The following is a 140,722-nucleotide window of genomic DNA, read 5'->3' on the forward strand; positions in this document are numbered from 1 at the left end:
AGATAGCTGCATGATGGTGGATTAATTGAAACGTGGGAAATGATCCACTTAGGTTTGTGATTTCATCCTAATTTGAAATCTATTGTTTCATTTGCCGGGGTATGAACATATTGACTTACAAAATAGTATCGATTATGTGAAGGCGTATTTTATAATAGTCGTTTTTCGGGGAAAACTATCTAGACCGGGAAGCCAAAAAACACCTTTTTTGTTAGGGCCAATATACATCATGGATTACAACAAACATACATCTTCTTGATTGCTATAAAGACGTTTTCCCCCAAAGGTTCCACAATTGCTTATTAAAAAATCTTAAATGAAGCTTACTCCACAAATGGATTTCTATGTAAACTGGCTCTGAATCCTTTCAATGGAACATCGAATTCTTCCTGAAGATGCATTTAAGGATTTTAATTGGTAAAGCACTTGTGGTGGTTGACGGATGAATGGACCTCCCTTTTAGGAGATTCATTGCAAGGCCGGTCACAAAGCGATTCGCTACCATCCGTGTCTCCCATTTTGAAGGCATATAAATTCCCTTCATTTTGCACTATCTTTTCATATTATCATAATCCTATATATAGGACATTGTTCCTAGCTTTTATATTTCGTAGTTTGTATGTTTGGCTAACCAACAAAACGGGCACCTCATTTTACGGTAAACTTATAATTTAATTACAAGAACAAGCAATAAAATAATAGAGAAGATTGTCGGATATGAAAGAGAGAAAAAAGAAGAGATTATGAGTAGAAATGTAGGTCGGACGAAGCTCGGTATCCGAGGGTGCATGCAGTTCTTTAAGGATCGTTGCATGTGTGCATGATTCTCATCTTTTTAACTTGGTGCTACTAAAATTAAACTTGATTCCCTCAGTTTTTAAAATAAGGTGAGAAGGAACAAAGAGGAGAGCAGTCCCATGCAAAGAGTCAACCAATAAAGATCATCACGGATGGGTAGGCAGAGAGAGAGAGAGAGAGAGAGAGAGAGAGAGAGAGAAGGATAGGGAGGTAGAGGGCGAGCTGTCAAAAGAGGAATAAGAACGAGAAAGGGTTCAAAAGTCACATGAGTTTCGACTGTCTCGCACAGACACACCAGCAGATAGATGGAGGAGAGGGTTTGTGGTTGTAAATGTAATTGTCAAACTTGAAGGGTGGATGGAGAGAGAGAGAGAGGGGGCGGGGGGTGTGCGGTGCTTTCCGACAATAGTCTTCGTCCATTAATAATTTATCTGGCGAATGTGATTTGCACATATTTAAAGTGTCTAGCTAGCTCAGGGAATATTTGAAATGCTGAGGACTTGCGAGAAACCCTCGAATTTCCATACGGAGACACTCTCTCTCATCTCTCCACTCACCAACGCAAGGGTAATTCTCTCTCTCTCTCTCTCTCTCTCTCTCTCTCTCTCTCTCTCTCTCTGAGCTCGTGCGTGCGTTCTTGCAGAATTCGGGTGTTTCTTGTTTGGTTTTCATGTGTTAGGATCGTCTCTGCAAGCAAAGCTTGAATTCAGGGTTTTTTCACTTTTTATTAGTTGTGTTGTTGTGTCAGCTGTTCTAATACCCATGTTCTCTCTCTCTCTCTCTCTCTCTCTCTCTCTCTCTCTCTCTCTCTCTCTCTCTCTCTCTCTCTCTCTCTCTCTCTCTCTCTCTCTCTCTCTCTCTCTCTCTCTCTCTCGTGCAGGGTCCTGGCCAGCTTAATTTGGATCCGCATGTTGCTTGGATGGAACTCAAGTGATTTTGTGGGTAAGTCCCCAGAAAGCTTCATGATCTCTGATCCTGATGGCTCTCTCTCTCTCTCTCTCTCTCTCTCTCTCTCTCTCTCTCTCTCTCTCTCTCTCTCTCTCTCTCTCTCTCTGTGGAGATTTTTTTCCTCATATTCTCTACTCTCTCATACTTCAACAGCTATTTCCAATTCTTACCGAACTGATTTACACTTATAAATGAAGGGAAACTACTTCACATTAAAGTTATACATACACGGTAGCTTTTGCTAATGAGATAATTGATATTGGATGGGCTTTTAGGTATTGGATCATTGTGATATTTCACTTTCTATCATGAACGCAAGAGTGTCTGGGAAGTCGATTGGGCGTTGTAATAACACTAACTTTAAAAACTTTGTCAGTTTTTCTCTAATACAATTGGTTCTTAAGAGTTTTTTTAACTACTCAGAAATTAATTATTTAACCAAATTATGTTCTTGGTTTGTCCCAAAAACAATCATATAAGAATTTGTATCCCGAAGTTGCCAACATTGAGAAATCCTAAATTTTGATTAGCGCATTTTCTCCCATTTGGCTATTTCTTAATACCACTTATATCAATGTTTGTCAACCATCTGACTAATTGAAATGTTAATTACGAGATCCTTCTTATATTAGAAAGAAAAGTAGTGTTTTAGTTACAATTCAAATGCAAAAATGAGTGTGCACAGAATGGTTAATCTGTGAGCAAATAGTTCATTTAGTTGGTAGAAGTCATCCTTACTTAGTAACCGTATATTGCTTCTAACCTCACTAATCCCTCCCTTAACTCATGTTAGCAAAGAAAAGGTGTTGATCAAATTTTCATCTTTCCCCCCGCTTTCAAAAATGTCCCAATAAAGTCAAGGTACTTCAAAGTATGATCTTGATGCTCATTTTGTAAGTTGTTTCCATCCATTACCTTTTAATATCTACTAATCAGATTATTCCAAGGGGTTAGCTCACTCAGCAAGTTCAGCCTATGTACCTTGGAACCAAGGCCTTAACTCTGTATATGTGTGTGTATGGAGAGAGAGAGAGAGAGAGAGAGAGAGAGAGAAGACCATTGAGATATGTGCTAAACTGAGCTAGTCATTAAAGTAGTATTATTAGCTGATCATGGACACATAAACCCATGATAAGGATGTGACAAAATGAGCTATAGGTAACTGAAATAATATTAAGAGGGAAGATAGTAGCAAAAATTAATCTTATAAATGCTGCCCGTCTAACATTTTGATTGCACGAGTAGTTCTTGAGATCGTGAAATAAATGTCCACTTTTATGCTAAGTAAACACTTCCTTGTAGATGACTAGACGTGTCTCGATCTCAAGACCGCTTGTGCAAAAGAGAAGTTCATCGGGGCACACGGTATAAAAGTCTTGGCCCCTTTAAGTTATTGAACATTGAGGTTTTAAGGGTAATGGCTTATCTTCTTTAACTCAATGACTCCAAGAGAGAAGTTGGCAGAAGAATACAAGTACCGGAACAAGAAGTCAGTGGAGAACAATGTAGAGCAATGCCATAGTATATTATGGGATTACCAATTGGTAGTTTGAGCTCCTCCTTATTAGCAAGTGAATGCGCTTGAGTGACTTTGGTCATCTAGCTACTTAAATCTCTGTTCTGTTTTTGAATTTTAAGTACATTTATCTTGATCTTTCATGCACCATCTCTTGCTATTTATATTTTGTTCTAAACATATAATCACCTAATATACTTGTTTCTTTCAACAGGTCAATAGCTGGCCCCGGAAGCTAGGGTTCAAGCTAGACCTTGATCCTCTACCACAAATACACTTATACATACATAATCGTACTTATCAAACGTGTATCTAACAATGACTCGCGATAGGATTGAAATATCAAATGAAGATAAGAGTGATGGAGGATTCAGTGATGTTCAATACAAAACCAACTCTTCAATAGACAGTTGTGATCAGAAATGCTTGTCATTTGACTTGAATGAAGCTGCAGATATGGAAAATGATGAGAATGGTCTCAGTGCTGATGAGGATGCTAACTCTTTGTCCGACAATGAAAATAATCTTGACGAGGCGGCATCACCAAAGGTTGATTCTTCGTGCGGTAATAACAACTGCTCGAGCGACGAGGGAAAAGAGAGAACGGCGACGGTTCGGCAATACATGCGGTCCAAAATGCCGAGGCTTCGTTGGACTCCAGAGCTCCACCTTGCTTTTGTGCATGCAGTTGAAAGGCTAGGAGGCCAAGAAAGTAAGTCTCGTTTGTTTAGCTTCCATTTTCATGTATGAGCGGTCTTGAACTTTTGCGTGGAAGATAGCACATACGGGTGCATCTTCTTGTGTGGAACACAATTCCCCAAAATAAAACCCTAGAATTTGGAAATACCAGTCCTAAATGGGGAAAAAAAAAGGAACGCATATAGGAAAAAGGAAGAGCAAATGGAGGCTAGGGTTCACCTAGCTGGGGCAAAGGGAAACAACTCCACTAATAAGAGAACAATTTTTCAGATGCACTGACCAACTTTGATTACTAATAAGTTCTTCAGTTTTCAATTGTGCGGTTCTTCAGTGTAAAAACATATAGAACTGCTAGGACTTTCACCCTACTCTAAATGAAATCACTAATTTATCAGATGAAATCATTCTATTAATTTTGATGGGATAGAAAGAGCTAATCATGATCATGAAAAAAATGCAAGCCCAATTTTTTCTTTTTTTCCTATAGTTAATGTTTATAAGTTTGCCCTATTAATTAGGAGCTTTACACCATCGGTTTAGGTTAAATAAAGGTCAAATAAACTTCTTTAAGGATCTTCTAAGTATCGTACATTTCCAAAAAGAAGAAAAGGAACCAAAGTAGTAAGAAAATCGCCCGCAGTTAAGACTTATTTTTCCTTTTCATTTTTGAAGCATTATTTAAGTGTCTCATTATAAAGTGACTATTAAATACGGTCAAATCAATCGTGAATAAAACAAAAAAGAGGCACACAAACCCTAGCGACTTCATGGGAAACTGTCTCATTGCTATGTCCTAGGAGCCTGATTTGTATTTTTCTCCCTCTTGGTGCTGATGGGAACAGAAGCAACTCCAAAATTGGTGCTTCAGTTGATGAACGTGAGAGGACTCAGCATTGCCCATGTAAAGAGTCACTTGCAGGTACGCCAAGGCTAAGACATGGAAAAAAGAAGCTATTTTATCTTCTTGATTCGTGCCCTAAACCAAGTCATTTTGCATTATATTAATTTTCGACTTTCGGTGTTTTAACTTTCGAGTCCCGCAACTTTTTTCCCCTTTTATTTCAGATGTACCGAAGTAAGAAGCTCGACGAATCTGGGCAAGGTAAACTTGGAACTTCACTTGATTAGCAGTTTAATTTCTGCAACATAAATTGCATTCTCATGGGTATCATTCTCTTTCAAATTTGCTCAATCTTAGTTTCCTCTCTCTCTCTCTCTCTCTCTCTCTCTCTCTGAAAATGCCTATGGTTGTGTCGTACTTTATGTTGCGAACTGTTTTGTCCTCATTTATTTGATTTACATTTGCATGTTCTAGTCGCTTCTTGAATGTTGGTTGTATTTTAATACCATTATCATATCAGTTTCTATGGTACTTAGAAAGTACAATCTAGTCGCTATTAAATTAATAGTATAGGGTTTACTTTGGAACTTGTAGAAGAGACATACATGTTAAGCACGAAATTTACTTTAGAAGTTTTGAAATAATGTTCAAATAAGTTCATAAAATTTATAAGAATATCGACGTCGTGGGTCGACATGAGTATGGTTATCTAGGTAGGAATTAGGATTCAACCTGAAAAAGGCTCATCTCTAGCTTATGGTGCAGAAGTGGCCGCAGATAGAAGAAGATTTCCCTTGGATGTGTTTTCAACTAGGAGGACAGTGAGAAGTGAGAATAAAATGAAAGAAGTGTTGTAAAGTAGGTCTACCCGATAACAGTTTGCTTTGTCGTTATAATCGTATGAGCAAAATATAGAGGTCAAACTTCTTCAACCGACAAAATCATCGAGGTGATCTTGTTTATGGGTCTGAGCATATAACATCATCAAATCCCTTAAGGCAATCTCCACCTTCAGCATCATTCTAATTATCCAAACATAGCAACGTTGACTTAATTAAGTTAAATTCAGTAAATATGTTCATAGAATGTACGAACTACTAAAGACTCTATGTTCATGACTTCATTAACTTTATTCTTAACATCGTGAATGATTTTGTCTATCAGCTTTTAGTTCAGTTTAAGTACTAGGCGATTCTCGAGATCGCGTCTACCCTAGTCTGCTCCTACCTGTCATTCACCATTGCATTCCCACCAATCTTTTAAGTAGAGTACATGATCGAATGCTCTCTTACATCTTATAAGCAGTTCTATCTCTAACAAGCGTGCTACAAGGAAGAGATCATCACCAGATTCAAGAAATCTATGGAAGATTCAGTTCTCACGAGAGCTACCGAAAGGACAGTCGAAGCCCTTTTCTCTCGCCATTTTTTAAGCACGCACTCGACTTCAAAGCAAATTCCACTAGGTATATACTCATCAAAACCATTCGCATTACATAGTTCTAAGCATCGACTAGTCTTTTCAAGACCAAGAATAAGACTTCGTTACTTACTTTGCATTACTTAAAATTGTTAAACGTAGCTAACGAATCGAAATAACATCTTTATTCTTTTTGCCTTTCCTTCCTCTAGATATGCCCAACCCTGGGCTAATTTGGCCGACCAAACGACGAGCCCTACACTATTTGCAAGTTCAGCCGCTGCGTTTCAGAACAGGCACAAGTTGGATGGTTCAATGACATCGTTGTTCAGCATGAAAGCCGATGGGTTGATGAGAAATAATATGAGGGGAATCATGAGACCGAGCAGGTTTCTCGAGGAGAAGAAATGGCCTCCGCGTGAATTCATTGGGAGCCATGTTACTAGAACAAGGAGTTGCTCAAACATATATCTGGACGATGCTTTTAACAGTAGTATTGCACAGCCTTCATCAATATGGAGCACCATGAACAAGTTCAACCAAACCAATTCATGCACTCACATGCACATCTCATCATCGGCTGGTGATATTGTTGGTAAATCTCAGCTTGAACCCTCGTCTCGGCTGGAGGTAATAATTCGTTGTCCTTGCTAATTTTCAAATACTCTCCATATGTGAAATGCATATATGTTTATCATCTTAGTCACAAGCTGTGAAAAAGATGCACATATCGTGGTAGATGTTAGCTAGATTCATCAACTATTGTTGTCATTCTCACAACATAATGCTAGTCTTACTACCAGGGAAAATAAATATTTTCGGAAAATATAAACTTCTAGTTGGCATGGTTATCTACGTGCATACTTTTACAAGCTTTTCCATTACACTAATGTACCTAAGAATATCTTGTCGTTTGAATTAATGAGAGTAATTTCCTCCTTCATTTTGTTCTTTCGAAATTTTCGATGAGGTGCTTCTAAGTCTCATCCTGTGAAGATTACTTTTAAAGTTAAGCCGTGAAGAGTTCTTTTTTATCTCAAGAATATTAAATTGTGCCTTGTTTCGGCAATTTACATATGTAGATTGATTGATAAAATACTGATCAATGTGGTTTCCGAGTGATTGAACAGTTCCGGAGATTGCAAGAGAGAAGAATGCAGCTCAACAATGAAGATGCGAGTCCGTGTTTGGAAAGAGCGAAAGAGAAGAAATGGCTGCCCGATCTACAGTTGAGTCTTAGCCGCAACGAGTTTGTCAGAAATTTAGACGAACTAAGAAGGAAAGAAGCAGATACGACTCTCTCGCTCTCCTTGGCTTCCCCATGTTCGTCGAGTCAAGAAAAAGTACCGTGAAGAATCGAAGAGTATTTATCTGTAATCTGTGAAGAAAAGCAAATCGATCGTGTTCGTGCTTTAGGCTGCTTTTGGGTTGAGTACTCAAGATCTGACCATGTCAATGAGCAGAGGAGTGAGATCTTGTGTAGTACTCGAACTCAATGGCCAAAATATTGGAGAGTTTCATTACATGCAATGTTTCCGTTTGATGTCATGTTAAATCGCAGCATGTTCTGCATCGCTTCTTGCCCCTCCAATTGATTTGTTAGGCTAATCTAATGTCTACAGCTTAATTTTTATAATCCTTAGAGCTTAAGCGAATTTGGCGGGTTTCCGAGGTACTCGACGACCTACCTGGGATTAACATGTTTATTGCTTGTGTAATAAACGGATTTATCTGTTCAAGGCAAGAACACTCTTCAAGTCAGTATCCCTCATACTGTCGCAGTTCTGATATCTTAGACAGTCCAAGCTCTCTAAGGAAAAAGTAATATGCACTGCATCAATATCAGTTAATGAGCCAATATAGAACGTAAACTAACCAGGTGCTGGTAGTAGTGTCATAACCAATCTAGAAGGTTTGCCGAAAGCTAGGATCACCAAACTGTACCCCAAGCCTACTTTGAAACCCTAACCATAAACATAATAAGATACTAAAACTGAATGATGCAAGGACTAAGACCGTTCAAGAAAATAAAGAACGGCGACAACCATGAAAACTTATATATTTGTTCTGACATCCAAAAAAAGTGCAAGCCGATATATTAATTTATGATTTTGCTATGAAAAGATCCCCAAACTAACAAAAGGAATAAGTGATTCCGTGTAAGTACTGCATCGCGAGGTAAATGAATAGGTATACTAGGGGAATTAAGCTTCTAACCCTAGTAACAAAAGTTTGAATAAAGGAGCAGTGCCTACCACTGCCTTGCAACCAAAGAAATATTTCTTGATACATAATTTATTTGGCTTTGCCTTAAAAGAATGACTGTAGACAATAATTTCTCGCGATTGTGATACTTTAGTACTAACAAACGATCGCACAAGAATATAACAGGCAGGTATACTTTTATTTTGGAACAATCGGTTCCCTTCCAACAGGCCAAAGCCCTACTTGCATAAGTTACCATATAAATTGTAAGAATGTGACTCTCTCCAGGCAACCAGCGCTTAATTGCACAAGGTTGACATCAGGCTTTATATATACCAAGGTGGACGGCAAGCTATGTGGATAATTTTGCAGGGAGGAGTCTGCAGGATGAACACAACACAGTAAGAGATACTTTGTGGATTGGCCTGAAACTCTTCTCACTTCACCTAAGCAAGTACAAACAAATATTGCAGACAAACCAGGCAGTACATTCTGCTCTATTTCTAGCAATGAATGAAAAATGGCAACTTCAGAGATGAAAATGACCATTAAGTTACCCCTTGAAACATGCATTGCAGGGAAAAACAGACATATCATGTCAATTTTATTATTCGATGATAGTAAGCAAACAGTTTTATAGAACAGAGCAACTAACTTGAGCGATAGGTCAGAGCAGGACATAAAAGCAGGAATAGGTCTTCAATGAGTGAGACCGCACTGAACAATACATGCATGAAATTTAGATGAGGTCAATGTTAGCCTTGGGGCACAAGCTCCAGTAATCCCTGATGAAATAAGGAATAGAACATGAACAAGAAAATGCAAACGGTAAAGCATGACTATCAACAGTGCTCACCGAATGCCCTGTGAGGAGTTAAATGCCCCTCGTTTGATCAGACTTTTTGACAGTTGTTTCCCTCTTGGAACTAATATTGCAAAAGTTGGAAGCTTTTGACCCGTCAGAATCAAGCAAACCTAGGGAAAATCGTGTAGACAAGTTCCTAGAGGATGTAAATGGCAAGGTACGGTTTAGCCAAGACTCTGATGGGCACTGTGGCAATTGTGGGGGAACGGGGAGATCTGAACCGTTGTCATAAGAATTTTTACGGTCGCCAGATCTCAAAGAAAACTGGCTTCCTAGATCACTCTTCCCATCACCGCAGACTTCATGGGTTATTTTCACATCATTGCTCTGTCTGCGCCTGTTGACATCAATTTGTGTATCCTCATTAAATCTATGGTGAGGAAAGTGTGATATGGAATCGGTGGACTCCGATCTTTCATGCTCCGTCTCCGTTTCATCTAAAGCACTCGAATACTTGTCTTCCTCGGCTGAAAAGTCAACAGAATGAGCTTCTTGGACCTTATAGTTCAGTTCATCAGCTGCAAATTCATCTCGTCTGAAGTCAGGTATTCCTGTTTTATCAGGGGAACTTGTATCTGAATTACGAGATCTTATAACATGTACACGGTCAACATACAAAGTCTTCTCAACTGAGGGAGCTGTGAAGCCAGTATCCCCTTCATTATCCTCACTAATAAGAAATTGTCGAAAGCTGGGGAGTGCTTTTCCTGGAGGAACGAAGTCGTCCACCCTTGAGTTCTCAGTTGACCTAGTATTCCCACAAAATTTTCTCTCTTCTTGAAGAATTGGATGAGATGATTCAATCTTGAAGTGTACACTGCTGACTCCTTGAAAATTCCTGCTCTCGAATGGCCGATCTGCTCTCGGAGATTCTCTTATGCAAGTCATTTTGTTGATTGGGCTTGATTTGCTATTCGGCATGAGCTTATCATCTTGAATCCCAGGCACTGGATGTCGATTGACATATCTTTGCTGGCTTACTAAATCACAAGCGTGCTGCAATGGAGAAGACAGCCAACATCAAACACACATTTTGAGGAGTAGAGTCGATATGAAAATTTTCGACATGAAAAAACCAAGAATCATACCTCACTGCTTCTTTCCTTGCTAGAAACATTACGTGAAGACTTAGCTTGCACCCTATGGGCTAATGAAACATGTCCAGCAGCCTGTGTCTTGACACTTGGCACTGGGTTTAAGAGACAAAATGACTTCAGGCAAAAGCGAGGAAGCAACCCACAGCCTTTGAAAGATGACTTTTCGGGCTCATCATATTCACCACCATCATCATCATCATCATCAGCACCTCGGTTATCCACACCTATTAATTCAGGGGCATAATGGGATATAGCAGGCGGCCTGTAATGCTGTTCTCGCTGCTGCTTAACCACATTTATAGCCCGGTTAACAAACTTTGGTTGCTCTCTTTTCAGAGGTTGCTTCCTAGTAGGACGTGGAGGCGTTTCCGATGCCATTGCTTGTGCTGCAGGCAAGAAACGATCCATCATGAAATCCTGCATTTCTGGATTTGTTGAGAATTTCCCAGATGCTCCATTGTCTGGACCATCCAACCCGCTTATACCACTGAGACTGCAGTTAAAAAAGAATGACTCAGTCCTAGAAAGAGTATCCTGTGCATCGACATAGACCTCATCCCCTTCCTCCGAAACACCCTTCTTAGAGCCCTCGCATGCTGCTGCTTCTCCTCCTTTTGATGCATCATTTGGGACGACATTTACTCTTTGGGATAGAAAATTGCGGTTACTGTCACAGACTTTGTCCAAGGACTGCTTTTTAACATTCATTGTTCTGTCCGATGAAAGCTTGGGGCTGCCAGGAGGTGGTCTAAGAGTTTGGATCTGCATAGTGCGCTCATGTTTGGGCCTCCCGGGGCTCCGTTCCCACGTAAATGGCACTGTTCCTGGACTACTTATCGGCCCTGACTTTAGCTCTGATCTGTATGCAGGAGGAAGAGGAGGGAGTTTGGCAAGAGGATCGCCCCTCATGCCCTGATCTTTAGCTCCTCCTGAAAAAGTTGGGGTCGATGGGAACCGCCTCGTAGAAAGGAGCGGCTGGTTGTAATTCAGTTGCCTATCTTCCATGACAATTTTCTATTCAGATATATTTTCTGCAAAGAGTTGATATGGAAATGAATGTCAAAGAGCTCGCTGAAGACGCGAATCAGACAAGTGATGAATTAAAAAAAAAAAAAAAGAAACGAAGAAAGAACTGGAGACGAATGCTGAGGAATTGAAATATTCAGAAGTTAACCTTTTTATGTTTCTCCGGCAATTGGTAATTTCAAACAATTCACTGCACACTACGACCACCAAATCTCCAAATACATGTTCATATTCCAGAAGCTCAACCACAGCTGCGTTCGGCTTTGCGGGAAAAAGAACAAACTCATTACAACAGTAAGCAGGCTATCGCGGGAGAAGAATCCATCATTTTCGTTATCTTCACTTAGCATAACAAGGTTATTAGGAAATACCGAATGGACTCGAATCCTTTCTTACTCGACCCGAATGTCCTTCTCGTGAGCACATACAAACGGTGTATGGTTTCAGGCTTTCAGCACAACAATGTCCCGACCGATTCCATTTCAGGATTTTGTTTCGGAGCGAATTCTATCACAAGATGGATAAAGAAAAAATCTTCGCTCTTTTCCCAAGAACACCTAGTCCAGTGTGAGCCGAGGAAACAATCAAATGGAAATGAAAAATTACTTTTTGAGTCCCGCCCATTTGGATACAAGGAACAAGTTCAGCCCGCGAACGAGACAAACCCAACATCAGCCACAACGCACAATCTACATCCAATGCGACCAACACCTTCTCCTACAACCCCACTAACGGAAAAGGGAAAAAGAACAACGCCAGGCATTGTTGCCGCGACAAACTCGACTCCATAAACAGAGTGAAGAAGCAAAGGAACAGAGTTGCAATCACCCCACCTGCGACTGCACACGAGAACCGAAAAACTTGCTGCGAAGCCACACCCAGAGAAGGAAAAGTAACGCTGCGAGACGACGACCCAGCAGAGATGAAGCCCAGCTATTGCTCCCAGAGAACATGCATCAAATGAATGAGAGAGAGAGAGATGAACAGTGACCGTATAATACGGAGGTGGCAGCTTGCGTTTTGCTGGGTTGCCTTCGGTGGAGTGGGGAATTTAAGCGAACCCGCGCTCCAATGCAAAGTCAACGTGCGCTGAACGAATAAACAATACAGAGATCTGACCGAACGGGAGAGAAATAGAAAAATAAGAATAAAGATGAACAAAAAGGAGAGAGATCACGTTCGTTTTTCTGCGTCGGGTCTCGAGTTTTACGATCACGTGACGGCGAATGTCAAAGCGATGGGCGATTGGGAGGACTAGAATTGGACAGCTAATCAGGCCCCTTCGAGTCAACTCGGAATTGATTAGCGTTCGGACGGACGATGGGTTTGAGTCCCCCTTAAGCATAAGGCCCCGTCCTTGGACCATTAAAGAAGCATTGGAGCGCCATATCGCACGATCAATCGTTGCGCATAATTTGATTGGTTCAACCGGTAAAAGCAAATCGATTTAGTACAAGGTGAATATATTCGGTACATTTATAACAAAACCGAAAAGGTCAATCCTTTGCCTAACCCATTTGGTGTGGGCGCGCTCGTGGGTTTTTCGGAGAAGGTGAATTCGAATATGATGGAGATCAACTTCTTAAAGTAATTATCGGAAAAAAGCAAAGCATCTGTGAATAAGGTTTGCCGGCGTTAATAATTGGGAAGGTGTCGGACCAATTGGTAAGTTGCTCGTTCACGTCCGTGGAGATCTAAAAAAAAATTAAAATAAAAAAACAAATAAAAAAAAAAAAAAAAAAAAAAAAAAAAAAAAAAAAAAAAAAAAAAATAAAAAAAAAAAAAAAAAAATAAAAAAAAAAAAAAAAAAAAAAAAAAAAAAAAAAAAAAAAAAAAAAAAAAAAAAAAAAAAAATTAAAAAAAAAAAAAAAAAAAAAAAAAAAAAAAAAAAAAAAAAAAAAAAAAACTTTTTATTAAAAATATTTTAACACCAACACCCCCCCCCAGTAATCGCCAAACATCGTTTGGGCTTTATAGGCGTGGGCCGAATTGCAATGGCAAGCGAAAGAAAACGAAGAAGCCCATCATAGCCAACGAGTGATAAATGCTCGTGTTGCTTTAACCTAGACTTGATTTTCAATAAAATCTCAAGAGCGAAAGTGTTCTATTGATTTCACCAACAAGCTTATGTTAAAATAGTATGATCGCGACCAGCATTTGATTAGTCAAAAGTGTAAACTAATTCACGCAATAATTATTGACATCGGACGCAGCCTGCATGAGAATGGACGGAAATGCGTAATGGGTGGCCCGACATTTTTGTCCCACGAGTGAACGGTTGAGCTTTTTTTGTTGTTTTATGTTGCGGCTGTATTATATCACCCATCTTAAGGAGGATTGTTCTACTGGGTTTGATTTTGAATTTGCGATTGTTGTTTTGAAGAGCTTGCGCGATCAACAAGTGTGTCGGATTAGAGATCATTATTTTGAAAATTTGTTGATTTGATTTATAGTCGTGAAATGCGAGATTGGTATTTGGATTAGATGTTACTTTCGATGAAGGACAAAAAAAAAAAAAGGACCGGCAAAGGGTTTTCTCTTTGGTGATTCTCTAACGTAAGCTGTTTCCGGTCAGGCCCGAAGTGAATCGACCCGGACCGGGAAAAAAGAAGCCGGGCCAATCTCCTTTTTTTTTTTTTGAAAAAAAGAAATCGATTGCACCCAATAAAAAAAAGTTTACAATGAAAATTAAAATTATTTTATTTTCTAATTCGATATTTTAATCATCGATCTCGTGAGTCACGAGGGCCTGTGATTTGATTAAGAACGTGGAGGTCTACTTTCCAAGGTTTGCTCGTGTTGAACCAAAGTGGACTTACCAAACGTAGGTTGCCTTGCCACCAATCTTTTGCCACTTGGCAGCGTTAGCTCGAGTCAAACTTCAGTTGCTTAGCCGAACTTCGAGACTCATCGAGTATTCTCGCCTAACAACTCCGATTGTTTTGAAAAAGAAATATCGTTTGAATTAATTAGTCAATAAAAATATTTTTATTATATTTTTTTATAAATAATTAATATCACGAAAATCCCTAATCGAAACAACCCGTGACAAATTTACCAAAAACTGATTTTTTGACAAAAAAAAATCTCAAACCGGTACACACGTGATAAATTTACCCTAAACTAATTTTTTGGCTATAAAAAACCCAAAACTAGACTCCCATAGTTCCGTTAAATTGGATTAATACCACGGAAAATCACAAATCGATACACCTATAAAAAACGGAGGGTAAAACCCCAAACTCGTGTCATCCAACTCAACAATTTGACGGTAAAATTTAACGGAAACTAACGGAGGGTAAATCTGTCACAAGTGTATTAGTTTGGAGTTTTTTGTTATCAAAAAATTAGTTTATTGCAAATTTATCACGGATATACCAGCTAGAGTTTTTCATGGATTAGCCCTTTTGTAAATGATAAAAATATTTTTCGTTCATTCATTTACATATTTAAAAAAATATTTTCCAAACAATGTATTTTTGCAAAATAAAGGCATCAAAAAGCTGTGATTCAAACTCTTTTTTTCTGTCCCAAAAAAAAAAAAAAAAAGGCACCGGCAATAGAGCCGAGTCAATGGCCGGATTCAGGCTGCTCTTTGTCTTAATGTCGCAACAATATATGCGCACGGGAGTTCACACCAACGTTGCCGTAAGATTCGGTCTTCGTTTCCTCGCGTTGTCTCCGTGAAAACAAGGCCTTAAAGTCCTTCGGTCGTGCTTGTCTTTTTCTCGTTGGAATGGGGGAAACGATTGGTAAGATATGAGACGAAAAAGCCTTTTGCCTTCCGAGTTGGACCAATGAACTGGACCGCACTCATCCAATTATTTCTGAATATTTATAAGGTGCTGAGCAATGGGTGTGTCGCGTTTGACTCAGATCCATCGGGGGTCGATCAGATTCAGATCCAATCTTTTGTATTGAAATGACGACCTATACAGATTCGTGTAATTATCGATTCGCGGAGCTCGAAAACCGATTCAGAGATTATGCGCATAGATATGCTCAAATAAAGAGCGAGCGCGCGAACATGCTTTGTCATTTTACCTTAAGTTTCAATATGGGAATGGTACCGAATCGTTTTTACTAGATTGCCATCGATATGGACACGATGAGAAACTTCTCATAAGTTAGGAGGCACAGAACAGTTTTAGGAAGTTTTACGGGGATGTCCTCCAATTGACTCAATACCCGTCTTTGCAGTTGGTGGCGTGATTATCAAACAGGCTCTAGGCCTATCGGGCCGTAGTAGGCCGCTAACCAATCCGCGAGCTGGGGCATGAATGGATGAATTACTGGTCACCTATCTGATTCTGAATCTGAGGTTTGGTCAAATTTAGCTAAGAGATTGCATGCTCATTTTAGGGAAGCCTTAACGTGTACCAGGAATGCAAGCATGTCTATTATTGGTATAGTGATTGATGCACGGTCCAGTTCCGGACAGCACATGAACCATATTGCCTACAACAATCAATCATTCGAAAGAAGGTTGAAGAGGCCATAGGGGCTACTATAAGCTATGTCCATTTCTCCTTTCTTTCACTCTCATGTAACTTCTGTACTCGCCACTGTGCTCTGTCGTTTGAGAGGCATTCATATCCCCACAAATCAGGCTAAGGTTGTGTGTGGTAATTAGGATAACGATTACTAGTTATGGAATTTCGGACACAATATTGTTCGTTACTTTTGATAATGCAATTATCGAAATACCGATTGCTATTAGGAGTGAGCATGATTTCAGGATAGAACTCGAAACCTGTAAATCTGACTAATGGGAACCTATAGATTCCAGGTTCCAAGGCACGCGGGGTAAGTTTCAGATTCTAAAAATTGGAAAATCTATTTCAACAGGTAGGTTCGAGATTCCAAAAACAAGTTTTTTTTATTTTTTCTTGGTTTATATCTTCGTATGATCTTGAGGTGTTCCACGATATTAGATGATAAGTGTATAATCTGGAACCGCTAGTTTGAACTTTCATTTTATGATTTGTTAATGTTTCATATTCTTCGTGTGTCTAAATATAAGTTGTGATTAATAGATCGTAGCAGCAAGTGGTGGTTACTAAATGTGATGATTCACTGTAATTATTCAATTAATAATACAGGTGAAATTTAAGTAGACCTTGGAACACATGGTAGGTTCCAGGTTCCGACGGGTAGGTTTTAATTTCCAAAAAATGAAGAACCTTTACCTGATGGTAGGTTCCAGGTTCCTTAGATTCCAGGTGGAACCTCTAAGGAACCTAGAACCGCTCATCCCCAATTGCTACGAACATTGCCACACATGAGAGGTCTGTTCATAACAGTATACTATGTATGCCAAGAGATCAATCTTCGCGTGCAAACTGGCTTTTCAAGAATTATTTTCAATTTTTAAGGCACGTCGTGCTGGGATGAGCCCAATGTCATAAAAGTGTCGGGCCATGCCAGCCAGTGTGCTAGGCCTGGCCAGGGATGCTCTGTGCCATGTTGTTCTCTTAAACTCGATTGTTTCTATGTATTTTTTAAAAGGGAAAAGACCACAAAAAACCTCAAATTATGCCACTTGTGACAAATTTATCCTGAACTTTTTTTTGTGACACGAAAAATTCAAAACTATGCCACTCGTGACACATTTATCCCACAATACTTTGGCCCACAAAAAAAAATTCAGGGTAAATTTATCACAAGTGGTATAGTTTGGGATTTTTTGGTGGTCTTTGTCCTTTTTAAAACAATTTTAAACACCGAATAGTTGTTTGTGGTAATTGAATTTTTTTAAATCGATATCTAACCGATGAATCAAATATTTAATTAATTTAACGAACTAGAAAAAGGGAAATAGTGCTCGAGCCCGGGGCACATGGGCTAGCACGACCCGTCGTCGTCGTCGCCAGCCACGCACGGCGCAGCGCATAAATCTGCCGCGCGAAAGCGAGAATATTCCAATAAAAAAAACCACGTTCCTCGGTATCACAATCACGACTCTCAAAGTCACGCCCGGTCGCCCGGACACGGCCCACGGCCGCTGCGAATAACAGTCTCGAAAGGAAAAGATTTGGAATTCCCCCACGTGCGAGGGGATCGGGAAGAATTTCTCATCGCGTGAAGCCAAAACGCGCACAGCAAGTCGAAGTTGGTCCACCATTTTCCTGGCGGGTACGAAAAAACAGAGCACTGCACATCAACAGTGGAAAAACACCTAACTCTCCGCTTTTGTTTGGTTGTGCGGTTGGTGTTGGTGTCCTCGTTCGTCGGAACGAAGGTCAAGAAACGCAGCAACGGAGAGAGATACGTACTTCGAACATTGATATAAGATGTGCATTCGTAATTATGGATACAACTTTCCAGGAAAAATTGTCCAAAAAAGTTCTAAACCTATTATACGACGGCCCATTTAGCCATAAACTTTTCGATTGTGCCAAGTCATTCATGGACATATCGCACGAGGGCCGATACAGTTCTAGACCTTTCAATTGTCCCAATTTAGTTCTAAACCTTTTAATGATTTGCCAATGTAGTCCTTCGGCCATTCTCGGCCAAAATTACCTAGAAGGATTGCAATAACAAATCGCGTTAAAAGGTTTAGAATTAAATTAACACAGTTGAAAGATTTATGACTAAATTGATTGCCGTACAATAGATTTATGACTAAATTGACGTAATTGAAAGGTTTATGACTGAATTGGCCGCCGTACAATAGGTTTGTGACTTTTTGGACAATTGTCTCCAACTTCTTCGACCTCCTTTTTCCACAATTGTATCGCCCGTACTTTGATATAAGATAAAAGAAGTACAGCCTCGCCGTAAATGAAAATTTTCTCATCAAAACGAGCTCAAATACCATGCCTCATTAGATCTCAAATCGCCGTTCAGATTATGAAACGAACTAAACCCGATGCACGCTACCTATAAGAGAAGATATATATTTGAAATGTTTTATTTTTATCGATCGATTTCTATCCTATACGTTACATTTGTTCCACGTCCCCATACAAGTCTTTATCCTCCTTCCCCGAACGCTTGCACTTCTATTCACAAGAATCACAGTCAATCATTCAAATGATAGATAAAATCGCATCTTAAAAAGTTAGTGAAGACAACACACGGTACTCTCAAGGGGTCACAGATCCATTGACTTCTATAAATCCAAATTTCTCTCATGAAATCTCATAATAAACTCTTCAAATCATTTCCGCGATACTTTAGTTATGTACCCGCACCAAAAAAAAAACCTTTTATTCTAATTATTTTTACCACACAAAAACTTGGCCTCGGCCGAAAGAAAAAAACTATAAAAAAAAAACCTAATATTTCCTTTTACCTCAATTAAGCGCTGCTTTTAACACATTTTGCCCCCTCTGGAAAAAGCAAAACGGTGGCGGGGAGCGAGTGTTTTTCTTCTCTTTTTCTTTTTCTTGTTTTTTTTTTACGGTAGGTTTCACGCGGAATGAAAAGTGCCAGTCAGTTGGGCGAGCCAACCCTTCGCCAGCTGGCTGTCGGAGAGTGGCCCCAGATCTCCCACGCTTTGCACGTGACTCCCCCCCCCCCCCTCTCTCTACACCCGCGAACAGAAACGAAGAAGAAGAAGCAGCAAAAAACAAAAGAAAAGAAGAAAAAGCCCATCGCTTTCCCCTTCCGCCGAGCATTTCCGTCCCTCATCGAACCCAAAAACGATCGAGTCCCATCTCCCTCCACAATCTCGCCTCGTTTCCATCTCTCTCCCTCTCTCTCTCTTTTCAATTCGCGCACACACGCGCACTCCCTCTCCCTATCTCTACAGAGCGCGAGAGACCGAGCCTGACCTCCTTCGCATCTCCAATATATATATATATATATATATATAACAACATCGATACGTACGTTGCCGTGGCCCCTCCCCTGTTCCATCTCCACCCCCCATCTCCCCCCTCGCTCTTCTCTCTTCTCTTCTCTTCTCTCCTCTCCTTGCTCCGGGCCGGAATCCGGCGAGATTGCTCGATGTAGACCGCGATGTGCCGGTGAAGTATTCCGAATGGTCTCGGTCGGTGCGGGCGAGCGCCTGCGCCTGCGAATGCGCGGATCTGCTGGCGGTAATATATTCTCTCTCTCTCTCTCTCTCTCCCTCGCTCCCTCTCCTGACCGCTCCGCGTCGGTGATCTCCCCGCCGTCGTCGCTGCGCGCGGCGATCGATTTCGCCGCTGCCGCTGCCGCGGTTGCTAGATTGTGAACGGTTTTCCGACTCGTCGAGCTGGTCTCTCCCCGCGCTTGGAGTCGCGTTCAATGCGATTCGCTTGGTGCGTGAATTTGAGATGGAGAATTTGATGGATTGGGCGGCGTTGCGCCCGGGGGGAAAAAAAGTTGAGTGTAGGATGTTCTGCTGCTGGAGATTTAGTCGGATTGAGTTTTCGTAGGGCTGATGTCGCGAATGTGATTCGAAGAGAGACGGAGACCTTTAGCTTGTTGGTTGAGCATTTCGATGGATGTGCTGAGCTCAATCTTTTTTCGATGCGGCGTGAAATCCCCTGTGATGCTGGTTACTCGATGTCCCCCCTGAGAGATAGTGGTGGTCTCATAGGTCGGCAATCTAGTCGCCGTGATCCTGGAAGCGAAACTCTGATTGATGCTACCTTTATTGTAGATGCACTAGCTATGGGGAAATCGTGAATGTGCTTTTGGTCGTTGAAACGTATTATAGTTTGTGGCAGATGCATTGCCAGTTCCATATGTCCTCAAATATGGAATGTCTATTGTCCGTGGATGCTCAAACTTAGTAATCTGAAGATGCTATAGTGGATGTGTCGGTTTGTCAGTGTCAGACTGATAAACCAATCGTTTTTTTGATGTTTCTACCTATCTTGGACGGTCAAAGTTTTTTCATTGCTTCTTGCAACATGATGGATTCAAAATGGTTTGGAGTGTTTGCACTTTATCACCATCCACCATGCTTGTTGCGTATTTTCAGCTTAAAGTTCTAATGGATGCACTTTACTGATGGTTATTTAAAACCGACCTATAACAGTAAATTTCTTCATCATATTTAGTTAAATGTGCATTGGTGCTACAGCTAGATCAATAACTATGCTGCGCATTTATGTTCTTTAATGTTAGCATTGGTTTTGCTTGCTGTTTGGTGATTGAACTAGACCATTTGTTTTTCACTGACACCGCTAACCATCAAGGACTGTTGGTATCAGTGAGAGAAAGCTAACTTAACTGGTGAATTAAGTATTAAGTCTATATATCACCTGCAAAGTCTGCTGCCTAGCATATCTTGTTTTGCATTTATTGTAGGAATAGTCCCTTCACTACACCCTTTGGAGGATGTTTAGAGTTGATTGATATTCTAAGAATCTCTGTTGTAGGGGCTCTGAGGCCTCTGATTAATCGCCCTTTTTTTAGACAGAATGTTTTACTTCATTTGGCATCTTAAAGATCTGGATGGAAGAAAGTGATTTACTGTATTGGTTTACTCCGCCGCTAAGTCTTAATGAGTTAAGGAAACATTTACTCAACCATCAGTTTTTTTGCTTCACGTATTTGTCCATCTCTTGATTTATAACGACAGAAAATAAGATGTATTTCTTGAAAAATGTAACACGATTACTTGCTGGTGTTGCTATCATAAAACTTCCGTTCTACTGCTTTTTGTCATGCCTATATTTGATGTTTAAAGTGCGAACTGACATTTTCGAAGGAATTTGAGTTTAATCTACAGATATTCATTTTTGTGGGTATACCTTTATAAACATACAGGAATTTTTTACTTTTTAACTTATGGATGAAAGAGGCTTGAGGATTGACACAACTTACTGCTGTGTAAATTGAGAGAATGTCAAAGAAACTGATTGGGGCATAAAACTCTTCACTAGATGCATGAAAAGGATGATGGTGAAGGTAGTGCTAAAACTTGATTTTACTTTACTCGATTTACTCTAAACTGTATGAATAATGTCAGATGTGATATTGGTCTTGGTGATTCAATATTTGCAATCTTCTATGAGACACACATGGCGGAGCCCTTAGATCTAGCCAAGCAAACCGGACTACTTTAGCCTATTGTGGCACGAAGCTGATGATATTACTTAGGCTTGGGATTTTGCTATCTTTTGTTACTGCTTTCTGCTTGTAGTAATTATTCTCACTTTAGTGTGGAACTCCATTGCTTATCTAGATTCCAGGTGTTCAATATGATCTTTTCTTCGTCTTTCTGTCAGGTCATATGGCCCCCAGCTCACTGAAGTTAGACCGAAAGATATGTATGAATCACTTTTCTGTTGTCTGAGAAGTACATTTAGCTAATAAGCTTTTTCTATGGGGTAAGAAGTGGGCAAAATGCTTTTGCATGTCAGAATTTTGAGGACATGGCAGAGACACGAGACGAGGCAGGGCCATCTGAGCAAGGGACTCCGACTGTTCCATGGTGGCCTTCAGATTTTATGGAGAAGTTTGCATCTGTTTCCTTGGGTTCTCAAGAAGAAAGTTTAAGTAACAAAGAATCGCCTAGGAATGCTGAGCAAGATGCAATGTCACCTCAGACAGCCTCCCAAATCCTTTGGAATACTGGAATGCTTTCCGACCCGATTCCAAATGGATTTTATTCTGTCATTCCTGTAAGAACTGGGGCTCATCATATGTTTTTTGTTTTATTCCCTGCTACCTGTGATTATGCTTAGGCGCCATTTTTGAAGCTTGATCTTATATTGGCTGGTGTAGGTAATAGCCTACGTTTGCACAATTAATAGAATTGTCTTGATATTTGTTGGTGTTATTAGATAGTGACCATCCGATTGCCTCACATTTTGGCTTATTGTAAATGTTTTTCCCTTCTTTCAGAAGTATTGTGATTTAGTTGTCATTTGTTTGCATCATGAATGGTTGAACTTGAAAACTAGAAACTGCTTAATTTGCAGTGCGCTTGACTTTAAATACATCGTTTTTTATTTTTAAATGTTTTTGTTAGATATAAATTTGGAAAGACACATGGAACTATAAGATTTACAAAGAGGTCTCGTACATCATACTAGCACTGTGAAGTTTAGTCCATGAGATCCTACAAATCAGTCAGATCTGAAGCTGCGAATTTTCTATATATAGCAAAGCTCCTCTAAGATACTCTCCAAGTCGTTGCTTTTGCTAGGTTAAAGTTAGTGGAAAGTGTATTGCTACATTTCTCTGTATTTTCTGGTAGCATCTTTGCTCCAGCTTTTTCCTCTTTTAAGTAGAAGAGTGTTATTTTACGGATTAATGGGATTGAAGCATAGGTAATGACTCTTCATACTGCCTCCTGTTTTTCATTGTTTATCTGGAACCCCTCTGCTGCTTTAATTTTACTTCGTTAGTTTCAGCCTTTGCAATGGTTAGCACCAACTGAAGTTTAAGTTTCATTTCTATCCTCAATATAATGTTTTGGATGATTTTTGGTAAACACAAGCTTAAGCATATTAAAAAGATTTCAACCAAATAAAGTACAGAAAATGCAAAAATTAGTTGACAAGTTTAGCTTGATCTTTCAGATTTGGTGCAAAAATGATCCCCTAACTGCATGTAGTGCAAATAATCAAATTTTTCGTACCTCCACCAAAGAGTTCACTTAATATGAGCTTTATTGTTTATGCAAGAGGAGTAATATAAACTGCTTCATTTCTGATTGAGTAAAATGTAAGATTCTTCATTTATTGGTTTTACCTCAAGAAGATTATTGTGTTCCCCACAATTTTGGATATTTTGCAGTGCTGTTTGATGTACTATTATATTGGTTCCTTTCCATGAAGTTTGCCAGATTCATATGACTTCTTATGGAACCTTAAGTTTTTGTTTTGGATATGGTCTGAAATTTGATCTTGGAACTTTGAGCAGGAGAAACGGCTCAAAGAGCATTTTGATAACATTCCCACACTGGAAGAGCTTCATGCACTGGGTGTGGAAGGCGTCAGAGCTGATGTCATTCTGGTAGACTTTAAAAAGGATAGAAAGCTGACTATGCTGAAGCAGCTGATGCTAACTCTGGTTAAGGGAGCAAATTCAAATCCTGCTGCAACAATTAAGAAGATTGCTGGACTGGTGTGAACTTTTGACAGTTGGTGATTATTATGCAAAATGCATTAGACATTCCTCCTCCCCAGCTCATACTATGCGCTGTTCCTCACCCTGTTCTTCTCCGTCCCCCCTCCTCCTTTCCAACATGATGAAATCCCTGGGGTTGCTTTGTACAGGGTTTGTGGCAAAATAACTGCATCATATTTGGATCTGCCAATACTGTCTTACATGGATAAACAATTGAAACAAGAAAACACAACACACGTGCACATAACCGTTTAAGAATTTCTAATTGTCCACACCCTGAACGGAGTTTATCATTCTGATGTTATCTTGGCCACAATAGCTTGAGTATCGTATTGTCATGTAGCTCTGTGGTCTTATTTATCTTGTTACGATTAAGTTGTTGCGGTTACACTTTGAAACGTGCACATACACCCATGTATTTCTCTTGTTGAGGTCATGCGTATGCTTTCTTATTGCAGAGAAAACTTATAGTTAGTTGGCCACTGATGCTATTGCCTGAACAGGTTTCTGATGTTTATAAAAGGCCAAATGTGGAGAGTCCTGCAAAAGCTGCACTAGAGGAGAGCTCCCACATGTTTGAGAACCGTGTTGTCCAGATGTTGGGGCAAATAAAGCATGGTTCATGTCGTCCTCGAGCTATTTTGTTTAAGGTTCTTGCAGATACAGTAGGCCTTGAAAGTAGGCTCATGGTGGTAAGTTTCCTCTTGGAAATATGCTTTGTTTTTAATTTTTATAATTCACACAGAATAATTAGTTTTCAACTTACTAACTAGTTTCTTGAAAATGATTCTCTTCTCAGGGATTACCAAATGAGGGGGGTGTTGAGTGTGTTGACTCGTATAAGCACATGTCTGTGATGGTTACATTGAATTCAGTGGAACTGCTTGTGGATCTTATGCGATTTCCAGGCCAACTGATTCCCCGTTCAACTAAGGCCATCTTTATGACCCATATCTCTGCAGCAGGGGAAAGTGATTCCGCAGAAAATGATTCCTGTGATTCACCGCTTGAACCAAATAGCCCCCTCTATGGATATTCAGAGAAGGTGGATCCTGAAAGGTTAGTGTCTTGTATTTAGTTCACTCAACAAGAAATTGGTACTGAAAACTTCTATTGCTTGTGTAAAGTCATCATGGATATGCTTCATGGAAATCATTTTTCTCTTCTAACTTCCCGATTCATATCATAGTGCTGACAAAGATGAAAGATTGCAATTCCATCGAAGATTAGAGGCCTCGAATATTTCTGGTCGGTCCTTGAGAGATCTGATGATCGACAGGAAGTTGAGGTGAACATATCTCTCTCTCTCTCTCTCTCTCTCTCTCTCTCTCTCTCTCTCTTTCTCTCTCTCTCTCTCTCTCTCTCTCTCTCTCTCTCTCTCTCTCTCCCACACACACATGGGCGTGCGCACATGAAAGAAAAGCGTTGTACTAGTCGAGTCAATATAGTTTCCGGTTTGACCCCATGCTCGCCACTTAAAACTTGACTATAACTCAAGTTAGTGACTTTTTGTACTCTTGCTCGACTAAAGAAATAGAGATAGTCTGGTTGGACTTGTCAGACTCGAGTCAAATTGTCTGAATTTGCTTGATAAGTATATTAAGGAGCACCAAAAGGGGCCTCTTGTTTTTGAACTAGAAGCTAGAAAAGTATCTAAAAAAATTGACTCACTGTCAAAAGAGCTGCCACAACAATGCCAAAAACAATGTGGTTGAAGGCCAACTGTCGTGTACTACACCTATGGAGCTTTCCTCATTTTGAAAAACGCTGCCTACTACTTTCCTTTGATTAATATCAAAAACTAAGCAAGGGATCAGAAACAAACAAACAAACAAGCTTTTCCTATCTTTACACCACCTCAGCCCGGAAAGTTAAGAGTTCCTCTCCAAGAGACCCTGCAACAACCCATCTAATCTGGAAAAGTGACAACTGTATTCTCAAGTCTTCAAACTTTCAGGTGTCAAAGGAGTAGATGATAAACACATTCTGATTGTGCTTACAAAGAAAATGCTAATATTCAAATTTTACAAACAGCAATCAAATCATTGGGAGAGGGATCAAGTAATTATTCCCTGCTGTGCCACTTTCATGTTCAAACAAATAATGAAGAACCATAAAATTCAAGATGACCCGGTGGTATAGATTTTAGTCAACAATGAGTTGGAACCTGTCATCCTGAACAAAAGATTTTCCAGTCCAATGATCACTTATTGAAATGGATTATGAAAAAAGAACAACAAAATAACATTGTATTGTGAGTACCGCCAACCAAAATATCTCGAGAACAGTGATACAAAATTTGATTTCTGGATTCAAACTATGAAATCACGAGTAGCTCATGAGTAGTTGGATCCACCTACATCCCTGGACTGTGCAACTTTTCAACTTCGAGAGTAATAGTTTAGATTTATCAAATCCTTTTTTGTTGTTCCTCTCAGCTTATCACAGAGTGAACCAAACATTGCGAACACATTCTGGAGACGTAGTCGGAGAAAGGTTGTTGCTGAACAAAGGACTGCTAGTTCAAGGTTTTACGTTGCTTATTTATACATATATGTGATTGATAAATTCATTCTGGTTGCATTGAGGATATGTCAGGGGCTACTTAATTCCCATAGAAATAGCTCGCGAAAAATTACAGTGTCATTCTGAGAGTTGTGGAGTTGTCATTCTTGGCATTCTTGTTGTCTGAAGTAATGCTATTCTGAGAGTTTCAGATAAATCAGAATGTTTCACGTAGTACATAGATAATAGGAAAGATGTGGCTTAAGATGGCCTTGTGCAAGGCCTGTCCGGGGGTCATGTGTGCCATTGATCTCTGTGTATGGTTCCCCTATTTTAGTTTGCTTATTTATACATACTTGAGCCAGCTGTTGATAAATCTCATTTTGGTTGCATTGAGGATATAGCATATGGTACTTCCCATAGAAATTGCTTGCAAGAAATTACAATGTCTTCACTCGTGGAACTGTCTTTCTGAATCCTGGACATTCTTCTTGTTTGAAATTATGCTTTTCTGAGAGGTTCAGATAAATGGGAATATTTCACAAAGTACATAAATATTAGGAAGGATGTTGGTGAAGATGGCCTTCTGCACGGCCTGGCAGGGTGTCAAGTGTACCATTGATTTTTTTGTGTATGGTTCCCCTACTGTTCCATTTCTCTTCTGCGCAAGATTGTGTCAAGTGTACCATTGAGGACAGAGATTTAGACTCTGCTTTTGCATGTGCATGGCCGAGCTGGGTGAGGTGGGATAGATAGGGGAAGAAAAAGAAGTATGATATAGTGATCTGAGTGCTGACCAAGCTAAACTGAAAATATAGGCTTGCAGGCTTTTGAATGGGCTCTAGTCTGAACCAAGCCAGCTTCTGTGAAGTTAGTTGCAAATTAGTTCTTTCTATGTGCTCTAGTTTGCATATATGTACATGTCAGTATATGTGAAACAAATTGCTGCTACTTGAATTGTTCTCTTTTTCATGTTGTACCTGGTATCGTGTCATCTCTAATCTTTTAAGTGCAAAGAATCATAAATGGCATGCACTAATTTCCGTACATTTTTATCCTTTTTCTCCATGGTTCTAGTTACCTCTGCTTGTCTATCTTAGGCAAGTTTGCATTTAAGCAATTTGACTTTACGGACTCCACAGCTGTCAGATGCTTCTGTGTATTTCCATTTCAACAGCCGATATCAAAGGAATTTTTGGTCTATTTATAAACTATCATTTTTTTACTCTGTAATTTGGAAGCTTACAATGGATATTTACTCTGGTGGCATTGGGATTATTTAATTACAATCAAGTACAGATTTTAGACTCGACCGAAAGCCAAGAAATTTGAAATCTCAATTCTCTCTCTATTAGTTTCAATTAGGACAGAAGATTAGTGCGTTCAATCTTGCTCTATGACAAACGAAAGCCCTAGAATTTGGGATAGGTTTCATCAATTGGAGATACAAAATGCAAAACTATGAAATAGCGGTAAAGTTATAACAACACAAAATCGGGGGATAAATGCACCTACTTTTTTGTTGGATGATGCTTGTCGAGGTTGATCGTCTCAGGTCATTGATAGTTTGGTCGAGCAATTTTTTTTTTCATCAGTAGATGTACCTTAATATTATGCATGAGGAAAACTACTAAAATTATGTGCACACAGTGTTATATGTATTTTATATTATTTTTGTTTTTTCAGCCCAGAGCATCCGTCTCTTCGAATTCGTGGACGGTCAATGCTAAGTGGTGATAGGAAGCTGCATAGAGATTTTGTCAATGAAGCAACTCTATCAAGGTTATTATGTTCAGTAATGTCATCTTTTTCTTTCGCATTTTATTTGAGCAAGGAAGTATTACCCTGGTATGCATGTTCACTTGAAGCTCCTAAAGGATCTTTGGCATTGGAGAGCACAATAGAATCTTTTTGCTTGAGTTTCTACCTTTGGTTGGTTCTAATCTTTTATTGTTACTGATGGTGTCTTTAGTTTCTGGAACTTGGTCTTTGATGTGATTGTTAGTTTATGTATTTGCACAACCATAGGTGCTAACTGTGATTGTTTCTTGTGCTCTCTTCTTTGCCCAACATCATGGTTTAAGAATTTGTGGGCTGGATTGCATACAAATCATTAAATTTACTCTAATATGTAGTTTAGAAGATAAACAGTTGTTGGAACTTTCTTCTTTGTTAGATGTCATTTGGGTTTATCAAGTAAATAGCTCTTTTATATTTAAAAAGAAAGGGGAAAGAAAGAAAAAAGAGAACGGATAACTCCACGGTAAGCACTCCTGTATGATTGGCTATACTTCCTGATTTTTCTATATATATGGGAGATGCATTAAATTCTTTGAAGCTGTATCTTTTCGTGGAAAAACGGATCCTCATTCAGATTATCCATTCTCTTTGGGACAACCAGTAAAGTTGTTCAAATCTTGGCTCGCCAAGGATGAGGTTTGAATTTGTAACAACTAAGAGCTTACAATTAATCACAGCAGCTTATTGCATTTTTTTATTGCCAGTTATACTTTAGCTAATAATTAATTATGCTTTCATGGTACATTTAGTGTATTCTCCTGTAATATTAAGTATTGGTTTTGTTAACTATCAGCCTACTTCCTCATAATTTCACATTTCTTATTTCTGCCTTCACTACTTATACATGATGTCGAAGTTATGCTCCTATCTTGGATTTTGTGTCCGATCTTTGTGTATTGGATACATTTTGGCTCTGACTCCTGTGGTAAGTGAATATTTGCTGAGCTGCTTAATTCAGAAAGAAAGTTGACTGACTTTGTTACTAGGACAGATTTCAGTCTTTGATTCTGTATGTGTGCTCCGGTTAATGAGTCTACGTCTGAATCTGAATCCAACTGCCGTCCATGAATTGCTTAGGTCTTTACTTTAATATCAGCTTATCTAAAATCGAAACATACTGCAGGTCAGAAGGTGCATCCACTTCAGAAGCTCGGAGGATAAGAAGAAGAAGCATAAGCATCACCCCAGAGATTGGCGATGATATTGTAAGGTTGGTGTTTTACTTTCATTCTTTTTTTGTTCCAGGACTACTATGTTCATGTGAATCAACATCATGGGAAGAAAAAATCTATCTTTTGCTCATTTGTTAAACTACTTCAATGTGGTTATGCTATCAACGAAAAAAGAAAAAGGGTAGGTTTTTCCCTTTTATTTTGGGAAGAAACGATGGTCCTTTCTTGTGTATCTCTTATCATCTTCTTTCCCAAAGTATTAGCTAATCTAAGTTCAATGCATGACAAATGTACTAGAAACAGTATCATCTGACACTCTTAGATGTACAATTTAACAAGTAAGCTGCAACAGCTCATGCAAAGACAGAGAGACTTTGCATGATTTGAGGATTCAGTAATATGTGCTTGGAGAAGCATGAAGTTCATGCCACAGCCAAGGAATGTGCTTAGAGAAGCAAAAGAAGTTGGAATATGAAGTTCATGCACAGCCTAGGAATGTCCTTCTGTCAATACATATGTTTTATTCTGGATTCTGGAATATTTTCTCCTTATCTTGTGTAGTGAAGATTTTCCAACTATGAAGTTAATATCCAGTAACCTCTTTGGTTGTAGAGAGATAAAGGGTTGAGTGACCCTCTTTCCTCTTAGGCTCTGAGCCAATTGAACTTTGGCTTTTTGTGAAGATTTGTCTCTCTATGAAGTTCAGCAACAGCATCCAGAGATTTAATATTTTGAAATTGCAGACAGGGCATGTATCTAACAAAAAGAACTGACGTAATACAATCTAGATTAGTGCCTTCACTATTAGATGGTCACAAAGAGTAAGAAGCATAGCCACCTCCCATCTACAAAAGTATCACGTGTATTGCTTTGTTAGGTTGTTGATTAGTTGCCAATTCTATAGCTTAATCAACATTCTAAGGACTAGTTGTACTTGTTTTTGTTAATTCTTCAGTTGGCATCTTCCTATTTCTCAGCACATACAGATAATAATGCAGGGCTGTGCGGGCAATGAATGAGACACTGAAGCAAAATCGACTACTGAGAGAACAAGGGAATGATAGGTCATTCTCTTATACTTCAGATGAAAGAAATAGCAAAGATCTACAGAAAGATGTACGGTTTCCATATAACCGTCTGCTATCATATCCTTGTCTGTCTTGTGTGATTTTGATTTCTTGGGGAGGCTGCATCAATATTCGCACTGTCCATTTAATATTTTCTAGCACCAATGAATGGAAGAACAAAATCATAATCATGATTTTATCAAGAAGGAACTGCAAATGTTTGCTTTGTGTCATGTCTTATTTTTTCCATGGTTACTCATGCTGTGTGACTTTTATTTCACGTGCTTGCTTGAAGGTGAATCTTTTCTGCGTACAATCTGCATATATTTCGTGCTTCTCTTGTTGTTGTTGTTTCTAGTGCTTAGGTCAGGCATGTGTCTCTGGCTATGAAGGTTTGTTTTCTTTAAGACAACAAAGAGTGTTTTGTTGCTTCAGCTCTTTAGTCTGACTCTCTATGTCAATCATGTAAGTCTCTTCTCTTCTAAAATACACTTGTCTCGGCTTGATTAGCTTGAAATATATTTGCACATAATCTTTTCTTTTGTACAATATTACATGGCACAACTGGTATAATTTTGGGTTTCCATATGAAATTATTGCTGATGTGGTTTTACATTTTCTTGGTTTTCATCATTCTTGTCATTTCTAATGCATTTATCATTTTGCTGGCTATCAAGCATGACATATTGACTACTAAGAAAATTGTGTTTACAATGTATGAGCACCGTTATTGACCACTCTCATGGACTACTGTTACAATTGCCATATTTTTATGGAATTGATGACTGCCATCCCATTGCAACGACATACTGATCGCAGACCACATTTACAGTGACATGCTTATTCTAGTTAAATCTATATTCCTGGTAGAGATTTTTGGAACTGTTTCCACATTGCTATGTGGAATGTATATGACAGGAACAATTAACTTTTTTGTTCGTTTTATGCTGATTGCGAGCAAAATGTGATTTTTATTTCTTTGTTCTAGCCTCAGGCATCAAGTTTTCATTTTGATGCTCATAATGAAGTCTCTGGTGGAGTATCTCCGATGTATGATCGGGAGACTGTAAGTTCCCAGAAGGCTATATCATTGCCCTCATCTCCTCATGAGTTCAGAAGTCAATCTTCTGAGAGAAGCCTTGTAGCAAACTATCCTCGAAACAACGAAATGTTTTCGACTTGGAATAAAGTTCTGGAATCTCAAATGTTCAATAACCAGCCTTTACTTGCTTATCAAGAGTGGAATATTGATTTTTCAGAATTGACCGTTGGGACTCGTGTTGGGATAGGTAAGTATGTATCATATCTTTCTCTGCTTTTTTGGGATCTTTTCGTTCTTTTGCTCTTTATCTTTGCATTTACCGAATGTTCTACAATCAATGATTCTGAGGAAATTTATGATAGTTCCTCATGATTATGGTGCCATTCCACATTCACAACTTTGGTTCCAAATGTGTACATTAAGTACTCTGGTCAGAAATTATTAGCTCATTGAATTCTAAAGTCTCCGGATAATCTAAATGTGAAATTGATTTGTCTAAGCATAGGGTTCTTCGGGGAAGTTTTCCGTGGCATGTGGAATGGGACAGACGTTGCTATTAAGGTTTTCCTAGAGCAAGATCTTACTGCTGAAAACATGGAAGATTTCTGCAACGAGATTTCCATTCTAAGGTTTGTGACACTGGCCTGTTGATTATCTTATCCTCAAGGTGTATCTATCTGACTTCATGTGCTTGTTCTATGCCTACATGGATCACCATTCAGCCGTCTTCGACATCCTAATGGTAATATTCTTTTCTTGCTTGTCCTTGCACTCCATATAAAGAGAGTAGTTGGTATTTGGAGCATATGCAGAGAGGGGATTATGTATATGGAGCATCAATCGAATATTTCACTAAGAATTCTTACTGTTTTACACTGTTCACTATTCCCATTGCCAATGGAAGCTCAAATTATTTAACCTATCTTGGGCTAATATCTAGCAAATAAAGCAACCTATTCCGTCCTTGCAGTGATATTATTTTTGGGGGCGTGCACGAGGCCTCCACATCTTTCTATGGTAACCGAATACATGGAGATGGGCTCCTTGTACTATTTGATCCATTTGAGTGGTCAGAAAAAGAAGCTTAATTGGAGGCGGAGACTTAAAATGATACGTGATATATGCAGGTTTGTGTGATTCCTCAAACATCAAAGATTTTTATTATGGCTTGCATTCAAGTATTAATTTGAATTATTGTCATGGCATAAAAATAATTGGGCTCGATAAAACTCAAGGGGAATATCCTCGTTAGTAAGATAACTATGTCCAACTTACGGGGACAAGATGCTACATCTTGCATTGAAAAGATATGTCTTGCCTTTCAGTTCTTGGCATTCGAACTCCTTGAGTTTAGAGACAAATATGTACAAGCAGAACAGTATTGAGAGTCTTGTCAATTTTTTTTCAATCAACTCAATGGGGATGCACATGATGCCACTCGTTAAAGTAAGGAATGCTTACCAAGGGTATTATTGAGTTAACTCCATGGACTCAGCGAAATTTTTTTACTTGAACTTCATACAAATCTTCTACCAGTGTCAAGTGATTTTAATGGAACAGGCAATCATGTTCTTCTCAAGATAGCACTACAGTTCAATAACTTGATATTTATTCATTTAAGTTTGTATTTAGGTTTTTATGGAAGATTAATTGTTTGGAAATCAAACGGACGAAACTCTTAAAGCCAGACTTTATGTTGTGTTATTCTACTTTATCTTAGTTGCTGCTTAATTCTTTCATTTTTGTTGGTGTTGACGTGTGTACACCGGAAGCAGGGGGTTAATGTGCATACACCGGATGAAGATAGTACATCGTGACTTAAAAAGTGCCAATTGTCTTGTTAATAAGCATTGGACCGTGAAGATATGCGATTTTGGCCTATCAAGGATAATGATAAGCTCACCCATGAGAGACTCTTCATCTGCTGGAACACCAGAATGGATGGCTCCTGAACTTATACGCAATGAACCCTTCACCGAGAAATGTGATATCTTCAGCCTTGGGGTGATAATGTGGGAGCTTTGCACATTAAATAGACCATGGGAGGGTGTGCCACCAGAGAGGGTGAGTAGGCTGTTCTGACTTTACTACCGCATGATCCGTTTAGAGTTTCAGATTGTTTTGATTTGAGAGCAAGCAAGTCTTAGCTGTTGCTTAATTTCATCCGAAAGATTAACCTTTGCACATGACTCGGTTTGCTATGGCCATATAATATAATGTTGGGAGTTTTATCAAGTGCAACTGGCATGGGGGCACACAAATACTTGTGCATTTGAAAAGGAGATGATGAGGAGAAAGTGGGATTAGTTGTGATTGAAAAAGAAAGGGAAAAAGGACTCACTGCACGAGCGAAGGAGTGTTACCTAAGATAATCGTTTATTTGAATTACTGTAACTGCCTCCATTTCAACTTTCGAGTGCTATTGCTCAATGGTTTCAGATTTGCCGCAAAGAATAGCGCACGCCATAGTTGATGTATTGAAACAGACTCAAATGCCTACTTGTGTCGGTTTCTGAAATGCACACATTAACCATACTGTATTTAGGTTTTGTCTTTTTCTTCTGTGATCGGGGATGCGCGATATAATGTGGGTCCTCTGTGCTGTCAGGTGGTATATGCAGTAGCTAATGAAGGATCCAGGTTGGATATTCCCGAAGGTCCCCTCGGAAGGCTAATCACAGGTCCTCCTCGGTCCATACTCCAATTTTGACCTAACTTAAGAGAGTTTCATGTTGGTTCGCACTGAGTTATTTTTTGCAAAAGTCTGATCTTCTGTTGATGTGCCCTTGCAGATTGCTGGGCGGAACCGCAAGAAAGGCCGAGCTGTGAGGAGATTCTCTCCCGGTTGCTTGACTGCGAGTGATTCTCACCGCGACTGGGATTCTGCGGTTTGTGTACAGAAAGTCTGGAAGAGTTTTGACGCTGTCTTTTTCGGCTTTAACCTTGTAATCTGTAAAATGATTTTGCAAAATGAGCATAGAACGTCAAAGAGTTGGTCGTCCGGATCTTTTTTTCTTTCTTTTTGTGGTCCATGTTTTCGTCTTATGTGAGTGGAAAATTTCGGCTCATAATTGATTTTGGGCCAGGTTTGGCCGGGGTCGTCAAATTTGTATGGGAAAATGACGAGAATCAGCCGGAGAAACAGTGGAACAGGCGTGATTATGTTCAACTGTATAGTTGACAGGAGATCAGAGACTTGGCTAATCTAGTTTATTAATTGCCAGACGACATTATCCTTATCATATTGATTCATTATAACTAGCGAAATTGCTTTTCTACGGTTTAAAATGGCCTTTTGAAAAAGATAAAAATCAAAGGAGGAAAAAGGACGGCATCGATATTTTGTACGGCGATTGTTTTTGTATGAAAATTTTTCAAACAATCTTTTAAATGCCGCAAGTTTTGGAAACCAATTACTTGAGCCACTTCGGCAAATCTGATGTGGTTCGCCGCGGGAATCACTTACATGGAGGCTGGAGGCATGTAGAAAGTATTGGCATAGAAATTATCGTTCATAATGTTTTGGCACTAATTTGTTTATCTATAAAACTTTTGCTCTAACATTTTCTAAATTAGAAAATTTATAAAACGGTGATGTGAGCCAAAAGCAATATTTGCCTTGTGAATGTTACGGGTGCGTTCGTTTCTTGGAAAATGAGCGATCTAGAAAACATTTTTCGAAAAATGATCGCTTATATTTTTTAAAAAAATAAATGAATGGAAGCTTTTTTCATTGTCCAGGAAAATAGTTAGGTATAGATTGTTATTGATGATGAAAATATTTTTCGTTGACTAATTTTTCTAAATAATACAAGCAATCATTTTTCGAAAAATATTTTTCAAATCACTCATTTTCCGTGAAACGAGTACACTCTCCAACTCTATCGTTGTCTTTCTTTGTTCTTTGTTTTTTTAGACTCCAAAGAAAAATCACGGAGCAAATATTTTCTCCGAATAATTTTATTTTACTGTCACAAAGATTTGTTTGCTTTCCTAGAAAAAAAAGAAGTAAGTAAAATTTTCATCACCTCTCGTAACGTTGCGCTTGTTTCTTCTCTAATGTTGCTCTGTTTTGAGATTGAACAACTACATGTCTGTGATTAACAATGCGGATCAATGCTAGGGGGAAAGTTTGGAACCAATTTAACCCCAATCAACATTATTGTTATAAAAGCCAAAACTTTAAACAGACGTCACTTTAGTGCCGAAATTTTACGAACGACTAATTTAATGCCAAAACTTTGTAAAAGCTATCCATCTAAGCAACTCCGATAAGCTACGCCAATCTTTTATGATCAGATTTTCCGTCGCTAGAGTCATTTAAGTAATCGCTATGTAAAAGTCGTGACGGTTAAAAGAATCGTTTGAAAAAGTTTTGACATCAAAGTGGACCCATCGGACTCGCGGTTTTATATTTGGAATGGAGAACTAGAGGGAGAGTGAGAGGGAGAGGGAGAGAGTGATTGAGTTGAGGCGAGGCAACGGTGAGAGCAGAGGTCAGGCGAAGAAAAAGGAGGGACGAAAAGCCTATATCTCGAGTTTACAACAATACAGCCCCCATGAATAATAACAAAAGAAAGAAGCTCTCTAGCACTTCACCCACCGCCGTCGACGACTCAGACCGCGCGCCCCCCTCCCTCCGGCTCCACCACTCCGTACCTCTCCGAACCCAGCCGTCCGTACTCTCTGTTTCCAACGCTTCTTCTCGGTTTGGGTCGTTTCAAAAAATATAAATCTTTATCGCCCCCCCCCCCCCCTTCCTCCTCCCCCCGCCCCGCCACTGAGTCGCAACCCCCCCCAACTCACCGCTCATAACCTCACCAGAGACAGAGACAGAGACAGAGAGAGTAACCTCGCCGTCTTCCTCTCCCCTCCATGGAGCCCCCCAGCGGGACTCCCCCGCCGCCGCCGGCCCACCGCCCCTCCTCCGCCTCCGCCGCCGCCGCCGCCGCGGTCCCCCCGCTCCGCGAGGACTGCTGGAGCGAGGACTCCACCTTCGCCCTCATCCACGCCTGGGGCGACCGCTTCCTCGCCCTCGACCGCGGCAACTTCTCCCAGCAGGACTGGCAGGACGTCGCCCACTCCGTCAACTCCCGCCCCTCCCCCTCCTCCGGCGAGGCCCGCCGCACGGGCGCCCAGTGCAAGAACCGCATCGACACGCTCAAGAAGAAGTTCAAGCTCGAGAAGGCTAGGGTTTCGGATCCCCGCGGCGGCGGCTACCTCAGCCCCTGGCCCTTCTTCGCCGACCTCGACGCCCTGATCGGATCCAACTTCCCGCCGCCGAGGAAGCCCCCCTCCCGGTCCCCGACGCCCCCGCTGGCGCCCCGATCGAGGCCGAGGCCGAGGTCGAAGCGAGGGGCGGCCCCTCGGCCGGCCCGGAGCGTGCTGCCGCCGGCGGTGACCGTGCCGGTGCGCCCCCGGAGCCACAACCGGACGAAGCGCGCGCCGGCGAGGTCCCCCGCCGGCGGATCGTGTCTCCGGCCCGCCTTCTCGGCGGCGGAGGAGGAATCGGGGCGCTTCGGCTCGAGGACGAAACCGAGGTCCGGCGAGGGGAGCGCGGCGAGGAGAGAGAGAGGGTACGCGGAGTTAGCCGAGGCGATAGAGAGGCTGGGGCAGATATACGAGAGAGTGGAGAGGAAGAAGGCGAGGGAGATGATAGAGCTGGAGAAGCAGCGGATGCAGTTCGCCAAGGACTTGGAGCAGCAGAGGATGCGGTGGTTCTTGGAGACGCAGATTCACCTCCAAAAGATCAAGAAACTGAAGCAGAGTCCAATCGACGGTAATGGGCTTCGTTTTTCCGACTACATTCCCGTGAATTATTCTTTGGTTTTCCGGGTGGAACACGATTTCGCTCTGTTTTGGTCGTAATCATTCATCAAGTTCGCAGTTACTAGGAAGATGATTACGTTCTCTGAGACGGCATTGCTATTGCGCTTACGGTATGTGCTGATACAAGTCGGAGGGACGGAAAAATTTTGTTCGTATCGCTATGTTGTTGTCTTGTGTTAGAAGTGGCGATGTCAATTACATGGGTGAACTGCGAAGTTGGTTCGCCATGTTTGGGCTGGGGGATGGGCCGTGGAGTTAGAGAGTACTGTCGCTGTGTGACCCTTGTTGGCTTTGGGATGGGGCAAAAGCCTTCAGAGCCTTTGTAGTGGCCACTTGGGCGGGTCTCTTTGGCAGAGTTTCTTTCACATGAAAGAAGCTTTGTTGTGTGAGCCTCCCGTAGAAAGATAGAGAGGTGTCTAAGGACTTCTCTCTGATATTGGAGAGGAAAAGTGCCGATCTTGCGCGGTCTCGTATTGGTACGCAAGTGCGTGGGGTGTGGAGAGATTCAGATCACGGGACGGCTGAAAGAATTATTCGGTCGATGGTTACATGATGCTCCTAAGTTAGTCATGCCATACTTTCCACGGTCGGTCGGGTTTTCTGATTGAGAATTATGTTGATGCCTCCTTTTTTCCTATCCGTAATCAGTTATCTAGAGGGGAATGAGTGGATATATTCTTCCTGAGTTAGATGTGAGTATAAAAGCTAATTCGCATTGCATCTAGCCGTTTGTTTCTGGGTTCCTAGGATTCACCTTGTGTTTAAGCACTTCTCTTGCATTGTTATGACGTTCTCTGGTTCTCGAAGATGTTATATGGATCAACTCCATACCAAACAGTCCCCGGCTGTTCAGCACTTCTTGTTTGATGCTTATATCAGCACTTAATGCTTTATGGTAATTTCATTAGAATCTGAAGTCTTTGGATAGATAGCTCAATTGAGACTCGCATCTATTCTATAAACCTGTAGAAGCATATGACTTTTCAAATGTTGCTGTAGGCACAGATACGCAAAAATAGTGAATGAAGTATTTTTCTATTCTGTGCACGAATTTGACTTTTATGTCCAAATTTTTTGCTGTTACTGATCAAAAAGATTTTCGCTTTAGAAGCAGTTGATCATAATTTCAGAGACTTTTGAAATTGAGGGGAAATTGTCAAATTTCTTTTGAACTCCCAGAATATGAACATTCCTCGAGTCTGTAAGTTTAGAAACTATTAGACTTTACAAATTGATACTTCCAGGTAGTTAGAAAACAAGTTTCTTTTACCGTGCTCTTCAAAATCGCATCGCCTTTCAAGTTTCGACCTTCTTGGGTCTCGTACTTGCAAAGTTTCTGCAATGATTTGCTAAGAATGCTGAGTGAGTGTGATCTTCCCTGTTTCAGAGAGTTACTTGTAGATGGTCATGTCTGGGAAGAGCCTGCAAGTCCCGGCTTCAAACTTGGTATCGCATTTCCTACCTGCGAAAATGTTCCGGTTGTCTCTTAAGTGACAGTTATCAGAAGGTACACTCTTCGACGAAGCTCGGGAAGAAGTTTGGTTGCTTTTGTATTTTAATGGTTAGGTGAGAGTTAGTTTAATGTTTCTCTGTGGGCAAGAAGCACTAGAATTTACAGATATAGGTTGGATTGACCGTGTTAATATTATATCTCAGATGTAAAATTTCTCCTTTTCCTTGAGAAGCTTTCACAGGACTTCCATACTGGAGGTGATCTAGGCCCGATTGTTTAATGCTTGAAACTTCTTAAACCATCGGTGTATTCCAAGTAACTGAGAATGAGCCCTTGGTATATTGCTTCATCAAATGACTTGCCCCTTCCGTTCAAATGCGTAAAAGTAAAAGAGTCATCTTTCGGAACGTTATGCTAGTGCCCGATGGAATGGATATGTGCTAAATCACTTTCTTAATCAAGTATGCAAATCAATCTTATTTAGCGGCTTTACTGGATAAAATATGTAAGTTTGTTGGTAAGACGAGACATGATGCAATGTGAACAGGGCCTAATGCCCTAAAAAATTATAAACTTTAGGTCTAATTTTAATTCTACTATGACTTTTTTTTTGTCTCGTAAAAAGCTATTAACTTTTATTTGAGTCCCAAATCTATCCCGTTAATCCTCCGTCCAAAATTACTTGTTAACAATCGAGAGATGAAGAACTCCCGCGCGTGGGCTATTTGACTGTCCCAAGTGCGAGTTTTCTCATCATGAGAGATGGGAGAGTCTTGAGCACGAGAGATTGAAGACTGAGCACAAAATAGAAGATCCCTGAGTGAAATAAGAGGAAGGGCCTGTTTGGTTCAACTTTTAAAATGCTACTTGGGGGAATGCAAATACCTTTAGGTTAAAGTTCCTTGGGAAAATGCAAGTGGCGTTTGATAAAAAATCATTTGTAAAGTTACTTTGGCCTAAGTAGTGTTTGGTAAATTTTTTTTTGCCAAAGGGCTTTGGGAATTATCTTTTTTATTAGAAAAAAAAAAAAAACCTATCCCACCCTTCGCAGGAGCCGGTGAAGGCCTACGGCCACCGGCGAGCTAGATCTTGCATCGGCGACCGTCGCCCGAGGTCGGGCGACCCCCAGCGAGCTAGATTTGCCGCCGGCGGTCGTCGCCCGAGGCCGGGCGACCCTCGTCGGCCCAATCCGGTGTCAACCGCCCTCGCCGGCCTTCCTCGCTGGCCACCTCACGAAGAAGATAAACAGTACCAAGAGGGGCAAAACCGGAATAAGCTAAAATAAGTGAGGGTAGTTTGGGGACAAAAAATTTTGGTTCAGCATTCCAAATACTAGCATTTGGCCAATACTAGGCCGAATGTTGAACCAAACGGTTCAGTATTTTGGGAAGGGGCTTTCGAGGCTGAAAGCCCATTCCCAAAGCTGAACCAAACGGGGCCGAAGACTCTCTTAAGAGTAAGAGCAATTGAAGAAAGCCAATCTTAATTGCTTTAGTTTTTACCTAAATTTCGAATCTAAGTAGACATCGTTTGGGCTGACGTGAGAATTCATTTGCAAAAGACATCTTCGTGGATCTGAATGTTGGGATAAAATTAGAGCAATGAGTGCAAATGCCAAGTAGGATCACTAAGAGCGATTTTGGTCTGAGAGTTAACGGAGAGATGGTATTTAAGTAAAAGTTAGTGATTTTTTATTAAAAAAAAAATTGAGGTTAAAATTGAGACTGAATCTAAAGTGGGGCTATTTCCGGTCATAGAAATAAAAATTTCCTTAATCATCCTATGGGTATTGAAAGTAGTGAACCCAAAATATATCCACTTTCCTTTTTTTAATTATTTTATATCTATATTGGATCTAATTGCTATAATTATGAACATGTTTTATTTAAAGAAAAATTTTAAGGAGGCATTGCCATGTAAGAAATTTCCAAAAAACCTACTTCTTTTTCATGTTGTTGAGTAAATTTAACGATTAATTGCATGAGCATGAACAACTTTAACAAGGTCATATGTATTTTTTTTTTTACCATAGCAAGGTCACATGTATAAACTTATGTTTTTGTTGTATCAGAGGCAAAAAAAAATAAAATTATTAGTTGGTTTTCATATACTCGTATTGGGCCATGGGATGACAAGATGAAACCTAAAAAGCCCTTTTAAAGATTTGCCGATATAAAGTAACTATTACATTCCTCCATGCAAAATTTCAAAAGATAAAATTAAATTAAATCAAAGCTTTGTAAAAAATGATTTTGAAAGGACAGTCAAATTTAATTAATTTTGAATTGAAAATAATTTATATCACACATCCAAGGTTTATGAAAAATATCAAGGTGCCTCAATATGCATAATTCTTCTTACATCATTGTATGTAGTTTTTTTTTTTATACTCCTATAGTTTCTTATAAGCCCTGTGTAAAAGTGTTTCACTACTGTACAGAAAAAAAAATCACCAATTCTTTAACACAGAAAATAAAGAGACTTGATTTTTTAAAGACTAATCAAATAATAAATAACGGATACACCAAAAAAAGAGCCTCTGAAGTAGAAGGACAAAGAATGGATAAGTTGCGGTAAGAGTAATGGTGAAGAAAAGGCTATTTTTTAAAAAAATTTTATAAACAGCACTAAGTTTAAATTTGAGGATTAATACCACGAAAAACCCCAAACTGGTATACCTGTGACAATTTTACTCCGAACTAATTTTTTGATCGCCAAAAACCCCAGATTGGTACACTTGTGATAAATTTACCCCGAACTATTTTTTTGACCGTCAAAAATCCCATACTGTTACACTTATGACAATTTTACCCCGAACTAATTTTTTTACTACTAAAAACCCCAAACTGGTACATTTGTGACAAATTTACCCTTTGTTAGTATCCGTTAAATTTGATTAATATCACAAAAAACTACAAATTGATAAACTTGTGACAAATAGAGGGGTAAAACCCTAAACTGGTACACCCGTCAACTACCACTTATCATCAAACTTAGTAATTTGATAGTAAAATTTAACGAAAACTAACGGAGGGTAAATTTGTCACAGGTATACAAGTTTGGGGTTTTCGGTGGTAAAAAAATTAGTTTAGGATAAAATTGTCACATGTGTACCAGTTTGAGGTTTTTGGTAATCAAAAAATTAGTTCGGGGTAAAATTGTCACAGGTGTACCAGTTTGGGGTTTTTTGTTGTTAAAAAAATAGTTTGGGGTAAATTTATTACGGATGTATCGGTTTGGGGTTTTTCGTGGTATTAACCCTAAAATTTTGAGGGCAATAACTAAACTAAAGTAAACTGTGCTAAATTGAAAATTATCAATGGCGGTTTTATCTGCCTAATGAAATACGGTGGATTAAGTCAAGCGGGAAGTGGAATTAGCCCCACCCACGTGAAAATTTTGTGATATCGGCGGCAAAAAGGCTCAAATCACCCCGTACAATGATTAGTACAAAAGGTCTAACCTCAAATCTTGAAATATAAGGTGAGTGAATGAAGCTCATCTGTCAAAAAACAGTCATCGCACAGTTGAGGATATGATGTTCATTCGTCTACATGTGTGCTGTCTCTATTTTGTTTAATAATTTAACCTCATAAACTGGATATTCTAATGAGGTAGTCCACATGTGTTCTCTATACAACTTTGGTTCAATTTACGCGTGAAACAAAAGTGTTAGAATGTTATGAGGATATGATGTTCATTCGTCTACATGGGTTCTGTCTCTATTCTATTTAATAATTTAACCTCATAAACTGGATACTCTAATGAGGTGGTAGAGTCTAATCTCGCATCCTTCATGTCCCATTTGAGCTTATTTCGCGCGTGGTTGCCCGCTTATCAGTTCCACATGTGTTCTTCATACAACTTTGATTCAATTTACGCGTGAAAAAAAGTGGTAAAATGTTATTCACGTTACTTGGGTTGGAGATTCCAATGTGTTTATGTACCCAAAGTCTCTCTCCATCCAATAACTTAATATTTTCAATTGACCTTTCTAATATGGTAAATATCCAATAACTTAATATTTTCGGTTGATCTTTCTAAAATTGTATAAACGCACACTTCTGCATACTTCATTCCGCATGTAAATTTGCTTCTGCTATATTTTCCCTCTCTTGATATTATTCATATTGCTTATATATGAGATTTCAAAGGCCCGTAGCCTTTTCTCAACTTAATAATTTAAATATTTTAAGTCGAATTCTCTAATAAAGAAAATGCATATTTCAATATATTAAGTTGAACTTTCTAGAATGGTATAGAAGCGCGCTTTTGCATTCTTCATGTCACATATAATTTTGACTCCAATGTAATTTCCTTTTCATTTATGAGATTTCAAACTTCTGAGTTCTCAATTTCACATATAATTTGTTTCTAATGTAATTTTCCCTTTTTAGAAATAAATGCACATCGCTTATATATGAGATCTCTCTCTGTTAAGGGTTGATGTGAGCCACGAGGTTGCGGGCTACAATCCCCATGATCCATTTTTTTTTGGAAATACCTTGTTAATTTCAATAAATAATTGCTAATTCTAAAATACATAACATATCTTTAATCTCGGCTGCCCCAAAAATTTCATCCTAGATTTGTCACTGTGTTCTTCTCTAAATCGTTCTCTCTCTCTCTCTCTCTCTCTCTCTCTCTCAATGTTGGGAATCAACACCAGAATATTGAAATTTCACGACTTGAATACTTTTTCACAAAATTTTGTGATTAAATTGCATTCTTTAACCAAATTACAAGAAAAAAAAAATCAAATTACAAGACTCGAACTGTATTTATCCGTGTTGTTTCTTCAAGAAGATCATTTATCAGTCAGTGTGTTTTCCCACTGTCTTTCCTCTTCTTTCATTCTATCTTCCTCGACGAGCAGGTTATCTTTTCTCATAAGAGATCAATATATGTGGGAGGACTGGTGCTACTATAAGGCCTAAACAAGATTTTTTGAAAATTGTCATTTTTTTGTGGATGGGCTACTTTCAGTACAAACTTCTAAAGATAATCTCTTCCTTCTTTTTCTATTTTCTGCCATAGGATTGAGCATATATATGAACATGTACGTGCACTGCGGAGAAGAGAGAGAGAGAGAGAGAGAGAGAGAGTCTGCAACTATATTGAGGGGTTCAACTTGTAAGCTACGATAAACATCTGAACAATTTGGACATGCCCGATGGATGCAAAACAAGAATAGGAAGAGGCCTCAAGTTGATGTTTGGAGGGAGAACTTCAAGTCTTGGATCGATATCAACCCCACACAAATCTTTGCTATAGTCATTCTGAATGCATGACATCGATTAAGTTAGAACCGCAACGTTTAGGACGATTGACGTGATCTCCCAAGACAGAAACGTTTGTCCGGGCTATATTACCAGGTCAAAGATAGACACGGGCATCACTTGTTTGTTGCTATTAACTATCTTCACTAATTCCGACAGTTCGGGCTTTTATGAGTCTACAAAGTAATGCGGTGAAAAAAACACAAGAAGATATGTGAATCGTGTAGTTCTGTAGAAGTAAGTCACATAAGCACTCATATTGCAAAATGAGGAGAAGAGAAGTAAGGCAGATATGATATATATTGATATCAGCGAAGAGTCGAAGTACACAGAGAAAAGACTGCATGAAGCACAATCATATACTAACAAGTGTTGCTCGCTGTGACATAGTAATAGTACTCGAACGTGAAGCAAAAAATAAGGAGGATTTAAACGCACCAGCAGCCCCAAGGTGATTATTTACATCATCAAATTGCATTGGCCCTCTACCGGGAGGCAAAAGCAGTGTGGGAAACCGCAAAAACCTGCCATTTTCTATCACATCTTCTGATTATTATTGGCATGAGCCTGCATTAAAAGTTCAACACCCCACATCAGAAAGTAAATACATCAAGAATGACTCTCCTAGGTATAGAATAACATTGGGATGATTTGTTTTCCTTTTGGCACCAATAGGGATTCATCTGGGTTAGCAAAAAAACATAGCAAGAATAGAAAGCATACAATGGTGGCCACATGAATTCGGAAATTAGCTGTGTGAAATTGGTACATTACCTGGTAGTTAAATATTATTTGACAACTAAATAAGAACTTAAATTAGGCTTGTTTTGGCCTAGCATTTGAGTCTTTTTCTTGAAAGAAGATTGTTAACTACAATTAAGGATGAGGCATTTCAATTCCTCAACCAAAAACTAAAGGTTGAATAGCAATCATGAATTCATATATCTATGTTTGTGAGTTAAATATTTAAATTAACTGATTGAATAAGGAAAATATATCAAAATCCTATCCAGATTCTAATTCAAGAGTCATCAATCAACCGGGTATTAGATCCTCATCAAATCATGATGTTACCGAGCCTCTCCCGTGTCAGAGATGAACTATTGATTGAAGAAAAAGAACAAGTATCTTAGATCGACAAGCTTCATAAAAGAAAAAAAATTGTATAGATACATTCTTGAAATAACCTGGTGTAGCCAGAATCAACTGGGTACTAGATCCTCATCAAATCTTGATGTTACCAACTCTCATGGGTCAGTGATTTATATTATTGACAAGGTTAATAAAAGAAGAAAAATCTGTACAGATACATTCTTGAAATAGCCCTGTATAAGCAGAATCACCTACCCTTGCAACATTAGAGTACTGTTAGACATGTACATTGTATTATTGTAAGACAACATAGGTCAGTAAAAAAATGTTTAAGTTCAGCAGTATTAAGTATTGCGTAGCATTGGTATTCTACACTGGCATTTCAAAACTGCATGTTAGGATTTTCTTCCTCAGTTCGACCGTATATTCTGAAATTTAGAGAAAAAGTAACTAATAACGGACGAAAATCAAATGACCACAGGTGAAATACTTCGGCAATAGTATGTTAGGACAGGTTTCTGGAACACACGTCTCATAAGCAGGTAATTAGATAGTTTACAGAAAATGATGTCGTCACAAGAAGATTATTTCCATGACAGAAGGGCGGTGGCTAAAGAAGAAAGATCACGAAGTCCCCCTTTTCCTTTGTGTGTGTGTTTTTTCGTTCTCTTAGCTCACATGTCACTTCAAAAGCAGACAATGTAAGCTCTTTCACAAGCTTAAAGCCACAAAAACTTGTGGGTTTAAGCATAACATGTTTCCCAAGCAGATATCGTTTTGATTCCTTGTCCAAAACTGTTACATTGTAAAGTTCAGGAACTTGACTCTTGCCTCCAAAAGCATCAACCCTTTTTTAGATTCGTTTCTGTAATTCTTAGTTGTTGGAGTTTTGTCTCAGGAGGCACGGCTCGGTTGCTTTCAAGGCCTAAGTTCAAAGATTCTTGTACACCAAAATACCTTAATCTACATACAATAAATAATCTCGTGATTAAGCTGATCTTATATGGACTGTCTAAAAGATATCTTCTGTTGTGTACCTTTATTTTGTTGTATTCAGATCTATTGATCGTTTCTCATATGTAAATGATTTTTTTTTTCAAGAAGGGGAAAGCATTAGCTCTCTATTAGGTTTGTTTGAATCTTCATTAAGATGAGAATCAAAGCATTATCAATCACTTGCTAAGGATTGGGCCTTGATGTTTTGTCATAGGATGTCAAGATCCCAATTAAAATAGACCTTACGACTTCTTGAAAATGCTGTAAGTCTCAATGTTGTTAGAGATTCAAACCTTTTCTTTTCAAATATACTTTCTAAAATAAACAATTTACCGAGTGATTTTTTAAATTTTTTAGGTAAGACTTGAAACAAGTGGGAAATGGAAACTAACTGCGTATTTATGCATGAACTGTTGTCTGAAACTTTCTTTTGCACTTGGAAGAACACGTGGAGTGTATTGAGGGATGAGAAAATGATCGTTATAGAACAGTGTATACGAACACAAAGATCATTTGATAATCAACCCAATAGGGTTGAACTTCAACAAATAAATTATATCTATGTGAATCCCACAGATTCAAGGCACTTTGTGATAAAAACAGTTCAACTCCCTCGACAAAAATAGCTATAAGTTGTGTTATGGCAAGAGAAGTAGACAAGGTGAAGGTATAATATCTAATATTATGTGGATAAAAGATATTGATAAGATAACCGTATAAATGAAATAATTTCTTCTCTATGCTTCTTTCTAGATATGAGCAAAAGAGACAATACACAACAAATAAATGTCGGTTGGACATTTGTTAATGTAGGGGTTATTCGCAGTTACAAAATCTTAATTCTAAGTCCTAGATTTATGAAATTTGAGACTGGCAATGATGGCGTCTGCCACAAAGAATTTTATATGAGAAAAAGCCATTTTCGTGGGCAGTAAAATATTGATGAAGGATTTCTATATGAAACCTTAAACTTAGTTAATCATTTCTTTCCATGGATTTGATCATTGTAAATCATGTCCACTTGGAAAAGTGTTCTACGAAGATTCACTGCCCATGGGGGCACCCAAATCTACAAAATCTTAATAGACCCAAATTTGGGGAAAAGTTATTCAAGCAGCCAATAAAAAATACATTAATGTACCATAAACACTGTTTTTTGTATGACAGGTGACTATACAACCATTATATTTGACAGATAATTACAGAAGGAGATTGGAAAAGAAGCTTCCTTGGATTTTTCAATTAGCTCTGTACTGTTCTCGAATCTCAGTGTATTCAAGGTATAATTATGATGATGGGTCTCAGCAAGTTCCCAGCTTTACACAAATTCAAGAAAATATTCCCGAAGTACTACAAAGAAACTAGGGTTAAGGGAGTATGTACAGAAAGAGCAGCATTGACCCAGACTTTAGATGTTGATCATATTCAAGAATGAACTCTCCTGTAAAGTTCTTCAATTCACAACTTCTTTGATTGATCTATAAACTCTTTTCCTCGGAGACATATCAATGTTAACACGGTAAAAACACATCAAGTCCCAAGTAATGCTTGATGCTTCACAACAGACTTAACCGCCAATCTATGAAGCTAGAATCGATGTCAACAGTTATAAACTATGGAAAAAGGAAGATGTGTGTGTGCTCATTAAAGTGTACGAGAAGCCAAGTAATGCTTGATGCTTCACAACAGAGTTCACCGCCAATCTATCAAGCTAGAATCGACGTCGACAGTTACAAACTATGAAAAAGGAAGATGTGCGTGTGCTCATCAAAGTGTGCGAGAAACCAAATAAAGAGATTATTACCGCTTAACCTTGGAAATGCATGGTTGAACTTGATCCATCACCGCCCTTCCCTTGTGCTGAAGTGACCTTCTTCTTCTTCTTGTATGGAATTCCTCTTGCCTTGGCTTGGCACTCCCTCACCTCCCTAAGGTACACCCTAATTGCACCGCTAGCAAAAGGGTTCGTCTCCGGCGACCCACCATTCTCCTCGTAGGCAGCCCGGAGCCTCCCGATCAGCGCATCCAAGCTGCCCCAAGCTTGGCGGAGTGGGCATGTGCACGGCGCAGGTGGCTCGGGCTGCCCGTAGAACACACACCCTTGCAAGTGGACCTTGGTCTTCCCAAATTGATCGAGGTACCGGAGGAACTCAAGGACATGGTTGCAATTGCACTGCGAGAGCGGGACCGGTGGCCTCTGGTTCCGCAGATAATGGCCGAACGTGTTCCAATCCCGCCGCTTCTGGGACTCATATCGGCTCGGTGTTGCTGGCTGCTGGTCGCTAGGAGATCTGGATGACCCCAACTCGGCTATCTCCTTTCCTCTTTCACTGGACATCTCTCTGGACGAAGATGGGGCGAAATCTTTTTTGGACTTGTTTTGATAAATATGGCACCATTTTGAGGGTAAAATAACAGGAGGATTTTGGAGTGGAGGAAGAAGACGATCACATCATGGGACCTAATTGCTTAGACATTAGCATATGGGCCACATGAAGTTGCTTTCTCTACTTCTTGATATTTCGAATTTTACCGCTTTGTTTATTAATATAGCGGTACTGATGTTTCCTGTACGTTTCTCCAGTAAAATGGAATTCAATTCACGCTATTTGTCAGCATAAGCTCTGTCGTTTAATTAACCTAGAGTAACCATAACCTAAAGATTTTGACTTCATATTCACACAAAAGTCACTCATCACGATGAATAAGTAAATAAGAAATTATTGATCTCGACCCAAAAACTTTTATGCGTTCGAAGCCTTCTTATCGAGAAGAGTTGTCCAAAGATGTAATAGCGGACAAGTTCCCGAGTTTGTAATTATAAATGAGTATCAGCACACGAAATTCTAATAACCTAAAACCTGCGTGCGCCAATTCTTGTACAAAAGAATGTAAACTGTCCTCTTTCACAACATCATTCCAGTAGAAAGAGCAGGCTTAGGAGTCAAGGATTGGACTCCTTTAAGTCATTGGCGGAATCCCTGAAAGCATATAGTACATATTTGACTTTTCTAAAATGGAGAGAAGATGTGAATGAATGAGATCTCCGCTTGAAGATTTCATGTCGCTATTGTGCTTGTCCTTTTCAGATATATGAACCTGAATGTACATTTGTAGAAGCTCTAGAAAACAAAAGAGTAGCTAGAAATGCTCAGAAACTTTGATCTGGAGAGATTCCAAATCAAAGTTGCTTGTCAGGATTTTGGAAGCAGAGCTCATGCATAAACAAATATGGCACTGAAGAGGTCACATTACTAACCACTATAAAGGACTTTTCCTTTTGTTTTTGGAAGTTAAGGAAAAGGAAAATTTCAAAAAACCTTCCGGACCTCGTTACTCTAGACATTCTTTATCTTCAAAACCACAGCTACTACCTTTACTTTTGTAATGCGTGATGTTACATCCCACGACGAATAAACGTTTGAGTTTATTTATTAAAGTGCCATTTCCCTTCCAAAATATTCATCTCGCTGTTTTTTCTTTGATGAATAATTAGCCACCTTAAAAAATCGACTCAATTTCCAAACCCAAATTCAGTCATCGCCGCCTTGCTCGCAATTCGTTATCGGCTACGCCCCTCTGCTCATTGGCCCGCTGATCTATCGCAAATCCTAAGTCGTCACAACATTGGCGATCTCAATCCATGATGAAATTGAGAGATTAAGAAATTCATTTTCTAGGATAAGTGTATGATTAGGGTTTTGTGAAAATGGTTGATGGAATGGCTTTAAAGGGACGTGCATGAGTGAAAAACGAAGTTGGGCTAGAAGAAGCTCGGAGAAATTGTCTAATGTCCCAAACCTATTGTATGAATGCCAATTAAGAATTTTCCAATTTTGTGTGAATTTTGATATAGTTCCTCCGGTCAATTTTCGCCGGAAATTACTGACGCGGTTGTGTGCCACATAAGACAACTGATGATGACTAGACCACCACGCTAGTAATTTCCGAGCGAAAACTGACCAAATGGAATACCTTGACATTTCGCATTAATAAAAAAACTTTTGGTTCACCACCAAAGGATTTAGATAAAGAACCGAAATTAGGAATTCAATCAATTGAGGAAAATCTCATGTATATTCAAAATGCAAGTGTGGTCTGCTTGTACAATTGAGATTGCACCTTTATATATAGAGGGCTCTGCTAAGCAGACGAAAATGACTCTTTGAACTCTGGAAAAACATAATGACTCTTGGACCAATCACATAATTATGACTCTAGAAATTGACATAGACTTAAGACAAAAAAAACTAGGATTTTAAATTGACAATATAATTAACATGCATAATAACTAGGACTTGACCCTCCAAATTCATCCACTAGTCTTGGAAGTCGATAGACAAACATAGGAATTGGCCAATAGTTACTTGGTAGTTTATCAGCAACCATGAAATCGACAACTAGCCTTATGAGTTGACAACTAACCTTGCGGGATTGACAACTTCAACCTTGGACCCATCGAATCACGTTGTGACTGGCTTGCATGAGTAATGACTGGGTTGGATCAATCGACGAAATTTGAGTTGGGCTCGAGAGTTATTCCATGGGACCTGATGCTCCCACATCATTCTCCCTAGATTGATTGAGATTTGGCCTCAAATCTGATAGACCTTCATCTTTAAAATGAGGAGAAAGGTTTCCTATATTGAAATTGCCGAGACGCCACGTTCTCTAGGGAGATCAACATTGTATGCATTGTCGCTCATTCTCTCGAGTACTTTAAATGGGCCATTAGCTCTAGGCATGAACCTGTTCTTTCGTCAAGATGGAAACCTCTCCTTCATCAAGCTGGAAACCTCTCCTTCTTCAAGTGTATCAATACAAGATCACTTGGTTAAAATCGAGCCGTCTTCATATGCTTGTTAGCTTTCTTTTTGTAAGACTCGTTTGCCTATTTCAATCTTGGATCGAATCTCCTCATGAAGCTTCTTCAAAACATCAGCTCTCTTTCATCTTCATAGTTCACTTGCAAGTTGGATTGAATAGGAATCAAGTTGATAGGTGTGAGAGGATGGATCTATACATAACTTCAAGAGGTGATCGACCTGTATTGTAACTTGGCAATCGATTATAAGCTTTAAATCCCAATCCTTCAAAGTCTTACTCACCAAACTTCGAAGGAGGGTGAGGGTGTGTTGGTTACTTCATTTTAGCCATCTATTTTTGGATGACAAGTAGTGTTGAATAGGAGTTTAGTGCAAAGCATCGTTCATAGGGTCTTTCAAAAGTAACTCAGTACTTGGAATCACAATTTGACACAATGGCCTTAGGAATCTCATGTAAACGAAAATTCTCCTTGAAATATAGATCAGCCACGTGAGAAGTATCATTCGTCTCATGATGCAAAATTAAATGTGCCATATTCGAAAATCAATTAACCACCACCATGATGGCATATTTCTTCTTCTGAGTTCTTAGGAGTGTCACAGTAAAATCCATACTTACATCCTCCTAAGGCTGCATCGGAATTGAATGTGGAGTATAAAACCCTTGATGGAAATGACTATTCACATTTTGTCGCGTTGAACATTTGGAAATGATTGCATGTATATCCACATTCATCTTCAGCCAATAAAAATGTTCTTGAAGGGCTTTGAGAGTTTTGTTTATTTCGAAGTTGCCTTTCAATCATTCACCATGCGCTTCTCAAATCAGTAGCTCTCTAACGGAACTCTTTGGCACAGAGAGTCTATTTCCCTTAAAGAGAAATCCATCATAAATCGATAAGTATTATGAACTCCATGTTTGCAGTTGTTGACGATGGGCAAGAACATTGAATTTTCAGCATAAAGTTCTTTTTTCAAGTTGAAGCCAAGGACCCAAGAGTCCAGAACAATGAACATTGAATACCTTCTCGAGAGGGCATTTACTACAACATTGGTCTTGCCAGGTTTATAGTTCAAGACAAAGGAAGAGGATTGAAGGAACTCCACCCATTTAGGTGGTCAATTAAGAAATTTGTTTCTGGGATAAATGAATGATTAGGGTTTTTAGGAAATGGTTCATGGAAGAATTTTAATGGACGTGTATGGTGAAAAATGAAATTAAGATAGAAGAAGCTCACAACCAAGGCTTTAAGGAACACACCACTAGCCAAGGATAAGGAAACTCGACTTCACCACCTAACCATAAAAGAACACACCACTAGTCGAGGATAAAGAAATTCTGGTCCACCATCAAAAAATTTGGATAAAGAACCGAAATAAGAAATTCACTTACTTGAGGAAAGTCTCATGTATATTGTTAATGCAAGTATGGTCTGTTCGTACAAATGAGATTGCCTTCTTATCTATAAAGGGACTCTAAAAAAACCAAATAGACTCTTTGAATTCTAAAAACCATAATTGCCCTTGGACCAATCACATAATTATGACTCCAGAAACGACAGTACACTTAATACTCGTTAAAACTAGGATTTGAAAATGATAATACAACTAAGATGCATAATAAGTAGGTTTTGACCATCCAAATTCGTCCACCAGTCTTGGAAGTCACCTTGGAAGATCGATAGACAATCATGGGAATTGACCAACAGTTACTTGGTAGTTGATCATTGGCCTTGAAATCGACCATTAGCCTTGTGAATCAACATTTAACCTAACAGGATCGACAACTTCAACCTTAGACCCATTGAATCTTGTTGTGGCCGAAATTCGCATTGCTTGCATGAATAAATTTGATTGGATCGATCGATGAAACTTGAGTTGGGCTCGAGAGTTATTTCATCGTGCATGATGCTCCCGCATCCCTTTGAGGTTGCCTACGGTAGCTCACAACCTCATATTGAGGTCACTATTATCGTAATGTCTATATGATTAAATATGGTTTGAAAATATAAAATTGTATATTTAAAGCAATTAGCCTTCTTAAAATGGGTACTTTTTCAGTTTCTAAGATGTCTCAAAAAGTGGTCTTTTTTTACCTTTTCCAGTTACTTATTTTAGTACCCCGGACATTTTTTAACAGAACCCCAAAGAAAAATATCAAAGACATATATTTATCTACTTGGTTGGGAATTCAAAACTCGGAAAAAGCATTGCTGCCTTTAAATCTTTAGAAAGTTAAAAAAAAAATCAGTTTTGCATTTTGATTGAATGTTATTCTAATACTACTTGGTATGGGATTCCAATTCCTTAGAACAAATTGTACAGCGGTGAGAGACTTTTTTTACAAAGAAATATATCTACATGACAAAACAGTGGTGGGACTCTGACACACCCACGTAGGGTCACTACACAACAACGAAGTAATGAGATGGGATTTGGGAAGAGAGAGAAAGAGAGAGGCGCACAAAAACATGTGAAGTCCCAGAATGGATTCACACTCCTTGTTTGCTGAAACTTGTTTTGGCACTTGTTCGTATCATCTACTTTACAGAATTAAGGCTTTTGTCTTGATGTGATCATATAATTGAACTTATGCTAAGCAAAGGGGGTGTCATTTTCTCAGATGAAAATAAATTCTTGGAGGCCATGATTTGAGAGCGAAGACGGAAACCCGAGGTGCACGTCACTTTGATGGAGATGACAGCCGACCAATCTCTCCTGGGTCCACCCATAAGATACTCCTCCTCGAAGAAAACCTGTTTCGGTTCCCACGAAGTGAACCACAGTCGTGTACCTAAGACGGTCGTCACCAGCATATTTTTACCCGATGTGGACATGATAATGCTCATTTCTATTGGGCTTTGGTGCCATTTATTGAATAATAATCACGAACCGCTGATTTATTAGGATTTAGATGGGGCTGAATGATAGAAGCTTTGTACTACTCACATGACATTGAGATGCAAAATAATCACTCTGGGTGTTCAACGGAAATTCTCAACAGAAACTATAGTCTCTATCATATTGAACGCACTAAAACATGAATAGTTACTTCACGGACGTCTTCAATGAGTTGACAAAGTGGTCCTTCTAGCTATCCAAACTTTACGCATTGATCACCGAAGACTAGTTGCGCAATTTTGATCTAGATGTCAATGACCTAAAGGTCACGAGTAGTAAGAAAACTCGGATGCAAATCCGTAGGACGAATCATTTAACGCCAATGGAAAGCTATAACCCTAATTGCTTTCAGCTACGAACATGATTAGATAGATTGTCACTTGTATGAGGACCAGTGCAAATGTGATGTTTTGAGCAACCATGCATTGGTTCCTGTGGATATATTGAGGTTTGTAAGATAGTAAGAGACCAACAACTCGAAAGCATTGCTCGTGGGGAAATTATCAAAAAAGTCCTAAATTATTGTATTTGTGCCAATTCAGTCTAAACCTTTCAATTGTGTCGATTCTGTCCTAAACCTTTTGATGATTTGTCAATTGCGTCCTCAACCTTTCGATTGTGCCAATATAAACATTCTAATGAGTTGGCCAATTTAGTCATTTCAGCCAATTTTGGCAGGAAAACGCTAACGGTCTAGTCAGCATCAGCCGTCTTATATGGCACTGTCGACGCCGGCTAGCGCTGACTTGAACAATTTTTTGCATTTTTTTTAAATTTTTTCGATTTTTTTAATTTTAAATTTTTTTCTTTCCTTTTTTTCGAACTCTTAGCCTGTGAGGTCGTCCGTCGACACTTACTGGCCACAAGCAAGGGTTGACCAGCGACCTCCGAGCCCTTGCCAACCAAGAGTTGGAAAAAAAAAGAATAAAACAATAAAAATTCAGAAAAAAGGTTTAAAAATGCAAAAAATCATTCACATCAGTGCCGGCCGTGTTATATAGAACAGCTGGCGCTAACTAGATCGTCACATCAGCATTTTTCTATCAAAATTAGCCGGAATGACTAAATTGACAAATTGTCAAAATGTTTATGATTAAATTGGCAAATCATCAAAAGATTTATGACTAAATTGGTTAAATTGAAATGTTTAGAACTGAATTGGCACAAGTACAATAGGTTTAGGAAATTTTTGGTAATTTTCCCTATTATTTGACTGGCCACCGAGATATCATTAGTCATTTGATGAGTAGCTCTAGATTTAGGGGTTACCACTGTTAACCGAACACGAGGGCTTAACCCATTTAGTCGCACAATGTTCTGATGGTACCAGCAAAACTGCAAACATTGATCTTCATTTTTTAAATCTGATCTGTTGCATATTATATACATGAATTCCAATCGGGAGACCGACATTGAGTCTTACGGAATTTACGGATTGATTTCAAGCTTTTGGGACTGATGTTACGCTTTACCAAATAGATAGTCAACAATTATAATTGACGATAAAGCTTTTATAACTTGCATAGACTTACAACAGATCCACTATTGGAAAATCGCGACATCATTTTCCGAGTCCTAACCACCGCCCGCAGCGGCTGCGTTGGCTTGCGCTCTTGTCCCCCCACGAAGGGATCGGAGTTCGAACCCCAGCGTAATCGTTAGGGATTCTTAAGTGTGGCGCCGTGATGGTGGGTCCTGCGCTAGCGTCACCTCAGGTTTACCCCTCCGACTGTCGGCCGTGCGGGGGGTTCCTGGGTTATCAAAAAAAAAAAAAATTTCCGAGTCCTAAAATGTGTCTACACCCCCTTGCACTTAGAGTCATTTATGAGCTGGCCTCTTTAATTTTTGCGACATGATCCCATGTACAATTTAAAATCGTGTGGTACATAAATTTATGCTTGACGAATTCGATATGGCGTGACACAGTCAATAAATTTGGAGAGAAATTCACATACGAGCTCTCTATTTGTGCATAAAACATTCAAGAATGATTTTCTGGTGATGTAACCTTATAAAACAATATGTTAAGAGGGAATCATACTACAAACTCACCTAATACATAACATTGAAAGAAAAGGGAGACTTCTTAAATGAGGCGAAATATACAGAATGTTTTTGCACGATATAACCTTTCTTCACGATATTTAATGAAGGTCAATTAAATAGATTTTGCTAACTAAAATTAGACATTGATGGTTAATGACAATACTAACACATGTCACTGGTCGAGGAAAACATTGGACACTTGAACTTCAATTGTTTTGCGGAAAATAAATAATTTAGAAAAAAATTTCCTAAAAATGATCGCTTGAAAAAATTAGTTAATGAACAATATTTTCATAGCCAACAACAATTTACATCTAACCATGTCAGTGGAAGATGAAAATATTTTTCGTTTTTTCATTTTTATAAGAGATACAAGCGATCATTTTTAAGAAAATGTTTTTCAAAATTACTCATTTTCCATGAAACAAACGCACCTTAAATTTCATATGCCCTTCTAAGTATTGAGATGGGAATGTAAGCTTTTAAGGAGCACCATTAAAATGGAACCATCTAATTGCCAACGTATTGTATCATTCTTGGATCAGCAACTTTTATTTAACGAAAATATGTCATGTAATGAGACAATCGGTGCACTTTGTTGTTGTGATTCATCATTGACTGTCTAAAAATCTTGTGTAACAATTCCCAAGTGAAGGGGTTCCTCAATCAGGCGATCCAGTGATAACTCAACTCTTGATCTATACAGTCGTCCTAATCAATAGATGAGTATACAGATCTGTGATGTTTTAACACAGCAAGGGGCTACTTCTTTCTCTCGATGAAAGATCATTTGTCCTGCAACTATTTCAATAAGGTCTCGACTAACCCTAAGATGTTAACATTCATGAATAAAGTATATTTATCAACCGATATGGGTTGAGACAGCCATGTGATCAGTTGGGTGTAAGGTGGATAATTGACATCCCTCGTCTCTCCGCATTGTGAGATTGAAGTGTTGAAACATCGAACTATTGTTCTATCAATAAAGCGCAATGTGCATAGTCCCTTTTATAGTTCTTCTTCTCATAACAGAATAAAAGGTTTTTTTTCAATTAACACTCCATATCTTCTCTTTTTCCCAATAGTATGCCCGAAGACTATACTTTCATCTCATCTTTAAAGTCTTGAAAAATTTCTATCCTACAGCATTGACATCCATATAATAACGGAATCAATGTACCATATCCAAGAGTAAAAGTTTATAATTGTCATTACTTTCTAGGCCATTTTAGTCGAATTGTTCCTTTTTACAGCGATCGTATCAATAAGCAGTCCGAGAAAATAATACTACCAAGTTGTGCACTGCAATGCAGTATCCTGGAACACTTTGGACTGCATTGCCAAGGATTGTCGACATTCATCTTTTGTCTTTACTAATCATTTCCTCACTTTTGGATCCCCTTGTGCTCTTGTTTTCTTTGTTTCTTTTTTTTTTTTTCTTTTCGAGACTTTCTCGTCGTAATCATGGCTCCAAAAATATGACATGAACGTGCAGCTTGTCGGATCAGTTTAGGCCAATGATGCCCTTCTCCGCACTTTGTTCCGTTCTCCGTCAGCTTTTTCATTGCATTCAGGTGGATTCGGTCCTTTCAATAATTCCTGTGACCACTAGACGTCAAGATGTCGATCCACAGTCGTCTGAGATTTTATTCTGGGCATTAGACATGCTCACTTTCTGAATGATTTCACTCGTGTTCTGTATGATTCTTAATGGTTCTCTCTTGCTACCAATCGATAGATAAAGTCCAAGAATCATTGTCCCTGTCATTTCCTTTCTTTACAGTTTTAAGGGTAATGGGATCTCAATTAATAATTGTTAAAAAAAAATAGTGGTTTCCACTTTCTCTTTTCTTTTTGGGTCAAGTGATAGGATTTTTATTTAAATTTTATGCATAGAAAGAAAATATTATGGAGGGGATATCTGATTGTAGAATTATTGTGGATTTCCTATATTTGAAGTATTCATATGTCATCCCTACCACTATATTCCCAACCCATGTGTAAATGCTTTGTTGAATAGGTGTAAAATGTGACGAGGTCTCTCTCTCCGATCGACCTTAATTCAAGGCTGATTTGAGATCCACGACGGTCATTAACCTCGATTCTAAGTGCCGGGGCAGAGAGAGAGAAAGAGAAAATAGGAGTTAGAGTTTTGTGAACCAGATTTCTTATTTTTAATTTGGTGAATCAGGTTGAGAAGAGTGGTAGGGGCAATACTGAAAAAGAAATGACAATTTGGTGAATAAATTCCTACATTAACTGATACAATCTGAAGTTTAACAGCAAAATCGACCTTTAGAGTTAAACGGGTGATTTTCAAAATAGAGGATACAAATGCAATAGAGGCAAAAAAAAATGGAAATTGTTCTTGAGATGTGTGTGTGTGTGGGGCTAACAAAGAGGGTTTAATGATGAGGGTGGTAGAAGGACAAAAAGCTTGAAGATGTGCGAAGTCACAAGTCCAAGAGGCTCATCAGAACTCCTAACTGGTAGACGACCAACACATCATGGAGTGAACAAACATGATTACGGTCGTTCATGTTTTAGACATAGAAATTTGCTTTAATTAGGTGATGATAAGAAAACATTGATAGCCCCGAGAGAGAGAGACAGAGAAAGAGAGTATTGATGCTCACGAATCACGATACCCACTCGATGGTTGGAAAACACATAGTTTCCCTTTCTGGCAAAAGTATTAAGCACAAAAGCCAGCACGTGATGCCTTGACTTGTGGAAGAAAGGGAAGGTATGACTAGCATAACCTATCGATGTTTGGTGAAATTGCTCTACCGAAACAAACATTTCGAGATGAAATTTACGTATTAATGACGCTGTTCATACTACCATGACATGCTTCCAGCATATAATATGTCTATATATACATATACACCTATATGTATTCTTGTACATGTTTGATACAAGAAAAGATCCTTGTTGTCTCCTCCATTTTCTTGGGGTCCATATGTATACCTTGGCCAACAACCCAAACTTTCTAAAACTCTACCTTTTAGGCTATAGGGTTTCGCTTTTCCTCTTTCTCATGCACTATTCACGCCTTTTGAGCGCTTGCGCTTTTTTGAAATTTTCAGCCCGACCCCTTTTGGCAAGCTGCTGAGATGAGATTAGCCTTCCTTGTGGATCATGTTTGATTTTTTAGCTATTTTCAATTGCAAATCATTTCTCCTATGATCTCATGGGAACATAATGAATTCATGCCTAGCCAGGACAAATCTAGGAGGGTTGCACACTCATTATCGAGAAGCGGTTGTTGCGAAAACGAATCGCAAAAAGAGTAGGGCCCAGTGGTTGAGTTAAGTTTACCACATTAAGTGAGATGAACTGTCCGCGTAACCATGGTATCTTACTCTTAACGTGTCTTGTCATATTCGAAAAACATCTTACATTTAATAATAATACATAAAAGTGCATAATGGGTCCAACTTAAAAGGAAAAGTTCTCTTATATCGAGGTCATTTCTTGGATTAGGCAAAAAAACATTTATTTCTGTGTCACTGTTGCTGTCATCGTCAATATCGTAGCTTCTTTCACAATCAAAGAGTTTGCTCTTTGGTGATGTAGAAGTTTTGGACTGCCAACTCGCAACAATGATTCTTTGAGAGATCAATTATGCATCCACTAACCACACCTAAATCTCGATGTGATTCCAGTGATACTTGATGCTTTTCTTGAGAAGCGTCATGAACACGCTCGATTAACAGTCAGATCTGGCACGACACCTAAATATGATCGAGATCTGTAGCCTCGAAGATTCAATTACAACATCGAAGTCTCGATACTCACTTTTTCGTAGTTGCTAACAACCATTATACCCTAACGAATAATCTAGACTCTATTACCAAATGTGTGCTCTCCTTTCCCCTAAATTTCTCCTAGACTAGAGATCTAATCAGTCCTTTACATGGTTGTTTATCAGATGATGAAGTTCCAGATTGTTCTTAACTCTCCCGCAATCAGCTCGAGAAAGAAAAACTGGGCACATATATTACGCATACATAACATGTTTAGGGCCAGTAATGACCATACAAACTTGTGAAATGCAATGAAAATCCATCTTGCAAAAGTAGCAGCTAGAAAGATATCAATGATTAGGAGCATATGTTCGCTGTTAGGTGACATCCAGAACATGCACGCTTATAATGATAACTTATCTTTGAAGACTCCTGTAGTTCCATGATTACTCCTTCTATAGCAGGTGCGAATCGTTTTGAAGTTAATCAACCCCTCATTTCCCCGTTCTTAGGGTCACTTATTTGGACGAGGGACTCGATTCAATGATCATTTCTTGATTGATCATTGCTTCTTTTTGGGCTCCATAAGGGGATTAGGCAACTAGGGTTAATCAAGCAATACCAGCAGATAACAACCCAGGACTTCATCCATATACCTGAAGTCGAATGTCGTTGATGTTCACAGTTTCTTTTATGCACTTTTAGCAGCTTCGGAAACAAAACTAAAGACTGTCCTTAAAAATCTGAATTATGAACTATGGTTTCTTTCTTTAGCAGAATTAATTACATGTTATTAAACCATGGTCATTTTCTGCTAAATCCAAGAAAAAAGATACATGGTAATCTCTCTCTCTCTCTCTCTCTCTCTCTCTCTCTCTCTCTCTCTCTCTCTCTCACGCACGCGCGCGCACACACACACACACACACACAGATATTGGGATTATTTTCGAAAAACTTCACCCATCTGTCCTCTAAATATTAAGGATTAGCGAGATAAGATTGACAGTTTTAAGATACTTAAAACATTTACTTTACATAAGTCAGCTACTACAGATGGTTGTATTTTTACTAATTAATTATCTAAACCAATGATCACGGAGGTGAATTCTGGAAAAAGAATATCACTTACACAACCCATATGTTATATAGAAATCAAAAAACAGATCAAAAGCGGAAGGGCTTAAGGTATATTAAGTAATCTGGATCATGCATACAAAAGGCAATAAAAACCCTAGAAGCATACTCATTGGATAAGCTTTAAAAATCTGAATCGCAAAGCTCCAAAACATTAGATGGGTATCGTGATCCATGATTCGTTGTGGGTAAGCAAAGCAGTTGTCACTCATATCACTGAGGCCGGGGACATGAGAAGTTTTGGCAAGATGTGCGCACTGTACAGAAACCCCCTTGCCGACTCAACAGGAAGGTCACTTTCAAGAGGGGGCTTTCAGTGCTTTTGCTTTCACCAAAAATGGGGTTCCATTTCATGTCCTTGCGAGAGACAGAGAGAGAGAAAGAGAAAGAGAAAGAGAGAGAGAGAGATATCTTGCAATATACAAAGCTGGTAATCAAGCTAGGGTTTAAGAGAGAGAAGCGCACTTGCCCCACAAATCCATTCATTTTCTTCCAACTTTTGATTGACAATGAAATGCCCTCTGCATACCAAACAAAACCCCTTTCCTTTTGAATGATTGGATCGAACAAGGATTATGGTTGCGATTCCAATTTTTCTGACACTATTTGTTTCTTCAGATGAATGATGATGATGTTGATGATGATCATTCCACAAGGCCGGTCGACCCCTACTGACGCCACCTCCTTCCCTTGCCACATTCTTAGATGCTTTGATTATTGGTTGTACCTTCATCCCTTATCGTGTGCTTAAATTATTGTTCCTTTGCAAGTGCAAATCCAACCCCCCACGTAGTGAGAGAGACACGTGGAGTTCTTGCATAGATTGTTGTGAGTACATGAATAAGTGTGCCATGACTAACTTGAACGAACAAAATAATTGGAGTAAGAAACAAATTGCAAAAATAGAACCCGAACTCAGCGGATACACGTGGTACGATGGTGCGCCTACGAAAAAGAGAGATTGGGAGATGGTTTTACTATAATTAAATTAAGGGTGAGCAATCGAATTGGTTCAACCTTGGAATCAAACCAAACCGGCCTTACTCAACCGGTTTGGTGTCTGGGTAAAAAAATTTGGGACCCAACCTTAACCGATTCGGTTCCCAATTTTATGCCAATTTATTTAAAAATGGCCAGGAGGTCTCCATTACTCATGAGAGTGACAGAGATCGTTACCTTAGCACCTCTCTTTGAAAAAATCGAAGCAAGTTGTTTATTTGTCAGAAACATACATTTTTTTTTGTTGCTAAAATTGTCAGAAACATACATATTCGTTCACTAAAATAGAATTCGTGAATACAATCCATTAATTTCGAAACCCAGTAAATCCTAAAGGCTCGAGGTGGGGGGTGGACCAAATTACTCAATAAGCACCTTCATCTTTGGGCTTTAGCTACCCAATCTACCACCTTGTTTAATTCTCTACTAATATGGGTCATTATCAGCTTTGAATAGGGCTTCAATAGATTATGGGCTTCACTGATAAGCACACTAAGCTCCCAACTGATATGCTCTGTGTTGGAGAGTTCGCTTATAAGATCAAAGTGATCTCTTTCCAGTTCAATCTTCTCTGCAATTCGCGACTTAAAGTACACTAGGTAAGCACTTCTTTCTTTGGGTTTTAGTTAACTTATCTGCCACCTTGTTTGATTCTCTACTATGGGCCATTTTCAGCTTCGAACGGCTTCAATAGTTTATGGGCTTCACTGATAAGCACACTAAGCTTCCAAGTGATTTGTTCTGTGTTGGAGAGTCCGCTTATCATATCAAAGTGATCTGTTTTCAGTTCAATCTTCTCTGTAGTTCGCGACTTAAAGTACACTAGGGCTTCGACCAGAGCTTCGGAACACATTGTGGTTCAACAATTTTTGTATGAGTATCTTTCACACGAAACAAAATGAGATTTACAATCTATAACGACTATGTAACTTATGAGTAAAGGAAGGCAATCATGATTCCAAGAAACAAATGTGCTCAGAATGAGTAAGGAATGCAATTATGATTATAAGAAACATGGACTCCACTTATGACCCACAAGAAATGTACAAAATCACATAAATCATTTGTAACGACTGTATAATTTTTACACAACTCATCGACCTGTAACTTTTTTTTTTTTGTGGTCGAATACCTGTAACTTGATGGGACTACACTTTTGGGTTAATTAATTCTCGTTCTTGTTCATTTTTATTTTGTTTAATATTAGGATATTAAAATTCCAGTTTAAAATCTATAAATGAGTTGTATATATTGCAATATTTATGAGCTACTGAAAAGATAAAAATCCAATATTAAATGAGGTTTGAATGAAAACAATTTAATTGTTCCAATTTCAAAATATATGGAGAATTGTGCTTTCTCCACAGTTTTTTTTCATTATAACTTGAAAACGCACGAACACATCAATGAATTCATCTCACTCCTAATGTTGACATAATATATTAGATTCATATGAATCCCGTCGATAGGAACTGAGATTCAATTAATTTATCAATCGAACTAAAATTAAATACATACGAATAAATCCCTGCAAAGAACGGGTTTCAATTGCTAGTTAATGAATAAGAATTGCGAAACATTTATGGTTGGTCCTTCTGATTTCTGATTGTAGGTAACTAATTGGGCCCAATAGAACTTAAAATTGGAATAACCCAATGACGAAGGCCCATTTACTTTTGAATCACGGATGACACCTTCTTCTTTTGAATCCCGTATGACGATGCAATCAACTTGCAGATTGCTAAGCAAAGGAGCTCCTCTATTGTCTAACATGTAGAACTAGGGGTGTGCAAAACGGACTGCCCGGACTGGGAACTGCCCGGACCGGCTGGTTTGGTCCGGTTCCCGGGAGTGTCGGTTTGGTTTCCGGTTGCTAAAAATGGAACCGGTGTCCGGGCGGTCCGGTTCTTGGTTCCAAGGGGGAACAGGACCGGACCGACTATGTATATATATTTTTTAATTTTTTACTTCAAAAAATTAGTAAAATGTGAACTAAACCCTAAGTGAACTTCATTAATATAAATTCATTAATAAAAATTGGTAAAATGTGAACTAAATCATAAGTGTTTGCCCAAAAAAAAAAAATTAACCCCTAAGTGACCGGTTCCCAATTTTGGGAACCGGTTCTCCCTGTCTGGTTCCCGGTTTCGCCTTGGAATCGGACCAAATCAGGAACCGATCACTCCTATGTAGAACCTCTCTCAATGAAGCTTCTAATCTTGTGTCCATGAGAAGCACGAAAGAAAATTACATTTTGTTTGCACCAAAAATTAACTAGATTGTCGATATGGATAAGTACGTGACTAGAGTACAAGTTATTATTAAACATGTGAGCTATTGTCGACGACCATAAGAATTGATATCGATATTGATGTACATCGATGACCGTTAATCAATTGTCGATACATGACGGGGTATGGTCGGCGATTGTCGTAACGGAGTTAGTCGACATGGATATCGGTTAAAAGGGTTGATAGATTACCGATTGAAGTACCAAGAGAAAACTAGATACCGAGAAGGCGTCAAGATGCAGTTATGGAATTTAAAATTTGAAATCATTGGTGAACAAAGCAACGAAGTCCAATCAATTGTGGAGTAAGAATGGATGTGGCAATGATTAACATGAAGGATCAAGACGCAATTTTAAGGGAACAACCGCCTGAAGACGAGATCATGGCACTAAATGGGGCTAAGATTCTCGGAGACGTGGATGTATGGTTATAACTATCGGAGGACTGCTCCTAAACGGTTATACCATGAACACTATAAATAAGAGCGTTTGTCTACTTAAGACCTCCCGGTACAAACAAACAAAAATGTTATCTTTCAATTCCTGCACTGTAGTTTTAGTTTCCAGACTTGCGTCGTCAATTAAACTATGACATATTTCTTAGTTGTAGTTTCCAGATCCACGTTGTTGATTAAATTTCAGCGTATATCTTTACTGTATATCCTGGGTGCCTCATCGTCGATTAAAATTCCGGCGATACATCTTCACATTCTCAGGCTTTGCCGTCGATTAAAATTCCGGCATAGTTTGTGTACGTTTGGTTTCCGTTGAGGCGATTACGTTTTCATGTTTTGTCGTCGATTAAATTCCGACACGGTTTGTATACGTTCACTTCCGCTTGGATTGAAGCTATCGATTCTATTGTCTACCCGCGATATTTCTTGCCCAAAATCGCCACACAACATGTCTCTTTCTTCGGCGAAAGGCATTTCGGTCGCGGAGTCGCATTTCGGCGCGAGCACATTTCATCAGTTCATCCATCTCTTTCCACGACTCACCACGGCATGCGTCCGGCCCGAAGAGCACGGCGTCGCGGCGCCTCATCAATCCGAACGTGCTCTGCCCCGATCAATTCGCCACGGACCGCATATAGACACCACGAAGAGAAACCTGCCCCAGAAAAAGAAGAAACGAAAGCTTGATTACATAAATCCGCAAATCTAAAGTTACGTGATTCTTTTGGCTTAATGATCGTTGGTGGCGCCAGAAGAGCACGCCCCACTGACCAAACTTCGCCTAGTAATCAAACTGCCCAAGTTGAGCTAACCGATGATGTACAATCGGATTCGCGTTACGTAACATGCCATGTGGAAGCACGCGTGAGAGCGCTGCATGAACCCACGCTTCGCCGGTGACGTCCTACCGCACGGTGCACACTCCCTTGACCTAAAATCTGGTCGCGACAGGCACATTTATATTATTAAAACGCCGGTTTCGTTTCGAGGATTCTTACATCATCTCTTCCCGACCGATTGATCCCGCGGCAGTCGCCGGCGGCTTAATTAAAAGCCGTACTGATGTGTAAAGCTTGCGGGACGACAAAACGTGTGCACAAAAGGTATGCGCCACGGCAGGTTAGGAGCGGCGAGCACGGGCCGGGCCTCGAGGTACTTTCGGCCGGCCCGATCATACAAGAAAATGCCCCCGACCGAACTGATCCGGCTTGGTGCCGGCAGGGGCCGGTTCGGGCCTAGCTCGACCTGGTTTGCTTTTCGTTTTTAAACTACGAATGGATTGATAACTATATAAGTAATCCCCTCGTTAACGAGAAAATATTGCGTGAGTGGAATACACCACGTCAGCAATACATAACACCATTGAGCGGAAGACACGTGGCAAGAAGGGCCCACAGATCAGATTTACTAAAGAATCAGCCGCTTTCCCTTCTCTCTCCCATTCTCCGTTAACTCTCCTCCGTTAGTGCTCAAATATTCACTTTTCACCTCCTGGTTTCTCTCTCCTTTACTCCTCCCGCTCAAAATTCCTCCCGCTCGCGACTTCCTCTTCCTTCCTCCCCGACTTCCTCTTCCTTCCTCCCCGACTTCGCATCCTTTGGTCGTGAACCCGCCGCGCCTACACCGGTTGCCTCCGCCGTCCCCTTCTAGAAAACCCATTTGCTCTCTCTCTCTTTCCTCCGCGAAGCGCGGCTCTTTTTGTGGACCGCGCCTCTGCCTCCGCCGGTTTCCTCCGTCGTCGCCTCCCGGAGCCCATCGGTGGCTCAGATCCTGACCACACGGCCGCCTCCGCCTACGCCGTCGCCGTCTCCTCCGAAGCCCTCCATTGGCGATTCGTCCTCTGCCACTCTCTCTATCCCGAGAAATGGCTCCGCTCTGCTCTCTGTGACGAACCGCGCCTCTGCCGTCGCCTCCCGCAGCCCCTTTGGAGATCTCGGGCTCCGACTCGCCCTCTGCGTTACCTCCCGAAGCCCCATTCTCAGGTTAGGGTTTTGTATGACTTGAAATTCCCATCGTTTTTGCCCTAACGTGAAGATTGGTGGCTCAGATCTCGACCACGCGGCCGCCTCCGCCTACGCCGTCGCCTCCGAAGCCCCCATTGGCGATTCGTCCTCTGCCCCTCTCTCTTTGTCCCGAGAAACGGCTTTGTTCGGCTCTCTATAACGAACCGCGCCACCAACAGGTTCCCTATTATTGTGTTTTTTTTGGCGTTCGGGCAGATTGTCGGATTGGTCGTGCTTAATTTGTCAAATAGTCAGCTTGAGGTTCGTTTGGTGAATGGGTGATAATGCTTGTGCTTGTTATGACTGTGTGGTAAATGAAAGATGTGGCCTGTGCTCATTCTTACGCTCTCTATTGATTTTGGTTGAAAGAACATCAGGCATTTTTCTTGAGTGCAATCTGTGGATAATGCCACAGACAACCATTTTTGTTCTTGTGCGGGAGAGAATAGATGCAAGCATCATAGGTTGTCTCTTCATTGGATTTCATCTGCAAAAATATAAAAGGGATCTTTTCAGTTGCATTGCTTTGAGATTATTGAGCTCTATTAGTTAAGTGCATCAATTAGTCTATTTTCTGCAAACTGATTATGTTCACGTCCGACATTTTTGTTAATTGTAGTCAATTCAAGTGTGGATCTAATTATGTTTAAATAACTGGCTTTTTTATATTTTTTTATCTTGAGTTCCCCTTGCAGTTTGGTTTCGTGATCAATGAGCGGCCGAGGATCAATAAGAACAAGCACAAGGTCATGTAAATTTATCTGTACTTTTTGTAACACTGAAAATCAGGGCCCTCCATGTTGTTTGCGCTTCAAGAATTATTGTCCTCCATCTGTAAACTGTCAAGGAAACTAGATCGGATAAAGCACTATCTAGTTAGAGCCACTATGCCTCTAACAGCTTATGTTCCTTTATCTTGCATCCACGGAAGTTGAAGTAGGCAATGATCCATTTGGATTTCTATTACTTGATGAGGAGGACATCGAGAAAGCCAAAACAGAGATTGCGTACATGGATGCTTTTATCTACTATCTGATATCTGAGTTAAGATGGAGGAACATCATCATGGAAAATCCATAGGAGGAAAAAATGGAACTCATGTGCTATTGGCCTTACCTTGCTCAAGGCAATTTAGGAGCTCTTTTAAGTTAAATTCTAGTTGATTCAAATATAAATGGCAATGGTCCTGGAAGATCAACTTAAGTAGATGATGATTTAGCTAGACATTTTAGTAACGCATTTCTTCAACTTTTTCAGATATTTGTTGAGGTAGCTGGTACTTACAGGGTGATTATGCCTTTTGCAATTAACAAGCAAAAATGAGAATCTTTGAGTTTTCACTCAATTTGATAAGACAAGTGTATCCATTGAATCAATGTAAATGTGGATAGGATACACTTGAACTATGCCTTTCGTTTTTCTTATATATGTAAATTTGGGTGTATAGCTTACATCACAAATTTCCTATATGTAAGTTTGCCCATCTACTTCCTTTGATTTTACATTCATTGTCCCTGAAATGTTTCATACATGATAATCCAGGATCTCCTGCATGCATTGAAATATTGCTTGAAGTCTGATGATGCGATTCACTATGCACAATATGTGAGTACTTTTATCGTTTCTTTAATTAGCATTAAGATATCACCGGAAGTTTGTGGACAATAGCACAAACTCCAACATTTAGTACCACTAATATTTGCACTAAAAACTTAATAATTCCTTCGTGTGATATCTCTGTAACACTAGGTTTTGAGGTGGGAAGAAATGCTTGCTGTTGAACGTGCTCATTTGTCGCGGGAGAAACAGGCAATTTTTTAACTCTTCCTTTTATTGCCAAAGTTCAATATCCTGATCATTTCTCTTGTGAGAAATCCATAATATAGGATGTATTTGCAAGCAATGTACTGCAACCTATTTGGGCTACTATGTTTATTTGTTGGGCTTATTTGCAAACAATAGACAGTCTTGAGTGGATGTACCGATGTACCAGTAGAGTCGCATCTTAGTGAAACTCAAAGCTTAGAAATAGTAGCTAGAATGAATTTGTTAGATGTTAACTTGTAAATTATGTTGTCTGGGTGGCTGGCTTTACTGCTTTGTCTAATTGAAAATCATTGGATATCTAATCTAATGAATCAATAGTTGATTGTTTTTGTTGGTTGTGGAGCACTTCTGCCGTGGTTAGTGTGGTTAAAGCCAATATGCAACGTGATATGTTAATGTTAGGGATTTTGGAATGACAACGGTGACTATAAAAGTATAGCTGATCCTGAAAATTATGTATAGAATGTAGACATTCTATGGTACACATGGTGATCAATTTGCCAAATTTATTGGTTTTTTAATAGCTTGTCCGGATACTTCATTTAGACACAATGGATTAATGCATAAGATATGAACTTTCCTTGAATCTTTTTTTTCTAGACATAAAACTATCTAAGAAAAAGTAGGTGTGGCTCCAATGAGGGAAAGACATAAGTCCATGATACCCCATTGAGATGATTTTTCCTGTTTGGCAGTAAGTAAGAGATTAAACCCCAATATCGTTAATTTCGATTTTCCGTTTGTTATTGATGACGATGTGGAGTTTAGTAATTACATTGGGTCCCTAAATAAATCCCATGCTTGTATATTTTGCTGATTGTGTTTGATTGTGCTCTAAAAATGTTTGTGTGAGTGATTATGTTCTAAAAATGTTTGTTTTTTATTTCATTAGGAGGGAACTTCATAGTCTCTCATCACCTCAGTTATTTTGCACTTGTAAAGATATCAAATGGCTGACTTAGAGGTAATTCTTTACTCATAAAACATAATTTGCTTTCTTAAGTAAAGGATGAGATGCTATTTTTCTTGAATTATTTTTTGTTCATTTGATTGCAGCATGAAACTTCCCATCTTGCACATGTGATGCGTGATATGGACAAAGATTTTGAGTTTGTAGTAGGGATGGTTTTCTCAAATGAACTTGAAGCATATCATAAGTATGTGGCTTATGCAATCAGAAAGGATTTGGAGTGAGAAAAGGTAATGCGGTTAAAAATAGAAAGGGTGAAATAACCTGCGAACTTTTTTGTGTAATTGTGAGGGGCATTCGGTTGGGTCATCGATCAAGAAAAGAAATATGAGAGATTTGAAGTTAGATGTGGGTGTCTTGCTCATATCAAATTTAAGGTTGATAAGGGTGTCTATGAAGTCATGGACTATGTTTCGAGCATAATCATGCATTTGTACGGGAAGATCAAAAGCATTTGATTAGATGTGGAAGAATGATATCGACACGTGCAAGGGTGTTTTGGTTGATATGATTAAAGCAGGCATTGGGGGACTTGCATATAAATTTTTAGCAAACGGCGAGGAAGCAAAACTTAGGTTTCATCCTGCGTGATTGTCAAAATTTTTTGCAAACGGAAAAATCCAAGGTTATAAGTGGCGGAGATTGTCAAAGTCTTTTGAACCATTTTCATTGCATGCAAATGCAAAACCCAATGTTTTTCTATGCTGTTCAAGTAGATCAAGATGGTAGATTGACCAATTTATTTTGGAGAGATAGCTTGTCCAAATTTGATTATGACTGTTTGGTGATGTGCTAGTGTTTGATACCACATACCGTACCAACAAATATAACATGATATGTGCACCTTTTGTTGGGGTTAATCACCATTGGAAGAATACTCTGTTTGGTTGTGCATTTTGCCGGACGAGACTCATGGAATCATTTATTTGGTTATTTGATGTGTTTTTGAAGTCTATGGGAAATAAGGCTCCAAAACCATATTCACTGATCAAGACCAAGCCATGGCAAAAGCCATTAGAATGGTGTTTCCAAATACACAGCATCGTTTATGCACTTGGCACATCGGGAAAAATGCCAATCAAAACATTCCACATCTTTACCATAAGCCAGGTTTTAAGGATAAATATTTCTTAGTGCTTATGTATAGATGCAAATCAGAGGACGAATTTGAAGCTACATGGAGGGAAATGGAAGAGGTGTGGGGTACTAAAAATAACAATTGGCTTCGGAGATTATATGACCTTAGACATAAATGGAGTTCAGCTTTTGGTCGTGACTCTTTTACATGTGGTATAAGGTCAAGTCAAAGGAGTGAGAGCACCAATAATGTCTTCCAACATATGTCGACGAAGACATTGTCTCTTGTAGAATTTGTCCACCATTATGAAGAACAATTGAAACATATGAGAGAAGTTGAAAATCAAGATGATTATAGTTCTCGTGGGACAGCCAAATCGCAGGTTAAAAATAATGGGATCTTGTCACATGCTGCTTCGGTATATACCCGTACCATTTTTCTAAAGTTTAATGAAGAATTTGTGCAAAGTCTCTCTGAACATATTTCAAGTACTACATCTGATGGATCGGTTTCTTTATATACTCTCAAGTGTATGGGGATTGGGATTCAAGGTGAATATGTTGTTAGATTTGACCCCTGCAGACTTATCAGTTTTTTGTGAATGCAAATTATTTGAATCAAAAGGGTGGTTGTGTCGCCATGCCTTACGCGTGTTGAATGTGAACATGTCGATGGTTACGGTAATTCCTTCTTCCTATATTTTGAAAAGATGGACTAAGGATGCCAAAGAAGGGATTGTCAATGATGAATCCCATCAAATGTCACCGGGTCCATCTAAATTTAATCGATTTTCCACGTTAATGCATGAATCCATTGACCTGATGAGTTTGGGAGCTGAAGATGTACATACTATGAGAATATTGAGGAAGCACATGGTTAAAGCAAAGGCTGAAATTTCATCATACAAATCAAGTATGGTTGTGACCGATGATGCTGGTGATGATGAGTATAATGAGGCTTCTTTGTGCGATATTTCGGTAGCGGACCCCATTCGAAGGAAACGAAAGGGACTAAGTTACGGAAGGCTTAAAAGCTCCAAGTGAGAAAAGAAGAAAACATCTAAGAAAGGAACTCCCCAACGCAAATAGAAAGTCAAGGTGAGTGACATATTATTCTAGTTATTATAATTAGTTAAATTTTTCGCTTATGTTACATGATACCAATTAATGTATCTATTACTTTGTAATGTAGAGTTGGTTGTCCAAGCGACGCATAATGAAACTCAGTTCCTAGATTATTCGAGTAATTCAAATCAGTTTCAAAGTGCCGTTTATCCTAGCAACATTGGTGGTCCTACTGTAAATCTAAATTTTCATAATCAGGTATATTGCTCTTTGTCCTCAATTTGTATTTATGTTTTACTAATTGGTCATTTTTTTATATGGATGCAGCAGCCACCATTCATCATGCCGTCCGGGATTATGAGTGGATTTTGCCCAGTCCCTAGTCGGGTATTTAATAGTTTGGTGATCAATTAGTTTGTTTGTATGTTCTTCAAGTTATGGTGCCTCTTTATGCTAATGAGGTAATTTATCTAATGTAGATGCAATCACCATACATCATGCCGCCGAGGAGTGGATTTTCCCCATTCACTAGTCAGGTGCTTATTATGAAATCATTTTAGATTCTACTGTTATTTGAACTTTTTATTACTATTGTAATATTTGTTGTTAATGGTTTTTTCTGGATAGATGTTGGAGTACCATAATCAATCCCACGGAACCATTTTGAGCCAGGTACAACTTGCCTTTTGTTGATGTGGGATTACTTGAAACATATTGATCTAGGCATATTGTTTAGTAAAATGTAAATATATTTGTTATTCTCTTATACGGGGGTCATCAAACTCTTGTCAGCATCCTAGGATGAATGAATCAAGCCCCTTTGAAAGCATAGACAATGCACGGTCGCAACACAAATAGTGGGAGGAACCCTCGTAATAAGTCTCTTCACCAAATAAAATATTTTTTGCGTCCTCTCTCGATAAGGTAACTATTGTAGTATGAGTTCACCGTGACTTGGGATTTGCATCTCAGGCCTTTTATATGAAAAGATTTTCCTTTGTATTTCCTTGGTTGTTACTTGGAAGAAATGTTTTTATATTTCCAATTTTGTTAGTTGGGCTATAAATCCAAGAGGAACCAAGTTCGATATTCATTTGACGTGATGTAGTGATTAACTAGGGCATAGTTTCAATAGACATTAGAAAAGGATTGTTAGAGTAGTAAAGATTTAGTTCTATGTAAGTTATGATCTTATCAAACTTGCTTAGAGCTTCACCCATATGCGAGATTCATTCTTCTTCGAGTATTCACTATGTTCTCTCATTTTCTGCAGTTATGGGTATTCCAAAGAAAGATTTGTTTGGGCTCGATATCCGTTGTTGGCATTTTTTTGTCTTGGGTCTGGTGCTACAATTGTTAATGGAATTGAAGCTTGTGGATTGCACACGTAATCTTCTTTTTTGTCTTATCCTTTACCGTTCTTCTAAAGTTTTAGCCAGTTCATAAAATGGGCAAAGTTGTTCTTGATATATAAGGTCATTGTCTTCTTTAGCGTTAGGAAAATATCCAATATGCAGCTTCAAGTGATCGGAGGCTCATTCATGATCGAAGGTATTTCGACTTACCATTTGTTTTGGGCTGCTACTTATAATGAAATCATTGGTATTTTGACTTACCATTTAGTAATCGGAGGCTCATTCACCTATAATATTTGTTCGGTGATGTGCAGATCAAGAGTGATTTGAACCTGTCAACCGGTGTGAAGTGTTAGTGTGAAGTTTCAAGAATGATCTCAAGGAACAAGTTTGTATGGCGTCGTCTCACAATTTAGTATTTGGGTCGAATGCATGAACCCATGCATTTATTGAAGATGATTGGTTTTGATTCAAGCTAGCAAAATTACAAGCTCTACTATACTTGACTGAAAATGTATTTATGTATCATAGGTGGATTCTAAATTGATTCCCTTGTCTAAATTGAACAGGACCTAGTGAGAAGCCAAGAAGAAGCACCACCAGCTACAAGCACTGCAGCTGAGTTAGTATATGCAACAAAATGGGCAGATTTCTTTATCCATAGTTGGATTTATCTTATAGAATTTTATTGGGCTTTCGTGGTACCGAACAAGGCAAAGAAGTGAGAACCATGATGAAGAACACTGAAGAGTACACAAATTTTGGTGTTCCTTGTGTCTTTAGTAACTATGTTAGATTATTTTTGCCTACTTGTTTCTGTTTGTTTTGGAACTTACTGTTTCATTCGGTAGAAAGACTGAGTCGATGATTTTCAAAGTTTTATTTAGATCCTTGTCTTTCCAATTATTACCGTGGATTTCATTCTTTTAGTGTTGCACTTGGGTGTGATTGTTTTTCTCTGATACATCCGTACTCACTTCGTTGGATCCATCTATGTGCATTATCAATTTGTATGAATGAAGATTCTCTTCGAAAAGAGAGTGGCAGCATTGGAAGCTGGTACACCCATATGTCGTAGAAGGGTGCATTACCTATAGCAGTTACATTTGTCGTGACCGAGTTGAAAATGATCATAATTCGTGGTGTTCTATGACCATGTAGGGGTTTATCTTGCGTCGAATAAGCAAAGCTTATATTGTTCGGCATACTTCGGATAAAAAGCGTTATGTTGCTTAAAACAGCAAGCACCGTGTGTTGATCTTGTCTATCAAGAAAATTGACTGAAAAACGATTATGTTTTGAATTAAGGTCTGTTTCGGAGTGGAAGATGGGAATTTCTTCATTGGGACTTAACAAAATGACTAGCTGGATGAAAAATTTAGCATCCTGTTCGGGATAAGGTCTGTTTCCACAAGTTAGAGCATCATTTTCAGTAAATGAATTCCACATTTGAGGTCCGAATATTAGTTTCTTCTTTTGTATATCTCTCGCAATCTTAATTTCAATGTTCCTTGCACGGATTTGGAGCTTTTAGCAGTTCTTTCGTGCAATATTGCAAGTTTTTTTGTGTCAATATGCCTTTCACATCTCCACATAAGTACATGGATATACATAAATTAAAGGAGGAAGAAAAGAAATGGGCACAAGACTAGCCAAACCTGTCTCGCAACGCTGAGCTTGAGCGCAAAATTTGGTTGCGCCATAACTTTCTCCACTAAACTCCATTCCAAGCGAGCTTATAGTTAAAAGAAAGCTCATTCAGAGCACTACAAGAACCCTAACTTGGCCGTCCCAAAATCGAGCCGAAAGCCGATGAAAATTGGCCTAAAAGCCGCTGGTCGCAAGACGTTCACTACGCGCTCAACTTCAAAAATTCATATCCGGCAAACCGTAAGTCCTAATCGGTTCCGTAAAATCTCACAAATCCGCAACATCCTAAACTATCAATTCTATATATATATACGCAGCTCAACGACTCAAAAATCGGATTTCACCGCTCGAATAACACATAAATGGGCACAAAGACTAGCCAAACTGTCCACAACGCGGAGCTTGAGCACGAAACTTGATTGCGCCATAACTTTCTCCACTAAACTCCGTTCCAAGCAAGCTTATAGTTAAAAGAAAGCTCATTCGGAGCACTACAATAACCCTAATTTGGCCGTCCCAAAATCAAGCCGAAAGCCGACAAAAATCGGCCTAAAAGCCGCTGGTCGCGCACTGTTCACTGCAAGCGCTCAACTTCAAAAATTCATATCCGGCAAACCGTAAATCCTAATCGGGTTCCGTAAAATCCCACGGTCCCGCAACACCCTAAACTACCAATTCTACATATATACGCAGCTCAACGACTCAAAAATCGAACTTCGCCGCTCAAATAACATATAATTCCGAAATATGAGCCCTAACTCGGAAAAATATTCCAATTGAACAAACGCGGGGTGTGAATACTTACCGGACATTGCTAATCAAAGTCAAATCGGCCATTCTACTGTAATGCAGAAACAACCAAGCCAAATGAAAACAACAAAGTCAATCAGTTCACTCATATTGACAAGCTCACCACAAGGGACCTCACCCTAACCAGAGGGCAGAAACAGAGGAGGTGCTATGTAGTTTATGGGAATTGCTAAAATAGAGGGCAGAGTGGATCGAGTAGGATCTTTCGCTTGAACAAATCAGACTATCTTTCCAAAATAGTCATAACCAGACAATCTTTGCTGAAACAGTCAACCAAGAATTTGATTGAAGAACATGAAATCCCAAGTTATCATAATAAAGAAGCCGTAACTAGACTATCTTTCCCACGATCATTGCATAATGGAATAGTCAACATCTCATTCACTGAATCCATCAGCAACAAAAGAACAAAAACAACCACATCACTTCCCTGAACCCATCATCAACAAAAAAATACAGCCACATCACTTCCCTAAACCCAACCCTCACAAATGGCTATCATTCTTATAGGTCGAGTTGCGTCCTTTCAATATTTTTTTCTTTCTTGATGGCCTTGCTACTTTAACTGGAACTTCAACTTCAGCTTCTTGTGATGTTGATTCAACATGTGCTTGTGTATCAATTCTTTGTCTCTTGTCCTCTCTAGCACTTTTACTCTTAACCTAATATTATAAGATTTCATTAATTTAAAAATCGTTGTTAGTAAAAAAGTAAATCTAACAAAATGGAAGTACTTACCGGAAGTTTTTGCCTAGACAATGGTGTTTGTGATGCCGCTAACCCAGCCTTCTTAGTGGGGCATGTTAAACTATTGTGTCCCGTCTTCTTGCAACTTCGACATGTCATCTTCATTCCTACCCTCGACATCCTAATACCACTTGCGACCTCACCTTCCTCTCTTATTCTTTTATGTTTGCGTCTACCAGGCTTCGCCCTCGCTGGAAGTGATTCAGGGCCTCCTTATTAGTCTTTTTCCAAAATTTCTCTCCTCGTATGGGTTGAATCATGTTCGATATGCAGCTACGAACTTGGTCTTCTTATAACACTCATCCACTTAGTCATATGCATCCTCTTGCCTATGATTTAGAGCAGAAATGGCATGAGGACATGGGAAGATGAATAGTATCACCATACTAATACGCATACATTTATATGATAAGCAATAAACTTATCTATCACATAAGCTAGGAAGTTCTATCAACCAACATATCAATGAATATAGTGTGACATTGCGATAAGTGATACCTACATCTCAACCCAATATGAAATAGCACTTTATTCTACATCCTCTCTCAATTAGTTGTTTGAATAGACATCTCAGTTCATAAAAATAAAAATCATGCTTTCAAAGTCAAATGACAGGAAAAAAACATTTAGAATGCGTCATTTGCTTCTTCTTCATTAGAAGACGGTAAGGAAATTGTTGCTTAGGAGATTGAAGATCCATTAGGAGACTGTGAATGATTATTACCTGGGTTGGAAGGAAAAGACCAGTTGCCATTTAGTTTGGTTAAATGCGATACATGTATGACGCGATCACTCCATTCTAAGTCCTTCCACTCATCAACAACACCATCATAGTGGAAAAGCATCACCACAAAATCATTTGATGAAACGCAAAGTGAAAATTGACACAGTTAGCCTGGAAAAAGCTCGAGAAAAATAGCCTAAGCAATGCTAAAAGTCTCCTCACCTTTGTAACCATTTTATTCACAAGATCCTTTTGCTTGATTCCAACAGCCACGGCAAACAAGTTAGACGAAGAACTAAGAGAGCCCTGTCCAAAGATCAAGCAAGTTAATGCATGTTCGTAACTATGATGTTATATCTTCTACATTGAAAAACTATTGTCATTTCAGGCTGTTTTTTTACCTCTGCAGAATCCCATAACGGCCTCATTTCCAAATCAGAAGAATTGGCAACAATACCTTCTGGTAAGGCCTCACTTCCACGTGGTCCGCATCGATTCTGAAATGAAAACACAAATAAGCTATTAAGCAACAAGTGAGACATCCGGCATGGCACAATTAAATTGAAAGTGATGAAGTTCAAAACTGCCATTCTCTAATAACAAGCACTCGGATGGAAGGATGACATACCGCACAAGTGCTGGTGTTAGAGCTCGTCATATATCAATTATCCTCCAATCCCATCCCGAGAATTTCTGCAAAACATTTTCAATTTCATTCGCAACATCCAGCATATAAACTGCCGGGACCGAGTAATGTGAAAAAACATGATGATCTCGTAGAACTAAGAAGAGTAGGTATCCACCTCTCTGTAATCGATGCCAACAGCGCACTCCCGATGAAGAGTCCTAGACAAAACAAAGATGCTGCAGAAAGAAGTTGCTGAATTGTATCTCTGTTTTGTCATTCTATGCTTCCAAGCAAGCATTTATCTAACCCCGAAAGCCATAATTGGACTGCAGCCCCATTGCTGTAATACATTTTACATATTCCCGCAAGTGATAGGATCTAGTCCTTAGTCAAGTTATCAATCTTATACTAAAATTATAAAATTAAACTAGTCAAAAACCAATTATTGACTTCAACACAAAATGGCAATTTTCAGTGAAGTAATCTCTTATAAAGTTCATCCAGTTTCAATGAACTCTAAGCAAAGGTGTATAGTCATAAGTGAAAAACTATTGCACCATGGTTATTCAGAGGTAGGTCCATTTAACCGTGAACACCAAAGTAAAATGCATCTCTGGAAATCCTAAGGATAGGAAAACTCAATGATAGTTTGACACTTGTTTATATGGCATTGTTGTGCATTTAAACCTAAACAACACTCGTAGACATAAACACTTACTAAACCTTAAAAAACCCTTAGGAAGTCTCTAAATAACACAAGAGTTACTAAGGCCATGTAGAGTTTGCTCCATTATGTTAATGCTAGACCAAAGAAACTTGAGATTTTTCAAGATTTCTTACTTGGTGGAGTACTGCCCTCCGGGTGCTAGATCCAACATATTCCTCAAGATATTCCTGCACATAATACATTACGCTTCCATAAGAGAAAGAAAAATAGACCAACGGCTTTACCCTATGGATTGCTCTCTCTCTCTCTCTCTCTCTCTCTCTCTCTCTCACACACACACACACACACACTCACACAGCATTATCTCAAACCTCTGTCCGTGGAAGCCTAACACATCGACGCACTTCCATGTCCCAAAAGAAAGACTCCAATCATAAGAACACAAATGAATTTACTTGGAGTCCTTTATTCATACAATCACAGAACAACTAATTGTTCTCCCGAAATCCTTATTTCTTTTGGGATGGAGAAAGATTAAGTATTTTTCCTTTGACAGAGATGAAAGGAGGATGCAGTGGATTTTACAATGATGGTTTAAGTACATAAGTACTGCCTACTTTTGAGTAGTGGGTATCCAAATCAACAGCAGCCCTTTGTTCTAGAGTCTTAGCCCTAAAAACGCGGACTGCAATTGAGATGGTTCGCCGGTCAATCTACGCAAATCAAAAGATCATCGTTAGACCACTCAAATAGTGGATCAAGTGTAATATCAGGACTGGATTCAATTTTTTTTGGTTTTAATTGACAATGTAATTGCATCATCAAAACTAATTTAATTCACATGGTAAATAGCACAAGTAGCTACTTAAAACAAGTATGGGAATTTCTTTGGGAAAGTAAAAATGAAACCAATTTCCTTGAGGAAAGTCAAAACAGCTTCCACTCCCCCAATAACAATGTTCCATCATATGGTGAGGTCAAGATACAGAATATGAATGGATTCAAGTAAACAATAAGCAGTTTCACCATTAAAAGGCAAACGTGAGAGGACCCTTTTTGCCTAGATGAAAACACGGAATCATCTCGGGAAGATCGCAATCGCGATGTAAAGGCTCTCGCTAGATATTGATCTTTCTTAGAATCTCTATTTCAATAAATCATTGTTCCTACACAATATCCAAGGTTAAGTCCTATGTCTCTCGCATTGCTTCTCATTTTCACAAGGAAAAGGACTCCTGTAGCTAATCAACGAGAGATCTTTTGAAAAATAACCATCTCTATGATTTTGTGCAGTAGCTATAGCTGGGTTATTCAAGTGATGCAATGAGATCTTTTGAAGATTTTTCCATCTGAATGATTTTGTATGGCAGCTGTGACAGGGACATTCGAGAGATGCAAACTGTGAAAGCAACTTCTACTACGCGCAACATTAATAAGGAACATTCTTGACATGGATTAAAATCGGCAAGTAACCAACCAGTAAAAGTTCATAACGGCTCCTTTCTAAGCAATATATTAGTAAAAAAAATCCATTTCCTCTTGTTGATGTGGTTAAAGCAAAGGATAGGAGCATGGAACAGGCTCAGCATGCAATAAATGAACAACCTGTCTGTAAAGTACTGAATAGCGAACACCCACACAAACAAATAGTTCTTTTAATGATAAAAGAAACCGGTAAGAACATTCTTTCCCCTTTTAGTTTGCATGGAGAAAAATGTCAATCTCTATTCAAAGGAAGGATCATCGCATACTAAAATGAATGCAATACCTTTGGGAAACATTTATAACCTCCACCAGTCACATTGAGCAATCCTAAAGGTAAAACTCTGTTGGGCACCATGGCAGCCAACTTGCAAGCGATCATAGCTCCTGTTTTGATAGCCAAAGAGGGCGTTAGTCACCCGAAACAAAAAGGACCCCGATCTGGACACATAGGCAGACATGTCATGGATGTGATTTTTAGTTCATTATTAAGTTTAAAAAATGGCCAGATAAATCCAGGCATCCAGAAATTGCAATCAGAATGGTTGTTTTAATTTCTCATATGAAGAACAGAGCCAAATAAGCATCCATGAAATTTGGGTCATTCAAAACTCATTCATTGAATGGCCAATGACATGGGCTCTTTCCCATCCCAGGTGATCGAGTACAGTAATCGCATCTTTCGCCATAATCTTTGTCCTGCTCCATAAATCACATCGAAAGTCAAAGTCAATTTTTGTTAAAATGTTTTTGGAACAGCACCAAATTATCATCAAACTAAAAGACTAAGAAAGCCATCCAATGTGCACGATTAGTCCAAGGAAAGTTGAAGCTGCATTTAAGCTTTGCACCAACCGGCAACCATTCTCCCGTGAATACGATCCCGATTCAAGAAACTCCACAAAGCAGCACACACTCAAACGAACTAGAAAGCTCACGGTATGCGTCGATTGGACTCACATGTACTCCAACTTGTCGGCGGGCATGAAAATGGGAGCTGATTGTTTTGATAATCCTTTTTCCACTTTTATCAGGAAACCAATTCCAAGTCCTCTCCAAGGACTAGGGAACGTGCTTCAGGTATTTATCCATAATAACTTTCAGTCAGCTGAAAATGGCAGAATTAGTCACTTTTCAATGTCAATGAGATCAGTTCAAGCACTCTAGATTTTGCTGTTCCTATCTTAACCATTATGTTACTTCCATGACAAATTAGAGTACCAACTTAAGCTGATAAGTACTTACTTCCATGACACTATTATATATTGCAATCTCCAATTAAAAGAAGAATTTGGAAATACAATTACTCGGTTTCAGGAATTTTTTTGCGATAAATGGTTTCTAAATTCAATCTGCTCTACCATCCAACAAATGTGAAAGACCATGTAAGTTGAGAAAAAAACTCACCTCATGCTCTGGAATATAAACAACGACTGGCTGCTTGCATAATTTTGAAATTACCTGTAATGAATTTATGATTGGAACTGGTCAGAAGCTCAAGAAGAAATAAAGTGAGTGCTGCTAGCAAATGAAACTATCAAAATGTAGAGAATAAGAGGACACCACCAGCTCCAATTAGTGCTTGAGAAACCTAGAAGAATTTACAAAAACAAAAGACTACTACATTTGTCCCTAGATGATCCATCATACTGCTCGATTTGAAACCATAGTCAACTCTTAATTCTACCCGAGAGATAAGGAAGAAAAGAAGCCAACCCCTATTATTTCTGTCTTTGCCAAGGGCTTAATTTAACCACGACTGATCTAGTCCCAGAAAATCAAGAGAACTTCCATAAATTTACACTAGCAAAGGGAAGTGCATCACCAACCTGTATGCTGTTTATTAGTTCTTGAGGATGTTCAACCCTCAAACCTACCTGCAAGACACAATAGGAGGAAAAATGACAGTTAATAGTTTCATTTATATCACCAGTATCCATACATTTGGAATGATCTTACTATGCATACAGATCAAGTTGCCAAACAAGGCATTTCCAAAGATGCCAAACATTTTAGTGACAGGACTATATATTTGAGAGGATCAAGGGTCGCAAGTTGAAACAAGGTTGAAGTAGCGATCAAGATCACAATGCAAGAATATAACATTTCATAATTGTGGCTATAAAGAAGATGAGAAGATAATATTAGCACAACAGATGAGAAATTCATTGCCAAATTGCTTCTTTTGCACTGTCACGCAATCAATCAACTTCTCCTGTGAATACGCTCCCGATTCAAGAAACTCCACGAAGCAGCACACACTCAAACGAACTAGAAAGCTCACGGTATGCGTCGATCGGACTCACGTGTACTCCGACTTGTCGACGGGCATGGAGCTTCAGCCCACGCCGCGATTGTCGAACACGCACACCTCGACCCCACCATCACCACCACTAGCGCCAGCTTTGAGAGCTGAGCGGAGCCATTTCTCGGGACAGAGAGAGAGGGGCAGAGGACGAATCGCCAATGGGGGGCTTCGGAGGCGACGGCGTAGGCGGAGGCGGCCGCGTGGTCGGATCTGAGCCACCGATCTTCACGTTAGGGCAAAAACGATGAGAATAAGTTCAAGTCATATCAAATCTTAACCTGAGAATGGGGCTTCAGAGGCAACGTAGAGGGAGATCCGGAGCCCGAGATCGCCAAAGGGGCTTCGGGAGGCGACGGCGGAGGCGCGGTTCGTTACAGACAGCCGAGCGGTGCCCTTTCACGAGACAAAGAGAGAGGGGCAGAGGACGAATCGCCAATGGGAGCTTCGGAGGCGACGACGTAGGCGGAGGCGGCCGCGTGGTCGGGATCTGAGCCACCGACGGGGTCCGAGAGGCGACGGCGAAGGCAAGCGGTGGAGGCGGAGGCGCGGCTCACAAAAAGAGCCGTGCTTCGCGGAGGGAAGAGAGAGAGTAGATGGGTTTTCTGGAAGGGGACGGCTGAGGCAACCCGCGTAGGCGCGGCGGGTTCACGAGCAAAGGAGGCGAAGTCGCGGAGGAAGAAAGAGGAGGTCGGGAGCAGGAGAAATTTTGAGCGGGAGGAGTGAGGGAGAGAGAAACCAGATGAAAAGTGAATTTTTGAGCAGTCGCGGCGAGGCTAACGGAGGGTTAACGGAGAATGGGAGAGAGAAGGGAAAGCGGCTGATTCTTTAGTAAATCTGATCTGTGGGCCCTTCTTGCCACGTGTCTTCTGCTCAATGGTGTTATGTATTGCTGACGTGGTGTATTCCACTCACGCAATATTTTCTCCTCGTTAACGGAGTGCCAAAGAGTTCGCTAATGTTCTTTATCTCAGCTTTTGGGTCAGAATTTTTCACACTTTTATCTAAATTTTTTTTTCATTTATTCTTCATAATGCAAAGAGTCCACGTCCCTATTGTTAATACCTTTCGGCTAGCTTTTGTTATTGTCAAAACTCCCAGCTTTTGGGAGGTCCATATCGCATCAATTGAATTATTAGGTATCAAAGTCAAACAAAAGACAAAACCCCTTTCGCCGCACCAATTAAAACTTTTCCCAAAATAAAACGCCGGAAAAATTTAATATTCCCATCCATCTAGATCGGTCGTCACATATGAAGCGTTATGAATCTTCTTATTTTCTTCCGATAGTATATTCGAATCAGCACGTCGCGTACAATTTGTCCACCTAAATAAGCTCTACGAATTGCAATCTCTCTTTCGGGAAACGTGCTACAATTGGTTTTTCAGCAAGAGAGAAAAGAAGACCCCAGGGCAAGTGAGGCGCCGTCGTCGGTCCGCATGCATGATGATGTATATGAGGTAGGAGCGTCGATGAGTAGGGTCGGATCGGGAAATTTGGAGTTTGACTTTCTCGGAACACTCCGAAAATTCCGGACCACTTGTCCAAAAGTTCCGAGGCCATCTGCCGATCAACTCCCATTATTTTTCCTTACTTGCAAAGCTAGGGTTTTATATAGATGCCATTGCTTATCTGATACGACAGACTACGTTACAGATCCGCCATTTTCGCCCATTTTTCTTTTTCCTCGATGAACGTGTTCCCATTTTCTTCTTCCTTATTTTAATGAGACCATCGTTATTTCTCGTTGATGGTAGGTGACAATTGGCTACGGTCAATGCGTGCAAGCACACAAGGTGTCAAGACATTAGGTAGGGTGACTTAGATTTTGGGAAAAGCATTAAAAAAATCCTAAACAGTAGTGCCAATTTAATTTTAAACATTTTTTTATCCCAATTTAATTTTAAACCTTTTGATACAGTGTTAATTCAGTCCCTCCGATTAATTTTTGCCGAATATTGATGGGTCGGCAGCCCACGTGACATTTTTGAGCTAACATAGATAATTTTTAATAATATTTTAATTTTTTTATTTTTTTTTATTTTTTATTTTTTTTCTTCTTCCTTTGACTGGTGACCGGCCACTGACCACAAGCGATGGTCAAGCGAGTTGGCCTCACCTAGGCAAGGGTCGTTATTGACCGCCACAGGCGAGGGCAAGCCCTAGTGAGGGCTTCCCTTGCCTAGGCCAGATCTGGTGAGGTTGGCCCTCGCCCAAGCCAAGACGATCTCACCAGATCCGGTGACGGGAGCCCTCGCTAAGGTTCCCCCTCTGGTGACGGGAGCCCTCACTAAGGTTCCCCCTCACCTGGTCGGGCCTCGTTTGTGGCAAGCGATGACGACCCTTGCCTAGGTGAGGCTAGCCTGCCCCGCCATGGCAAGTGGCCAGCCGTCATTTGTGGCCAGTCACTAGCCAAAGGAAGAAGAGAGAAAAAAATAAATGAAAGAAAAAAAATCATAAAAAATATTAATATATTATTAAAAATTATCTACGTTAACGCCGGTAATACCACGTAGGCTAACCAATATTTACGTCAGCAATATTCGGCCAAAATTAGTCAGAAGGACTGAATTGATACTATGTCAAAAGATTTAGAACTAAATTAACACAAAAATAAGTTTTATGACTAAATTGACATCAATGCAATAATAGGTAAAGACTTTTCTAACACTTTTTTACTTAGATTTTCGTATGGGCTATGGTGCACGATAAATTGGATTGTGACACAATAGATTGGCGAATTTCTTGAGGTTGAAATGCTGATCGCAGCTCAATTCAATCGAATTTCATGTTTTATTTAGGGGGGAAAAGTATTGACGATCGAAATAGTCGTGAATGACCGCTACCTAGGCAAGTAGTAGCCATTGGTTGTTGCCCAAACAATTTAGAGCACACTAGCGTTGGCATATACATATACATATATGCTAGAGAGTAACTAATAACAACATAAACCTGAATTCAATTGGATCCGAAATCAATATTCCGCAGAGTGTGATAATGAAATTTTAGGCAAACTTTTGATGAACCAATTAAAACCATGTTGATTTTTCTTTTTGAACTGAATGGAAAATGTTTAGTCAAACAGATTAAATCTTCTTTAAGTATAGTCATAAATGGAATCATGCGGACTTCAATGATGATAAGATGCATCTAATTCTTCCACTCAACACTAGAAGTGGAATCTATCTTCTTGCTTATTCTATATTCCACACATGGTGAAAATCATCAGACAAAAAAAAGGCCAAATTCATCGTCGACAGCACTTATCCAATCTAGCTTTCTAATGTTGTTCAGGTGCCCCAGAAAGATGGCCGGGTAAGGGTTGGATTACCGAGACCTAAATCGGGCGAGTCCCAAAAATGATTTTTTCTTACCACACATTGACGTTCTGGTCGACAATGTTGCTGGCCATGAAATGTTTTCCTACACTACGTGCCAAAAAGTGTACATTGCTAAGGAAGCCATTACTAAGTACCGACTTTAATTTGTCATTCAGCATTGAGGACAAAAGCAATGGCCAATACACATCAAATTGGTGACCAAAAGGGGTACGGTCCATTGAACGAAGGCAACCTTTTTCATTCCCTCTTTCTTTATGGCACGTGTCCCAAAATCATCCACGACCACCCAGCTACTTTTCCCATCTCAGAAAATATTGAAATCGATAAACACTTTGCCAAAAATAAGAAGAAAAAAGAAATTTGCAACGCTTTTTTTTTTATTGTACCTTCAGATTTCGTAGAGCCAAGAACACTATTTCTCGGGATACTATATTTTCTCGTCCCAAAAGCTACTTGATTATTATCGACGACACTAATTATTGATCAGATGATTTCAAGCATATACTTCAAATCCAACCTTAGTTCCGATTTTTGCACGCATAGAATATATAAATAAATTGAAAGAAAATCATTAGCCAGATCCACAAACACTTGCAGAGAAGAGAGATCTAATCGCGTCAGTTTCAAAAGCTGCTCCGTAACTTGTTTATAGTTAAATTGAACATAATATATATATTTTTAAGTGAAATGCAAATGGAATATAATATATATTATATTTCTAAAGTGAAATAATTGCGATGAAAAATAAAGAACATTTTCTCGTTCAACCTCGTGGGGCTCGTGAAAGGCACGTCTGAGAGAAATTGAAATTGGACTTCTCCCGGGTTTGCTATCACGCGCGTCGTGTGCTACACTTCGCCTATTGGCTCACTCCTTCTTCCTGAAAATCCGAAATTCATTGTCAATTCTCGTGCTTCCATGACATTGGCAGATCGTTTTTTCTAGATGTTTCCTTAAACGTGTTTAAGGGGACATGAAAATGAAAGCAACAAGTCAAGAGTTAGAATGCACAAAGTCAATTGAGATCATAAGTCAAAACTTAAATGCGAAAAATGGCCCCCAATATAGCACGCGAGCCTCGGTGATGAAAAACTAGTCCTCGCGTCGTGGAGGCGCATAAGTTTTTTTTTTCTAAATCTAAAAGCACGACCTGCATTTCCAAGAATAATTAAAGACCTACCGGGCATGTTGAATTATCAATCGGGAGCATGTACCGTTTTTTTTTTTATCTCGCATTCTATAAAAATAAACACGATATTTAACGAAACAATCGGGTGAGGAAAAAATTAGTCGGTCAGTATGATCTCTAAGTCGCTCCCAACAAATTAAATCGAAACTAAAGAGGTCGAATAATTTCCTTTCCAATATATATATAAAAGGTACTTTCGAAATGTACATCAAAAAGAAGACGCGCTTATAAAGTTGGCTAGTCTTTTCGTCTCATTAGTTTTCTTGAAAAACCGAGGCGCAAAATCCTGATCCGATCACCCACTCATCGTTGGCCGCGTTGATTTGCGCTCAGTTTCTTTCATGAGAGGTCCTGGTTTCAAAATCGCCCATCGGCAATTTATGTGGGGGTCGTGGCGGTGGGATGCTGCGCTAGCCTCCCTCGAGGACTAGTCGGGCATCACCGCTGGTTTGAGTCCTAACTCGCCGGCCGCGCGGACATCTCAGTTATAAAAAAAAAAAAATCCTGATCCGATCTGAATATTAGAGGAATCAATAGGACAATGTAGGGTAAAAAAAGCTTCTTTACAAATTTCCACGCATTGCTCAATCAAATTAAAGTAGTCATGCCCGACGTCTTTGACCTCAAAAGTCTCGCGAATCCAGGAAAGAGAAGAGGATATGCCATCAATCAATTAAAGCATATTCCTCCGGCAAATTTGGAAGAAAGAATCTTCTTATTGCCCATCTTGTTCATCAAGAAATAGAGCCATCTTTTTCTTACCTTCTTTTCTTGGCCAAAGCACAAGATTGTTCCATATATTAGGGGTGATCGATTCCAGGGTGGGTTGGATCCGGACCTAGAATCTGAAACCAACCCTGTTATAACCGGTTCCCAATTTTTGGAACCTAAACCAACCCTGTTTTTCCTAGACCCTGTTTTGGAACCAACCCTGTTTTTCCGGTCCGGTTTCAGGGTCTACCCGAGAACCTATTTTTTTTTTGTTCCTTTTTTCGGTTTCATTTTTTTCTAGCAAAATAATATAGGTAGCAATGAAACAATTTAAAATAAAAGATGTATAACAAAAACCACTATCCGCCAAAAGTAACAATCCCCAAAATGAGCAATTGAAATTACAATCCATCAAAATCAACAATCCAAAAGTACTATGTAGCAAGACATAGTCCAATCGCATAAATATTTAAGAGTCACATTTCCAGGGAATTTATTCAACATGTTTAGCTCTTTATTTTGCGCCATGATGAGATAACTCCTCACTTCTGTTTCCGAATGAAATATCTTGAAAGAAAAATCAAGTGACTTGGCGGTAAGGCATCTGCTCTCACTAAAAAAATATCTATATATCTCATCTGAATCACACAATATTTAGATGACTTTAAGGGCCGTGCTGTTTCGCTCATAGTTGTGAAACATATTCCAATATTAAACCGGAAATCGGTTCTAAAACCGGTGAAGTAGGGTAACGTGATATAGGCTTTTTACTTTTTTGTACATTATCTCAAAACCGGTTCTAAAACAGGTTTGGGTTGGTTTTTACTTGAAACCGGAAACCGGACCGGTTCTAACCGGTTCCCAAAAAATGGAACCGGTACCCGGACCGGTTCTTGTTAGAACCGATTCCCGAACCTGTTTTTTGGGTGGATTGGTCCGATTTCCGGGTAAACCTGGTCCGGTTGCACACCCCTACCATATATCACTCTTTCTTACAGCAGCCCTCAACATCTAGAATTCCATATTTTAATTGAAGTCTCTTTCCTTTTTTTTTTTTGGCCTATATATCTATTACAATGGGAAACTGTAAAAAAAATCATAAACTTATTATACGGTAATCAAATTCAGTCATAAACCTTTTAATTACTAATTTAGTCCTAAACATTTCAATTTTACCAAATTAGCCCTAAACTTTTTGACGATTTGTCGATATAGTTCTTCCGACCAATTATCAAAATAATAGGTTTATGATCAAATTGGAAAATTTTTAAAAGGTTTAATACTGAATTGACACAATTAAAAGATTTATGACTAAATTAGCAAATCCTTAAAAGGTTTAGGACTAAATTGGCATAATTGAAAGATTTAGGACACAATTGGTCGCCGTATAATAGGTTTATTATTTTTTTGACAATTATACCATTTTCAATATAGTGTGTTCGACCAAAAAAAAAAAATATAGCGTGTTTGTTTTAGTTGCAAGATCTCGTCGTGAATAGTTATGCTTGAATTGGCTTTTATGTTTTATTTTCTTGGTTTGATTTTAATATTGTCGCTTATAGTTTTTGACTTTTTTTTTTCAATCGAGAACAATTGAAACTTTTGCAAAATACAGATGCCGACTCATAGGTTTGTGTATAGAAGTTGCATATTGAACAAATTAAAAGTTTACGGATCACATTATACATCGGCACATTGATTCAAGGTTCGAGGATCATTTGTGTAGTTGTCCTGAAACAAAATTTTAGCGGAAAATGAACTACTTTTTGTACGAGTGGGTGGAACCTCACGGGGGACCACGGGCAAAAGAAACTAAAATAAAAAAACTTCTGGGGGACCAGATTTCACTTTTCTCATTTTCGAATCAAAAAGCAATTTCGATTTTGTGACATGATCGGAAAAACTCGAATTTTTGATTAAATTAATGGACGGGCGAAAAGCTTCTTCTTTTTATAAATCCCAGAACTCACTCAAGCAGTCAGCAGCCTGTACTTCGCCCCTCTCTCTCTCTCTCTCTCGCTACCGTGATCGACTCCTTCAAATCTCTCTCCCTGTCCGCTTTCTCGTGCGCAGTGATCACGGTCGCTGCTCTGGCCTTTTCCGCCATCTTCCACCATCTTCGCTCCTACCCACTTCACGGGATTCGTTTCTCTTCCCGACCCTTTACTCCGTGACCCGTTAGAATCTCTACCGAAGTTGCGATTTTTCTTACCTGCTCTGTTTCTTTTGGCGCCCTGAATTGGAGAGCGTCGAGGGAAAGCAGAGAGGCTGAGAAGAAGGTTGGGGGGGACACAGAGAGAGAGAGAGTGAGGAATGGCGGCTAGGAATCTGGAAAAGCTGACTTCGATCGATGCTCAGTTGAGGCTGCTGGCACCTGGGAAGGTGTCCGAGGACGACAAGCTCGTGGAGTACGATGCTCTGCTGCTGGATAGGTTCCTCGATATCCTTCAGGATCTGCACGGCGAAAACATCAGAGAGACGGTAAGAGGAGTTTTAGCGATCGCGGGTTGATACGGCTTTCTGGGTCATTGTTGTGATGCTAATTGTGCAAGCGGTTGTTGAGTATGTTGAGAATGAATCCGAGTGTTTGTGAAGTTTTGAACTTTATGTTTGTTCTGGTTTGTGGATGCCTGTATAAGCTTGAATTGAATCGACGAGATCCATTACGGCCCAATTGAACTGAAGTTTCAAGTTTATCTATCCCCACCCAAAAAAAGAAGAGAAAAAGTTTCGAGTTTTAGCTAGTCCGTGATATATGATCCTGGAACAGAGGAGCCCACGTAACTATTAGTCCTTTTCAGGTTCGGCTTTAATGACCATGGTCAAATTATCGTTTTTTAAAGTTACCAAATGATGTAAACTGGTGCTGGTTCTGCTTACAGGTCTGGTTGGTCTCTAATCTCGTTGTCATGAGTAGATGAATTGAAGCTTGTTTTTGGACTTTGGTTCAGTGGTTTGGAGTGATGACCTTTTGAAGCTTCTTTTTGGACTGGGATGATCGGCAGAATGCTAACTGTTTATGTACTGATTTGGATTTTAGGTTCAAGACTGTTATGAGCTTTCAGCTGAGTATGAGGGAAAGCACGATCCTCAGAAGTTAGAGGAGCTCGGGAATGTGCTGACCAGCTTGGATCCGGGCGATTCTATTGTTATCACGAAATCGTTCTCTCACATGCTGAATCTGGCTAATTTGGCCGAGGAAGTTCAAATTGCATACCGAAGACGAATTAAGTTGAAGAAGGGGGATTTTGCTGATGAGGCGTCGGCCACGACTGAGTCAGATATTGAAGAGACCTTGAAGAGACTGGTGGGCCAACTGAAGAAGTCTCCTGAGGAAGTTTTTGATGCTTTGAAGAACCAAACAGTTGATCTGGTCTTAACGGCCCATCCTACTCAATCTGTCCGGAGATCATTGCTTCAAAAGCATGCAAGGTCTGTTCTGGGCTCCCCAAGTGTTTTAGTTGCTTATGACTTAGCCATTAGATGACAAACTATCTATTGATCAAATGCATGATGATCTCCTTTGGTATATTTCCAGGATCCGCAACTGTTTAACGCAGTTGAATGCCAAAGATATTACTCCTGACGATAAGCAGGAACTTGACGAGGCTCTGCAGAGAGAGGTATGCAAATGCTAGTTGAAGCATAATGAACACAAGACTTATATGGGCTTATCCTATGAGCTGTGAATTTTCACTTGAAATTGAGTTCGGTGAGATGCAAGATGACAATTGTCTCCACTTTCGGTTTGTTTGTATGCTTAGGTGATTTAGGGGAAGGCAAGGCAACTATTCTAATAACCGTTAAACTTTTGGTATTGAGATCCGTGCATATTATCCTACCGATGGGCTATGGCATATCTTCAGTTCTGATGAGACTGATATGCTTAGTTGTCACGTGTATGTGGTCCTAACAAAGTTCTAACTTTGCTGCTAATTTGATATTGAGCAGTAACGACTAATAAGTAATAAGGGCATCTTGCTGTGGCTTTCCTACTTCATATTTTCAGCGTTACTATTTACTTATGTTTCTCATAATTCATAAACAAGTGGTGCTAGTTCTAGATCTTGCTCCACCTTTTCATTTATAGATATGTGCATTTTCATCCGTAGTTTCTTTTGATCACTGTCCAACTCTGCAACATGTGGAGACATTTGCAATATGTGTCAAAACAATTATATTGATATCGGTGCAATTGGCGATTCTAACTTTTCGTGCATTTGTACCTTATCATTCATGGTGCACCTCTATTTGATTGTAATTTGACAATATTAGATATTTCTTTGGATTAATGGTGATTCATCTTTCTTGTCTAGATTCAAGCTGCATTTCGCACTGATGAAATTCGGAGAACTCCCCCTACTCCACAAGATGAGATGAGGGCAGGAGTGAGCTATTTCCACGAAACTATATGGAAAGGTGTTCCAAAATTTTTGCGACGAGTTGATACAGCGTTGAAGAACATTGGGATAAATGAACGTGTTCCCTACAATGCTCCTCTTATCCAGTTCTCTTCTTGGATGGGGGGGGATCGTGATGGTTCGTAATCTTCATACGAAAGACCTGGCAGTCCTTTGCAATTAGCATTTGTCATGCTTATTGTTGTAATGACGGTTATTATTGCGCTTCATCATAGACATTGACATGGATAGATGAGACTAAAGGGAGGACAACACAATTGGGGAAGTTTATAGATTTTAGATACAATGCAATCTCTCTGATGTACCATAATGGGTGCTGAAGCTAGGGAAATCAATTCATTTAATTGGCATTAATGCTCATAAAAAACCCAAGAAAAAGAAGAAAAGATGGCGATAAGATTATTTTTTCGGTTGTGCTGACTTTCCTTCTTTTTTTGCTCTTGAACAAACCTTGCAAGCAACTAATTTGGGTTCCCTGTCTCTTCTACGCCAATTTCTCACCTCATGCATGTATTAAGAGGCAAAGTAAACCATGTACAAGTTTTATTGGCTTGCTCAGTCGTTCTTTTGTGGTTCTTATTCCAGGAAATCCTAGGGTAACTCCTGAAGTTACTAGGGATGTATGCTTACTCGCGAGAATGATGGCTGCTAATTTATACTTTTCTCAGATAGAGGATCTGATGTTTGAGGTATTGAATTGTCTTTACTCATTTAATGATTGGTTCATGCAATTCAGATTTTGACAATCCATCGTGTTCCTTTTGCATTCGGATTCTCCTGGCAGTTGTCCATGTGGCGTTGCAGTGATGAGCTCAGGGAACGTGCAAACATGCTTCACAGCTCAACAAAAAGAGATGCAAAACATTTCATAGGTAGGTGGTCCTCTGTTGAGAAATCAGTTAATCTGTTAGTTTAAGTATGATATATATAGTCCTTTCATTGGAAATCGCCACCTAAATGCTAACATCAATTGCATTATTGTCTGCAATGTCTAATGCAGAGTTTTGGAAACAAGTACCTTCAAATGAACCCTATCGTGTTATTCTTGGAGACGTGAGAGACAAGTTGTATAACACGCGTGAACGCTCTCGGCAATTGTTAGCCAATGGGTTATCTGACATTTCCGAGGACACAGCATTTACCAATGTCGAACAGGTGTCCCTTCCTTCACGTAACTCTTGTGTTTTTCATCTAAAATTTGAACTACGACTGAAGAGTTTAATGGTTAATCTGTGTCTTTTCGTTACATTTTATGCCATGCCTAATCCGGACATGGAGACTTCACACAGTTTCTTCTTGTGATTCAGCTCAATGCTATTGCATTTTCAACTATGGGATGCAGAATATTCTCTTTTCTACTATTAGTCCTAGTGACGTCAACAACATTTATCTGTTGTTACAAAATAACAATGTATTATTTCTTTGTAAAAACTAAGAGCTTGTGATACACTCTTGTAGTTTCTGGAGCCTCTTGAGCTCTGCTACCGCTCGCTCTGCTCGTGTGGTGATCGGTCAATAGCAGATGGAAGCCTTCTTGATTTCTTAAGGCAAGTTTCTACCTTTGGGCTTTCCCTTGTAAGACTCGACATTCGGCAAGAATCGGACAGGCACACTGATGTCATTGATGCTATCACAAAGCACCTGGGTATTGGGTCGTATCGTGAATGGTCTGAAGAGCGCAGGCAGGAATGGCTCCTATCTGAGCTTAGTGGCAAACGCCCTCTCTTTGGGCCTGATCTGCCCAAAACAGAGGAAATTGCTGATGTCCTGGACACATTTCATGTCATTGCTGAACTTCCTTTGGACAACTTTGGTGCCTACATAATTTCAATGGCAACATCCCCGTCTGATGTGCTTGCTGTCGAGCTTCTACAACGTGAATGCCGTGTGAAGAAGCCATTAAGGGTTGTACCGTTGTTTGAGAAGCTTGCTGATCTAGAGGCGGCCCCCGCCGCTTTGGCTCGTCTTTTCTCGATTGACTGGTATAGAAACAGGATTAATGGAAAGCAAGAAGTCATGATTGGCTATTCTGATTCTGGAAAGGATGCCGGTCGTTTCTCTGCTGCTTGGCAGTTATACAAAGCTCAAGAAGAGCTTATAAAGGTGGCCAAGCAATTTGGGGTTAAGCTCACGATGTTCCATGGCCGAGGAGGAACTGTTGGAAGAGGAGGTGGGCCCACCCATCTTGCTATATTGTCGCAGCCACCTGAGACGATTCATGGGTCACTTCGTGTGACTGTTCAAGGTGAAGTTATTGAACAGTCATTTGGAGAGGAGCACTTATGCTTTAGGACACTCCAGCGTTTTACAGCTGCCACGCTCGAGCATGGTATGCATCCTCCAGTCTCACCAAAACCAGAATGGCGTGCGCTCATGGATGAGATGGCAGTTATTGCAACAAAGGAATACCGTTCAATAGTGTTCCAAGAGCCGCGTTTTGTTGAGTACTTCCGCCTCGTAAGTTTTTTCTCAAAATTCTCTCTCTGGTTGCCCCCCACCCCTTAATCCATGATAAGTAATGCCCGTGTTCCTGCAAATCTGATGACAGGAAAATTTGAAACTTCATTGATGAAGTATATGCCCTTCTAATTTGCTGCTTCTTGTTGATTTTTATTCCCTGATGCTAAGTAACTAGGAAGCCCTATCTTGTAAAAATCCGAAAATATGCAGACTAACCTTCATTAAGTGGCATGGACTTTTCTCTAAAGTATACTAGAAGATTGTAGAATGATCAACTTCACAGAGAAGAAATCTGCAATAAGGATCATAGTCTCCAACATTTTCTTAGAAGTAAATTATTTTACTTGCCACCATTTGCTTATGCATCAATAAGCTTATTTATGATCTTTTTTCGTCTTTATAAATGTTATCTCGTGTCAAAATGACTTCCCAAAGTAGAAGTGCTCATGTTCTGGTGCTTGAAGACTCCAGAAACTATTAAAGCTAAGAATAGTGGTTCTTTTGATGTTGCAGGCCACACCAGAGTTGGAGTATGGTCGGATGAACATTGGGAGTCGTCCATCGAAGAGGAAGCCGAGTGGAGGCATTGAGTCACTTCGTGCAATCCCATGGATCTTTGCATGGACTCAGACAAGGTTTCATCTTCCGGTGTGGCTTGGCTTTGGTGCTGCATTTAAGTATATCATTCAAAAGGACATAAAGAATCTCCACATGCTTCAGGAGATGTACAGGCAGTGGCCATTTTTCAGAGTCACCATTGACTTGGTTGAAATGGTTTTCGCAAAGGGAGATCCCGGAATTGCTGCTTTATATGACAAGCTTCTAGTGTCTGAAGAACTACATCCATTTGGAGAGCGCTTGAGGGCAAATTATGAGGAAACTAAAGGCCTTCTTCTCCAGGTAATATACTATTGAATCTTGAAAGTGAACCTCTTGGACCTCCTAAGTAGGGAAAAGTCATTGTTTGTGGCTGGGTCAACTAGGGCTTCCATTGATATTCACGTCGGTAGGCACGACGACTTTAGTATTTAGCTGAGTTGGGATAACCCGAAATGACCTGAATGGATTTGAATTTACCTCAATGCTTGGCATTTGCCGTTCATATACAGCAGTTCAAAATCTGGAATAGCTGTACTGTAACAGATCAGGTTTATTTGGTTTATTTATGGTTCCATATACACAATGGATCAGTTCAGGACAGACCTTGTCATGTTCAGGTCTGTTGGGATTTACCAACTGCCTGCCATATTGGCCTGGTTTTCTCTCATAACACGTGTAAACAGAGGACTTCAGCCTAAGACTAGAAAGTAGTATTGACATAAACTTGCTTTTCTTTGTGACAGATTGCTGGACACAGGGATCTACTTGAAGGAGACCCATATTTGAAGCAGAGGCTTCGTCTCCGTCATGCATACATCACGACCCTCAATGTCTGCCAAGCATACACCCTGAAGCGGATTCGTGACCCTGATTATCACGTGAAGCTGAGGCCACACCTGTCGAAAGAGTACATGGAATCGAGCCACAAGCCTGCTGCAGAGCTTGTGAAGCTTAACCCCACCAGCGAGTATGCCCCAGGTCTTGAAGACACCCTTATCTTGACGATGAAGGGAATTGCTGCTGGCTTGCAGAACACTGGTTGAGGCTTATGCTATATATAGTTTAGTTTGCAAGAAATGCATGTTATTTAAGAGATCGCAGGTACAAAGAAGTGGTCAATAAATGAGCCTTGTTTACGACGGAGCCTGCTTTGTAAGCAGCCAAAAAAAAAGTTGAACTCTTTCTGCTTACATTATGATGTAACATTTAACCTCGGTCTTTAAAAACTCTTGGTACGATCTATGTATTTAGAGCTGAGTTTTTGCAGAATACATCTCATCACCTACAGAGACCTGCACTGCGGTACAGTGGCACGAGGGGGGATTGGGGTAGGGGCGAGACACATGAAACTTGGTAATAGCCAAAAAAAAAATGTAAATGAAAAAGTCAATGCATAGCCTGCTGAAGTATGTCTGAGCCCATTATATTTAAGCAGCTCAGTGCCAACTTTTGAGATTCGACCAGGAAAAATAAAAGTATGTATCTTGGTGAAGAAATGAGTACAATGACAAGAAATTGCACCGAATTTTCAGATACTGGAATATTCGTGTCTTCATGTTGGAGACCACAGGCTAATTCCAACAAATTTCATTAGCATAAGGGGCAATCAAGTTTGCACAATCGGTTCATCAAGAAAAAAGTCAGTTCGCGCAATCAGATAAATGACAGATTTATTTGCAGTTATGGGTCACAACATGCTCTGTGCAGCTCGGTTGACTCTCCTTCTTGGGTAGGCGCTCGATCATAATCATTCCGTAAGAATTACTGCAGTCAAGCCGAAACCTACCAACCAGGTTCTGTCACTGGGAAACTCTGTTAACTTCCATAGAAAAGGCCTATGGAAATTAGATTATGAGGACAATCTCCATGTTAGTTCAGTAATGCAAGATAAACTTCTATTTGTCCCTTTTTTTTTTACATAAAGGTATTGGCATCGACAATTAATAGCCTGAGGGAAATTCGCTGTTCGACGCATAATAGACCACGAGTGAAGATTAGACAAGCACAGAGGGGAAAGTAGGCAGATCGCATAAATATAATATGAAGTTCTAATTTTAAAATGATGACAGTTCAAAGCTCTCATATCGACACATGAACCATTTCTTAGATCAAAACGTAACATACCCCCAAAAGCAGCTCTGGATTTGTAAGATCTGCTTAAGAAGATGATTCATCTGGGACTTCGGTATTTTTCGTGAGAGTGCTGACTGAATCTTCAATAGCTTGAACAAATGTAGCAATTTTATAGGTAAAGAATCCGACTAACATTGGTATCAACTCCAAATGCATTGTTCCGTATTCTGGAACAAGGATCCTGCGCCCAAGAGCGATTAGGTTAAACACGATAGAGGAGTACAATACAATTTACTGCTTTGCCAAGCAAATTAAAAAATTACAAGGGTGTTAGTGTTACTTAAGATACACCGGCAGGTTGAATACTACAAAAGTGAAATCTAGTAAAACCACAAAGACGAGTTTTCTGTGAAACTCAAAGCGCTAACTTGTCAAATGGAGTATATTTCACCGATCTACCACAAAGACGAGCATTCCAGTGGCAACAAGCCAGCTCGTCCTAAAGAGAGTAAGCCTTACACAGAGTAAGCCAACAAAGTTACTTACCCATTCCACCGATTGTAGATCATGACTAAAACAACAGGAACTAGAAGCCTCGGCTGTCCAATTGCACCTCTGCAAGTAAAGTCTCCGATGATAAGAAAATGCATTCACATTTCAGATAATTAATCAGCACAACAATAAAAAAGTTCATAAGGAGACTTAGGGTGCGTTTGTTTCAGGGAAAGTGTTTTCCGGGAATCCGTTTTCTGGACTTTCACCTATTTGGTTCGCCGAAAATGATTAGTCAACTGAAAACACTTTCCGGTCAAGGAAAACATTCATGTATAAAATTAGGAAAGTGAATTCCCTAATCTAAAAAGGTGAAAACACTTTCCGGAATTGCATCCCTTTACTTTTTTAATATTTTATTCTTTTCTTTCTTTTTTATTTTTAAAAATAAAAACATTTAAAAATTCGATTTTTTTTTTTTGCCTGAGATAAAATCATGAAATTGAAATCATTTTCCAAATGAGATCCAAACACCAGAAAATGTTTTCGATCACATATCACCAAACAAAGGAAAACTAACTATTTTCCTGGAAAATGATTTTCCGGAAAACATTTTCCAAAAATGTTACATTTTCCGTAAAATAAACGCACCCTTAAGTTCAGAAAGAAAAAAAAAAACAGACTACTTTCAACAATACAAATTCCACTGGTGTATATGGGGAAGGAAATACTTTTTAAATCCGCATAGTTTGCCATGTTAAAACAATTAATTCTGGAAGCTAAGTCATAAACTAGGAACCGTCCTCAGTGTTTCAGTAACATTTGAACTTCACTATAATTTTTATGGGGCCTAACATGGCACAACTAAATCAGCAAAGCCCAGTCTAAAACGCAAGAGCGCCCTATGTCTTAAGCAGTCTCATCATGTAACTTACTATTAACAGCTGCAAAATATCCCTACAATTGAAATCACAAAGCTAATTGTACAGTGTTGCCGTCAACTTGAATGGCAATACCAACATGAAGACTAATAATGTCATTGGAAAGATAAACCCCAAGCAGAAAACACATGATCACATTAACACCAGTTTTGATGAAATATATATGCATAGAGCAATCAGTCATCATGATCATAATTCAAATTTGTTAGCTTGAATGAACCAAATGACAATTTGCACAGGCAGCTTATGACATGGTAATTAGGAACACCTCTGATCCAAGCAGTATCTGTTGTACATAGTTAAAACTACATCTGATGATATCACTAAATCCACTATTAAAATGTTTTTTCCATCAATATTCACACATGGTGCTCCTACATATGATACTGACCAAACTACTCCAGCAGCTAGCTGCTCTGCCAATGACCATCATAAGTAGTGGGAACAGATGCACTGCATCTTAATGGTATTTGCCATCAAGTGTAGCTCAATACACAGTCAAACAAGAGATCAGATACATACTTCATCAGCCCCTTAGCACCATCTGCCATGGAATCCACACTGCTCCCAAGCATCCTTACGTAAACCAAGGAACCAAGAAACCCGGCACCAAAGCTGAAACATAAGCAGAATGTAAGCACAGAGATTTGCTTAAGAAGGTTTTTAAGCAATTCAGTATTATCAATATGTGTAGCCCATATCCCTGAAGAAAAAAACCGTGTATAGCCCATATTGCAAGATTAAGAAAAAGTGAAGAAATTCCAGAGATAGACGCGCCGTATAGTAATCTCTTTAAATGCTTAACTACTGATTTATAAGCCTCTTCCTTAGAACTTTCGGAGCAGTAAAATATCACTCATCATCTCTGCTACTAAGTATCATCATTATTGTATGCAGCTAGTCATTGACAACAGCAGTCAAGCAAACAGTCCATAGACCTAAAGGCAATAAATAACTAATACTATGATCGTGAGCTTATTTTTCTTAACCATTTGTAGAATCCTATGAACTCACTATGGGTTAAAAGCCCCAACAACCAATGTATGCATTCCTTAAACACCGCTCATCATCTCCAATACTAAGTATCATCATTATTGCATGCAGCTATTGTTGACAACAGCAGTCAAACAGACAGTCCATAGAACTAAAGGCAATAAATAACTATTACTAAGATCGTGAGCTTATTTTTCTTAACCATTTGTAGAATCTTATGAACTCACTATGGGTTTAAAGCCCCGACAAGTTTCCAATGTGTGCTTCGTTTATATAAGAACTTGGTTGAAGATGTCTCAATAGAACATAACTCATATGGACTTCAGAAACACAGAATCTTGAAGCATCGACCCATTATTTCACAACAGAATGTTTGGAATTGGAACCATACATTTAAATGCATGGAATTTATTGATGAAGCATATGAGGATACATTTAAATGCAGAAGAATATGTGGCCGCAAGTAGGTATTCCAAAAAGAATTTTGACAAAGAGCAAAAAGTCAAGATAACGATAAGCCAAAAACATAAAAAAATAAAGTCAACACGGATATTTAGAAGATCCACCAACCTAGCAGCAATTTCGGGAGAATAAGAAACATAAGCTGAGACAAGACCGATACCACCTATACCGAGAGTGAGGACTTGCAATTTTTTCTTTAACTGTAAAATGAAAATACGTCACAAACAAGTATGAGATAATAATATCACCATGAGAGGTACTCCAATAGCTACGGCCAAAATAAGAAATTTAGTAGCTACTCAATACACCTTGTAGTATTGCTCCCTTGACTGAGCAGCTAATACATTTGGGTCACCTCGAGGTCGCCTCAACTCGCGGAACATGACATCCTATACACAAGCTATATTAGAAACCCAACTCTAACAATACGTACAAAATTCTGAATTGGAAGTGAAAATAAGAAGAAAACAATTTGCGTTTAATCAAACCTAAGTTTGAAAGTCAAGCTTTGACACGAAATAAATGAGACTCAACAGAGTCTTAATGGATCAGGCAGGACTACATCAAATATGACCCTCAAGCCAACAGATAGCACATCAGAGACAGCTGAGATTGAATTTTGATGATAAAGATTACTTACACTTCCCCCAGTAGCAGCTTTACTTGCTCTATCCCACTTCTCTTGTTCACGGCGTGTTGGCACCAGTCTCCATCTGGGTGAAGCACTAGATTTGTCCTGGTCCATATTATCCTCGATTAGAACATGAAAGAGTTATAAGAAACATAAAACGAAAATATATTACGTATAAGTGCCGCAACTATCTTACTTCCATGGGGCCCACAACTGGCTGTTTTGTCACTGTCTTTAATGGTCTTGTAAGCTCTTTGCTCAAATCAACTTCGAGACTGCAACAACCAATTAACTTTCCAAAATAAAATTTCCCATTACACCTTTTGTATTAAAAATAAGCAAGTGCACTGAGGAAAAATATAAAGTGAAAGTTGCAAGGAAGGAGAAAGAGCCAACCTGTCAAGGTTCATTACTCTGTTTAAGCTCAAAAAGCCAGAAGGCTCTTCCTGTAAACGCCAAAAAAGAAATGATGTTGGAGCCATACCATGCAACAAATCCACAGAAAAAGTCCGCAAATTAAACCTTCTATCTGCAGATTCTATAGATATACCGAGGCCTTTGGCCACTAAGAGCATTTCTTGCCGAGATGCTTGTAGCTCTTCATCAGCTAGGACAATTACTTTCATTCATAGATATAACCTAAGTAGTCTCTCCAAATCATTTATTGATAAGTAAATTAAGGTCAGAAATGAACACATTCAATCCAACCTCTTTTGTCAATTCGTCTTTGCCCAGATGGTCCCATTCTTTTCATTTTCTATTTAGATACTGTGGTATTTCTTTTTCTTTTCCCTTGATTCAAAAACTGTTCTCTCCAGCCATCACATGATGCCCTCAAAAACAAAAGCCATCAATAATTTGTGCTTCATTTTGCTGACTTGAATCCTTGGACAGCTCGAGTTTTCTTTGCCATGCTCGGTTCCTCCTTTTCCCACTCAAACATGACAACTTAAGCGTGTTAACCTAAACCACCTTGCGAATTTGCATCAACTCATCACTCAGCATTGATATTATCGGATGAGTACACGCCAGCAGAATTGCAAGGCACGCCATAGATACTGAACAATGCCCAATTCTATCCAGTCAACCACACCACCAAACCAATTCTTTCAGATGTGTAAACTGAATTTCCACTAAAAGGAAAAAGAAAAATGGAGCGGCACTCTGGCAAGGCAAGGCCACGCTCTGACCAACACAAGATCACATTTTTCCAACGAATTGATTCTCTAAGCAATAAACAATCAATCAGAAACTAACCATCGGCAATCAAACTTCAAAAAAAAAGAAAAGATAAAGCACAAATTGAGCTCAACGCACTTACCTTCACCGGCGACGACTCGATAGAAGAGGCGTCCTCCTCCTGGATCATCCTCTTGAACCGGCCCACGAAGTCCTTGTTCCAAATGAACTCGTCGGAGCTGAGCGGATCCTCCCCCTCGCCGCCCCAGTACTTCCGGAGCTTCGTCGCCGTCGGGGGGCCCCCGTACTCGCCGGGAGCGACGCCGGTGGACCACTTCATCGGCTTCTTCCTGGGGAGTATGATCTTCGTCGTCCGAGGGCTCGGCGCGGGAGGCGTCTGCGAGTCCGGAGAGACGGGCGTCGCGGCGGACGTCACCGAGACGTAGTTGAGAATCGGCATCGCCGGCTCCAGAAGAGAGGGTATCCCGACCCAATTACTTCCGGCCGCCGCCGCCGCCGCCGTCGACGATGGACGAAGGAACTTGGAAGGGAAAGAGAGCGAGAAAGTGTGGGAAAATATCAGAGAAAAAGAAATGGTGGTGGAGGAGGAGGAGGAGGAGTAGTTTGTGTCCATTGCGAATGGTAACCATTACGGAGGAGTAACCGTTCCGCTCCAGAAATCAAATTCTTGCCAGAAATTAATTTCTAGAGAAAAAATCTGTTTGATAAAACATGACTAATTTTACTTCAGAAATTGATTTCTGGAACAAAAATCTGTTTTGATTTGTTGATTTTTTTTGCACCTAAAAAAATTTAAATTTTACTCAAAGTGGGTGGCCACATGTATTATAAGCCATTTTGTAAAGTTTTGAAATTTTTGATTTTTTTTAATTTTTTTTGGGCATCTAAAAAAATTTAAATTTCACTCAAAGTGGGGTACAGTATTCTAAGCCCATTTTGTGAAGTTTTGAATTTTTTTATTTTTTGGGCACCTAAAAAAATTTAAATTTTACTCAAAGTGGGTGGCTACAGATATTCTAAGCCATTCTGTGAAGTTTTGAAATTTTTTATTTATTTTTTATTTTTTTGGGCACCTAAAAAAATTTAAATTTCACTCAAAGTGGATGGCCACATGTATTTTAAGCCATTTTGTGAAGTTTTGAAAATTTTTATTATTTTATTATTTTTCTTTTTTTTTGGCACCTCAAAAAATTTAAATTTCACTCAAAGTAGGTGGCCACAGGTATTTTAAGCCATTTTGTGAAGTTTTGAAATTTTTGATTTTTTTTGGGCACCTCAAAAAATTTAAATTTCACTCAAAGTGGGTGGCCACATGTGTTTTAAGCTATTATGTGAAGTTTTGAAATTTTTGATTTTTTTGATTTTTTTAAAAAAAATTCACCAAATTTCATATTTTCCCGAAAATCTGACTTTTTTTTATTTTCTGGAAATTTTTATGAATTTTTCTAGAAAATTTCAATTTTTATGCATTTTCTAAAAAAAAATTTTGTGAGAAAATAGTGAGAACGATTCGGAATCAGAAGCTACAAAAAGTAGCTTCTCTTTTCTTGCCAAAAACTCATTCGGAATAAAAATGCATTCGAATCAAGAATGCATTCTAATCAAGTATTTTTAACAAACGCATTTTTATTCCGAATGCAAAATCGCTCCGTAATGCATTCAAATTTTTTAACAAACGCCATTCTGTTCCGGAATGCATTCCGGAACAGAATTTTTATTCCGGAATGCATTCCATGCGCACCCTAACGTTCCACATCTGTTTCCCACTCTCGCTTTGTAAAAAATGTCCCAATTTGTACTACAGAAAATGACGCGAACAGTTTATTAGGGGTGATCGGTTCTCGATCCAGTTCGATTTCAAGGTGAAACCGGAAAACGGACCGAGAGAACCGGTTTCAAATTTCGGGAACCGCGGACCGGATTGGTTGGTTCTAGGACCGGAAACCGAACTGGACCGCCGGTCCGGTCCGATTTCAGTCCGGTCCAATAGAGCCGGTTACTTAGAGTTTAGTTTTTTTTTTTATTAAACACCTAAGGTTTGGTTCATATTTTACTAATTTTTGTCAATGAAGTTCACTTAGGGTTTAATTCACATTTTACTAATTTTTATCAATGAATTTATGATAATGAAGTTCACTTAGAGTTTAGTTCACATTTTATTAATTTTTTAAAGAAAAAAATAACAAAAATATATATTAAATAATCGGTCCAGTTCCCCCTTGGAACCGAGAACCGGACCGCTTGAAAACCGGTTCCGCTTTTAGGAACCGGGAACCGGACTGATAGTCCCGAGAATCGGACCAAACCTGTTGGTCTGGTCCGGTCCGGTCCGATTCTGGTTTGGGCGGTCCAAGTTGCTCACCCCTACGGTTTATGAATTTTGATGTTATCTTTGAATTTTCAATTTGTCCAATGCGATTCTTGAATTTTAACTTAATATGTAATGTGATTCACGGACATTTTATTTGTTTAATATCGTCCTTGAGATTTTAGTACATATTAAATGTAGTCCATGAACTATATGAAAATATTCGATGTAGTGACTACTGTATGAAAATATCCGATATAATCCTTTTATTAATTCAAGTTCAGGGACTACATTGAATAAATTAAAAGTTCAGAGAGCACATTAAACATTCAGCTAAAATTTATGGACTAAATTGAATGAATTAAAAGTTCAGGAAGCACGTTGGGTCATGGTTCAGGGGCTGATTGTCGCCCCTAAACTTTGTAAAATGTCCCTTTTTATGACGTCATCAAACAATATGACGTCATTTTTATCACCACGACACGACGACGACGACGGCACGGCGCTTGCGTAAAAGCGGAACGTCGCTAATGGCATTCGCATGATTCCATCGTTCCAACAGCACGACAGTTAACGTGGCGTCGTTCGCCGATTTGCCCACTTTCGAGATCTTCCTGCTTCGTTCGTTCCTTGGGGATTCTTTTAGAGATGAGTCCCCAGCGCAGGAAGCCTCCCGATTCGCCCTCGGACTCCGATCTCTCCCCTCGCTATTCGTCCGCGTCCTACGGTCCTGGACGTGATCGCCGCCGCAGATTGTCGTCTCCGGACTCGGCCCGTGGCGACGTCGACAGCGGTTACCTCGGTTCGTCTCGGTCCCCGTGCGAGTCCGGCGAAGATGATGAGTACGAAAACCCCGCTTCCGAAGATGTCGGGACGCGCGGCGGTTCGGGATCCGTCCCCATGCGGTTCCCCGAGCCGAAGGTGGCCGGTGGCAGCAAAATCGATTCGAAGGCCTCCTCAAATTTGCCGAGATTTCCACGGGCACTGCCTTACGTGCATGTCGCGCCGATGCCCGTGTTCGGCGGTGCGTCTGAGGAATGCCCCGTCGCGCACTTGAGCCGGTTCACCAAAGTCTGCCGGGCGAACAACGCGGACTCCCCCGACACGATGATGAGGATCTTCCCCGCGACGCTGGAGCGCGAGGCGGCCCTGTGGTACGACCTCAACATCGAGCCGTACCTCTCGTTGCTCGGGTGGGACGACGTGAAGGCCTCCTTCCTGCAGGCCTACCAGGAGATCGAACTCCAGGACCAACTGAGATCGCAGCTCGCGGGGCTAAACCAAGGGCGCGACGAACGCGTGCGCTCCTACTTCCTGAGGCTCCAGCTGATCCTCCAGAGGTGGCCCGACCACGGGCTCCCCGAGGGGCTGATCAGGGGGATCTTCGTGGACGGGCTGAGGGGGGAACTCCAGGAGTGGATCGTCCCGCAGCGGCCCGAGTCGCTGGACGACGCGCTGAGGCTCGCGTTCGGGTACGAGCAAGTGAAGGGCGTGAAGGGGTCGGCCGACGGTGGGGCCGGCGAGTGCGGGTTCTGCGGGGGGCCGCACGGGGAGAGCGGGTGCGAGGTCAGGGAGAGGATGAGAGGGCTGTGGCTGGAGGGCAAAGAGAAGAAGATGAGAGTCGGGTTGGTGAAGGAGAGCGAGAGCGACGGCGACGGTGACGGCGACGGCGACGGCGGTGGTGATCAAGGCGAGGAGGTCGGGAGGTCAGTCTCGATCGGAGCAATTAGCTTGAGGAAGAGCAGCCAGTGCCAGTGTTGGAAGCATCAGTGCTCCAAGAAGAGGCTGGAGAGGAGCAATAGCCTTGCGAATAGTAGTAGGAGCATCAACGTGGAATGAGTGAATTTAACTTTTCTTTTTTTCGGTTTCATTTAAAAGGGAGTTTTACTTTGATCGTATGTTATAATGATGTTCAATTGTTTATTCTATTCTTTCATCCAAACTTACAATTAGGATCTATGTTCAATTTCTTTTTTATTATTGTATGGTTATTTTTGAGTAAATGACACTGATAATTTTCGAACTTTGGTCTAATATGCAACATGAACCTTGAACTTCAAATTTATTCATTATAGTATTTGAACTTTAAGTCAATATGCAATGTTGTTCCTGGATTATTAATTTGGTCAATTTGGTCCTGGACAGAATGAAAATGCTCAATGTTATCTTTCCATTGGACTGTTTGAAAATGTTCAATATAATTCAGGGACGATAATGTACATTTTCATACAGTCATGGATTAAATTGAATAAATTAAAAATTCACGAGTGATATTATATATTGAGTCAAAGTTGAAATATCACATTATATAAATTTAATATTATGAAATTATGATACACATTGAGCCAAAATTTAGGAGCGCCTGTGCTATTATTCCGCCGTTTTTCTATCTTAATTATAGTCCCCCGTGACTTCAAGGACACACTCAACTTTGGCATCTACACGTGGAAGGCTCCGACTGGGCTTCCCTTCATCTTCTGTCCTAAAAAGCAGCCCTCCCGACCACAGTCCTGCTGTTCACTCCAAGCTGTCCTCATCATTTCTCGCAGAAAATCAATTCGAATTCGATTTTTGATTCCCCGTGTCGATCGATCGATCCATTCGTATACCAGTCCATCTGCATCTCTCGCTCTCTCCTTCGCCATTCCTGCCAGATCGAGCTATGGACTCCTCCCGCGAGAGCCTGGTCTACGTTGCGAAGCTCGCGGAGCAAGCCGAGCGCTACGAGGGTCAGTTAGGGTTTTCTGCTGTTTCTCTTCGTGCTGTCTCTCTTTTTTTTTCTTTCGATCCTTGCCTTTTCCGGTTCGTGATTTCGTTGCCCCGTCAGCTTGAATTTTGGCTTGAGGCGCCGCCTTTGATCTTTTTTTGGCCTCAACCGTTGTGTGCTTGGCGCGCGATATCAATTTTACTACTAGCTCGAGCTTTAGGTCGTTGCGAATCAGAAGAGCTTCAATTGCAGTCGATCGGTTGGTATTTGAGTCAATTTGATATCTTTAGTGAGTTGGGCATGATATGCTTTTTGGGCTCGTCGTCATGTATCCTCCTCGGATTATAGCGTATTCTGCTGCTCATGTCTCGCTGCTGAACATTGTGTGTAGTGATGCTAGTTGCGATAAGATCCTTGACCTTACTATTCAGTGTCGTTTTTTCAATGAAAAGTAGCTTGTGTGATGGTGGTAAACCGTTTCCCCGTCTGCTCAATGGCGTGTAATCAAGATCCTGTCGAGTCTCGACATTTTCGTGACATGGGCTATAAGCTTGTAATGATCCCGCGTTGAAATATGTTAAATTTGTGATCGGGTATTGGCGTGTCAGGTGATATCAGGGGTGCACTAAATGCCTGTCTCCCTAAAAGAGTTGCTTCTTCTTTTCTTGGTTCGCGTTCTACCTTTCTGATAGTATTTGTGTTTGTAGAGATGGTGGATGAAATGAAGAAGGTCGCGAAGCTCAATGTTGCACTGACTATTGAAGAGAGGAACCTGCTATCTGTCGGGTACAAAAATGTTATTGGGGCTCGGAGGGCATCGTGGAGGATTCTGACTTCCATAGAGCAAAAGGAAGATGCGAGGGGGAACGAGATCAGCGTTAAGCGAATCAAAGATTACAGGAAGAAGGTTGAATCGGAGCTTTCCAGCATCTGCAGTGATATCATGGTTGTACTTGATGAGCATGTCATTCCTTCAGCATCAGACGGTGAATCCAAAGTTTTTTACTATAAGATGTGAGATATCATATGTTGCTAGTAGACAACTGTTCCCCTGTTTCTGGGGTACGGCTTTCTATGCAAAGAGATGACTAAGAATTGAGGCATCCATGTGTTTGGTGGAACTTGGCCTTCACAGGAAAGGAGACTACTACCGCTATCTCGCAGAATTTAAGACTGGTGACCAGAAGAAAGAGGTTGCTGAACAGTCAATGAAAGCGTATGAGGTTTGTAGTTAGTTTTCTTTTATATCTTTGAGTATGCTTAGTTAACAAGTTTCTGGACCCTCAACTTTCAACGTTTTGCTCTTCTGGGGCCACATTGGATGTTGGCATACTTGGCTATGAGTATATTTTTCCTCATCTCTTTTTAAGTCCCAGATTGGCATTTGGAGTGGAATTTGCCGCTGTGTATCCCAAAAAGGAAGTCTTCTTTGGCAACAGGATGGTTAATCATTCTCCATATGCTTACGATCATACTATTTCGGTGAATTAACCCATTGGATGTGTAATTGTTCAACTAAGGAAGTGGGGAAAACGTAAGGAGAATGCTGGTTAACCAAGATCACCAAGTCTGTCCTTGCTTTAGAATATTTCATTTGGAAGTCTCTGCTATAAAATATGTGCACTAGTTCATTCGAGGAATGCCAGTGGCATTCCCTATTGAAGCTTTACTATCTATTGTTTGCAATAACTCTGCTGGTATCGGACAAACCACTAGTTCTGTTCTTTCTTAAATTTGTCGTGAGATGATTTAAATTAAATATTTCTTTTTCTTTTTCCATGAGACAATTTGAGTGAAATTTAGAATCTCTGCTTTCCATCTAAACGAGAATGGAAGGCTTCTTCTGTCTGCTTGATAATCTGAGTCTTGGCAATGATCGACCTAGTACTCTATTTAATGCTAAGATGTTCTCAGGGATTGTCAATACGAATATAGCTGCCTCATCTTAATAATAGTGTGTCCAATTGTTGTTTTAATGCCTGATTCAATTCTTTCTCGCTTCTCCTTACGCTCTACTTGCTCTGTTTTTGCATGTACCCAATCAGATGGCTACAAGTATTGCAGAGTCTGATTTGCCTTATACACATCCCATCCGCCTTGGTTTGGCTTTGAATTTTTCGGTGTTTTACTATGAAATCCTCAACTCAGCCGAAAGGTTTGTGAGATGGTTATGAAGTTTAGCTTGATGTTTATCTCTCTGTTTGACTTTTTCTGATTTTGCTTCTTCTTTTTTTTGTCTTTTCTGCCAGGGCATGCCACATTGCAAAGCAGGCATTTGATGATGCAATAGCAGAACTTGACAACCTCAATGAGGAGTCTTACAAAGATAGCACTTTGATCATGCAACTTCTCAGGGACAATCTCACATTGTGGACCTCTGACATCACAGAGGAAGGAGGTGAGAATTTAACTTGTTATAAATGTAAGATGAAGCAATTCTTGTTTGATTTGTTGAATGATTTTTTGGATTTGTTTCACTTATATGTCATTGTCTTCAAAAGTTGGAAAATGACAATCGTACTCTAATTGCAACTTTGTTACATTGGATCAACTATCTCCTTTTCTTTTTTATGTGAGGGCAGGGAGTTTGATGGGTATGATATTTGTGTAACATTTAATTGTTTGAGAATCGTGCTGTCAGGCAAAGGGACAATTCTGTTTTGTTTCCCAATTTAATTGATTATGCTTTTTCTGTGGTATCTGTTTCTAGGAAACCAATGTTGGTTTTAATTGTTCAATAACCAACTTGAAAAATAAATTCTGAACTCTAAATTTCTCTCCACTTCCCCTTTCATTCATCGTTTGGATCTTTATTTTCAGTTTTCCATCTTGTAACAGAAGATGCACAAAGGGTAAATGGCACAGCTAAAGTTGTTATGGAAGAAGGAGAGGTAGGCAGTCCATTCAATCCAGCTTTGTGGCATAGATGAGTTCACACTTCGTACTCACCATTTGGCTTTTCTTTTTCTGCAGTAAAACAGGTGTAACCTTGAATCCTATGCCTTGCAGTGAAACTCGAATGGAGCTCAAAATATGCATAGTTGGAGATATAAGCTTATTCCAGTGTACTCTGTCATTTTAAGTCCTGTACTGAGTACTCTTGATTGGTTGTGGTCGGTCGGGTTGCTTTTCCTCAGGTTTCTCCTTTTGGTCATGATGGATGAAAATTGGTTTGATCTTTATGGTGCTTTTCCTACTTTTAAAATTTATACTACGTTCATGGTCGATTGTTCTGTATCCTTCATTTTCTTGGTCCCATGTTACTCACAATGTATTTGGTTGCTTCTACAACTGCCTGTCAAGTTTGTACCTGAATCCTATCAAATTAATATGCTATTACTGTGTTTGATTTGCCCTTTAATGGAGACCGGATATGAAACTTCCACTTGTTCTGCAGCCCAACTCTTGTTTTGAATTATTTTGTTGAATTGAAAGTGAGTAATGGAAATTTCTGGTGCTCTTCATGGGAACCATGTCGTCCATGGTTCTGTGCGTGCATAATCACAGTAACTGTTTATCAGATGGGAACATGCACCTTTTTCATTAGGGATCTGATATATAGATCGATGCTTTCATTGTAAATTTGTGCCTGGAGAAGTGCGAAATTTTTTTCAGGGAACTACCACAGAACCACTTGTTGAATTAGTCAATTCAATAGCAGCTCTGGGGATAAAGAATACACAAGATGCCTCCGGATCAATCCATTTGACAGCGCAGGGAGTAATATGAACGTCCAATGACCTTAACTAGCGAAGAACTCTGCATTTTATTTGCAGTAGCTACAGATTCTTATTCAAAAGTACGTGTCCTAGCGAGCTCCAAGGAGAAAACTTGGGGTTGGTCATCCTATGCCATACCCCAACGTGAATAGCTAAGCCGTGGAGTTTAGATAGCTGTGGACATTATTCTATTGCTTAATGAAATTTTTATTGGTTTTCGATAGAAGATTGTGTCATTAAATGAGTCTAGAGTCTACTACTTATGGACATGCTATTCTCTCTTGACTGTTGTGCGAGATATGGGGAGAAGAACAGCAGAAGTGTCAAAACTTGTGTACGGCGCTCACTTTAGTGCCAAAAGTTTCTTTTGGATCACTTTAATGCCAAAATTTTTGAAAAACAATCACTTAAGTGTCAACTCCGGTCAATTTGGCTGGAAATCCGACGTAGCATTTTTTTATTAATTTTTGAAGCCGATGTGGCTCGCCAGAGGTTGAGTCAGCATGCTCAGTCAGCATGTACACATCAAAACGACGTAGTTTAGCATGTAAACTTGGATTTTTTAAATATTTTTTTTGAATTTTTTTTCTTTCTTTTCTTTTTTCTTTTTCTTTCTTCTTCTTCTTCGGTCACCGCCGGTGATCGGAGGCCGGCCGCCTGGCCTCAGTGACGGCGAGGCCGGCCTCGCCGTCGCTGGGTTTGGCGACGGTGAGCCTCGCCCGGCCATGACGAGGCCGGCCTCGCCGTCGCTGGGTTTGGCCGGCGAGGTCGAGCCTCGCCCGGCCATGGCGAGGCCGGCCTCCGGTCATCGGCGGTGACCCAAGGTAGAAGAAGAAGAAGAAAGAAAAAGAAAAAAGAAAAGAAGCAAAAAAATTTCAGAAAAAATATTTAAAAAATCGAATTATACACGTGGAAATGCCTCGTAGACCGATTTTTTTTAAAAAAATTCCAACTTGGTTTAAAATTTTAATTATAAAAGCCACGTATTAATTTGGTCGGAATTTCTCGCCGTTGGCACTTAAGTGAGCCGGCGAAAACTTTTGGCACTAAAGTGAGCGCCGTACATAAGTTTTGGTACTTCTAGTGTTCTTCTCCCGCGAGATATGTGTTCTGAGCTTGTTATTACTTGACATTCTTCTGTTTATCATTCTCTAGGCAACGCAAGAACATGACTGGTGGAAAAGTAGATCATGATTCGTGACGATGTTACCTTACTTTTAGACAGTGACTGCCTTTCACTGTATTACTTTTATTCCAGAGCGCCATGTACAGCTTTAAGTGATAATTGTGAGGGTAAGGAGATTCACAAAGAAACATTTAGGACAATGGGGAAATATGCCCACTCTGGATGGTGAAGCCAATGATAATTTTATGAGATATTACTTGTACTAACCGGCATATGCATCTAATCATTGGAATTAGTTTAACTTAAAAAGCACCATCCAGTACATAAGTTTCATCGTCTTGTTTTAGAGGGACGGCGGATATTTTGATGACCATGTTTGATATGATGAGTAATTGTGAAGACAAAAGCCTTTGGACAGAGGGAAAGCGAAGAAGATCGAAACAAAGCAAACAGGCGAGGATCACTATGGACACTTCACCTTGGTTTCCTCTGCTAATCTTGTCTCTTCCATGCCTCAACTCATCAAACTAATGAGTATAAATTCGCCATCCACATTGTCTCAGCTCATTCGCTCAAGAATTTATTTTCTGACTCCTGATCTTGCGCTCTCAAGTCAGAAACAACCAAAGAGAAGGAAGTTGTTGAACAATGGCGGAGAAGGAAGGAGCCATCGTGAAGAAGGGCCAAGAGGAGGGACTCAAAATGGCAATCTCTCTCCTGCAGAAATTTGAACTCCCTCTGGGGCTCCTCCCACTGGCCAATGTGGTGGAGGTTGGGTATGTGGAGAGCACGGGGTACATGTGGATTGTCCAGCAAAAGAAGGTTGAGCATCAGTTCAAGATCATAAGCAAACTGGTGAGCTACGACACCGAGGTCAAGGGCTACATCGAGAAGGGCAAGATCAAGAAGCTCAAGGGCGTGAAGGCCAAGGAGCTCATGCTGTGGCCGCCGGTGTCGGAGATCACTGCCGACTCGCCGGCTGGGAAGATCCACTTCAAGAGCCTTGCCGGTATCACCAAGAGCTTCCCTGTCGAGGCATTTGCTGCTGGCCAGTGAATTGAGTGTCGATGATATGGAAGTCAATGTTTATTTCTATTTTGTTGGGTAAAAACAATTAGAAGCCTCCTATTATTGGGTTTAATACATGGAGGGTTCTTTTTATATAATTCTTTCCCTAAGGGCGTTGGGTACTTAGGAGTGAAGAAAAAAAGTGTCCAAGTTTGCCTGTTTTGATCTAATTACTTTTTCATTGTTATAGTTAGGATTTGCAATTTTCATGATGAAGTTGTTTTTGGTTCTTTACTTGGTAGTGTCTTGTCGCAACAATTAATTTCAGAAACGGGTGTCTTAGCTTTACACAATACAGGATATTGGATGAAGGTTTCGGGGAAAATTTGTCCAAAAAATTCTAAATCTATTATACGGTAGCCATTGAGTCAACTAGTGACGTGAAATACTATATCCAAACCAATTATTAAATTTTGATAGGAGGTGATAAATTTGTTAAGTTTTCGTTTATATTGATAGTCACTCTCTTTGCGGAGAATGACATTGGCTTGAGAACATATTCTGAGTGTGTGTAGCTCTCATCATGTATCGACCTAATTCGGGATACTGAAAATTATGTAAACAAGCTGAAATTAATGAGCTCAAGGTTTCATTATGCGTCGACCTAATTCAGGATACTGGAAATTATGTAAACAAATTGAAATTAATGAGCATATATCTTATGTAACAGCCCGAATTTCGATGTAATTCTGGGATCAATAAAATTGACAATATTTCGCGTTTCATTTTAGTAAGTCTTGCCAAGAGCTGATCACTCTTGGGATACTAACCAATATGGTATGACTAATTAGGAAACGGTACGTGGACCAAGGACCCGATCGCGAAGCGGACACCGATCACGAGAAATGATGAGAGAATATTATGAACCAATGTGGATCGCTCTTAGGAAAGGTGACGGATTTGGTTTGGCCAAGGCCAACGATGTACAATCGGATCGCAGGTGGTTCTGCATGACCGAGAGTGCACGTGGCCAACCAGTCCTGAACTTAAACCGGACGATCGTGACATCTGGGATTGGTGATAATTTCTCATTCTCTTAATGATCGGACCGTTATGACTCGGATAACCCTAGGTCGATATGCGTAACTTCTAAACAGCCGCCCGTTAGTGAGAGATCCTGAAATTGGAAATTGAGCGAGTTTTGATCACGAAATTGGGCTCGGATTTCGATGTCGATTTTCGACGGCTTAAGAGACTATTTTTGGGAATCCGACGTCATATTATGCTGGCCACGCATATTTTGAGTTAGTATGGTTGAAAATTGGAATTTCGGTCCGGGGGTGAAAAATTACGATTTTGCCCCTGTGGACACCGATGTTGGATTTTGAGGCCGTTTGAGGTTATTTTTCGAAACCGATGTCATTTTGGGGTGGCCACGCACATTTAGAGTGGTTTCGATCAAAAATTGGAATTTCGGCTCGGAAGTGAAAAATAATATTATTTTATTCCCGAAACTTTGCAGTCGATTTTCGAGGGCTTAAAGGGCTATTTTCGCGATTCCGACACCACATTATGTTGGCCACGCACATGGAGGGTTGGTACGGGTGAAAAATGGAACTTCGCCCCGGGACCGGAAAAATGACGCTTTTGCCCCTAGGCTAATTTTTGGTTCCGAATTTTGGGGGATAATTAAGGAAATTAATTAAAATTGGACTTATCCTAATTATTGCAGCAAAGGACCAAAATGCCCTTGAATTATTGGATAAGATTTAATGGTGGCCCTTGGATGAGGGGCAAAATGGTCATTTTGGGCTAGATTTGTGACACTTGGCACCCTAGACCCTAAAATTTGACCAAATTAAATTTGTTTCTCTCTCTCCTCACCCTCACTCTTGGCCAGATCTCTCTCTCTCTTCCCGATCACTCTCTTTCTCTCATCTTCTCTCTCGGCTAGGCCTTGCCGGAGCAAGCCGCCGGCCACCGGAGTGCCGCCGCCGGCCACCGTGCCTCCCCGTCGACCACCTCAGTCCCCAGCTTCAGCCGTGCCCCTGTCCGACCCCTTTCCCTCTTCCTTTCTCTCTCTTTCTCTCCCTTTTTCTCTCCCGGGTTAGCACCGCCGCCGCGCCGGAGCCCCCACCGCCGCCGCGCCGGAGCTCGTACGGCCGAGCTGCTGCTACTGTGACGTCCCCGACGTTCGTACGTCACTGTTCACCACCGTCCGTACGGTGTCCGTACAGTGTCCGTACGAGGTGTCCGTACGTCGCCGTCCGTACGCCGCCGTCCGTACGTCGTCACCGGGAACGCCGCCACCGGTTCCACTGTTCACCAGTGATTGGCCTCCGTTCCTCGTCGTCGTGACCTTGGATTAAGTGAGTAAAATTCCTAAACCCGGATTAGGAATGATAGTGCATTTTTTTGGACTGGTTTAGGAATACTAGTACATGCTGAGAGGAATTGGTGTACCGATTGGTAGGAATTATTATCGGGAAAAATGTAGTGGATCAATGAGAATTTATTGGGGAGAGTAATTGGATTGATTGGCCAATTTAGGAGCCCATTGGTGGAATTGCCGGGTATGTCCGGGTTGACTGATTGTATGTAATTCGTGCTTAATTGTGATTGATTGAGTACTGCTATGTCGCATGTGGTGTGGCTGATTTTTGTGGAGTGCGACTGGCCACTGTTTGGCTTGTAATTAATTATTGAATTGTGAATCGCACATCGGGCCACATGGTATTAATTGGGCCAATTGAGCACGTGTTGTGATATTGAGTGTTTGAATTTCATTGGTGCTCATGGTGCATTGCATTGCATAACATGGACACGCATTATGTATGCCTAGTGTGAGGCATGTGGGGAAATTGTGCGAGAATGCGTGCCTGCCATGAGTGTGTGATCACCTAAAATACCCTGAAGCGTCATACGCTGGGTTCGGATAATATTGAGTTGCGTGATCACCTAATGACCTTCGGGTCGTGACCTTCGGATCGATACCGTCCTCATGCACTTTGAAGCAGGACGATGCCCGGTACGTCCGGAAGACGACCATCCTCATACACTTTGAAGCAGGCTCTGGTTCGTAAGGAGATCAGTGTTGCGCCTCATGCACTTTGAAGCAGGCTAGAGACGTTGGGCCAGATCGGTTGCTGCGCCTCATGCACTTTGAAGCAGGCTAGACGCACCGGGCCGTGAATGTTGTTGACTCGAGTCGTCGTAATAAATAATAAATTGGGCGATTGCCAGTGTGGGCCAGTGGGCCGGGAAATGCACGTGACCTGTCGACGACATTTGCATGCATGAACATGCATGGACTGGCATGCGAGTGTGTGAGACTCGGTGCATGAGCATGTGATTGGCGTACGTGTGGTAATGTGTGCCACGTACGTGCCGTGATTATTATATATTGAACTGCCTAACTTGCAGGATCAGAGAATTATTTGATTGTTGTTGCATTATGGTTTCAAATATTTATTTCCGGTCAAGAGATTGCATGCTAGCCTAGCCTAGGTTTAGGGGTTGAACTCATTGAGATTCGTCTCACGGTTGTGTAAACCGAAACTTTTCAGACCCCCAGCCGTAAGGATGCCGAACCCGCCGCTTTTTGGAATACCTGTACAGATACACCAGTATACCAGTACCTACCCCGCAGGAAATGGGGAATCATACGTAAGATACCGGTCCGTGGTGTTTATAAATGTGGGAGAGTACTTTCATCAGACCCAGGAGTACGTGGCATGGTGCTTACGAGATGCAGACGGAAACCTAGGGCAACCCCTTAGGACTTTTGATGTGCCGGTCGACCAAAATGGATTGATGATTCCACGGATGGCTGATGGTGAGATAGTCAATCCTCAGGATGTGTATGACGTAGACGGCATGGATGAGCCCATGCATGGGGAGCCTCAAGTAATCGCCGAAGATCCTGATCAGCTCGAAGACGAAGAAGAGGAATTTGAAGACATGGACATAGATGATGAGGAAGAGATTGGAGAGGTCGCCGAGGTAGGGTCCGATGTGGAGATAGGAGCTGAGGAAGATGACGAGTTAGGTCTTTATCTGGACCCAGAGTTAGAGCTAGATTCGGAGGACGAGAGGATCGCAGCCGAGGATGAGCGAGCACAGGCCATGGATTCGGAGGAGTCTTTAGAGGAACCAGCGGGCGATTCATTGGGGTCCTCAGACCCTGACTGAGAGCCCTAGAGCAGGCCGGTACCCTGGGAAACGAAGACCGTCTCTTTTGAATAGCGTTCATACCCTAGTTAGCCTAACCACCAGTGCCACTTACCCTTTTTGATATAGTGGCAGTTGACTGCTGTAGGTTTTTGGAGTTGTTCAAAAGAATAGTGTAAAAAAGGGTTTTTACTATAAGAGTACAAGTGTATATTCTTATTTGATGGCTGTCCTACCTTGGTCTCACGTGTGTTGTTTTGTACGGGTGTATATATATATATATACACACGTTGTTTCCGCATGTGCCTTATCTCTGATTGGGTGTTGGGTCGGCGACGCATCCTGGGAGCGTTGCATCACAAACGACCGGAGGTGGGATGCTCGCACCTCGTTGGGTACGGGGCGTGACATCTTATCGGCCAAAAAGAAAAAGCGGTGTTCTACAATTAAACTTGATATCGAATACAAAAGTGCATTTGCAGGTTTGATATTTCGAAGCTAATAAAAAAGAAAACTTTATGTTACCTTTCAATCTATTGGGTCTAGGATATCATTTAATTCAACCGACCACCCATATATAGTTGAAATAATACATAAAAATAAAAGCTAATAAAACAAAGTGTTATGTCAAGGCCTTTGAGCAGAGCCATATAACTTTAAAAAAAGAGAGGAAAAAACATCATTTAATCAATGGCGTGTAAAGCCATGGGATTCTTCATCAGGATTATCTGATTATCAACCTTTGAAATATCCTTGTGTTTTCCATAATTTATTGTTAAAGACAATAAGTTTCTTATTACCGAGTTAGTCAATTGATGCTGTAGAAACGAATGATATACCACAAATCTAGAAATACTAAATTCTGAAACACAAGTCACGACTTGCAAACGTACACATTTGTGCAATCGTAAAGAAAATTCACACTAAATATTAAATGATCAAAGGAGGTAGATCTCAGACCAAAATAGATAAAGGAGGTAGGTTGGCTTTGCATGAAAAGTAAAGCAATATTTACAACCAAAAGAAGCAAGAGATGAATATATTCAAACTAAGAAATACCACTAGATAACCTAAATTAATAACTTCTAAATCGAAATAAACAATATATGTATAACCCTAATTAGATCTAAAAGATAAAAGTTGACAAAATTATCCCAACCTCTAAGAAAATTACCTAAAAATTCTAAGATCGTAAAACAAGCAAAATAAATCGTAATCTCGAGACTTATCACCTCCACGTCATTTAGTGTCACTTCTTGTTTAGGGCCTTCGGGCCATCGAGCCATATTATTTTAGCAAATAAATTCTTAAGCGAGCAATGGGTATGGCTAATATCGTTTGCAAAGTACAAAGACTGAGAGGATAACGAACTGATATACATTCTGCGCATCGGTATACGTATTCTTGGGAAACCGAAAACTCATGGAGTTCGATTGCATTTAAAAGAAGAATCGGAAGCCAGAAAAACCCGTGATCAGTCTTTTTCGTTTTTTTTCTTCGCAATACACCAAGAGAAAATTAGATACTTTCAATAATACAAAGGATTAAACTTTAGCCGTAAAAATGTCCACGGGCGTAAGAAAGTATACTGAGAAAAAAAAAAAGACCAACATTATAATCAACCTGAATCCCTAGTGAATTTTAAATTTAAGCATTGTTGTTAGGTCCATTGCCATGATAAGTTACACTTTCGCTGCCGTAGGATAGTTAACTCGTGCATTTGTCATGCATTCAAGGGAAAATTTCAAATAATGACATAAAGTACCATCATTTTCTCAAATAAGGACCTAAAGTGATTAAATACAATTTTTTTAATGGAAAGAAATGTAAAACTTAGGTTATCGAAAACTTTTTAAAGATTATTAGAGTAAGTGCGATATTATCTTTATCTAGATAATACACGATTATCCTAATTTATTGTTTTTTTGGTAAGGAAATCCTAATTTATTGTTAATACATGTCAAGTGCATTTTTCCGTGAAACAACGGGCTTAAAGCCAAGAAAAAGAGAAAAAAGAATCAACACATGGAATCAGTGATAAAATTTGTTGAAATTCCAGACTTATTTTCCATATAAGATGACAAATTTGTTGAATTTTTCGCAACTATTGATAGTCTCTTAGCAAAGAATGACAATATCGATAGTTTCTTTCCTTAGATAAGTTTTAGATTATTTCTAGAAATATTGTTGGTTGAGAACAGTTTGTTTTACGTGGCTCTCATTCATAAGGGGTCCAACCTGATTCAGGCATACGGGAGGTACCCATACTAGCTAGAAATTGATTTTTAAAGATAAAAAAGTTATATGTTTAGATTATTGTAGATAGTAGAAATTCTATAACACCATTACACTATATAAAATTGATGAGCAAATATCATATAGCCGGGAAGAAATGGGGTTTTGTACGACTAAAAAAAATTGATAATGAATTTAAAATACGCATCGTGCTGGTTTCATATTTTAAAGCAAAAAAAAAAAAAACAATATGCCACCTTTCTGTTTGTTGGGTGTAGGATGTCATTTTATTCAACGATTGAAGCTCTTTTAAACTCACTCATATAGAGGGAGAATTATCAAAAAAGTCTTAAAATCATTACAATTGAACCGTTTCAGTCCTAAACTCTTTTTATTTTTGCCAATCGAGTCTTAAAATTTTTGCATTTGTGCCAATTTTGTTCATCTGGCCAATTTTGGCAGATTGGCGCTGATGTGGATAATTTTTAATATTTTTTCGAATTTATTTATTTATTTCCTTTTTTTTCTTTTTTCTCTCTCTTTTTTTTCTTCCTTTCTTCCTCTGCCGGGTGAGGCCTCGCCAGTGGTCGGTGTTGATGCCCGAATTTTCCCGACAGTCAAAGTAAGAAAATTCGAGGTTCGAGATTCCTCATTGTAGCGAGTCTCGTTCCTTGACCAAAAATTAGATTAGCGTTATTAGAGTGCGTTTGGTAATCATTATGTTCCCGGAAATAATTTCTGCTCATAAATAATTTTTTTTATTCCATTCCCGAAAATAATTTCTAAGCATTTGAAGGCGTTTGGTAATTGCCCAAAATTTCTATTCCTGAAATAGAAAAAGAACAGAAATGTGTTTGATAACTGCACAAAATTTCTTTTTAATAATAATATTTTGAGTTTTTTTAATATTTCTTTCCTTTTTTTCCGTTTTTTTTCTTTTCTTTTTTCTTCTTCTCCTTCTTGGCTCATGGCCAGGTCGCCGGCACCGGCGACTAGCCAGTGTTGGCGAGGGCATCGCGGCCCTCGTTGGCCACAGGCGGCGAGGGCCTCCCTCATCGACGAGGGCGAGGGATGGACCCTTGCTGAGGGTGGCTCGCAGCCTAGGCAAGGGCGCGAGGGTGGCCCTCACCCATGCCGTGAGGGTCTAGCCCTCGCCCTCGCCCTCGCCCTCGCCGGCGACTGGCCACAGGCCAGGAAAAATAAAGAAGACCGGCCACGAAGAAGAAGAAGAAAAAAAAAATTCATTTCCATTTCTAATTCTTGTTCCCGGAATCAAGAATCAACTTTTTTTTTTATTCTTGATTCTATTCCAAAACTGATTCTAAGAATAAATTTGTGCCCGAAAACCAAAAATTTACCAAATGGATTTCTGTTCTTTTTTGTTCCCGAGAAGAAAAGAATAGAATCAATCACTATTTGGCAAGTTACCAAACGTTTTGATGAAACTATTTTTCGAGAAAGTGTTTTCCAGACTTTCATCCCTTTGGTTGTCCGAAAATGATTTGGTCAACCGAAAATACTTTCTGGTCAAGGAAACCATTTATGTATAAACTTAGGAAAGTGAATTCCCTATTTTAAGAAGGTGAAAACACTTTCTAGAATTGATTATCTTAAATTTGTTAATATTTTATTTTGTTTTTTTTCCTTTTCTTTTCTCTTCTTTTTTTTTCCTCCTTTCGCCGATTGCCGGCCTTGGTGGCGGCCTGCGACCAGCCACGAGCACAAGCCGGCGACGGCCGAGCTAGCCAGATCTCGGCGAGACTCGAGCTCGCTGCGCTGGCGAGACTCTAGCTCGCCGGGATCTGGCAAGCTTGAGCTTGCCAGCCTCGGGCGAGGTCGAGCCTCGCCGGGATTTGGCAAGCTCGACCTCGCCGGGATCTAGTGAGCTCCAACTCGCCGGCTTCGCACGAGGCCTTACCTCGCCGCCTCCACCTCGCTTGGATCTTGCCGCCTCCACCTCGCCTCCACCTCGCCCAAGGCTAGCGAGCTCGAGGCTCAGCAGATCCGAGCGAGCTAGGGATTAATTGAGGCCGGCGAGCCCAAGCTCGGCCGATCCTGGTGAGCTCGCGGCTCGCCTAAGGCCGTCGCCGAGGTGTTGCTAGCCGGTTGTGGCGGAGGAGAAAGAAAAGGAAAGAAAAGAAAAAAGAAAAGGAAAGAGAAGAAAACGAAAAAAAGAATTAAAAATTCAATTTTTTAAAAGAAATTAAAAATAATTAAAAATTCGATTTTTTAAAAATAAAAATAATCAAAATAATTCGATTTTTTTTTCGTCCAAGATAAAGTCATAAGATTGAAATCATTTTCCAATAAAATCTAAACATCAAAAAACAATTTTAATTACATATTCCCAAACGAAAGAAAACTAACCATTTTCCTTGAAAATACTTTCCAGAAAATCATTTTCCTTTATCATTGAGTTTTCCACGAAACAAACGTATCATTAGTATCTCAATTGCATAATAAAGGGAAAATGACACAAACAGTCCTTGAACTGTGGCATAATGTGCAATTTGATTCATGAAATTTTAATTTATTTAATGTAATTCATGAATTTTAGCTTAATGTGCAATTTGATTCATGAACTTTTAATTGTGAGGTTATCCACAAAAAAACATTTTGGACAATTGGGAAATATGCCCACTCTGGATGGTAAATCACACGATAAATTTGTCAGACATTACACGTACTAACTAGCATATGCATCTAATATTGGAAAAAGTATGACTTACAAAGCACCATCCAGTCGATAAAATCTCATCGTCTTGTTTTAGAGGGGCGGCGAATATTTTCATTACCATGTCTGATATGGCTGGACCTCGCCAGATCTGGCGAGGTCATACCTTGCCCAACGACCGGCGAGGCTCAACCTCGCCAGATCCGGCGAGGTCGGGCCTCGAGCAGTCGTCGGCGAGGCTCGAGCCCTCGCCAGAGGCCTTCGTCGCGGCCTCCGGCGAGGGCTCGAGCCTCATGAGCGGCTGGGCGAGGCCCGACCTCGCCGGATCTGGCGAGGTTGAGCCTCGCTGGCCGCTGGGCGCGGCACGACCTTGCCAGATCCGACAAGGTCGTGCCTCACCCAGCCATGGCGAGGCTTGCCTTAGCGATCGCTGGCGAGGGTGAGCCTCGCCAGTGGCCGGCGAGGTCGACCTCGCTGGCCTTTGGCCTCTGGCCGGTTGCTGGTCCGGTGACCGGCTGGAGGAAGGAGGAAGGGAAAAAAAGAAAAGAATAAAAGAATAAATAAAAATTCAAAAAATTATTAAAAGTTGTCCATGTCAGCGCCGGTGTCCATGTCAGCAAAATTCAGCTAAAATTGGCTGGAATGACTGAATTGGTATAAAGACAAAAATGTTTAGGATTAAATTGGCACAAATACAAAAAGTTTAAGATTGAATTGACACCAAAAAAAGGTTTATGACTAACTTGGCACCAATGCAAAATGTTTAGGACTGAATTGGCATAAAAAAAAGGTTTATGACTAAATTGGCACCAATGCAAAAAATTGAAGACTTTTTTGGCACTTTTTCCTCAATCGGTGCGATAGTGTAATTGGATTGACTAAAACTTATTATGCTAATTTTTCAATATATTAGATTAGATTATATTATGAATCAATACCGATTATATCATGGTAATAATAGTTGATTTAATTATTCATCAAATGTAAATGTAGATGGCATTCGTAGCTATGTGTTCCTATGGTTAGACTCTTCAATTAGGTTATTATGTCAAGTATTTTCTTTTTCTTTTTTCTTTTTTCTTTTTTAGGATTCAGATCAATTAATTAAGTTAAATTTATATTTGTAAATATTCTTTCACTAATCTATCCGGAGTCTATTCAGGCAAAAGGCCATCGTTACATGGCAAGTCCATCAGGCCTCGTGGGTGGAACGAAAGACAAGAAGTTTTATAGAAAGGATTTGATTCCGCTCGGCACAACAACCCAGTTCATAATCCTTATTTGCCTTATCTTAAACATTGGCCCAAGTCGAAATCTGTAAAGTGAGAGAGCAGATCACTGTCTGACTCAAAACAAAGTAAAGACCTTCGTGTCTTTTTCTGGAGGGAAAGGAACTCTCTAGGGTTTTTGCGAAAGCCGAAATTGGAGCTGAATTTTGCCGGCGTCTATGGATTCTCCATCTCCAAAGAGGCCGCGTTCTGAATCTGAAGCCGGATCTGATGATAAGGTTAACGTTTTCTCCTTGTAAAGTAATTAAGCAGTATATGGGTATGCGTCAGTCCATTTTGTCGCGTTTTGTTGTTAACCACGTGAATGAAAATCTTAACTGTGAGACTTCCTATCCCTTGGAAAATTGCAATATTTTTAAGGTCCTACCAAAAATGCATATAATTTTAACCAAGTTTTCATTACTTATTTTGTCTCTCGTTATTCTGTACTTTATTATCTTGGCCAATTATGCATACGTTTGAAATTAAGAGTCGGTAGGGATGGCATCACTAGCCAATCTAATTGAATTTACATAAATAGATACTTAACAAAATGCTACGCACTTATTAGGCAATCAGCAGTAGAAAGTTTCGTATTTCGATTTATTTGTTTCTCTCAAGATATGCAATATTCATGCTTTGAATCCAACATTTGGTTGTAAGAAAAATAGTTGTCTAGAGACAGTTTTATCTTGGGCGAGCCAGTAGGTTTGAAGAACTCTGACCGTTTTGATATGCTTTTCAAACATTCATAACACAGCTCGTTGAAGATAGGGGTGAATTTGATCTCACTTTTGGTAGTGCGGTTGACCAGAGGAAAGCGGAGGCAAATTCAATCAAGTTACATCTTAAATGCTCAAATTCTATCTCCTTCTTTTTTTCTTCTTTCTGTCGATCAGCAAAGAGTAATAACTCAAAATTTTAATTTTGGATCCTTAAAGTTTTAGTTTATCCTCAATAATTATTTTTTCCCCGTCATCAACCCACTTTATCAAATTATGTCGATTGTGTTAAGAACTTAACAAAGAAAAAAAGGGGAAAAACTCAAAAAACAACGGGAAATATTAAAAAATAAAATAACAAGAAGGAGGAAGGGGCATAGCCACCGGCAGTGAAAGGGCGTGTCCTTAAACTGTATTGCCTTCGTTAGATTTGGTCTTAGAAACGTGTTTTCTTTTATTAGTGTTTGATCCAAACCAAAAGAAACAAAAAAACAAAAAATAAAACAAGACCCTGAGGAATGTCGTAGGATGATAATATCTTATTAATATGAGTATCTCTATTCAAAATAAGAGTTCTGAAAGTTCCACATTCTTGATAATCAGTTTTTCATATTCCATTTGGGAAAAAAAACTCGGAAATCCGCGCCCACATCTATCATTTCATTTTTTTTTTTGGTAAGTAATCTATCATTTCATTTTTCGTCTTGAGTATCGTCTATAATTTTGATGCGATGTCACTTAATGGATCGTGCCTCTTCACTTTATTATTTCTGCTTCCTTAATTAAGTTTTCGAAAAAAAAAGAAGGAAATGTTTAGTGTAGGAAATGCTTTTCTTAATTATAAGCATGCAACATATCCCATTGTATGGCTAAATACGAAATTGAGATAGATTAACAGCGACATGAATTCTAGCACAGTGTATGATTGTAACATGATTATCTTCACAGAATAGAAAACCTCAATGACATTGCAAAAACTGAATTTTGTGTCTATCTTATAAAGATACAACCATTCGAAACTGAAAGCTGTCACAGTGAGACATGAATTCCTTTCCTAGATGGAAACACAACATACCCCTGAAAGCAGCTCCGGACTTGTATCTGCATAGGAAGGGGATTTATCTAGGACTTTGGTCTTCTCTCTGAGAGTGCCAAACGAATTGGCAATAGCTTGAACATATGTAGCAATTTTATAGGTGAAACAATCCTACTAACATTGGTGTTAGCTCCAAATGCATTCTTCCATATTATGTAACAAGGATCCTGCGCCAAGATTAATGCGGTTAAGCACAGCAGCGGTGTACAACCGCTGCAGCAGACAATATGTCTGTTTGCCGGGGAAAACAAAAAATGTGGAACAAAGATTCAGCGTCGCCTCTTCAAAATGTTCTGGATGCACAAGTCCAGTAAAGAAAACGAAAGAAACAGCAATTTCATGCAGAATAGAGGGTGGACTCAGTTCACACTTCACACGACATTAGCAAGTTCTGCGGAGTGTGGACTAGTCTTAAAACTTTTTGCCTTGGCTTTTCATGATTACCTGCACATTATATGTCAATGTAACGAAACACTCTTCTAAATGATGAATACAGCAGCTTGCACACCACCATAACTGGATCACCAGAAAACAGGTGAGCTGGATATTTGATTCACCGTAAATTAAAAGTCAAGGTGGACAAGTAGAAAATTCTCCACAAGTAAACAAAGTAGCCAGCAAAGGTGGACCCATGTTGTCTGCTTTGCCAAGCAAAGATAACACCACGGGGGTATTTTTATTGGGAAAATCAAATCAAGGTACACCACGAGGGCGTATGCTACAAAACTGAAATGTTGTTAAATGAAGGAACAGTTTTCTGACAAAAGTCAACGGCTAAGATTGCGCTATCCGGTGTCTCTGTCACACCAATTTTGAAGGAGCATAAGTATACACATAGAGAGGAATCAGTTGTCAGGATCATAGTCCAGTTTTCCAAGCTTGAATGAACCAAAGACGACAGTTCGCACAGGCAGCTCCTTAAGCAAGACCTCCGGTGCTAATAGATCTATTAAATATGCATCCAAGCAGCATCGGTACATAATTATTAAACCACATCCCTATGATTTCACTTGAACCACTCTTGCAATGATTTTTTCCATCAATATTCGCAGTCGGTGCTCCTACATACGATCCACACTGAACAACTCCAGCAACTACCTGCACCGCCAATGACCATTGTATCCAGTGCGAACAAACACACTGCATCTTAACGATATTCTCCATCAACTGTAGCTCAATGTAGAGTCAAAACAGAAGACCAATTACATACTTCATCATCCCCTTAGTGCCATCTTTCTCCCAAGCATACTTATGTAAAGCAGGGAACCAAGAGACCCGGCACCGTAGCTGAATAATAAGCAGAATGCAAGCGCAGAGATGTGCGTAGCAAGGTTTGCAAGCAAGTCAGCATTATCAAAATGTGATCCCTTTAACACGCTTAAGCGTGATTCAGAAGCCTTTTCCTCGGAGCTTTTGGAGCAGCTTATGATCACTCATAATCCCCGCTACCAAGCATGATTCCATGCAGAAAGTCATTGACAACAGAAGTCGCGTAGACCGAGTTTGCCTATAATTCTACAAAGACAAAAAGTAGATGCTGGTGAGATCGTGAGCTGGAACACGCTTTGTTACGTGTTAAAGATTCCTGTTAAGGTTAAGAAAAAAGTTTGTTTAGCTATTCCTCTCGTTTTACATGTAATTAAACTTTTTTTTAAAAAATATAGACAATCAAAATCCTTTGCAGCCCGTACTAGGAAGACTATATGTTTAAGTAAAATGGGGTAAATCATTCCACATTTTGCAACCGGTGAGCTGTGTCCTTTTCCATATTTTCTAATGTTTTGTCGAATCATTTCTCAATATTCTTGCCGCGTGGCAAGATCGTCTTTCTTTTTCTTTTTTTCAATTGGCACACGTGCTAAGGGTGTAACTGGTAAAGAATATTGATAAATATAGGATGGTGTAGAATAGATTCGTCGTGGACTCATGGACAAAGCCAAACATGTTTAAGGACCTGCTCGAACACAAAACCTGACAAGTTTTCTAAGTGAGAGTATGATATTTTGGTTAAGTTGAACTCGGTTTACGAATCACGATAACTTACTTTTGTTCATATTCATGTTTCTTCAACTCTGCATTTAGCATCCCGTTATTGATTACCCCCATTATGTTTCGAGAGTTCCCCGAACTATAGCCCTTGTTGGGTATAAAAATGCTAAAAGAGGAAAAATTTTGCCAAATTTGAAGTTGAATATCGCTAGCATGTACGGATTTTCCATCTCCAAAAGAGGTTCCACTTTAAATCTGAAGCAGATTCTCATGACAAGGTAACCAATTTTGCTGCAAAAGTTCAATTTTTGAGCTTGGAGCATGTCTTTCATGGTAGAAGACATCTGCTTGTGCGAGCGTGCTCACTAAGCAAAGGATGCACGTTTCTTTCTTCCTCTGGCTATAAATTGTCTTAGATTGGCACATGCACGTGAACATTAATTTTTTATTTAATCGGGTGACCGGACAAAAGTCCTACCATCGACACTATAGTACTTGTTTTGTTCATTGAACCATTATTTCAATATTTTCTTTTTCCCTTTTTTTCTATGACGATGAACTTTCAACTTTGTTGCTTCGGGTTTTCCCTCGATCTTATCTCCAGATTTTTGCTTGCTTTCTCCATTTTCTCCCCTCCCTTGTCAGAGAGTTAATCCAAAGACTTGAATCAGCTATTTGCTAGATGAAATTCTAGGCCGTATACTATTCCCGTTGATATCAAAACTACACTTTCATATATGAGTTAGGCTAGCAAAGTAAACTAGATTTTAATTTTTTTTTTTAACATACTCATCCTCATGAAAACTACTTAAGCCTAATTTCGTCAGCTATCATGATAGAAGAAATTCGCGTTTTTTCTCGTTAACATCCAATATTGTGAAGTTCTTACATCTCATTTATGAAAATAGCATTTACTTTCTTACGCGTTCATCGAATGTAAACTTATTGACAAGTTAAAATTAATAAGTCACGCGTATTGGCCCGCCCAAGATAACACTGTCTCTAGACAATTGTCTTGCTTGCAACCGAATGTTGTTTTCAAAGTATGAGTATTGCATAGCTTAAGAGAAACAAATACTTCGAAAAGGGAAACTTTTTACTACCGATTGCCTAACAAGTGCGTAGCATTTGGTTAAGTATCTATTTATGAAAATCCAATTACATCGGCTAGTGATGCCATCCCTACCAACTCTTAATTCAAAACGTATTCATAGTTGGCCAACAACAATAAAGTACAGAATAACAAAAGAAAATAAATAAATAAAAGAAGACAAGTTACGTAATAAAAAATTGGATAAAATTGCAAGTACGCATATTTTCGAGGACCTAAAAAATATTCCAATTTTTCAAGGAATAGAAACTTTCACCGTTATGATTTTTATTCACGCAGTTAACACCAAAATGCGGGAAACCGACCAACACATAAAGTAGACACCTCATCAAGGTGAAATGAAGTCGTTTAGCACAAATAAATAAATAAAAAAAACGGCACAATCTTTTAGTCTTTTTAATCAAGGATTCGTCTGATTCAGTGAGAAAAGAGATAAAAGGAATGGAGCAATTCAAAATGAAAGGGCCAAGCTTGTGAACCGAGTTCTTCTTGTCCCGAACCAATAATTAGTGCTCCAACTCGACGATTTCGATCTAATTCGTCAATTTGCATGGAAGGATAAGTTAATGGTGGGCATTTTGTCTTTAAGCAAAAGTTCACCCTTTTTTTTTGAAAAGCGAGGATATTTTTGTCTAATGTGTATATATTTCGGACATATACTCTATTAGTTTGTGATTGTCAGGACGTGCGTAATATAAAATAAAATAAAATAAAATAAAAGTACTCGGCAGTGGAAATTATGAGTAATAATGAACTGATCCAAAAGCTTCGAGGGAGAGGCTTGTATATCATGCTTAATCATTTTAAATCACTCGTTAATCGGCAGTTAATTTCATATTCACATTATATGATGTTATCACATGTGAAAATGATGCCGTATGTGTATGCATATAAATATATATATATATATATATATATATATATATATATATATATATATATATAATATAAGACGATCGAGATATTTTCCTAATAATGTGTCTTGGGATAGCCTTAATTATTACGAAAAAATTTAACAGTGAAGCGAAATTGAGTTGGCCTTCGGTGAATTCGAATTTCGATTGAGACAAAACGATTAAAGCAAATCGAAAGCGTGAGCTATAATGATCCAATTTTATATACCCAAAACATTAATTCTTAAATCATCAAGCCTCGACTGAAGCCGACGATTGCATGTTTCAAATGTACCAAGTTCACATCAAAATTCTGCATTTCGGGCTAACAAAATTGGAATTATAATGTAATTTGATTCGCGAGCGATTGAATTTGGGTGCCCCGAATCAAATGTCGGGTCCGACCCGTGACCCGTCCGATGCAACTATAAAAGCAAATGGCGGAAAGACTTCTCTTTTTGGGTTTTGAAAAAGGATTTCCTCCAGGTGCGCGCTTCGCAACTCATTTCCTCCTCTCTCTCGCTCTCGCTCTCGCTCTCTCTCACGGACGCACGCAAACACAATCGCCGACGATCTTCCCTCACTTCATTCGCTTACTCTACTCTGCGTAGTCGAAACCTCTCTCTCACTTTGATCGTTCTTCGTGTTGATTTTGCAGAGCCGATTCAGTCTCACACGACCGATTCCTGGTGAGTGATCGCTCCTCATTCCCATTTCGGTCGTGAATTCGGCATTAGGTTTCAATTTCCGTGGCATTTGAGGCGATTGTAGCTGCATGTTGATGATGATCGTAGATTGTAGAGGCGATCGCAGCGATCGATCTATTTCTTACTCTCTGTTTTTTTCTTCTTCTCCGGATAGTCGATATAGACTTTGTAGAGTCTTTCATTCCACGTACTTGACTCTGCGAAACCCTCTCTCTTCCTTGATCTTTGATCCTTCTTTGTTTTGATTTGCAGAGCGCATCTAGTTGCCCGACCCGATCGATTCTGGTGAGTGATCGGTCCTTTTTTCGCATTTCTGTCATGGATTCGTCGGTTGTTGCAATAGGTTTCCATTTCGGTGGCATTTCAGGTGTTTTTTTGTTGCATGTTGACGATGATGATTGTAGATTGTAGAGGCGATCGCAATGATTGATCTATTTCTCTCTTTCTGTTTTCTTTTTCGGTTAGTTGATGCTCTGTTACTGTGTGTGTCTGCTGTTCCGCTGCATTGAGAGAGAATTTTTTTTTTAATGTGTTAATTTAGTTCTGGAATCACTAGTGAATCGCAATGAGTAGGTCTCTGGTTTTTGGTACTCCAGGCGTGCCTCGTTAGTTCTTCGGCTTGTTGTTCGTATGTGAATTGGGGAGGTGTAGAGGTTTATGGCGGTTGATCTATGCTGCGTCGTTATCGGAGCATTCCACTATATTGAGCATTGTTTGTGCTGCTGACTGAAATGGTTTTAAGAATGCTAGCAATACGCTTCATATTGTGAAAATGTAATCTGTTCTTCGGTATCTCGTTAAAGAAGCAAAAACTGCAAGAGAATTAGAAGATTTCACTTATTATACTTCATATCTGCCCTTTAGAACAAACAATACCGATCTTATTCCCGTGACATTTCTTTTTGGATCCTTAAATTCAGGGCAGGTTCTCTTCCTCATATCTTAAATCTGTCGTTTATCTGATTGTGCCCAAATATTCTGGTTACCCCTTATGCTGATAAGATTTCTTGCTATTTATTATCCTGTACTCTCAAACGTCATCACTCAAAACTTCCATTTTCTGCAATGTTGTTGAGGTTTTCTTTTCGGTGAAGATAGTCATTTTACAATCACGCAGCATGCTTGAATTCGAAAAGCATCCATCCCCTTAGTCAAGGGCTAGTCTGCAAATTTTCCTGTTTTCATGTAGCAATGCTCCCTATTCATATTCACTAAGCAGCCGAGAAGCAAAACCCAACCAAAATGCAGCAAATTAATAAGTTCTCCATATGATAATAACGTTTAATGTCAACTTACCAGAAGCTATGGGTAGACTATTTTCATTAATTGATGTTATAAATAAATAAAATATGGAAGTACTCATTGTCCTAACACATATTTATGTACTTCAATCAGGATTAAAAGGCTCTCTGACCTATGTTTGATACGGTTTCTTAATCTAAATTGTCGTTTTCTCTCTTTCCCATGTCATTTCATTTCTCTTCTCCTTATCACTGTCCCCTCCATTTTGGCAGACTAGCCCTCTTCGGCATGGCGCCCCCACTTGCCCGCCAGCTACTCCTGGCCCAACAGGAGTTCAGAGAGGCCCAAGCTAAGTTTGTAGATGCCAAGCATCGTAACAACCGTGCCCTAAACAAGAAGTGAGTACTGATATTTGATGATTATGTAGATTATAGCCCATAACATCTATGTTTTCTCTCCTTCAGGCGATACTTGCTTCGTGCCGCTAAGCAAAGGCGCGATGCGGCTGTATTGAGGTTGGAGAGAGTGGAAGGAGAGATCAAAAACAAGCAATGTCTGTTCCTGCACAATGTGGAGCAGGTCCACGCGGTGGTCGAGCTTCTGGAGAACCTCCACCACCGTGGGCGCCTCCACCGTGTGGAGATCAAGTGCCGCGAGGTGGAGGTAGCCCGGGAGATGCAGCAGGCTCTACAAGAGTATGGATTTAAGTAAGTTTCTGTTGAATTTCGGGTTTAGATATGGTTTTTAGAGTTGAATTTGTTCTAAACAAGTATTACGGTTACACAGCCGCAGGGAGTCCTATGATCTTCCTCCGGCCTGATGGCGACACAAGCCTCATCCGTTTGGTTGTCTTGGTAAATGGTGGCGTGCCTAAATTTTGTAGATGTTTGTACTGATCTAAATTGCTGTTTTTTAAATCTATTTTGTAAGGTGAGGCCAGATGATATATTAGTTTGAGTTCAATTGTTACTTCAATGGCTTGTTGCCTGGTGCATAACTTTCTATTGAAGTAGTTGGACAGTCTCTGCCTCAATGAGGAATTGAGCCCCCATTTGCCTCGTTCGTCTATGGCACGAATGTAGCGGCTTTGAGATAGCCTTGTTTATTTTGAAGGCTATATATATTTAAATCTAAATAAACTGTTGGAGATACAAATTTTTTGGCATGCATCCGATGGTTTATGTAAATCAAACTTTCACTAACTATATATGCAATAAAAACCCCTTACTTATCATACCATTGTTGGTAGATTAGATTAGTTCATAAGTGTATTGACTCCAACAACTAATATGAGATGTGATCTTTTTCTGCAGATCTTCAGTACTTTCTGACATTTTGAGGGAGCCGGAGGTCATTCCTTCCCACTGGATAGTAATATTGAACAATGATGTCCATATACACTTTCTAATTCCTTCCCACTGGATAGTGATATTGAATAATGATGTCCTGTTATATACACTTTCTAATTTTTCTTGAACACTATTAGTTGGATTTTGATATTGAACATTGATTTCCCTAGAATCACGATTGATGATTGAGTTACTCTCAATTCTGATTTCACGTTTGATATATGCGTATCCTGTGTGCTTTTGTTAATGTTCCAATAGAAGCCTCTTTTCTTTGGATTTTGGATTGGGAATACCAGAGGTGGGGATTGGCATCTAATGACACCAACCCCTGCAAATTGACCTGTGTGTTATTTTTCAAGTAATGGATCCTACGACATTACGGATCCGGAGAAGTAACTCACATGCGCACAGCATTGTAAGACTTCCATCGTGATTCCTTCGTGACTCATGAGTCATGATCAGGCGAAGTGACAGTGCACTTCCCTTCGGGCACACAGCATGCTACCTTATGACTACACTACATAGTCCATAAACCAAATAAATGTGTTCTCTCATACTATTACTCTAATCAGGAACAGAAGCGGGAATAAAGAGGGAAGTTAAAGTAGCAAACACAAATGACCGGTGTTGTAGATTCTTTTACTGTTTCTCTGTTCTGGATTAAAATGACTCGAGAACTGCACGAACTTCCATTATCCATGGCCTTTGAATTTATTACATGACTTATAAATCCAAAATAAAGTCAGAGACAACAAATCTATTATAAATAAACTGCAGTAAAATAAAATATCAAATATTAGGTTGCAAAATAATAGCCTCGCCGTTAATTAATCACCAGATCAATCTTGGGAGGTACCTTTCCCTTGAGCTGTTGCAAAGCCCGTTCTTTAGGTTCCTCCACTTTTTTCAACCCATCAGAGCCATATTCTTCATCACAAGGATTCACTACCAACTTCTCAAGAGCAATCGCATTGTCGATAAGGTAATTCACTAGTTCGAAATCACAAGGTCGACCATAATAATTATTAAATTCAGCCTCCTTTAGGTACCGATGGGGAGGTCTAACGACTCTTATCAGTTCTCTCTGCCTGCACAGCATGTCCATCGGGTCCGTCAACTGTGGCAAAAGAAGAATGCAGTATATCATTAATCAGCAGAAGACATCATTGAATTAAAAAAATGCCAGTGGAAGAGAGAACTTGCAAAAATAAAGTACGTCCTTGTGGATTGTCACAATGAGTAGATACTAATCACAGTGTTACAACTCACCCATGAGCAGAGGCTCAAGTAAAATTCAACCGTGGCTTGGATTGTTATATTCAATCTTACTATGTCTGTCTAATGCCTATAGATGAAGACTTAGATGAGGCCCGAAAACACACCTCTAACACAAAACTCCGCAAGCAGGGGCATGCCTCGATCACAAGAGTCAACGGAAGTAGACTCGCATCTCCAAATCCATCAACTCTCAGTTCCAATTGCTTGACACTTGTTAGCTTAGGCAATTGACGAGTCCGTACGGTTTCCTGTATATTAAAGAGAGAATCAAAGGCAACCCAGATTATAATGAGGAAGTAACTTAGGAAACCTTATGAAAATCAGTCAGTGCTCTTACACGGAGTGGTGGGCAAAAATCAAGTTTCAGAATCTGCAGACAAGAAAGACTTGAAAGCTGAGACATGGTCACATGCACACGTTCGAATCTAGATCCTTCAACAGACACCTCGGACAGCCGGGGAACCTTGTCCAAAAACAATGGAATTTCCTCTCCTATTACTATGTAAGCGAAGGACACAAGATTCGTGTCATAAATCTCTACGCGTTGAAGATCCCGACAATATCCTATGCGCAAGTGCTTCAGCTTCAGTGATTGGCCAGAAACTCTAAGCCTATTCAAAGTAGGAGCATGCTCCAAAACCAATTTCTCTAGAACCGGACAGTTGGCAAGCAGTTGCTCTATGAGTTCTCCCTCCACACTTACTCGATTCAAGGACAGCTCTTCGAGATACCTACAGCCGACATGCCAAGAACTTGAAGGGCTCAAGCCAAAATTACTTCGACCTGAGGCCCTCTGCGAGCAGCCTACATCAGCATCTCTAAGTGTCTCATGCCCTAACAGATATGGCAAGCGACTAGGGTCACAATCAGGATCAAAATCCTTGAAACATGCAGGCTCGAAATCTAGTTCGAGAACTTTAACTTGCTTTGCCAATGCAAACCTAATCCACCGATCGATGCAAGACTTATATAAGATATTCATGTCAAAGCGTAACGCAAATCTACGTAAAGCGTGATCTCCTCCACTTTGACGATGCACGACATTGTCCACCCATTCCACGTATCTCGCCCTCTCCTTTTCTGCCAATTCGGGGTTATCTTCCATCTTCTCCAACAAGTCCAACCAGTCGAAATCAAGGTCGGTGACCACAGAAGTGCACAAGTGCCTCCATCTCCTGGAAAGAACACAAGTCGCTTGTGCTTCTCTAAATGTCAATCGAGATAATATACGGCCTATAACTTCTTCGGGCAAACAGCTGATCCGATCCTAGATTGAGTTTCGCCAGAAGAAAAAAACAAACCAAGTAAGAAAAATCTGGAAATAAGAATGAGGGAAAGCAGAGCAGGGAACATTCAACATCAAAAATCGAAAAAAAAAAAAACTCAACTTTGGCACAACAACACCGAATCCATGGCAAAAGCAGCTAAAAGACCTCGGTTATCTAAGCTTCGGTGACGAGATAACGTACATTCTAATTAACACAACCGCTGCCCCAATCAGCCAGTACATTCAACTGAAGATTTTCAATGATCGACGACGGGCATAGCCACAAGGAAACGAAACGTGCATCCCTCCCCTCAGCGAGCGGAGAGAGGTGTATCCTTCCGTGAAGAACAGGTTTCGAGCTCAAAAAAATCGAAACTTTAGGCGAATTCTTTACCTTGTCGTCGGATTTCGATTCAAATTCAGCGCGGGGTCTCTTTGGAGACGGAGAATCCATCGACGCCGGCGAAATTCAGCTTCAGTTTCGGCCAAATTCAGCTTCCCGATAGATTTCACATGTAGGGCTCCGGTATGTATATATATATATATATACACACACCAATAAATTAATAAGTAAATATATTATATTATATACGAATATATATATGTATGTATATTCATTGTGACGTCACGTGATTAGTATCTACCGGATGCGTGGCAATCCACACGGACAACCCGTATCTTATCTTTGCAAGTTCTTTCTTCCACTAGCGTTCTCCATGCACGCTTCGCTCTAGATCCGAATTCAGAGACCAGTAGGTAATCAATTTGCCTGTATAAAGATTCGTTTTTTGAGCTTGCAACTAGTTGTTCAGGAGAAGAAACTCTCTCTCTGTCTCTGGCTAGATAAGCAAAGGATACCACTTTCTTTCTTTCATCTTTCGAGAGTTGGTCTTGCCTTTTTCTCTTCTATTGTCCCCGAGTTCTTTCATTCTTTTTTAGAGATGTTTTTGAATTTAGCTGCGCCTTAGATTAGCATACTGGGAAAATTTGGGTTGGATATTTTGTCTGATGGAGCAAAAAGAATGGTTTTTTCTCCCTGAATTAAGTATTCTCTTTGCCGGTGAGGTGTGAAAGTCGAGATTTTTCTTTAACTTTTTCTTTTTCTGGGTGAATTAAATCCCAATTCAAAGGATTGAATTAGTTGACGGCCGGATGAAATTATGGGTCTTATACCGTTTATATTGACATTTAAAGAAGCACATGCAACTAATTGCGGACTTTGGTGACTGACCTTGATATGGATGGGCTCTAATTCATTCCACGAGATGAGAGCTAGTCTGGATTCGCGAGGGTGAGATACATGGAGTGGGTGGATAATGTTTTGTAACAGTAAAATAATTACATAGGGCACCGCCCTTCACATAGATTTAGGTTGTCCTTTCACCTGAATGTCGAATTTCAGTCTTGCATCAATCGGCGGATTGAGTTTGCACTGTCGAAACAAGTTAAGGTGCTTGAACTAAATTTGATTCCCAAGTGTCCTCTGGATCCTGCTCTTCATGCCCTAGTCGATCACCTTATATATTGGGTCACGAGGTAATTGTAGATGCTAATGCAGAGGGTTCATTGTGGGATTCAGGTTTCAATAATCTTAGTTTGAGCTCTGTTGGCTTTAGAAGACCTCTACTTCAAAAGAAATTCCGCTGAATAGAGAATCTAGAATGAGTGCATGTGATCATGTCTTTCTCGTTTGCATTCTCAAACTGTGAATTTTCTTGTCCACTATGTGTAAACATCAACTAATATCTGGTTTCAAACTTTATTTTTATTCATTTGTTTTCTGTCACCCTCCTCCCTAATGACGCTGCATTGCCTGCATTTGATTCAGTCGGGATGTCTAAGGTCTCAGTGTCATGCAATTGGAGGTCAGCCTTGTAGGATATGAAGAAAATAGTCCCCTTCCACTATCTCTCTTAATCAAGGCAATTTCAGTTGACTATTTGTTGTGGTGGGATAGAATCCAAACCAGATCACTATTAAATTTTAATAATATTTGCTTGTCTGTGCATGACAATTCACAAAATTTTTCTTGAAATTTGTACTTTGATATAACTTCGATGTGTTGATAAATGGAATACATTTACTTCCTTTTAGGAGTTTTGTCTTGCATTGGCATTTGGCAGTAAAATTTCCGTTGCAGTGATTAACATAGGCAACCCAGCGACGACCATCCTCACTTCTAGAGTTGAAAATATCGAAGAGGGCAAGAGAACATGCCAAGTGACGGCTTGAGGTAAAGCTGCCTGGTCAAACTGTTGATTTCTTGGGAGTCTCGGAGCCTCATCCACACTGCAAGGTGAAAGATTTTTTTTGAATTCTGCAACTTATTCCATAACCCTGATAGAAGACGTTCATTTTATTTTGATAGCACATTTTTTTATAAAATTAGTTTGGACATGTCGTTATCAAAAGTTCAAGGCTTGTGATAGTACTTGAGGGTATAATTGCTCTTTTTTTCTCTAAGGATTTACCACACCGCTGAGTTAAAAGAAAAAACAACGAAATTGCACTTTAGCTCTCTTATCTACGAGTGGTAAGTCATCTGCTAAATATCCCTAGCATATATGGATTCTCCGTCTCCAAAAGAGATTCCACTCTGAATCTGAAGAAGATTCTCATGACAAGGTAACGAAGTTTACTGCAAAACTTCCACGTGAGCGTGGAGCTAGTTTTTCATAGAAGAAGACATCTGTGCGTGTGCGCTCGCTGAGCAAAGGATGCACGTTTCTTTCTTCCTCTGGATATACATGTATTAGATTAGCACAAATTAGCTCTCGTGGCAAAAGGTAATCTTTTTCTTAGATGTGGGAACATCGGAATGCATATCATCTTACCATCAACACTAAAACACTTACTATTTTTTTCGTTCAACCTTGAAGTCGGAATTGTCTTTCAGTTATTCTGCAAACATTGGATTTTTTTCTATGCCGATGAACTTTGATGCTTCGGGTTTTCCCTCAATCTTATCTCCATAATTTTGCTTGTTTCCTCGATTTTTCTCCCTTTTTCCTTTGTCAGTGAATCTCAATCCACAGGCTTGGATTAGCTATCTGCCAGACAAAATTCTAGGTCATGTATTGCTCCAAATGACATTTAGATAAACACGTACTTCTTTTCATTCAGAGATGGAGGCATTTGTGGACTACCTTGGTTAAGCAACCTTGGTTTCAGCACCTCAGACTTATTGTATGACATGGAACTTAACCCCAGTCGCAAGAAGGGACTATGAAATCGTCAATTGCCTGAGTTAACAAATGTCAAGCAATTGGCTCTAAGTTGACGGACTGAAAGATGTGAGTCTACCTCTGCTAACTCTCGTAATAGAGGCATGTCCCTACTTGCGGAGTTTTGTGTTAGAAGTGGGTCTTCGGACCTCATTAAGTCGTCATCTCTTTAGCCATTAGAGAGATGTGGTAGGATAGGATAGAAGCCAAGCCACTGTGTCTGCTCATATGAGCGAGTTGTTGTGATATTATGTGATTAGTATCTACTCGACGTGACAATTCTATTTTTCGCAAGTTTTGTCGTCTAGTGTCGTTTGCCAATGCAACGATATCTTCTGCTGATTAATTTTCTCGGAGGTTCTGGACTGCATACACAGCATTGTTCTTTTGCAACAGTTACAAACCCGATAAACATGCTTTGCTGACAGAGAGAATTGAAAGGAGTTGTTAGACCTCCCCATCGGTACCTAAGGGAGGTTGCATTTTATAGTTATTGTGGTCGACCTGGGATCTCGAACTAATAAATTACCTTATCAGGAATGCTATTGCTCTTGAGAAGTTGGTGTGAGTCCCTGTGATGAAGAATATTGCTCTGGCAGGTTAAAAAAAGTGAAGGAACCTGGCTTTGCAACAGCTGAAGGGAAAGTTGCCTTCAAGCGGCCATGAATAATGGTTGATTTATTAATTAACGGAATCAGAGCCTCGTTCACATAGTATCCACAGAGTTGATTTGGATGGCTAATATCTGCAGCCTAATCTTCTTCCCCTCTTTAAAGTGATTGTTTTGTAGCGGATATAAGTTTATATATAGTAATTCGTTGTTCTTGATTTATCTTGGTATTATAAGTTCTGTAATGATTCAACGGCCATGAATAATAGTTCTTCTTGCATTTCTGGAGTCATTTAAATCCAGAACAGAGAAAAAGTCATAGAATCTAAAACAACCCCCATTTGTGTTTGCTGGTATAATTTCCTTGTTTCTTTTACCTTTCTGTTGGTGACTAAAGTGATTGTATGAGAGAACGTATCTATTTGGTTTATGTTCAAGTTAGTGTAGTCATAAGCAAATATGATGTGTGCCTGAAGGAAGTGCACGTCACTTGGTACAAAAATTTCGCCTGATCACGAGTTAGGAAGGAATGTGCAATGCTGTGTCCAGATCACATAGACGTGTGAGTTACTTCTTTAGATCCACATTGAAGAATACCATACTTAAAACTTAGCACATATGTCAATTTGTTGCTCTTGGTGTCATTAAACAACAATCCCCATCCCCTTTTGTCCCCAAAAACTCACGAAAAGGATGTAAAAAAGAACGGGAGCAAACTTTATGTTGGTGCCAAAAAGCTTCGATGGGACGTTGGACGAAAAATTTCACAGGCTGTCAAATTTTGGTCAATTTGTAAAAGAAAATATAAAAGACGAAGAGAAAAAAACTTCCTAAGGTAAACTAAGGAGAATTACAACATATTACCTCCACTTGCCGGGTCTGTGCGGGTCAATCTGTACAGGATGTTTACATATACATTAGGCATGACTCTACCCAGCTATGCAATAATTTTAGATTTTGCTTAAATTAATTTTTACTTTTTCTTTTTAACAAAGCGGACACGCATCTTGACATTTTTTAATCTTATGCACCTAATATTTCCATAATAGATAAAATCGACATGGATATTCACAATCAACATAATTCTATCTTATTTAATTATGTTTCACGCAAACATCTATGAAAAAAGGGTTGTGCTATGGATTGTCGGCTCATAAGCATTTTAGAAACTATGCCAAAGGTGTCACTGTAATTGGATTAACTAAAAACTTCTTATGGTGATTTCTCAGTATGTATTATATTATGAATTGGTGTGGATAAAATTATGGTAATAATAGTTCATTTGATTATTCATCAAATGTAAAAGTAGATGGCATTCATGGAATTAATCAATCGTTTCTACGTGTTCATGTAGCTAGCTCTTTAGTTAGGTTATCATGTTTGGTATTTTCTTCTTTTTTATTTTTTTAAGATTCAGGTCAATTAATTAAGTTAAATTTATCTATTTAAATCTATTGGTATTCGTTCCCTAATCTATCTGGAGTCTTAAAAGCATCCTTACATAGCAAGTTCATGAGGCCCTTCAACCAGTTTCGTAGAAAGGATTTTATTCTGCTGGATCGGAATAACCACATGCTTCCCACGAGTTTTATCTGAACCCCTTATCAAGAGTGAATTAGGGCTTTCAGCAAAAGCAGCTAAATTTTGTAGGCATCCCCTCTGAATCTAAAGCCGAAACTGCAGCTACATTCTATATTGAACCTCGTTCGTGTTTGTAACAGATTTCAATGTTATTGTGCACTGTGTTTGTTATTAATCAAAATTTGACCGTTGATAACTTTTTCTTGCGTTATCCTATTGACTCAATTATTTTATCAACAAAAAGCTCGAGATCCAATTTCTTTGAAATGTGATCAAACATATCCTATAATTCCGTGATAAAACATCACGTGCATGCATCGCAAATGTACTTGACTAGGGTACCCTCCGTGGTAATATGACTCCACGTGGTGACTCTGATCAGGCTGCGTGGCGTAGCTGGCCCGGCACCATACCTCAATGCGTATTTCCAATACGTCGTCATTGGCGGCGGCGAATATTCGCCGTATGGCATTTTGTTCACCTCTATGTCGACTACATTACCTTCCTTCTCTTTTTTTTTTTTTCTCTACCTCCATTGCTAGCAGTAGTGGGGGCTTGTCCTTCTTGTCGGTCGCGGCTTCTTTCTTGGATGGACCAGTTTCACGCTCTGCTTGAGCTTGTCTTTAAGATACGGCACGAACCCATATACCTCCATCTTGTCCTTCGATGTGATACGGTTACCGATTCTACTCCTGCGTAAAACGACATTGTCTCCTGATTCAGACAAATTTACCTTGTCCAATTGACTTGATTATTTTGTCAACAAAAAACTTGCAATCCAATCTTTTTGAAATGTGATTTGATTTTACATTGATGACTGCAGTCACTCGATTGTCGAAAATATGATTTTCGAGCTAATTGAACAATAAAGTCACCTATTCTCTGATCTCATATATGTACCTATGAAGAGAAAAAGTGCCATGGCAAAGTGATTGTGTTAAGGTTTCAAAGATGAAGAGAGAACCGTGGAAAAGAAAAATGAGGATTGCGGATGGCTATACGGTGCGCTCGAGAAAGTGCCGTGCAGAGTGATTGAGCTGTTAACTTATGTAGAGAGAAAATGATAGAAAATGACATGTTTGTTGTTGACCAAAATTTGACTATTGATAACTTTTTCATCCATTATCTAATTGACTTGATTATTTTTTCATCGGAAAGCTCACAATCCAATCTAATCCCGAAATGCTTTGATTGGATTGCAGAACTCCAATCTAATCCCGAAATGCTCGGATTGGATTACAAAACACTAGACAGTTATAAGATAAGCGATCTGACTATAGTAGTTTTTTTTTTTTTTGGCCTTGTGGTTTGGTCATTTATGACCAAACCTCAAGGTGAAAGGCTCAAGAATGGTAAACAGCTGGAGACAAAAGAGAGCATAAATTTATCCTTCTATTGTAAAAGATGCCGTTTGGCTCAGACTTATATACACAACGGAATGCAGATTAGAGGTAGTCGATTTTTGAGCAACTGCATTTTTCCATGCATATCTAGCATTATTAGGGTTATATACGTTCGTAGAGCAAATGTTTGATACTGTTGC

The 140,722-nt window shown here is 39.7% G+C and overlaps 11 protein-coding genes, 1 long non-coding RNA gene and 2 pseudogenes across 26 annotated transcripts; 9 read left to right on the forward strand and 5 right to left on the reverse strand.

Annotated features, from left to right (window-relative positions):
- Nucleotides 1-1,242: 1,242 nt before the first annotated feature.
- On the forward strand, nt 1,243-7,776 carry LOC115682779 (uncharacterized). Its single transcript, XM_030607114.2, has 8 exons — nt 1,243-1,365; nt 1,679-1,740; nt 3,477-3,974; nt 4,804-4,880; nt 5,027-5,063; nt 6,108-6,267; nt 6,434-6,851; nt 7,352-7,776. Exons 3-8 carry the CDS (start codon nt 3,581-3,583, stop codon nt 7,571-7,573), a joined length of 1,308 nt encoding a protein of 435 aa, XP_030462974.2. The 5' UTR covers nt 1,243-1,365; nt 1,679-1,740; nt 3,477-3,580; the 3' UTR covers nt 7,574-7,776.
- A 707-nt stretch (nt 7,777-8,483) lies between these two features.
- On the reverse strand, nt 8,484-12,523 carry LOC115682781 (uncharacterized). 4 transcript variants are annotated; one of them, XR_008814246.1, is made up of 5 exons: nt 12,248-12,523; nt 10,380-11,419; nt 9,283-10,287; nt 9,082-9,143; nt 8,484-8,806 (listed from the first exon to the last, which is right to left on the reverse strand). XR_008814246.1 is itself a non-coding variant. In XM_030607119.2 (4 exons), exons 2-3 carry the CDS (start codon nt 11,391-11,393, stop codon nt 9,301-9,303), a joined length of 2,001 nt encoding a protein of 666 aa, XP_030462979.1. In that variant the 5' UTR covers nt 11,394-11,419; nt 12,248-12,523; the 3' UTR covers nt 8,484-8,806; nt 9,283-9,300. The 4 variants fall into 4 exon arrangements, 2 of the variants coding, with proteins under 2 accessions (XP_030462979.1, XP_030462978.1); XR_008814247.1 differs by lacking the exon at nt 12,248-12,523 and adding an exon at nt 11,563-11,841; XM_030607119.2 differs by lacking the exon at nt 9,082-9,143.
- Nucleotides 12,524-19,182: 6,659 nt separating this feature from the next.
- On the forward strand, nt 19,183-34,249 carry LOC115682809 (probable serine/threonine-protein kinase SIS8). Of its 6 annotated transcripts, none has more exons than XM_056321544.1 (19): nt 19,187-19,462; nt 21,126-21,266; nt 21,587-21,628; nt 21,722-21,982; nt 23,229-23,432; nt 23,939-24,127; nt 24,235-24,494; nt 24,625-24,723; nt 25,874-25,963; nt 27,627-27,722; nt 28,864-28,950; nt 29,911-30,028; nt 30,974-31,268; nt 31,527-31,650; nt 31,744-31,763; nt 31,992-32,148; nt 32,797-33,085; nt 33,630-33,702; nt 33,814-34,249. In XM_056321544.1, the coding sequence occupies exons 4-19, from the start codon at nt 21,734-21,736 to the stop codon at nt 33,882-33,884; spliced, it is 2,421 nt and encodes an 806-aa protein (XP_056177519.1). In that variant the 5' UTR covers nt 19,187-19,462; nt 21,126-21,266; nt 21,587-21,628; nt 21,722-21,733; the 3' UTR covers nt 33,885-34,249. The 6 variants fall into 6 exon arrangements, with proteins under 6 accessions (XP_056177521.1, XP_056177520.1, XP_056177519.1 ...); XM_056321543.1 differs by having other exon boundaries at nt 19,189-19,462; nt 30,968-31,268; XM_056321546.1 differs by lacking the exon at nt 27,627-27,722 and having other exon boundaries at nt 19,183-19,462; nt 30,968-31,268.
- A 1,647-nt stretch (nt 34,250-35,896) lies between these two features.
- Nucleotides 35,897-38,554, forward strand: LOC130134767 (trihelix transcription factor ENAP2-like). Its single transcript, XM_056302434.1, has 2 exons — nt 35,897-36,800; nt 38,238-38,554. Exons 1-2 carry the CDS (start codon nt 35,897-35,899, stop codon nt 38,249-38,251), a joined length of 918 nt encoding a protein of 305 aa, XP_056158409.1. The 3' UTR covers nt 38,252-38,554.
- A 5,310-nt stretch (nt 38,555-43,864) lies between these two features.
- LOC115682813 (protein LIGHT-DEPENDENT SHORT HYPOCOTYLS 10) lies at nt 43,865-48,128 on the reverse strand. The gene is made up of 2 exons (XM_030607162.2): nt 47,475-48,128; nt 43,865-44,149 (listed from the first exon to the last, which is right to left on the reverse strand). The coding sequence occupies exon 1, from the start codon at nt 48,006-48,008 to the stop codon at nt 47,478-47,480; it is 531 nt and encodes a 176-aa protein (XP_030463022.1). The 5' UTR covers nt 48,009-48,128; the 3' UTR covers nt 43,865-44,149; nt 47,475-47,477.
- Nucleotides 48,129-65,495: 17,367 nt separating this feature from the next.
- On the forward strand, nt 65,496-68,009 carry LOC130134712 (uncharacterized). Its single transcript, XR_008814245.1, has 3 exons — nt 65,496-66,819; nt 67,616-67,678; nt 67,823-68,009. It is a non-coding gene; the product is annotated as an uncharacterized LOC130134712 (long non-coding RNA).
- Nucleotides 68,010-69,848: 1,839 nt separating this feature from the next.
- LOC130134737 (protein FAR1-RELATED SEQUENCE 5-like) lies at nt 69,849-71,870 on the forward strand (annotated as a pseudogene).
- Nucleotides 71,871-77,204: 5,334 nt separating this feature from the next.
- Nucleotides 77,205-88,729, reverse strand: LOC130134768 (uncharacterized; annotated as a pseudogene).
- Nucleotides 88,628-95,372, forward strand: LOC115682808 (phosphoenolpyruvate carboxylase 2-like). The gene is made up of 10 exons (XM_030607146.2): nt 88,628-89,103; nt 89,663-90,054; nt 90,161-90,245; nt 90,939-91,161; nt 91,629-91,732; nt 91,828-91,915; nt 92,044-92,198; nt 92,502-93,500; nt 94,017-94,403; nt 94,847-95,372. The coding sequence occupies exons 1-10, from the start codon at nt 88,936-88,938 to the stop codon at nt 95,144-95,146; spliced, it is 2,901 nt and encodes a 966-aa protein (XP_030463006.1). The 5' UTR covers nt 88,628-88,935; the 3' UTR covers nt 95,147-95,372.
- Nucleotides 95,373-95,646: 274 nt separating this feature from the next.
- LOC115682811 (protein CONSERVED ONLY IN THE GREEN LINEAGE 160, chloroplastic) lies at nt 95,647-101,411 on the reverse strand. 3 transcript variants are annotated; one of them, XM_030607155.2, is made up of 10 exons: nt 101,017-101,411; nt 100,092-100,141; nt 99,892-99,970; nt 99,705-99,800; nt 99,373-99,453; nt 99,173-99,264; nt 98,132-98,224; nt 96,723-96,791; nt 96,228-96,417; nt 95,647-95,922 (listed from the first exon to the last, which is right to left on the reverse strand). In XM_030607155.2, exons 1-9 carry the CDS (start codon nt 101,332-101,334, stop codon nt 96,261-96,263), a joined length of 1,035 nt encoding a protein of 344 aa, XP_030463015.1. In that variant the 5' UTR covers nt 101,335-101,411; the 3' UTR covers nt 95,647-95,922; nt 96,228-96,260. The 3 variants fall into 3 exon arrangements, with proteins under 3 accessions (XP_030463015.1, XP_030463016.1, XP_030463014.1); XM_030607156.2 differs by having other exon boundaries at nt 95,647-95,938; XM_030607154.2 differs by lacking the exon at nt 95,647-95,922 and having other exon boundaries at nt 96,111-96,417.
- A 4,354-nt stretch (nt 101,412-105,765) lies between these two features.
- Nucleotides 105,766-109,271, forward strand: LOC115682812 (14-3-3-like protein D). 2 transcript variants are annotated; one of them, XM_030607159.2, is made up of 7 exons: nt 105,766-105,932; nt 106,618-106,924; nt 107,046-107,133; nt 107,956-108,065; nt 108,160-108,308; nt 108,731-108,801; nt 108,884-109,271. In XM_030607159.2, exons 1-7 carry the CDS (start codon nt 105,866-105,868, stop codon nt 108,884-108,886), a joined length of 795 nt encoding a protein of 264 aa, XP_030463019.1. In that variant the 5' UTR covers nt 105,766-105,865; the 3' UTR covers nt 108,887-109,271. The 2 variants fall into 2 exon arrangements, with proteins under 2 accessions (XP_030463019.1, XP_030463021.1); XM_030607161.2 differs by having other exon boundaries at nt 108,749-108,801.
- Nucleotides 109,272-110,731: 1,460 nt separating this feature from the next.
- Nucleotides 110,732-111,954, forward strand: LOC115682777 (uncharacterized). Its single transcript, XM_030607109.2, has 2 exons — nt 110,732-111,289; nt 111,373-111,954. Exon 2 carries the CDS (start codon nt 111,404-111,406, stop codon nt 111,809-111,811), a length of 408 nt encoding a protein of 135 aa, XP_030462969.1. The 5' UTR covers nt 110,732-111,289; nt 111,373-111,403; the 3' UTR covers nt 111,812-111,954.
- A 16,459-nt stretch (nt 111,955-128,413) lies between these two features.
- Nucleotides 128,414-131,419, forward strand: LOC115663704 (uncharacterized). Of its 4 annotated transcripts, none has more exons than XR_008814257.1 (6): nt 128,414-128,658; nt 128,881-128,913; nt 130,143-130,268; nt 130,335-130,577; nt 130,657-130,724; nt 131,184-131,419. XR_008814257.1 is itself a non-coding variant. In XM_056302357.1 (5 exons), exons 2-4 carry the CDS (start codon nt 130,159-130,161, stop codon nt 130,688-130,690), a joined length of 387 nt encoding a protein of 128 aa, XP_056158332.1. In that variant the 5' UTR covers nt 128,774-128,913; nt 130,143-130,158; the 3' UTR covers nt 130,691-130,724; nt 131,184-131,419. The 4 variants fall into 4 exon arrangements, 2 of the variants coding, with proteins under 2 accessions (XP_056158332.1, XP_056158333.1); XR_008814256.1 differs by having other exon boundaries at nt 128,415-128,610; XM_056302357.1 differs by lacking the exon at nt 128,414-128,658 and having other exon boundaries at nt 128,774-128,913.
- Nucleotides 131,420-131,903: 484 nt separating this feature from the next.
- LOC115663700 (F-box/FBD/LRR-repeat protein At5g22700-like) lies at nt 131,904-134,290 on the reverse strand. Its single transcript, XM_056321476.1, has 4 exons — nt 134,159-134,290; nt 132,835-133,764; nt 132,602-132,745; nt 131,904-132,336 (listed from the first exon to the last, which is right to left on the reverse strand). Exons 1-4 carry the CDS (start codon nt 134,216-134,218, stop codon nt 132,043-132,045), a joined length of 1,428 nt encoding a protein of 475 aa, XP_056177451.1. The 5' UTR covers nt 134,219-134,290; the 3' UTR covers nt 131,904-132,042.
- Between the last annotated feature and the right edge of the window lie 6,432 nt (nt 134,291-140,722).

The sequence above is a fragment of the Syzygium oleosum genome, unplaced genomic scaffold (assembly GCF_021117445.2).
Source record: "Syzygium oleosum isolate NSW1041296 unplaced genomic scaffold, Sole_v2.1 Sole_v2.23, whole genome shotgun sequence".
Classification (NCBI taxonomy): domain Eukaryota; kingdom Viridiplantae; phylum Streptophyta; class Magnoliopsida; order Myrtales; family Myrtaceae; genus Syzygium; species Syzygium oleosum.

What these genes read in the sequence shown, in the direction of transcription:
- LOC115682779 (XM_030607114.2), top strand. Translation starts at nt 3,581, where the DNA reads ATGACTCGCGATAGGATTGAAATATCAAATGAAGATAAGAGTGATGGA. An exon ending in ATGTAAAGAGTCACTTGCAG is followed by an intron (nt 4,881 to 5,026) that starts GTACGCCAAGGC and finishes CTTTTATTTCAG; the next exon opens with ATGTACCGAAGTAAGAAGCT. An exon ending in GCTCGACGAATCTGGGCAAG is followed by an intron (nt 5,064 to 6,107) that starts GTAAACTTGGAA and finishes TCTTATAAGCAG; the next exon opens with TTCTATCTCTAACAAGCGTG.
- LOC115682781 (XM_030607119.2), bottom strand. Translation starts at nt 11,393, where the DNA reads ATGGAAGATAGGCAACTGAATTACAACCAGCCGCTCCTTTCTACGAGG. An exon ending in GCAAGGAAAGAAGCAGTGAG is followed by an intron (nt 10,288 to 10,379) that starts GTATGATTCTTG and finishes TCTCCATTGCAG; the next exon opens with CACGCTTGTGATTTAGTAAG.
- LOC115682809 (XM_056321543.1), top strand. Translation starts at nt 21,734, where the DNA reads ATGGCAGAGACACGAGACGAGGCAGGGCCATCTGAGCAAGGGACTCCG. An exon ending in GAGAAGGTGGATCCTGAAAG is followed by an intron (nt 24,495 to 24,624) that starts GTTAGTGTCTTG and finishes TTCATATCATAG; the next exon opens with TGCTGACAAAGATGAAAGAT. An exon ending in CCTCGGAAGGCTAATCACAG is followed by an intron (nt 33,703 to 33,813) that starts GTCCTCCTCGGT and finishes GTGCCCTTGCAG; the next exon opens with ATTGCTGGGCGGAACCGCAA.
- LOC130134767 (XM_056302434.1), top strand. Translation starts at nt 35,897, where the DNA reads ATGGAGCCCCCCAGCGGGACTCCCCCGCCGCCGCCGGCCCACCGCCCC.
- LOC115682813 (XM_030607162.2), bottom strand. Translation starts at nt 48,008, where the DNA reads ATGTCCAGTGAAAGAGGAAAGGAGATAGCCGAGTTGGGGTCATCCAGA.
- LOC115682808 (XM_030607146.2), top strand. Translation starts at nt 88,936, where the DNA reads ATGGCGGCTAGGAATCTGGAAAAGCTGACTTCGATCGATGCTCAGTTG. An exon ending in GCGAAAACATCAGAGAGACG is followed by an intron (nt 89,104 to 89,662) that starts GTAAGAGGAGTT and finishes TTTGGATTTTAG; the next exon opens with GTTCAAGACTGTTATGAGCT. An exon ending in ACGAGGCTCTGCAGAGAGAG is followed by an intron (nt 90,246 to 90,938) that starts GTATGCAAATGC and finishes TTTCTTGTCTAG; the next exon opens with ATTCAAGCTGCATTTCGCAC.
- LOC115682811 (XM_030607155.2), bottom strand. Translation starts at nt 101,334, where the DNA reads ATGCCGATTCTCAACTACGTCTCGGTGACGTCCGCCGCGACGCCCGTC. An exon ending in AAGCTGCTACTGGGGGAAGT is followed by an intron (nt 99,454 to 99,704) that starts GTAAGTAATCTT and finishes GCTTGTGTATAG; the next exon opens with GATGTCATGTTCCGCGAGTT. An exon ending in CAAGGGAGCAATACTACAAG is followed by an intron (nt 99,265 to 99,372) that starts GTGTATTGAGTA and finishes TTCATTTTACAG; the next exon opens with TTAAAGAAAAAATTGCAAGT.
- LOC115682812 (XM_030607159.2), top strand. Translation starts at nt 105,866, where the DNA reads ATGGACTCCTCCCGCGAGAGCCTGGTCTACGTTGCGAAGCTCGCGGAG. An exon ending in AGTCAATGAAAGCGTATGAG is followed by an intron (nt 107,134 to 107,955) that starts GTTTGTAGTTAG and finishes GTACCCAATCAG; the next exon opens with ATGGCTACAAGTATTGCAGA. An exon ending in ATCCTCAACTCAGCCGAAAG is followed by an intron (nt 108,066 to 108,159) that starts GTTTGTGAGATG and finishes CTTTTCTGCCAG; the next exon opens with GGCATGCCACATTGCAAAGC.
- LOC115682777 (XM_030607109.2), top strand. Translation starts at nt 111,404, where the DNA reads ATGGCGGAGAAGGAAGGAGCCATCGTGAAGAAGGGCCAAGAGGAGGGA.
- LOC115663704 (XM_056302357.1), top strand. Translation starts at nt 130,159, where the DNA reads ATGGCGCCCCCACTTGCCCGCCAGCTACTCCTGGCCCAACAGGAGTTC. An exon ending in AACCGTGCCCTAAACAAGAA is followed by an intron (nt 130,269 to 130,334) that starts GTGAGTACTGAT and finishes TCTCTCCTTCAG; the next exon opens with GCGATACTTGCTTCGTGCCG. An exon ending in CTACAAGAGTATGGATTTAA is followed by an intron (nt 130,578 to 130,656) that starts GTAAGTTTCTGT and finishes ACGGTTACACAG; the next exon opens with CCGCAGGGAGTCCTATGATC.
- LOC115663700 (XM_056321476.1), bottom strand. Translation starts at nt 134,218, where the DNA reads ATGGATTCTCCGTCTCCAAAGAGACCCCGCGCTGAATTTGAATCGAAA. An exon ending in AATCGAAATCCGACGACAAG is followed by an intron (nt 133,765 to 134,158) that starts GTAAAGAATTCG and finishes AACTCAATCTAG; the next exon opens with GATCGGATCAGCTGTTTGCC. An exon ending in TGCGGAGTTTTGTGTTAGAG is followed by an intron (nt 132,337 to 132,601) that starts GTGTGTTTTCGG and finishes CTTTTGCCACAG; the next exon opens with TTGACGGACCCGATGGACAT.